Source organism: Oryctolagus cuniculus, chromosome 1 (genome assembly GCF_051225735.1).
Source record: "Oryctolagus cuniculus isolate XC-2025 breed Fujian yellow rabbit chromosome 1, ASM5122573v1, whole genome shotgun sequence".
In the NCBI taxonomy this organism is placed as follows: domain Eukaryota; kingdom Metazoa; phylum Chordata; class Mammalia; order Lagomorpha; family Leporidae; genus Oryctolagus; species Oryctolagus cuniculus.
The window spans coordinates 37,180,805-37,324,983 of record NC_142867.1 but is presented as its reverse complement, the minus strand read 5'-3'; the positions used below and the strand labels follow the sequence as shown (position 1 = coordinate 37,324,983).

The following is a 144,179-nucleotide window of genomic DNA, read 5'->3' as shown; positions in this document are numbered from 1 at the left end:
GGGACTAGAACCTGGGGTGCCAGCGCTGCAGGCAGAGGATTAGCCTAGTGAGCCACTGCGCCGGTCTGGAGTTTCTTAAGTTGTAAAGTTCTGGCTTAATTCCCTTGTGGTCAGAAAACATAAGTGGTATGATTTCAAATTTGTTAATTTGCTGAGACTTGCTTTATGACCTAGTGTATGGTCTATCCTAGAAAAAGTTCCATGCACTGATGAAAAGGATGTATATTCCTTGACAGTGGGATGAAATTTACTGTAGATATCAATTAAGTCCTTTTGATTTATATTATATTATATTATAGATTATAGATTATATTATATAGATTATATTATAGATTATTATAGATTAGCTGTGTTCTTTGTTGAATTTCTATCTAGTTGATATGTGCTTTGATGGAAGTGGGGTATTGAAGTCCGCATTATTATTGTATTAGAGTCTATGTCTCCCTTTGAATCCATTAGCATTGTGTAAATAGCCAGGAACCTGGGATTGGGTGCATATTTATGATAGCAACATCTTCCTGTTGAATTGATCATGTAATCTTTACATAATGTCCTTTTTCTTTTTTTTTTTAGATTTTTATTTATTCATTTGAGAGTTAGAATTATAGACAGTGAGAGGGAGAGACAGAGAGAAAGGTCTTCCTTTCACTGGTTCACTCCCCAAATGGCGGCAATGGTCTTAACTGGGTGGATCCGAAGCCAGGAGCCAGGAGCTAGGAGCTTCTTCCAGGTCTCCCATGCTGGTGCAGGAGCCCACACACTTGGGCCATCTTCTACTGCTTTCCCAGGCCATAGCAGAGAGCCGGATTGGTAGAGGAGCAACCAGGACTAGAACAGGCGCCCATATGGGATCTCAGTGCCGCAGGCAGAGGATTAACCTACCACGCCATGTTGCCAGCCCCTCTTCTTTTTCTCTTTTAAAAGCTTTTGTGCTAAAGTCAATTTTGTCTGATAGTACAATGATACTCCTTCTCTACTTTGCTTTCCATTAGCATGGAATCTCTTTTTTCATTCTTACAATTTCATATTGTGTGTATTTTATTAGCGAGGTGTGTTTCTTACAGGTAATGAATAGATGGATCTTCTTTTTTAATCCATTCAGCCAGTCTGTATCATTTAATTGGAGAATTTAGGCCATTTACATTCAAGGCTATTATTGATAAATAACAACCTGCCCCTGCCATTTTACCATCAATATTCATTTTTTATTGCTGCGGATTTCCTTTATACTTTTACTAGGTTATTTTCAGCCTTCACATTGTTTCATAATGATAACTATATTTCTCTGTTTCTGTTTGTTTCATATCCTTAAGCATCATTGGTAAGGTTGGACCAGTGGTTGAAAAATTCTTTCCATTTCTTTTTGTTATGTAAAGTCTTTATTTCACCTTCATTCATAAACAAGAGCTTTGCAGGGAACGGTATTCTGGATTGACAATTTTTTTTTTCTTTTCAGACTTGGACTATGTCCCTCCATTCTCTCCTAGCCTGTAGATTTCTGATATGAGCTAAGTTGTGCATCTAATTGGAGATCCTCTAAAAGTAATCTGGCATTTCTCTTGTTCACAATTTAGAATCTTTTCTTTATGTTTTACTGTTAAAGTTGATTGCAGTATGTTGTGGTGAAGATCTTTTCATGTCATTTCTGTTTGGAGTTCTATGTGCCTTGTGTATTCAGATGTCCATTTCTTTCTCCAAATTAGGGAAGTTTTCTGTAATTACTTCACTGTATTCTAGTCCATTTTCTCTTTCCCTGACTTCAGGAACTCCTAAGACCAGTATGATGGGTTGTTTGATAGTATCCATAAATCTCTAACACTGTTTGCAATATTTCCAATTTCTTTGTCTTTTTCTTTCTTTCCTTTTTTATTTTTTGTCCTGACTAAAAAATTTCCAAAGATTTATTTTCTAGCTCTGATATTCTTTCTTCTGCTTCACCAAGTCTATTGTTAAAACTTTCTAGTGTATTTTTATTTGACATATTGAATTTTTCATTTCTAATATTTCAGTTTTGTTTCTCTTCAATATCTGTAGCTCAAAGGAATATTTTTCATCTACATCATTGTTTCTGGCTTCAGAGGCCCAGATTTCTCTGAGTGCCTTGGGTAATTCATTGCAGAAAGTTCTGTCCTTAGACTGAGGACCATACAGATCCTTTGTATAATTTTTGTGAATGTGTGGATGGAGTATATATCCTCTATGGGCTCACCCTTGGCAGAGGAGATGAGGCCTATAATATACTAGCAACATGATCATACTTTCCCCTCTACTGACAATGCAGGAGATCTATCATGACTGATGTGTTTTACCCTGGACCCTTGTATCATACACAAGTATTGGCTGGAGCTCATCGGCCTCACCCCGTGCGTACCTCTGATTATCCACTGAAGGAGAAGACATTCCGCTAAGCCACAGAGGCATATTTTAAAGATAAAAGCCATCAAAGGAGATAACCAACAATTCATTCTACAAATGCCTAAAGTAAATATAGAAACACAAGATGAACAAGGAAGATAAGATGAGCGAGCCAAAGAGGCACAACAGCACTTCAATATTAGAATATGAAGTCAAAGAGATCAATGAAATGACTGAAAAGGAATTCAAAAATGATCATCAGATTCATAAAAACAATGGGAAGAAATTCATGAGTTAAAGAAGTCCATACATGACATGGAACTGTACAATTATAAACTTACTCTGTAAAGTTAAGCCAATTGCTGAGGGTCACATGGTTACCAAGTTAAAGAACTGAGAATGATACTAGTGTTATTTAGGGCTACAGTCTAAAGTGTTTGACCCTATGCTTTGTGTCTGTGGAAAGTGAGAAACATGTCTGGCACATGGGGTATTGTGGAAGGAGCTCCGGATTTTTTTAAAGTTTTTATTTATTTATGTGAGAAGTAGAGTTACAGAGAGAAAGAGAGAGAGAGAGAGGTCTTCCAACCACTGGTTCACTCCCCAAATGTCCACAATAGCCAGAGTTGAGCCAATCCAAAGCCAGGAGCCAGGAGCCAGGAGCCAGGAGCCAGGAGCCAGGAGCCAGGAGCTTCTTCTGGGTCTCTCATGCAGGTGTAGGAGCTCAGGAACTTGAGCCATCTTCCACTGTTTTCCCAGGTCATAAGAAGAGAGCTGGATTGGAAAAAGAGCAGCCAGGACACAAATGAAATCCTAGCACCTAGCATCATAGATGTATGCTTAGCCTAGTATGTAACAGCACCAACCTCAGAGCTCCAGATTTGTAAGTAGGAATTACATTTTATTTTATCTCTTTCTTTGAAAATTTATTTTATTTATTTGAAAGAGTTACAGAGAGAGATAGAGTTGGAGAGAAAGAATGAAGTCTTCCATCCACTGCTTCACTCCCCAAATGACTGCAACAGCCAGCACTGAGCTGGTCCAAAGCCAGGAGCCAGGAGATTCTTCCAGGTCTTCCAAGTGGATGCAGGGACCCAAGGATTTGGTCCATCTTCTTCTGCTTTCTCAGGCCATAGCAGAGAGCTAGATCAGAAGTGGAGCAGCCGGGACTCTAACTGGCACCCATATAGGATGCCAGCACTGCAGGCCTTGGCTTTAACCTGCTGCGCCACAGCACGGACCCCTTTATTTTATCTTATATTTTATTTACTTTACCTAATTAACCTCCCTAGGTTTCTGCTATAACATCTGTTTGGAGGTTTTTATAAAATAGAAGCTAGATGCCAGTCAGTTAAATTTTAAGAACTCTAGTTATGAAAAATTTTAGGTGTGCTTATGATATTTATATATTTAAATTGAATAGAAATGGAGAGAGTTGCTACATAGAAGGTATTTAGAATATACAATCTAGGCACACCACTATGTATCTTCTCATCTTAGTCCTTTGCCTCACTCCTGGCCCAGTAAATACTCTTGAAGACATTTGTAATACCTCATGTGTACTATGCGCTTTCATTCCTCTGAAATTTTTCTCATACTTTCCCTAGTAGATGCAAGTCACTTAAACATTGAAACAATGTTGGAATGAAATAAGAACTAACAGTATTGTTGTTAATATTATCATTTTCCTCTTAAAATTGCTCTTTATTTTTAAAGAATCAGTTCATATGGGTACTTATCCATAATTCCATGTATTGTTTAGAAATCCTATTGTATATGACAGAAAGCCCAAGTCAAGCTGACTTAATGTAACAAGCAAACAAACAGAAAAGATAAATAAGAGAAGAAATGTATTGATTTTGATAACTGAAATATTTGAGAGTAGATAAAACATATCACTGTATCAATATTTGAATACTCAAGTAATCTCACTTTCTTTGTTAGTTATGCTATTCTGCATTTGCTTTGTCCCCGGACTCTGAAGGACTTTGCACGGCTACCTGTAGCACTGGGCAGCCAACTAGCTCTAAGAAAGATTTCTTTCTTGCACCCTTTACATGTTCGTGGATTTAGTTTGATAAAGCCATTTGTTATACATACATATTTTGAAGCAATCACTGTGGCTTATGGGAAGAAACGTAGTATGGAAACTATCTTTGGAATACCTATCTTCCTAATTAAGCAACGTGCTTGTTCACATTCTTGTTTAGGCACTTTGTGTTTCTTCACTATCACAGCTGTGTCTCGTGCTCTTGTGTATCCCTTGTGCATGTCAGGCACATGGTAGAATTTCAATCAATGTTCAATGAATGAAGAGATGAGTGGGTAGGTACATGGAAATGTGGAAACCAAGTGCCTGATTGAAATATAATTGTAATGAAGTAGTTAAATTATCATTAATTCATTCAACTAGGAAAAGAGCAATGAATGAGAGAGGGATCATCTCTGTCCTCATGGATCCTCTATTATGCAGGGTAAAACTAACACAAGCAGTTTTAAAAGAGTGATGTTGTAACCGAGCCTGAAAGAACATTCACAACTTTGACAGAAAATAGACCTCACCTAGTCTAGGCATCAAGGGAGACTTCTTGCCATGTTGTTTGGAGCAGAACAGTGGATATCAGTAAACTTAAAGGGAGGATAGAACTGAGAACCAGAAAATTGCCTTCACATAACTGAAAGAAATTCCAAATGAGCAATCAGAAGTATGGTGGTTCAGAGAAGGGAAGGACTTTAAAATCATTTCTGGAGTTGTGTGATTGATACCAGGAGAAACAGAAAGCCTTTGAATATATGTGACTTGTGTAGTAATGACTACATTAAAGGTAGATATATAAAAAGTTGTATAATGCCTGATGACTCACTGTGAATAGTTCATGAAAGAGGTGTTTTTTGTACCCTGAAGAATGAATATAAAGTTAGCACCTCAAAATGGGTAACAGTAAGATGTTGATGAATAATACATTTTTTGCAAAGAAAGCCTTATAATCTTACAGGCATTGAGGACTCTCAGTGCGTGTTTGCAGCATACTTTGCTGAGTGGTATGCTAAGAGTGCTGGAGATAAACCAGGGAAGTTGGTAACTGCAGCTTGTAAGCACCTTTCCCACGTTGAGAAATCAGAATTTTATCCTTAAGTCAGTGGGGGGAAATTTTGAATACTCCTATCTATTCTCTTCAGGGTATCATCTTTGTGATCTATTGTCAGTCTGGCAATTTCAAAGATAGACAGAAATACATATGGCAATAAACTTTTTTTATTTAATTGTAAAGACCAGCAAAGTAATTTACAAAAAAATTCAGATTAAGGTATTGCAGTACTCCTTGAAATTTCTAATAACATTGATCACGAAATTGCTGACCTTCAAAAGACCACATTTGACGTCACCTAGTAGTCCTGAAATAACTCGCTCTTCATAGATTTATTGCACAATACATTTTCTTTTGCTCACACCTTAGAAGATCACTGTTGTTTTGTAGGCAGGTGCCCTTTCCCTTTACAAGGGAAGTAGCATTTTATCACCTACCAAAGATCATTGTTGAGAAAATAAGTATTATCACTCTGTCAATGGCCAATTTTAACTACCTCCCTTGCTTGGATGGTGATCAGAAACAGGCTGAATAAAAAGAGCTGAAAATATTTCAAACAAATCTGCATATAGTACAGAGGAAGTAAAAAAAGACAGAGTCTTGATTTTTTACTGGTTTGTTATAATATAGTAGAATGATCTACTTGTGAAAAATTCTGTAATACAAAGGGGCAGGTCATAAATATCACATGCTAATTCATCCAGAAACATGAAAATTGCATTAATATTACTTTAATATTTTTAATCTGCAGAATTGTTAGGAATCTTCATAATTCCTGTTTCTCAGAGACAGCTGTGATAAAAATAGCTCACTCAGGAATAAAAATTTGCCTTTAGTACTATTTTTTTTTCCACCAGAAGTCCTAGGTGCCTGCATTTTCTTGTTTCTTAGGATCATACTTCAGTTGTCACACTTTATCAGTCCCTCATTAAACAGTTCCAACAGTTCCAGGCATAAGGTATGAGCCATGGGCTATGGGCTCTAAAAGGCCCACAAAATCATTTGGACTTGGCCTGCCAAGGCAATGCAGGCAGGACTCAAAATTCAATACATCTATAGTATGTTAATTTTTAAGCTGATAATTTTGTATGGTCCAGGGGTGATATTACAAATATCCAAATGGCTTTTGGCAGTAAAAATGTTTCCCATCTTAATTTCTTCTTCCTTGCACTATGTTCACAGATTTCTCATTCCTGAGTGGGAAATTAGTACAATGGAAAAGATCCAATGCATGATATAATAACTTCCAGCAAAAGATTTTCATGATTATAGTCTAATTTTAGAAATATATTTCTACAAAAGTAACCTGGATTTATTAAATAGACTAGTAGTTGAGAGAAGGATCCAGGTAAGAAATGATGCAGTCATTAGCCAGGAGAGGGACAGTAAGGATGCTATAAACACACACCAAATGTAATATACAAATGAAATATACATGGGAGGCCTTCAAAAATTTTATATAAATACACATAATTTATTAGTTCCATTTTTATATGAAGTTTTTGAAGTGCTCTCTTTCACACTCTGTCTCTCTGACAGGTGGATTTCTAAAGCTGATTTCTATAGGAAATGAGAAAGAAGAAACTAGGATGGTAAAACTATGGCTTATGAGAAGACATTAACTCAGAAAGCATAAGAGAAATGGAAAGAAAAGTGAATATTTGAATATATAATGAATATAGTTATAGGTATGTAAGTGATAAGATATATCTTTGGGGGTATGTAAGTGAGGTTGCACAAGAAGCAAGTGAAAGTATGCAACTCTAAAGAGATGATGTGTCCAAGTAGATTTGATAACCACCAAATGGGTGGGTAAATGTTGAGTCAATGAAAGTGGATATTATTCAAGAACACGAACCAAGGAAACATAAGAATGGGCACAAGATTCCTTAGCTTAAAGGGAACAATAAAACCCAACTAAAAAGGGATCTGGAAATAGAACAGATCAGAACACAATGTGAGAAAAGTCAAGGTAAGAAAATTTTGTAGAGAAATTGGTCATAGGATCAAATCTTACAAAAGTGACAACAGGAATAGATTCATTGGAATTGTTAATTAGAAGTCCATTTTTTGCTTTCTCTGAACCAAATATTGAGGGAAGGACTTTAGTTACATGTCAGTTACTGGGAGATGAGCCCAAAAAGCGGACAGAACATATAGAGTGCACGTAACAGGCAAAGTGAAGTCAACACAATTTGTTACTGTTTTGACTCACTGGGGCCCTGCACTGCTGGCAGCCCACTAAGGAAGCAGTAGCAATAACCACAAAATGATAAAGAGTGATAGGTGAGGGCTACCAATACTCATGTTGAGAGGTTGGTCCTGGAAGTGTTAATTGTTAGGACTTCAGGAACCACAGCAACCACAGTTCAGAGGCCGTGCAACAAACTTTAAGAGTTGGCAGGCACATGAGGAAGAATGCTGTCACTGTGCACCGAAACTGTATATTTAGCTACAGCCAATTGAGGGCAATGAGAAGGTTGCATGGACACACAGAAGCTCAGAGAACAGATGTATAGATAGGGAAAAAAGCTGAGGCTTCTTTCCTGAGGGATACAGAAGGTGAGGTATTGGCTGAGTGACATTGACACAGAACTTAGATGGCTGGGCAAAACCAGAGTGCATTTCATAACTGATTAGTATAGAAGGAAGGAAATAAAATAAAGATGTTCATGTGACTTCATTCTCCCCACAGATATTTGGGATGTAATTATTTCCAGAATATAGACAGTGGAAGGAAAAGTTAGAGCAGTTTGATGATGAGGCTTGACTGACAGTTTTTACCAACATGTTTGTAGACATTCATTCACAAATTCAAAAATATTTTGGTGAGGATGCTGTGGCACAGTGTATTAAGCCACTGTTTGGGATGCCCCAAATCGCATATTGGAATGCCAATTCCAATTCTGGCCACTCCACTTCCGAACTAGCTTCCTGCCAATGCATCCTTAAAAGCAGCTAATGGTGGCTCTAGTATTTGGGCCCCAGCCACCTGGAAGGTAGACCTGATTGGGATTTCAGGTTTCTGGATTGGGTCTGGCCTAGTCCCAGCTGTTCTGGACATTTAGGGAATGAACCAGCAGATGGAAGATGTCTCTTTCTCAGCTTTCAAATAATACAATAATAAATAAATAAATATTAATTCTGAGCTAAAAATAAATTATGCTCAATTCTGAGCTAAGCTTTTTTTTTTTAGTTTTTGGTGTTTTTTTCTTTAGGATTTATTTATTTATTTGAAAGTCACAGTTACAGAGAGAGGAATAAACCGAAAACTTCCATCCGTTGATTCACTCACCAGATGACCACAATAGCTAGGCCTGGACAAGGCAGAAGCCAGAAGGCAGGAGCCTCATACAGGTCTCCCACATGGAGGGCAGGAGCCCAAATGCTTGGGCCATCTCCTGCTGCTTTTCCCAGGCCATTAGCAAGGAGCTGGGTTGGATGTTGAGAACTGGGATACAAACTGGCACCTAGATGGTATGCCAGTGTTGCAGGCCGTGGCTTTACTCAGTACTCCATAGTGCTGGCTCCTCAGAGCTAATCTTTTAATGATGCTGTGGTGAACACTATATGCAGTCAGTCTCTTGTGGAGATTTATACTTAGTTTAGAAGATAAGACTGAATTCATATTGATATAATTGTGAACACAAAGACAAAAATAGAGTGTAGTCTGCTATTAAAGCAGGGAACCTGGTAATCCAAAAAAGAGAGAAAAACAATAACTGGAGAGTTAGTGATCCTGGACAGTTCAGACCCTTCCTTTGCTGTCTTAGAAATCCAGTTTTTGGCTTGTTACACATCATGTGACTGGTATTCTTTTTGGTTTTCTTAAACATGATGGAAATTCAAGAATTTCATGGAAATGGAATTATAAGATAAGTTTTTATTGGTGCATAATCTTTGAACTTCATGCATATTTAGAGTCTTCAAAAAGTTATTGAAATTCATACTATGAAAAATTATTCAAGGATTTTAAAAAAATGGACTAAACAAACCTTCTCTTTTAATTCCATTTTCCCTGAACTTTTAAGTTTTATTTATCTTCACGCAAAAAGCTAAAGAATATATATGTGTATATATATATATATATTTTTGGACAGGCAGAGTGGACAGTGAGAGAGAGAGATAGAGAGAAAGGTTTCCTTTGCCATTGGTTCACCCTCCAATGGCGGCTGCAGCCGGCGCGCTGCAGCCGGCACACCGCACTGATTGGAAGCTGGGAGCCAGGTGCTTCCTCCTGGTCTCCATGAGGGTGTAGGGGCCCAAGCACTTGGGCCATCCTCCACTGCACTTCCTTGGCCACAGCAGAGAGCTGGCCTGGAAGAGGGGCAACCGGGACAGAATCCGGCGCCCTGACCGGGACTAGAACCTGGTGTGCTGGCGCCGCAAGGTGGAGGATTAGCCTAATGAGCCGAGGCGCAAACTGCTGAAGTATATTGTAAATAGTTTTATCTTGTTCATGAACTTCTTTGTAAGTCTAACTATGTACAAAGAAATAAATGCATCCAAGTCTCCCATGGGAGTGCAGGAGCCCAAGGACTTGGGCCATGTTCCATTGCTTTCCCAGGTGCATTAGCAGGGAGCTGGATCGGCAGTGGAGCAGTTGGTACTTGAGCGGGCTCCCATATGGGATGTGGCTTAACCTGTTATGCCAGAACACGAGCCCTGGAGAACATAAATTTTTAAAACGTCACTTTGAGTTTTAAAAGCAGTGTAATTGTGCAGTATTTTTAAAGTATAAAGTTCCAAATGAAATCTATCACACATAATACATAAATAATTAGAATGAAAAAAAAGCAACTGCTAGATCAGTCTTATGTACAGATTATTTATTTATTTATTTTTTTACTGTGACCAGGCAATTGCCGAACAGTTGGCCTTTTTAAATATGTAAAGTCATTGGTTAAGGTGACTTTTTCTTTTCTAGTGCTGTAATGGGATTTGATTGGTATATCTGAGGCAAATATTTTTGTTTTTCTATAGAAGGCATTTCAAATTTTCTTTAGCAATTAGCTTTTTTTAAAAAGATTTATTTATTTACTTGAGAGACAGTTACAGACCGAGAGGGGGAGAGACAGAGAGAGAGAGGTCTTCCATCCGCTGGTTCACTCCTCAAATGGCTGCAATGGCAGGAAGTGGGCCAATCTGAAAACAGGGACCAAGAGCTTAAGCTGGGTCTCCCACATGGGTGCACAGCCCCACCACTTGGATGCTAATACCATAGGTGGTGGCTTTAACTGCCAGACTACGGCATAGGCCCCTCTAGGGACTTTTTGCAGTTAGCTTATTTGTCGTAATTGGAGACAAGGAAAAATAGAAGGAAAGAGAAAGAACAGTTGTGAAGGGGGAAAAGGCAGGAGGGGCAAGAGAGAGAAAGGCTCCCAATCTTTGCTAATTCTATAATATTGTGATGTGGTTTTGAGAAAAGCCAGCATGTTTGTCTTAAGTGATTGCCTAAGCAAATATATACTCTAAAAATCAAGAAACTAAAATTATGAAAAATTTAAAGATTTTAAATCAACCTAAGTTCTTATTAAATAATCAATATTTCCATTGCATCTTTAGAGGTCAGAGTTAATGTACAAATGCACACATATTCATCACAAAACAAAGCAAAATCCTTAGACTCTGAAAACAAGCCACCTGGCAATATAAAATATCATATAAAAATATAAGTATAAAAAACGTGGTATGCATCATTATGTACCTGTCTAAGATGTTTCATAATACTGCTTGGGAAAACAGGTTCTCAATTCAGACACTTTGGGTTTGATTCTGCCTTTACCTCACCTATATATATGTCATTGAGCAATTACTTTCTCTATGTCTTAGTTGTTTTCTGGATACAATAGGAGTAACACTATAACCCATAGGGTTGTTTTGAGGTTTAATGATATCATACATCTTATATGTATATATCTTATATGTATGTATGTATCTGATACTTAGTAATTATTTATTAAATGTTAACAATATCTATTATAAAACAAGGCCAATAGATACCCCAATTTATCTTATACATTTGTTCTGAGGAATAAACTAAATAAATATATATTAAGCTACTTTAATAAAAAAGATTAAATAAAATGAAGTACTATCATTATAATATTTACTTGCATTCAATAACTGTTATCAAAACTAGAAGCTTTTCTTTTTCGCCTTAGATAAAGGGAACATTTTCATTCCTGGGACACCGTCTCAAGTTGATGGTCATGTTACTTCTCCCTAACTGTTCCCAATGTCAGTAAACTCTTAATCTATTAACAACAATCTATTCCATTATAAAACATGTTGAAGAGTTTCTGATCCTATTGGGCTTTTACAAACCTCTTCAGAAATTATGCTAATTATTATTGGCTGTATCCTTGCAAACACACATAAAATAGAAGTTAATGTATGTTGGATACTATGCAAACCACTGCAAAATGCAGCAGTGAAAGACATACATTGTATTTTACACTCAATTTCATGGGTGAGAAGTCCAAGGAATTGTTATTGATATCTCTGTTGCTCACTGTGGCATTTATAGAGGTCAGAGTTATCCAAAGAGTGGGTGGGCTGGTCTGGAGGACGCAAGATAGCATCATTTGCATGCCAGGTGATCTAGTGAGAGAGAATTGAACTGTCAACCTGAATGGGTATGTGTGGCCTCCATAACATCTTGGCCACCAAGTATAGTGGATTTGCTGTGTGATGAGTGGCATTGCTCAGGGCAAACATCCTAACAGCCTCAAGTTGGATAGCTTCTTCTGACCTACTTTCAGAAGCCATCTAACAATGTCTCGCTGTGCTCTGTAGGGCAAAGCTGTCACAAGCCCCCTCAGAATAAGGGGGAAGGAACACAGACCTTACCTCTTAATGGGAAGGTTATCACAAAGTGTGTATGTACAGTGGAGTGTATTTTAACACTGTCATATTCGACCTGTCAGTAGACTCTGGGTTAGGGACTTCGGCTCCGGATCAGAAAAGGCTCTGCGTATGGAAAGGAGGTTTCCAAAACACTGTTTAAAATGATGTATAAGTCACAACTAGGGTGGCGAGAGATGACAAAACATTAGTTGGTTCTCTCTGGATGAATCACTTCTCATCATGAGAAGTTCTGCAGAGATGCAGCCATACTTGTCTATCTATTTGAACAATGAAATTTTCCATAAAAAAAGTTGTTATGGCATTGGTTTTTTTTTTAAAGAAAAAAGATGAATAGCTGGCAAAAATCTAATTGTGAACAATATAACCTTAAGATTATTTACAATGATTAAATAAAAATAGAACATACAAGGGCAGATTTATTTTTTTTCTAATTCCATTTAACAAATGTACTTGCTAATCATAGATACTTGTAAAATTTTCACTGGTGCTTACATGTGGCTGACCATCTAACTGGCAGCCTTACAAAGCCTAGTGTGGGGAAAGGGCTAGAATTTTGCATATGATGTGCAGAATTTAGCAATCCTGGCAGTGAAAGCTAGAAATATTTTTGTCCTAAGATATTGGAGTGATCTTTATTGTTACAACATGACAGAGTGACTAATAAATGTGACACGAGCTCATCATTTTCTCCCTTCGTTTCTACAAAGATAATCTAATTGCCTGTATTGTTGGTTTGATGCTGGAGTCTGAAAATAAATTAAGCTGGATTAAAGGGCAGGAAGTTATTTATATATAGGTTATGTGGAGTAAGTAAAAACATTAAATGTCTCATGGATTCATATTCCATAAATTCAAAGAGAATTGGCAGAAACTACACATAAAGAAAATTTTATAATCATAAAAGAGAAAATATGTTAATACAAATAACTGATGGTAATGTAAAATTAAAAAGAAAATAAATGAAAGGAAAGGAAGAAACCTTAAATTGTTTATAAAACTGTTATTGCTTATAAAACCATGTCTAAACTCTTTTACCTTGCATTCAAATTTATTCCTTCCTTCCCAAGCTATTTTTCCTCTTGACTCTGCTATGAAAAAATTTTGTTCCAGCCAAAATTGCTAATTAGCTAGCCACAAAAATCGCTTCCCTTCTCTGCCTACATTACCTTCTCTATGTATGTAAATCTAGTCTTAAAGCTCTGCCACAATACCGTGTCTTTAACAAACTCTAAATGTTCCTCCTGATTCAAAAACCTTTAAAGAACTACTGTCACTTCTACTTTTAGAGAGTGTCAGCTATTTCTGTATGAATCTTTCTGTAAGGGCAGTTACTATGTAGCTCTACCCTCTGGTCACCATGTAGGTATTAAGAGTCAATATTGACAGATCTCCAGGGCTTTTTAAAGAACCTGAGAGTGAGGTACTTTTATTTGATTCTCTACATTTTAAAATTATGGTTTAATCAAAAGAAAAAATCTCCATTGATAAGCTGAAATAAACCTGAAATACATGGAATTCATGGGCTTCCTCTTTGAGACTTTTATCTTAAAACATCATGTATGTGGAAAGAAGGAAGAAAAAAAAAAGAATGAAAAATTGTTCCTTTCTAATCCCCACAGCGAATCAGGTAGGCTCTTGTTCCTACATGTACATAAGCCAACCTTCTCACCCATGGGTTGGAGAATAGTCTTTGATATTTACCAGCTCTTTTAACACTTATATCTCAGTGGGCCACATAGCAGTAAGTCTCATCTGGGATCTGTGCAAGTCATGTGTTGTATGTGGAATATAAACACCTGTCTACTTGGAGAGATCACATTCACTTCATTTACACTCCTCATTAACTTTCTGAGGAAGGGCTGATTGTCTTGAAACTTTTGGGTTAATGTGCATGTTGTACATGATGATTTTATTTAGACAGAGTGTAATATAATATGCCTGCATAGAGGGCCTTGTGTTTCACTTGCCAATTAGTCCACCATTATTAAACTGCATTCTCAATGTGCATGACTCTGTGTGTGGTGGTCTAGGCAAGAAACACATAGGAGGGGAAAATAAATCACATTAATTTAATGTGTGGTATATGCTGAGACCTTTGCTCTCTTCAACTTATTTCACAAATAGTAAACAACTTAAGATTCTCATATACCCTGGGTTCTATAGTGGGTGTGAGCACTAGGAGCTTGCAGCAAGGAGGCAATATCTTAGATAGGAGAGCCTGGAAGAATTCATGGAGGAGTGAGAGATGGAATTGATTTGGATGGAGGAATAGAAATAGCTCTGTGGTTGACAGTGCAATTCTCCTTAGAAGAAGTTAAAAGAAATTTTCTTTATCCTAAGAGATTTCTTCATTAACTGACTGTACATTTGGAAAAATAAATTCTGCAAACATCTTTCACTATATGTTATATTATAGAAAAATATGGATTATGCAGAAACTTAAAATTATATATAGGCATATATGCATATATTTGTATATATGTGTGTATAGATATATAGATGTATGTGTGAATATATACATATATATAATGTAGAGTATATATACATACACTTTTCTGGTAATCTGTTCTAGTTTTTCTTAATACAGAAAATTAAAATAAATTAAAATTTTAAAGCTGATAAACAATATATAAAATCTTTGTATATTATGTTAATATCTTTTCTCTCCTTGATTTGCACTGTAATTATTTGAGTCTCTTCCTGAATTTTGCATTAATCAAATGTATTAAGATACAAAGTATCGACCGGCGCCGCGGCTCACTAGGCTAATCCTCGGCCTTGCGGCGCCTGCACACCGGGTTCTAGTCCCAGTCGGGGCGCCGGATTCTGTCCAGGTTGCCCTTCTTCCAGGCCAGCTCTCTGCTGTGGCCAGGGAGTGCAGTGGAGGATAGTCCAAGTGCTTGGGCCCTGCACCCCATGGGAGACCAGGATAAGTACCTGGCTCCTGCCATTGGATCAGCGCAATGTGCCGGCCGCAGCGCGGCGGCCATTGGAGGGTGAACCAATGGCAAAGGAAGACCTTTCTCTCTGTCTCTCTCTCTCACTGTCCACTCTGCCTGTCAAAAAAAAAAAAAGATACAAAGTATCCATCCACAGTTTTCTATACACCTTTGTTTTTTTTAAAAAAGGATTTATTTATTTGAAAGACAGAGTGGCAAAAAGAGTAGATGATAGAGAGAGAGGGAGAGATCTTTCATTCACTGGTTCACTCCCCAAATGCCTGCAAGAGCTGCAGTTAAGCCAGGCCAAAATCAGAGACCAAGAACTCCATCTGTGCCTCTCTCATGGTTAACAGGAACCCAAGTACTTAGCCAGCATCTGCTGCTTCTTAGGTCATTAGCAGTAAGCTGGACTGGAAGCAGAGGCGGACTAGATCCCAGGCTCTCTGATATGGGATGTGAGTTCTTAAGAGATGACTTAATCCACTGTGCCACCACACTTTCTCATCTCTTCTGTTTTAGATGTTTTCCAAAAAGAGTTTCATGCTAAAGAGCCAACTATCTTCAAAGTTGCATTTTATGTAACTAAATAAAATAGTCTTGTTATCCTGTATTTACTAGGAGCTTTACAGAAATCTTGACAACATCTGACAGTTAAGAACTAGTGATTTGTCATGAAAAGTAACAGATAATGGCTTGACAAAGAAAAATACAAAGAAAGCAATGTTTTTTGTTTTTGTTTTGTTTTCTTTTTAACAGGCAGAGTGGACAGTGAGAGAGAGAGACAGAGAGAAAGGTCTTCCTTTGCCATTGGTTCACCCTCCAATGGCCACTGAGGCCAGCGCGCTGCGGCAGGAGCACCGCGTTGATCCGATGGCAGGAGCCAGGTACTTCTCCTGGTCTCCCATGGGGTGCAGGGCCCAAGCACTTGGGCCATCCTCCACTGCACTCCCTGGCCACAGCAGAGAGCTGGCCTGGAAGAAGGGCAACCTGGACAGAATCCAGCGCCCCGACCGGGACTAGAACCCAGTGTGCAGGCGCCACAAGGCGGAGGATTAGCCTAGTGAGCCGCAGCGCCGGCTAGAAAGCAATGTTTTAAGAACATTAATTTTTGTGATATTATAAAGGATTCAGCCTTTCTAAGAACAAATAAAACTACTTAGCAACATGCTATAACTCTTATAAACAAAAATAATTTTACATTACTAAAAGGAACTATGGTTTGATAAAGAGTTCTATGTCAGTTTCCAAGATGGTCAAGAACTTGGAAGATCATTACCTACTGGTTTTATGTCCTGTGTAGTTCCTTTTCATACAGAATCATTGCCTTTGTTATCTAGAGTATGATGGAGAGGTTATGTGAGATTTTTGAATCTAGGTCATAAATGGAATTGCAAGCAACTCCTAGCATTCTAAAAGGCACTGAAGCATCTGCCTTGGTCTGTAGGACCATCCTGTCAGTGAAAAGCCATCCATCACGTCATAAGGATTCTCCAGCAGCCCAGTGTAGTGACAAACATAGGGCCTCCCACCAAGAGAAAACACTAACTTGCCAGCCGTGTGTGTCATCCAACTCGGAAGCAGATTCTCCAGTTCCAGAGAAAGTTTCACATGACTGAAATCCAGCTGATATGACTATTTGGATGACCTGAATTAGAACTGGCTAGCCACAGCCAGCACTATCCAGTAGGAGGCCAAGTCACTGCCTCTAGTGCTAGCATCTCATATTACAGCAGTTTGAGTCCTGAGTGCTCCACCAATCCAGCTCCCCGCTAATGTACATGGGAAAGCAGTGGAAGATGACCCAAGTATTTGGACCGCTGCCACTCACATGGAATACCATGAAGAAGCTCCTGGCTCCTGGCTTTGGCCTGGCCCAGCCTCAACCATTGTGGCCATTTTGAGGAATGAACCAGCAAATGGAAGACTTCTCTCTCTGTCTCTCTTTCTCTCTCTGTGTAATTCTGCCTTTCAAATAAATACATAAATATATCTTTTTAAAAAATGCCTAGCCAAGCTGCTCCTGAATTCCCAATCCCTGCTTTCAGAACTTTGAGAGAATCCATAAAATATTTGCACGCAAGGGCAATAAATCCTTAGGTAGAGATCAAGAATAGGAGGATGAAGGAGCTATTGAAATTGTTTCTTACATCACAATCTTTCCCAGAAATGTCTCTGAAACTATGTGAGTCACGGAGGGAGCTTTTGTCCCCTTCTTCTCCTCTGTATATGTCATTGTACAGCCCAACCATGCAGGATGTGGGACAATAGGATAAATTATTTCCAGGGAGTGTCAATAATGATACTGAGCATAAAACCAGTTAAACAGGACTAGAGACATACCTGACGCAGATCAATTGGGCAGAGAACTGATGTGCATATAAAAGAATTCCCATCTGGAAACCAGAGGGTTGAAGTTCTGAAGAAAACTTCAGGGCCCCAGCCAGACAGTGTCTGTCATGCAAAAGGCCTGCGTGATGGAAGGAACAGGAAATGTCATCAAAAACTAATGAGACTGTCAAGTTTCAGCTAGAATTAGATGAAAGTCTGCTTCACTTGCGGGGGACAGTCCTAGTTAGAAGAACCAGAAAAGAGCTTGAAGAATTGAATGTCTAAGATAGATTTTAAAATATCCTCCTATTCACCTACATCCTCTATACTACATTTAATAACAATAACTTCAAAGTATCTGGCAACCCAGAATAGTTGGCGTTTCTCTTTGGAGAATGACTGCTATAAAAAGGTACTGGGACCTCCAATTTCAAGGGGGAAAGTTTACTTGTATTACATATAACTTGATAAACTGGGGCCTCTAAAGGCGTCTGGTTGTGGAAGATTGTTATTCAAAGAGAAACACTTTGAAGTATGTATGTGTATGAGTGTGCTTGTCTGTGTGTGTATAAATTTGATCTGAAAATCAGCTTTGCTTAAAGCATGTTTGAAAATATTTGTCATCAAAAGATATAAGTTATATTTCTTACCATTTCAGGTAAAAACACATGTATATATTCAATCTACTACTTTTTGAATTACCTAATAACCATACCAATATATGATTTCCCCTGTATGAATAGTATAAAGAAGAAAATACAAAAAAAGGAGAATTTACTGCAAATGTATTAATTAGCTATTTCTTCTTTTATTTTTAATGTTTGTTTATTTTCATCTACTTAAAGAAAGTTTGACAAAAAGAGATGGAGAGGGAGGGAGAGAGGGAGAGGGGGAGAGGGGGAAGGGAAGAGAGAGAGAGAATGAAAAAGAGGAGAGGGAGAGGAAGAGGGACCTTCCATCAGCTGGTTCACCCCTCAACTGCCTGCAACAGTAAGGGTTGGACCAGTCTGATAGGAGCCAGGAACTCCATCTAGGACTCCCAGGTAAATAGCAAGTTCCTTGCTCTTGTGCCCTCTTCTGCTACCTCCTGTAATGCATTAGCAGGAAGCTGGATGGGAGCAGAATGACTGGGACTAAAACTGGCATTCTGAAATAGAATGTGGGTGCCTCAAGTAGTGGTTTAACAGCTGTACAACCACGTGTGCCCTCTCTTTCTTTACAATTTCCTTATATGTCCTCAAACCACATTATCTATAACGTAATGATGTTGTTCATGCCTTATGTGTACAAATACACATACATCACATTTGGTACTGATAAATCAATTTTCCAGAAAACTTTAAAATTTAGGCTAGCCATGATACTACTTAACATTTTGAAGGGTACAATAATCTCTCTCTATAAATCCCTTGGGCAAAATAGTGACAAAGATCATACTTGCCTTTATTTGGTAGCTCTTGGTGATCTTCTTTCTATAGCCAAGGCTTTCCCTCACCCTGCATCTCATTCCTCTTTAATTCTTTATGCTACTAATCCTCTCAAAAGGGTGTGTGTGCTTTTATAAAGCCCTCTTCCACTTGTCAGAATGTGGAAATCCCCATCCATGACTACATCTCCATTTTAGTTGGAGATATGAGTTTTCTTTGTTTGTTTACTTTGTAGTATTTATTGTTTTAGTATAAAGTGAAGCAGAATGCAACTAATGCTACATAATTTTTGAAATTCATTTTCTTGCTTTTTGTGTCAAAATTTGAAGTCTTTATTTGGGAAGTCATCATCTCTCAACTAGATATGATAGTAGCTTCTCAGTTTATATCTCTGACTACATATAGGCTCTGCCTTCCCCAAATCTAACTACAATTCTAGCAGGATCACCAGTGCAAAACATAATTATGATATTCCTTTGCCTAATGTCTTCCCTGATTCTACACTGCCTACATTTAAATACAGTCCATTCCCAATATATTTACTGCATTTGTCTTCCTTTATTTTCAGTTAATATGTTTCTCTCTTCCCTCCTTGTTCCAAAATACTTGCCTCTCCACATCTATGACACCCTTTGCTCTATGACACACTCAATTTTTAATTTAAGATATAGATAATACATTCAGAAAAGAAGAAGAAAACTTGATCTATCCCTTATTTTATGTGGCCTAACAAAGGGCACCATAGATTATAGAACTGAGAACTGGCAGCAACCTCTTTTTTAAGTAAGAGTAACTTTATGGCACAGTTACTATAATGTCAATTCATCCACTCAATTCTAGTTTTTTTCTTCTGTCAAATTTCTATACCCAAATATAGAAGCCTTCTGTTCACAATGGTAAGGAACAATGTGATAAAGCTGGCAAAATTCAGAATGAATGTAACAATGGGTGTGTTGTATCCAGACATATGAAATCTCAAGAATTAAAATACTGTTAACATAGACTCTGGTAATAGTTTATCAAGATGTTTTTTAAAAAGAAAAGCTTTTGCATAAGGTAAAAAATCAGAGAATTATAATATATATGGAAAACTTCAAATAGATTTGAATTGGAAGATTATCGCCTAGGAATGGAGAATTTCCTATCTCTTTAGCTGTAGAAATAGTAAGGAAATTCAAACGACACCCCAAGGCACAAGAAGAAAAAAATGCAATCTTTTAGTCTGGGCATAACTTAATTTATTCAAGGAGAAGCACAAAGAAAGAAAGCAAAGCAACTAAAAATATGAAGCTGAGGAATAAAATACTGTATAATGGAAGTTAAAATGGTATCTTACCTTTAAAACCAAGAGGAGATAGATGTCTTTGGAAATAATCTATTTCAGGAAACTGAAGAAAATATTATAGCCCCAGGAAAACTAAGTGACAGCAATATAAAAATATGAAGAGTAAAGATGATAAAGAGAATATAGAGAATAAATGAATAAAAATGCTAGAAACTTAACAATGAAAGACCTTAAATAAACACTTTTTGCATTAGATGTACATTATACTAGAGGAAATAGAATGTGTTGTGTGTAGGAAAAATTCAAACTATTTTAGAATCGGTTTAAAACTTATTATGTATCAGGCTTTATATAGCATTCACTTTTTTAGATCTAATATATTAAATATATTACAATGTGGGGCCAGCACCGTGGTTCACTAGGCTAATCCTCCACCTGTGGCACCGGCACCCCGGGTTCTAGTCCCGGTTGGGGCACCGAGTACTAGTCCCAGTTGCCCCTCTTCCAGTCCAGCTCTCTGCTGTGGCCCGGGAGGGCAGTGGAGGATGGTCCATGTCCTTGGGCCCTGCACCTGCATGGGAGACCAGGAGAAGCACCTGGCTCCTGGCTTTGGATCAGCGTGGTGTGCTGGCCGCAGTGCGTTGACCGCAGCGGCCATTGGGAGGTGAACCAACAGAAAAGGAAGACCTTTCTCTCTGTCTCTCTCTCTCTCACTGTCCACTCTGCCTGTCAAAAAAAAAAAAAAAAAAAACCTGAATAATTCATGGTCATGTAAATAAAAACATCCAGCTAAAGAAATTTTCTTGTTTTCTATCACTTGAAAGGATAAAGCTCCTAATCTGGAAGTGGCTTCTCCCCCTCTTTGGAAAACATCCCCCAAGTCAATTACTTTCCTCCCCTACTTCCTCCTCCTGACAATTAGAAAAGATAGAACACAGCAGGCTCCACTGCAGGAACTGGAGCAATTCGATAAGTGCTTTCCCTGCTAGAGTTGCCACCTGAGGCTGAGAAAGAATAGAAATATCATGGAGTTCGCATTTTCTTGTCCTCTTATTTCCTCTGCTTGTGTCTCCCATGAGTAGTACCTATCAGAAGCCTGGTAGTAGTGGAGTCTGTAGGAGAAGAATGAGAACTGGATCTGATTTTGAAAATGGTCCCAGCAACAACACAGAGAAGCCATAAACCACACTGGCACATGCCACTTTGAGTTCTCAGTAGGTCACTGTCATCAAAAGGTGTGGTGGAATGAGAAGGCCATGCCAAGATGGCATCTGGCAAGTGAGTGTCAGTTACTCATGAAATGGCTTTGGAACCCACCTGGCAAAAGAGCCTGCCTGGCAACAGACAGTGATTGGTCACTGTAAAAGCTGCCCCTTGACCGGATTGGCTGCCTCAGCTATATAAGCAGCTGCACCAACTGAAATAAACAAGTCAGATAGCTGCTCTGGCCTGGTTTACCTGATTCCCAGTGTCTGTGTGGTGAATCCACGCCTCTTGCCCCCACCGCACTCCTCCTCTCAGAATGAATTCACGGCAACCAAGAAGGGCCTGCGCTAAGAAATTCAAGGTTAAGAGTGATACACATGCAGACAGCCACTGGGCCATAAGTAGATTGATTCTGGCTTGCTTGGTATAAGCTTGTTTTTTTTTTTTTTTTTTTTTTTTTTTTTTTTTTTTTACTTTTATTTAATGAATATAAATTTCCAAAGTACAGGATATTGATTACAATGGCTTCTCCCCATAACGTCCCTCCAACCCGCAATCCTCCCCTTATCCACTCCCTCTCCCCTTCCATTCACATCAAGATTCATTTTCGTTTCTCTTTATATACACAAGATCAGTTTAGCATACATTAAGTAAAGATTTCAACAGTTTGCTCCCACACAGAAACATAAAATGAAAAATACTGTTTGAGTACTAGTTATAGCATTAAATCTCAATGTACAGCACACTAAGGACAAAGATCCTACATGAGGAGTAAGTGCACAGTGACTCCTGTTGTTGACTTAACAAATTGACACTCTTGTTGATGGCATCAGTAATCACCCTAGGCTCTTGTCATGAGCTGCCAAGGCTATGGAAGCCCCCTGAGTTCACTGACTCTGATCATATTTAGACAAGCCCATGGTCAAAGTGGAGGTTCTCTCCTCCCTTCAGAGAAAGGTACCTCCTTCTTTGATGACCCATTCTTTCCACTGGGATCTCACTCGTGGAGATCTTTCATTTAGGTTTTTTTTTTTTTTTTTTTTTTTTTTCCCCAGAGTGTCTTGGCTTTCCATGCCTGAAATAGTCTCATGGGCATTTCAGCCGGATCCGCATGCCTTAAGGGCTGATTCTGAGGCCAGAGTGCTGTTAGGACATTTGCCATTCTATGGGTCTGCTGTGTATCTCACTTCTCATGGATAAAGAAATTATGGGACATGTACTCTATTGAATACTATACAGCAGTCAAAAACAACGAAACCCAGTCATTTGCAACAAGATGGAGGAATGTGGAAAACATCATGCTGAGTGAATTAAGCCAGTCCCAAAGGGACAAATATCATATGTTCTCCCTGATCGGTGACAACTAACTGAGCACCAAAGGGGAAACTTGTTGAAGTGAAATGGACACTATGAGAAACAGTGACTTGATCAGCTCTTGTCCTGACTGTTGATGTACAATGTAATACTTTATCCATTTTATTATTTTTTTGTTCTAGTACTATTGGTTGAACTCTGTAATTAACACACAATTATTCTTAGGTGTTTAAATTTTAACTGAAAAGTGATCCCTTTTAGGCATTTGGAAAACATTATGTTGAGTGAAATAAGCCAATCCCAAAGGGACAAATACCACTTGTTCTCCTTGATAGGTGACAACTAACTGAGCACCAAAAAGGAAACCTGTTAAAGTGAAATGAACACTATGAGAAACGGTGACTTGATCAGCCCTCACCCTGACTGTTGATGAACAACTTAATACCTTATCCCTCTTAGTATTTTTTTTTTGTTTGTTCTACTTAATACTTTTGGTTGAATACTGTAATCAATACACAATTCTTCTTAAGTGCTGAAACTTAACTGAAAAGTGATTGCTGTTAAATATAAGAGTGGGAATAAGAGAGGGAAGAGATGTGTAATTCGGGACATGCTCAAGCTGACTTACCTCAAACAGTAGAGTTAGAAACATACCAGGTGATTCGAATTCAATCCCATCAAGGTGGCATGTACCAATGCCATCTCACTAGTCCCAGTGATCAATTTCTGTTCATAATTGATCGTAATGATAGCACTAAGAACCAAAGGGATCACATAAACAAGAATAGTGTCTGCAAATACTAGCTGATAGAATCAAAAAGGGTATAAGCTTGTTTTATACTGTCTGTATTAGAAATAGTTTGATAATGATCTTGTTTCCCTAATGAGTATCCTATTTTAAGTGATAAATTATATCATTGCCTTAACTGTAGGACCTTCTCTCTTTCCCAAGTTCTCTTTAATTGTTCTCTAGATTTGTCTTTGAAATTGATAGAATTAATGCCAAAAATAATAGAATGATGTATAGATATTGGAAACCAAACACAAAATATAATCCCTTGGAATAGCAAATCCAGCAACCATAGGAAAAATGATGCTTCTACAGGCTCGCCAGCAATTCTAATCCATATACATTATGGCAAGAACATTAAATGGTGGAGGAATTTTATTTAAATGTCTGAAGCTTGAATTTAAAGATTTTGGGGTGAGTGTTTGGCTCAAGAATTAAGTTACAGTTCAGGACACTTCTACCTCATATTGGAGGCACTGGATCCAAGCCTTCACTCTGCTTTTAATTCAGGCTCCTTGTTAATGTGCCCCTTGGGAACCAGGAGGTGCTGGCTCGAGTAGCTGGGTCCTTCCCACTCACTGAGATTGAGTTCCTAGGTTCTGTCTTCAGCCTGGCCCAGATCTAGCTGTTGCAAGAATTTGGGGTGAGGGTGGGGGGCTGGGGTTTGAACCAGCAATGGGAGATTTCTCTGTTTCTATGATATATAATAAATATTTATATATATATAAATAAATATACTTGAAAAGATCTAAGATTTTAAAACCTAAATAATATAAAAAATCTGATGCCAATACTTTTTTTGTAGCTTGAGAAAGAGTCCTTATAATTGGAATAAAAACATTAAATAGAAAATTATTTATAATGGATGAATTGATAATTTCAAAACTTTCTGTGATTCAGAAAAAAAATGATAAAAAGCTTTACTGAAAAAATATCCTATTTCTGTAAAGAAAATCACAATAATTTATACTGCAAATATATGTGTATACATATATATGTATATTTGAAACTTGAAGCCAATTCCAATGTAATGATATGTTCTAAGTTTTGCTTGGAGAAATAACCTGCAAATACTTGAAAAGATGAGTAATTGAGGAAGAATGATGGAGGAGGTTTATACCATAACTTCAAAATATGATAAAAATAATAAAAATCAAGGCAGGGTTCTTTAGGTGCAGAAATAAGTTGAAATGTCCAGAATGCCTTTTGGTAAACATGAAAGTATACCTGCATTAAAAAGATGACAGGGGCTGGCGCCATGGCTCACTAGGTTAATCCTCCACCTTGCGGTGCTGGCACACCGGGTTCTAGTCCCAGTTGGGGCACCGGATTCTGTCCCGGTTGCCCCTCTTCCAGGCCAGCTCTCTGCTGTGGCCGGGGAAGGCAATGGAGGATGGCCCAAGTACTTGGGCCCTGCACCCCATGGGAGACCAGGAGAAGTACCTGGCTCCTGCCATCGGATCAGTGTAGTGCACCGGCCGCAGTGCGCTGGCCGCTGCAGCCATTGGAGGATGAACCAGCGGCAAAGGAAGACCTTTCTCTCTGTCTCTCTCTCTCTCACTGTCCACTCTGCCTGTCAAAAAAAAAAAAAAAAAGATGACAGACATCCATGGAAGGCTGAAAACCTTTATGTGGATAAGTGATTATATGAAAAATGTCTAATCATAAGAAAATACAAATATTATTAGATTTCTTGGCATTCTAAAGAAAAATATCAATGACTTGAAGTTTATTTTCACTGTTTTAGAGGCTAGAAGTCCAGCATCAACTTTCCAGCCATTTGAACTTCCAGTGAAGCCTCTTGTCCTGGCTTGTGGATGACCACTTCTTCACTGTGTTATCACGTAGTAGACAGAGAGTATTCTTCTGTCAGTTCTTCATTAAAAATTATTTATTTATTTGACAGGTAGGGCTACACAGAGAAGAAGAGATTGAGAAAGAGAGAGAGAGAGAGAAGAGAGAGGGAGGGAGAGAGAGAGAGACAGAGAGAGAGAGATATCTTCCATTTGCTGGTTCACTTCTTACATGGCCCCAATGGCCAGAGCTGGGCGAGTCTGAAGCCAGGAGCCAGGAGTTTCTTGTAGGTCTTTGACATGGGTGGCAGGGACCCAACTACATAGATGATCTTTCACTGCTTTCCCAGGCATATATGCAGGGAGCTGGATCAGAAGTGGAGAATCCATGGCATGAACTAGCCTCATATGTGATATCAAGGTAGCAGGCAGTGACTTAAGCCATTATGACAGAACTCTGGTCACTATCACTTCTTATTTTAAGGATACTATCCATGTTGCATTATATCCCTGCTTTTGTGACTTTCAGTTTTATTGCTTCTTCACAAGCCCTATCTCTGAATCAGTCAAATTGGGGATAAGGGCTTCAACATTTGAATGGTGGTGGCTAGGGTGGCAGGAGGAAAAGGTGGACATTCATTCCATGGCATGAAGCAAAGTATTGACTAAATAAAAATGAAATCATAAAATACCCAGGAAAATTATGTGAATGGGTATTTACCCAGTATCACAGTATGAAATACCTATATCATTTTAAAGAAGAAACACAAAGGAAAACCCAATATATGCCCTAATAAGTAAACAGATCACATTTCTAGGTGGTAACATTTTGGTTATAATTAATTTTATCCATGTGGCTTCTTTTTTAAAAAAATCTGTTTAAAATATACAAATTTCATGCATTTTATATATGCAGATTTAGGAACACAGTAATTCTTCCAACCATACTCTCCCTCCCACCCATGCTCTCACCCTTTTTCCTCCTACTCTGTTATTTCCACTCTTAATTTTTACAAACACCTATTTTCAGTTTACTTTATACTTATAATATTATTCCTACACTAAGTAAAAAACAACAATAGTATGAGGGCAATAAAAAAATAACACTGTTCCTCAAGGTAGAGACAAGGCTGTAAACAATCATCAAATATCAAAATGTGAATTCAAACCTATAGATTAAATTTTATGTATTTTTTTTAACTTTAATTTAATGAATATAAATTTCCAAAGTACGATTTATAGATTACAATGGCTTCCCCCCAATACCGTCCTTCCCACCCACAACCCTCCCCTTTCCCACTCCCTCTCCCCTTCCATTCACATCAAGATTCATTTTCGATTATCTTAATATACAGAAGATCAGCTTAGTATACATTAAGTAAGGATTTCAAGAGTTTGCTCCCACACAGAAACATAAAGTGAAAAATAATAGATGATTTTTTTTAAATGATGATGAAATCAGATCAGATCTATTGAAATGTTTAATCCCAGTGAGAGTCAAGTTGGGAGTTGATAATTTCTTTTTTTTTTCTTTTTTTTTTTTTACAGAGGATCACTTTAGTATACATTAAGTAAAGATTTCAACAGTTTGCACCCCCATAGAAACACAAAGTGAAATATATTGTTTGAGTACTCATTATAGCATTAAATCTCAATACACAGCACATTAAGGACAGAGATCCTACATGAGGGGTAAGTGCACAGTGACTCCTGTTGTTGACTTTACAAATTGACACTCTTGTTTATGGCCTCAGTAATCTCCCTATGCTCCAGTCATGAGTTTCCAAGGCTATGGAAGCCCTCTGAGTTCTCTGACTCTTATCTTGTTTAGACAAGGTCATAGTCAAAGTGGAGGTTCTCTCCTCCCTTCAGAGAAAGGTACCTCCTTCTTTGAAGACCTGTTTTTTCCACTGGGATCTCACTCACAGAGATCTTTTGCCAGAGTGTCTTGGCTTTCCATGCCTGAAATACTCTCATGGGCTTTTCAGCCAGATCCGAATGCCTTTAGGGCTGATTCTGAGGCCAGAGTGCTGTTTAGGACATCTGCCATTCTATGTCTGCTGAGTATCTCACTTCCCATGTTGGATCACTCTCCCCTTTAGTTATTCTATCGGTTAGTGTTAGCAGGTACTAGACTTGTTTATGTGCTCCCTTTGACTCTTAGTCCTTTCATTATGATCAATTGTGAACTGAAATTGATCACTTGGAATAGTGAGATGGCATTGGTACATGCCAGCTTGATGGGATTGAATTGGAATCCCCTGGTATGTTTTTAACTCTACCATTTGGGGCAAGTCAGCTTGAGCATGTCCCAAATTATACATCTCTTCCCTCTCTTATTCCCACTCTTATGTTTAACAGGGATCACATTTCAGTTAATTTTCAACACTTAAGAATAACTGTGTATTAATTACAGAATTAAACCAGTCATATTAAGTAGAACAGACAAAAAAACTACTAAGAGGGATAACGTATTAAGTTGTTCATTAACAGTCAGGGCTATGCTGATCAAGTCACCGTTTCCCATAGTGGCCATTTCACTTCAGGAGGTTTCCTTTTTGGTGTTCAGTCAGTTGTCACCGATCAGGGAGAACATATGATATTTGTCACTTTGGGACTGGCTTATTTCACTCAGCATGATGTGTTCCAGATTCCTCCATTTTGTTGCAAAGGACTGGATTTCGTTGTTTCTTACTGCGGTATAGTATTCTAAAGAGTACATATCCCATAATTTCTTTATCCAGTCTACCGTTGATGGGCATTTAGGTTGGTTCCAGGTCTTGGATATTGTGAATTGAGCTGCAATAAACATTAGGGTGCAGACCGCTTTTTTGTTTGCCAATTTAAATTCCTTTGGATAAATTCCAAGGAGTGGGATGGCTGGGTCGAACGGTAGGGTTATCTTCAGGTTTCTGAGGAATCTCCAGACTGACTTCCATAGTGGCTTGACCAGTTTGCATTCCCACCAACAGTGGGTTAGTGTCCCTTTTTCCCCACATCCTCTCCAGCATCTGTTGTTGGTATATTTCTGAATGTGAGCCATTCTAACAGGGGTGAGGTGAAACCTCACTGTGGTTTTGATTTGCATTTCCCTGATTGCTAGTGATCTTGAACATTTTTTCATGTGTCTGTTGGCCATTTGGATTTCCTCTTTTGAAAAATGTCTATTGAGGTCCTTGGCCCATCTCTTAAGTGGGTTGTTGGTTTTGTTTTTGTGGAGCTTCTTGATCTCTTTGTAGATTCTGGTTATTAACCCTTTATCTGTTGCATAGTTTGCAAATATTTTTTCCCATTCTGTCGGTTGTCTCTTCACTCTCCTGACTGTTTCTTTTGCAGTACAGAAACTTCTCAATTTGATGCAATCCCAATAGTTGATTTTGGCTTTGACTGCCTGTGCCTCCCGGGTCTTTTCCAGAAACTCTTTGCCTGTGCCAATATCTTGAAGTGTTGCTCCAATGTTCTCTAATACGTTGATGGTGTCAGGTCGTAGATTTAGGTCTTTATTCCATGTTGAGTGGATTTTTGTGTAAGGTGTAAGGTAGGGGTCTTGCTTCATGATTCTGCACGTGGAAATCCAATTTTCCCAGCACCATTTTTTGAATAGACTGTCCTTGCTCCAGGAATTAGTTTTAGATCCTTGATCAAATATAAGTTGGCTGTAGATGTTTGGGTTGATTTCTGGTGTTTCAATTCTGTTCCATTGGTCTATCCATCTGTTTCTGTACCAGTACCATGCTGTTTTGATTACAACTGCCCTGTTGTATGTCCTGAAATCTGGTATTGTGATGCCTCCGGCTTTGTTTTTGTTGTACAAGATTGCTTTAGCTATTCAAGGTCTCTTGTGCCTCCATATAAATTTCAGCAACAATTTTTCCAGATCTGAGAAGAAGGTCTTTGGTATCTTGATTGGGATTGCATTGAATTTATAAATTGCTTTTGGGAGAATGGACATTTTGATGATATTGATTCTTCCAATCCATGAGCATGGAAGATTTTTCCATTTCTTGGTATCCTCTTCTATTTCTTTCTTTAAGGTTTTGTAATTTTCATCGTAGAGATCTTTAACGCCCTTGGTTAAGTTTATTCCAAGGTATTTGATTGTTTTTGTAGCTATTGTGAATGGGATTGATCTTAGAAGTTCTTCCTCAGCCATGGCATTGTCAGTGTATACAAAGGCTGTTGATTTTTGTGCATTGATTTTATACCCTGCTACTTTGCCAAACTCTTCTATGAGTTCCAATAGTCTCTTAGTAGAGTTCTTTGGGTCCCCTAAATAAAGAATCATGTCATCTGCAAAGAGGGATAGTTTGAGTTCTTCCTTCCCAATTTGTATCCCTTTAATTTCTTTTTCTTGCCTAATAGCTCTGGCTAGAACCTCCAGAAATATATTGAATAGCAGTGGTGAGAGTGGACATCCCTGTCTGGTACCAGATCTCAGTGGAAATGCTTCCAACTTTTCCCCATTCAATAGGATGTTGGCTGTGGGTTTTTCATAGATTGCTTTGATTGTATTGAGGAATGTTCCTTCCAAACCCAGTTTGCTTAGAGTTTTCATCATGAACGGGTGTTGTATTTTATCAAATGCTTTCTCGGCATCTATTGAGATAATCATATGGTTTATCTTCTGCAGTCTGTTAATGTGGTGTATCACATTGATTGTCTTGCGCACATTAAACCATCCCTGCATACCAGGGATAAATCCCACTTGGTCTGGGTGGATGATCTTTCTGATGTGTTGTTGCATTCTATTGGCAAGAATTTTATTGAGGATTTTTGCATCTATGTTCATCAGGGATATTGGTCTGTAATTCTCTTTCAGTGCTGCATCTTTTTCCGGCTTAGGAATTAAGGTGATGCTGGCTTCATAGAAAGAATTTGGGAGGATTCCCTCTTTTTCGATTGTTCTGAATAGTTTGAGAAGAATTGGAGTTAGTTCTTCTTTAAATGTCTGGTAGAATTCAGCAGTGAATCCATCTAGTCCTGGGCTTTTCTTTGTTGGGAGGGCCTTTATTACTGTTTCAATTTCTGTCTCAGTTATGGGTCTGTTTAGGTTTTATATGTCTTCCTGGTTCAATTTAGGTAGGTTGCATGTGTCCAGGAATCTATCCATTTCTGATAGGTTTCCCTGTTTGCTGGCATACAAGTCCTTGTAGTAATTTCTGATGATTCTTTTTATTTCTGTGGTGTCTGTTGTTACGTTTCCTTTTTCATTTCTGATTTTATTGATTTGGGTCTTTTCTCTTCTTTTTTTAGTTAGTTGGGCCAATGGGGTGTCAATTTTGTTTATTTTTTCAAAAAACCAGCTCCTCGTTTGGCTGATTTTTTGTAATGTTTTTCTTGATTCAATCCTGTTGATTTCTTCTCTGATTTTAATTATTTCTCTTCTCCTACTAGATTTGGGTCTGGTTTGCTGCAGATTTTCTCAATCCTTGAGATGCATTGAAAGCTCATCTATTTAGTGCCTTTCCAATTTCTTGATGTAGGCACCTATTGATATAAACTTTCCTCTTAACACTGCTCTTGCTGCGTCCCATAAGTTTTGGTATGTTGTGCTGTTATCCTCATTTACTTCCAGAAAATTTTTGATTTCTCTTTTAATTTCTTCTATGACCCATTGTTCATTCAGGAGCATGTTGTTCAATCTCCATGTGTTTGCGTATGCTCTAGGGATTTCTGAGTTGCTAATTTCCAACTTCATTCTTTTATGGTCTGAGAAGCTGCATGGTATGATTCTAATTCTTTTGAATTTGCTGAGACTTGCTTTATGGCCTAGTATGTGGTCAATCCTAGAGAAGGTTCCATGTACTGCTGAGAAGAATGTAAAATCTTTAGCTGTAGGATTGAAAGTTCTGTATATATCTGTTAGATCCATTTGGGCTATAGTGTCGTTTAAATCTACTGTATCCTTGTTGATCTTCTGTCCTATTGATCTGTCTATTTCTGAGAGTGGAGTATTGAAGTCCCCCAGTACTATTGTATTGGGGTCTAAGTCTCCCTTTAAGTCCCTTAACAAATCTTTTAGATAAACCGGTGCCCTGTAGATAGGTGCATATACATTGATCATTGTTATATCTTCCTGTTGAATTGATCCCTTAATCATTATGTAGTGTCCCTCTTTGTCTCTCTTAACAGTTTGTGTGGTAAAGTTTATGTTGTCTGATATTAAGATGGCTACGCCCGCTCTTTTTTCATTTCTGTTGGCATGGTATATCTTTTTCCAGCCTTTCACTTTCAGTCTGTATGGATCTTTGTTGGAAAGATGTGTTTCTTGTAAGCAGCAAATTGATGGGTTTTGTTCCTTAACCCAATCAGCCAATCGGTGTCTTTTAACTGGACAGTTCAGGCCATTCACGTTCAATGTGACTAATGATAAGTGGTAACTTTGCCCTGCCATTTGCCAAAGGTAAGTTCTAATATATGCTTTGAATTCCCTGTGATCTTTTGCTGTGAGCTTTCCTTCCTTGGTTTCCTTCCTTTACCTTCTTTCATATTGATGACCGTGTTTCTTTGTTTCTGTGTGTAACACATCTTTAAGCAGCTTTTGCAGGGCTGGACGAGTGGCAACAAATTCTTTCAATTTCTGTTTGCTATGAAAAAACTTTATTTCACCTTCATTCACAAATGATAGCTTTGCAGGATATAATATTCTGGGCTGGCAGTTTTTCTCTCTTAGTACCTGGGCTATATCTCGCCATTCCCTCCTAGCTTGTAGAGTTTCTGATGAGAAGTCAGCTGTGAGTCTGATTGGAGATCCTCTGAGAGTAATCTGACGTTTCTCTCTTGCACATTTTAGGATCTTTTCTTTATGTTTCACTGTGGAGAGTTTAATTACAACGTGTCATGGTGAGGATCTCTTTTGGTCGTGTTTATTAGGGGTTCTGTGAGCTTCCTGTACTAGGATGTCTCTGTCCTTCTCCAGACCTGGGAAATTTTCTGCTAATATCTCACTAAAAAGGCCTTCTAATCCTTTCTCCCTCTCCATGCCTTCAGGAACTCCTAGAACCCGAATGTTGGGTTTGTTAATAGTATCCTGAAGATTCCTGACAATATGTTTTAGGTTTCTAATTTCCTCTTCTTTTCTTTGGTCTGACTGTATCCTTTCCTGTTCTCTGTCTTCTAAGTCCGATATTCTCTCTTCTGCTTCTCCCATTCTGTTTGTAAGGCTCTCTATTGTGTTTTTCATTTGATCTATTGAATTCTTCACTTCAGTCACTATCCCAGTTTCCTGTTGTACTAGTTGTTTCATTTCATTTTGATTTCTCCTTAATATTTTCTATCTTGTCCATTAAGGATTTCTGTAGTTCAAGAATTTGTTTTTGAGAACTTCTTAATGTTCTTATCAATTTTTTGAGATCTGCTTCTTGCATTTCTTCTATGTCATCATCCTCATAATCTTGAATTGGGGTGTCTTTTTCATTTGAGGGCTTCATGGTGACTTCCTTGTTTTTATTACCTTGGTTTTTGCGTTTGTTATTTGGCATATTGGAGATATTTGGTTTCTTCACTGTGGTGCTTTTTCTTGTTATACTATGACTCTAGATTAAGTGGACTATCTGTTTTTGATGGAGCATTAGGGCTTGAGATGGGTGTGGCCTGAGAGCTCTGTTTGGTGTGCCAAAGGTGACACTCCCAGGTTAGGCATGGTAAACCTCTCTCTCTCTCTCTCTCTTTTTTTGATTCAAAAGGGAAGTTATTCTGCACAGCTGAACGAAGTTGGAGGTAGTTAGCAGGCAAATGATATACCCACAGGAGCCAGAGATCAGAAGCTGTTTCCCAAGGACCACACAGGGAATCTATTCGGCCCTCAGAGTGGGCTCAAATTCTCCTTCAGTCTCCCACTGGGTTGCCAAAGTTACGGAATTGTAGCGTCTCTGGAGAGTGCTCACGTGAATTCCGTGAGTTCTCTCCCCCACCGTCTCTTTTTTCACAGTCTCAGTTCAGTAGCACCACAAATTTACTAGGTCCTAATCTCCTGTTAATTCGCCCCGCCCAGAGTCAGGTTTTTCTGCTAGGCTCAGGGCCGGTGCAGACCTGAGGTCGCTCTGCTTATGACGTATGTCCAAGATGGCGCCTGCTCTTTGTCTTGCTCGCCCTTGAGAGGTGAGCGGAGAGAGAGAAACCCATGTCCGTACCAGTCACCTTTTTTTTTTTTTCTCTCTCTTCCAGTTAGCCTGGTGAAGTTCCCCCCCGGGGGTCGTTCCCTCTAGTCTCCTCTTTCCGCTTGCCTGCCGGTGTCTTGGGCTATTGAGGTTCGGCTCACCTCGCGTTCCAGTGCTGGTGTTTTGAGTCTGCCACTGGTGTCCCGAACTGTGGGCTCCCACACTCTCCACGCAGGTCTGCTCCCCTTCCAGCGCCGATGTGTGGACTCGGAGCCCTGGATGTCCCAAGTCTCCCCGCTGTTGTCTGTGTGGCACACACTCCCCTTCGAGCACTGGCGCGCAGACCCTGTGGCTTGCGCAGCTCGGTCCCGCGGCTCGGCTTCCGCGGCTCGGTCCTGCGGCTCGGTTCCGCGCGGTGGGCGACCTTGTTCTCCCAGTAGGTCCTCCAATTCACGGCCACTCGATCCAGAAGCGTTTCCTCTGCAATATTTTCCTGGTTCTTTTTTCTGAGGCTACCGTAACTCCCCTTTTATTAAACTAAATTTTCCCGGACTATCGGTGCGCGCCCTCACTATTCCGCCATCTTGGCTCCGCCCCTAAATTTTATGTATTCTATTAGTTACCACAAATCAGGGAAAACATGGTATTTGTCATTTTGGGACTGGCTGATTTCACTAAGTATAATCATTTCTAATTGTGTCTATCTTGTTGCAAAAGATAAGATTTCATTTTTTAATTGCTAAGTAGTATTCCACAGTTCTATATATACCATAATCTCTTTATCCAGTCTTCAGTTGATAGACATCTGGATTGATCCTATGTCTTAGCTCTTGTAACTTGAGCTGCAATGAACATAGGTATACAGATAACTTTTATAAGCTGATTTCATTTCCCTTGAGTAAATTACTAGGAGTGCGGTTGTTACGTCATATGGTAGATCTATTTTCAGCTTTCTGAAGTATCCCCATGCTGTCTTCCACAATGGCTGCACCAGTTTACATTCTTACCAACAGTGGATTAGGATACCTTTCTCACCACATCCTTGCCAGAAATTGTTTGTTGATTTCTATGAGAGCCATCCTAAGTGGGGTGAGGTGAAGCTTCATTGTGGTTTTGATTTGCGTTTCCCTGATGACTAATGATCCTGAGCATATTTTCGTGTGTCTGTTGGACATTTGAATTTCCTCTCTTGAAAAATGCCTGTTCAAATCTTCTGCCTGTATCTTAACTGGATTGTTCATTTTAGCTTTGATTATTTGTGCTTCTGGGGTCTCTTCTAAAAAATCTTTTACTGTACCAAAGTCTTATAAGATTTTCCCAATGTTTTGTAGTAATTTGATGGTATCTGGTCATAGATTTAGGTCTTTGATCTAGTTGGATGGATTTTTTTGTGTACGATGTAAAGTAGAGGCCTTGTTTCATATTTCTACACATGGTGATCTAGTTTTCCTGGTGTCATTTGTTGAAGAGACTGTCCTTTCTTCATGGATTGATTTTAGCTCCTTTGTCAATGATAAGTTGGTTGTAGATTCATGGGTTGATTTCTGGAGTTTCTCTTCTGTTCCATTGGTTTACATGACTGTGTTTTGTTTGTTTGTTTGTTTGCCAGTATCAGGTTGCTTTGATTGGAACTGCCTGTGGTGTCTTGAAATCTGATATTGTGATGCCTGCAGCTATGTTTTTGTTGTATAAGATAGCTTTAGTTAAAAAAAAAAAAAGATTTCTTTGGCAATTCAGGATCTCTTGTGAATGTTAGCATCATTTTTTTAGTTCTCAGAAGAATGTATTGCATTTCCCTACTGACTAGTGATACTGAACATATTTTCATGTGTCTGTTGGACATTTGAATTTTCCTCTCTTAAAAAATGCCTGTTTTTGGACTATGCTTCTGAGGCTTAGTGGAGTGTCTGTTCTTTCAGTGAATACCCAGAGGTGTGAGCTGGGTGTGGCCAGGAAGCTCTTGTCAGTACTCCACAGTGAGGCAAGTATCCAGGGTGATACCCTAGGCAGGTATGATAGAGCTCCTTTTTTTTTTTTTTTTTTTGTCAGCAGGGAGGGTTTATTTACTTATTTGAAAGTCAGAGTTAGAGAGAGGCAGAGAGAGAGAATCTTCTATTCACTGTTTACTCCCAAGGTGTGAACAACTGCCAGGGTGGGATCAGGTTGAAGCCCATAGCCAGGAGCTTAATCCAATCTCCCACATGGGCTATCACCCACTCCTTTTCCTAGATCTTTGGTAGGGAGCTGGACCAGAGGTAGAGCAGCTGGGACACAAGCTGACCCCCATATAGGATGCCAGCATCACAGGCAGCAGCTTTACCTACTATGCCATTATGCCAGTGCTCATACTCCCTTTTTAAAGATTTGTATATTTATTTGAAAATCAGAGTTGGTGGGAGGCAGAGAGATTTGGCTTCTTAAAATGTCATTTGTCTAACAATATATGAATTTTCTGAACATTTGGAAATTACATAAAAAAATGCACCTAAGTACTTTAGAAAATGCCCAATGTAGCTGGCGCCATGGCTCACTAGGCTAATCCTCCTCCTTGCGGCGCCAGCACACTGGGTTCTAGTCCCGATTGGGGTGCCAGATTCTGTCCCGGTTGCCCCTCTTCCAGGCCAGTTCTCTGCTGTGGCTGGGGAGTGCAGTGGAGGATGGCCCAAGTGCTTGGGCCCTGCACCCCATGGGAGACCAGGAGAAGTACCTGGCTCCTGCCATCGGATCAGCACGGTGCGCCGGCCACGGTGCGCTGGCCACAGCGCACCGGCCGTGGCAGCCATTGGAAGGTGAACCAACGGCAAAAAGGAAGACCTTTCTCTCTGTCTCTCTCACTGTTCACTCTGCCTGTAAAAAAAAAAAAAGAAAGAAATAAAAGAAAAGAAAAGAAAAGAAAATGCCCAATGTATGCTAAGAGATTGGTAATACGATGTACACAAATGTTATTTTCCTAATTTTTTAATTATCTGAATTTATAGGGAGCTTCAAAGTAGTGACTGTTTCAACAGAACTAACCTTTGAACTTTAAGGAAGCTCCAATTCTTTTAGCTGTGTTATCTCCAATGCTCAAAACATGCTTGATAATTCTTTCTGGGATGAGACATTGGCCTTACTGTCTGTGATCCATTACTTGAAATATTGTCGTTGGCAGCTGATATTCATCTACTTATGGTTACCTTTTATTTTTTAATTCATCCCAGTCATGTCTTATGGATAAAGGGATCAACTATGCCAGGAAATATTAGTTTAAGCATGAATGTTTAGTGGACAGTAAGGATATTGATTTTATTCTATGTGTGAATATTAGTTTGAAGATAATTCTGAAAAAGTAATGTGGTAGATTGAATTATGTTTCCATAATTATTTGTTTCTTCTCCACCATCCTCTTACTTCCCTGTAGGTACTGATTTTGAGGTTGATCATACAATATGCATTAATATCTTATGTTAAAGGAATATAAGCCAAGATGACATTTGCTGTACATAAGCAAAAGCTTTAAATGTGCTTTCATTGTTTGGTTCTGTATCTCTCCAGTTCCTGTCCTCCACCATGAGAAAACAATACTTTTATATAGTGGATGTCCTCCATTGGCAGGGTCCCAGAATATCAAGACAATTGGAGACTAACTGAATCCAATCACATCCCAGAGAATGGATGAGAAGCACAATCAACACATTAGTTTCATGTTACAAGAGCAAAAATTATTAGAGGCTAGCGTTGTAGCATAGCAGGTTAAGCAGCAGCTTGTGAGTCCTGGATACTCCACTTCTGATCTAGCCCCCTGCTAATGCAGCTGGGAAAACAGTGGAGGATGGCCCAAGTGCTTCCCTCATGGGAGATCTTGAAGAAACTCCTGCCTCCTGACTTTGTCCTGGCTCAGTTGTGGCCATTGCAGGCATTTGGGGAATGAACCAGAGGACAGATCTCCCTGTCCTCTGCCTCTGACCTTCTCTGTAACTCTGCCTTCCAAATAAATATATAAATAAATAAATCCTTTAAAAAGTTTTTAATATAAAAAGTCACTAAGATATTGGAGTTGTTAATACACAAAACTGACCATTAAAATAAGTAACATTAGTAGTGTTATGAGGCCAAAAAGAACTTTAAAATACAGGACAGGGGAGTAAACAGCAAGCAACCTGATATGGGAGGCAGGAAAAATGATGACCTATCTTATGTATTGGTAAACTCCAGGTAAATTGATTGCCTGCAATAAGTGGGAAGGCAGAAAATGCATCTAATAAACTTGTGACTTTGGGCTAAGAAATATTGAGCAGCATTTTTATAGCATGCGTTGGGTATTATTAGCTAAATTTAATTATGTATTACAATAAAGAATGAGCTAAGAGAGGATGCAGCCTGTTTCCAAGGAGGAAGAAAAGGAAAGAGACAATTCCAACATTCTAGCACTGGCAGGTTTAAAGACATAAACCTTTCCTAAATCCAGTCTCAGAGCAAAGAACTCATTAAGGATGTGACCATCACATCCTTTATCCCTCTGTTGCTAAGTGTGTATACATGAAATATATGAAATTTATATACCTTAAATAAAATTTTAAAAGATTCAAAAAATTAAAAATAAATTTAAAAACACCTCTAGTGTTGCTGTGGATTTGTTCTGAGAGGAAGAGCGTGGTGGGGGCAAGAGGCGCGGAGTCACCACATAGACCCTGGGACTCGGGTGAAAGTAGGCCAGAGGCGAGCAGCCTGCAGACTTGTTTATTTCAGTTGGTACAGCAGCTTAAATAGTCAAGACAGCCAATCCGGTCAAGGGGCGGTCTATGCCCTAACCAATCACAGCCTTTTGCCAGGCAGTTTCCTTTGCCAGCAGCCATCTTGGCATGGCCTTCTCATTCCACCACATTTCCCCCTTTTTTTTTTATTTTTGAGCAATGGGAGGTGTGGTTTTTGGCCATACCATCGTTGACCCCATTTCCATGTGGTCTTTGTACATGGCTGTGCCTGTCTTAGGTTGTCCCCCAGGGGATCTTACCCATGGTTGACTAACCAGTGCTCAAAACGGGAGACCACAGGAGTGCTTGCTCAGATGGAGGTAGAAGTGAGGAGCAATGGTAATCAGGAATGGTGTGACTGCATGCAGGCTGTGGGCCATTTGAGTGGCTGACCAGAGCTAGTGGGGTATAAAGCAATAACAGATTGGCTGTGGGCAGTTCCTCAGGGTAGGATGATAGGGTAGGTATGTCTGCTAACAAGGTAGACTCTCAGTCTTGTTCAGCTGGTTCTGGTTGACTGTCAATTGCAGGCTTGATGTTTCTGGCTGGTATCCAAATGGGCTGTCCCACATTCTCTAGAAAGACACAAGCATATCCTTGTCCCTTGGTTAGCAGAGGGTGTGGTCTCTTCCATTCTCCTTTCAGGGGGTCTTTCCACCTAACCATAGGGGCTGGGGGCTGGGATGGAAAAGATCCCCAGTGTTTATAAGCTGGGTTGACACCTTGGCAATCAAAAGTAAGAAAATTGATAGTGAAAAGGACCTCAGTCAAAGCAAGCTGTGGATCTGGGGGCATATGATTGTTTTTCTGTCTTTGAAAGAGATCTTTAAGCATCCTGTGAGTTCTTTCAATGATTGCCTGTCCCTGTGGGTTGTATGGGATGCCTGTGACAGACTGTATGTTTCAAGACCTTAGGAAGGAATTAAATTCCTGTGATGTATACACTGGCCCATTTTCAGTCTTTATGGTCCAGTGGACACCAAGGACAAGCATGGCTGACTTATCACATTACTAGCCTTTTTCTGGATTGGATTGTTGCAAATACAGCCTTTGAATAAGTATCTACCACCACACGGACAAACTTAAGTTTACCAAAGGAGTTAATGTGGGTGATGTCCACTTGCAAGAGCTTATTAGGAGCAAGGCCTCACGGGTTCACTACAGCTTGTTGCAGTGGGCCTAACAGGGTGAGGGGGGCACAATTCTTGCAAGAATGCACTAGGTGTTTGCACTGGCTCATTGTTAGCTCTGGGAAAAGCAATTTTATGTTGCTTGCTGACATATGAAATTTTGGTGTAGAATACAGGCTTGTTCTAGGTGTGTGTGATGGAAGCCATGTTGCAGGAGATAAGACAATCAACCTTTTTATTGCCTTGGACAATAAAGCCAGGTAACCCAGTATGTGATCTTACATGTGAGATATACCATGGGTGTTTTCTATTCTCAGTTAGCTCTTTAAGTGTTGTGAACATCTAGTCAATTGGCTTATTGGGTTAAAGACTGCAAAAGGGATTGTTTTTGCTACCTGTACTATTTGCTGTCAAAAAATATACTTACCGGCCCATCCTGGCTAAGGAGTAGAACCTTGACTATTGCCCTTATTTTTCCCAACTGTACTGATTCCCCGTGGGGTCCTGCATGGATCTTACCTTTTTCTGTGGAGGATTTGATCACTATTCCAAAGAGTGACTTGTTGGCATCTGTAAATGCACCTGGTGCCATGGGTACAGGTTGATTAGCAGGGAAAACATGTTTTGGATAGTCTATTTCTAAGGTTTGTAATGTCTGGAGTAGTCTGTCCACTGGCAGGTGATTGTCAACCTGTCCTGAGAAATTTATCATTAAAGTTTGAAAGAGCGTGCTATTCTGCATCAATGTGGACAGTTCTAATTGTGATGGGGTAGGACCACTATGTCTGGCTCTGTGTTAAATATCTTATTGGCATAATATCTTAATTTAAGTGCCATCATAAGGATGGCATCTACTTTCTTAACTATTTTACAACACTTGCTCCAGGCTATGTGCGCCCAAAACAGTAGTCTGTGTTGTTGCCAAATAACTCCTAAGGGGGTCTTGAGGATAGATATGGATATGGCAAATAGAGGCACCTGAGGGTCATATCTAAAGGTTTTTAAATTTGACAACTGGGTGTTGATCTTTTCTATAGTGGATTTGGCTGCTGGTGTCCATGTGATTTTTGAAGAAGGGCTGTTCCCCTTAGTAAATCAAATAGCAATCTAAGCTCTGCAGGTGTTAGGGGAAGCAAGGGCTTCAGCCAATTGATTTGGCCACATAGTTGCTGAAGTTCATTAAGTGAGTATTTATGCTTGACTTTTAGGTTTGGGCCTATTGGAGATATATGAGAGGAGATTTGATAACCCAGGAATTGAAAGGGAGGAAAATGGTGTACCTTTTCTATGGCAATAGACAAACCCAGGAATTGTAAATTTCTTACTGCCTCACTTAGGCCTTCAGAGTTGCTGCATTCTTGTGAGCAAGTAAGATATCATCCACATAATGTATGACCAAGCACTGATCTTTAAGTGTGCTGGTCACATGAGAAATGTCTTTGGCAAATGGCAGGGCTATTTTTCATGCCTTGTGGGAGTACTGTCCACTGAAATCTTTTTGCAGGGAGCTGGAAATTGGACTCGCATACTGTAAAGGTGTAGTAGGCCTTATCCTCCTCTGTTTTGGCAATGGGAAAGAAGCAATCTTTGATATCAATGGTAACTATGTGGTATCTGTCAGGAATGGCCCCTGGATGGGGAATGCCAGCCTGGAATGTTCCCATCTTTTTTATGATTTTGTTAATGGCTCTCAAATCATGTAGTGGCCTATATTTTCCCTGTTTCTTTGGTATCACAAAAATGGACATGTTGTGAGGGCTAATGGAGGGCTCTGTGAGTCCCTTTTCCAATTGTTCCGGTACCAATTCTCTAAGGATGCCAAGTTTGGGTTGTAATATTGGCCACTGCTCTACCCAGATGTTTCCTGTTTTTTCCCATTCAATGGAAATTGGGCCTGGCTTTTGTGTGAGGTAAGAAGTGGCCCCTAGAATTGGGGGTGAATCTTACTTGTAAGCTCTCCATTAAAGCTGTGGCTCGTGGAGATTTGTGATCTATAGTAAGGACCACTTGCATTTGTGAGAGCACATCTCTCCCCCATATGGTCATAGAAACCTCAGCAATTAGCAGAAAGATGGTTCCTGTATATCCATTGTCATCTTGCCACATTACAGGCATGATGACCTGATCAGCCAATTTTAATCCTCCAACACCTGGGAGGTCAGGCCCGGGTGCTGTGGGTGCTGTCTTCCAATGTTGCATTTTCCTTGCATCCCTAGCTTTTAAGACAGTGGCATCTGACCCTGTATCAATTAAACCCACAAAGGCAATGTTATCTAAATATAGGGTCAATTTTGGCCTCAGATTGAAGATAGGCATCGACCAGTTAATGGTGGTGGGACTCCCTCTTACTTACTGGGCTGAGAGCCACCCTGCTTGGAGTTTAAAGGCTTGGTCTTGCAATCTTTTGCCCAATGAAAGCCTTTTTTACATCTGGGACACAGTGTTTTGGGCTTGCCCCATCTGTCAGTGTTTGGGCAGTTTTGCCATAGGTGTCCCGTTTCCCAACATCCCCAACAAACCAGAGGATAATTAGACTTCCTTGTGTTCAGTTTATTAATGGCCGCAGTTAGGGCCTGTATGGGTGTATCATCAGGGTTTTCCTCCTTTGTAGCTACTATCCATCTAGAAATGTCTTCATTATGGACTGGGCAATTGCAGCTTTTGCCTCTTTGGTAGCACCTTCCCAAGCTAACTGTTTGACCAGATTGTCTTGATCAGGTCCAAGTGCTAATCTTTTCTCTACTGCCTCCAAGACTCTGGCAAGGAAATCAGGGAACCATTTGCCTGGGCCTTGAACTAGTTTTCTTTTCTTTTCTTTTCTTTTTTTTTTTTTTTTTTTTTTTTGACAGGCAGAGTTAGACAGTGAGAGAGAGAAAGAGACAGAGAGAAGGTCTTCCTTTTTTCTGTTGGTTCACCCCCACCAAGTGGCCGCTACAGCTGGCGCGCTGTGCTGATCCGAAGTCAGGAACCAAGTGCTTCCTCCTGGTCTCCCATGAGGGTGCAGGGCCCAAGGACCTGGGCCATCCTCAACTGTACTCCCGGGCCACAGCAGAGAGTTGGACTGGAAGAGGAGCAACCGGGACAGAATCCAGCGCCCCAACCAGGACTAGAACCCCGGGGTGCCGGCGCCGCAGGAGGAGGATTAGCCTAGTGAGCCGCAGTGCCGGCTGAGCTAGGTTTCTAAAGAGCTGACTATAATTAGGAGGATTTATATTTTTTAAGGCTCTAAGTGCCAAATCTCTGACCTGGTCAAAATAGGCAACTACTCCAACGTGGGCCTGTTCATGAGGATATATGTAGGTGCCACAGCCTGTAAGCATATCAGAGTTACTGCCATTCCATAGGCAGCATTATTCCTTGCCACAGTTTCAGCCTCTTCCTCATAGGCTTTCCACTGTAAGAACTGTGGTCCCAACAAACATGCTTTGAGCAGTGTAACCCAATCAAAATGAGTTTGGGCCGGCGCCGCGGCTCACTAGGCTAATCCTCCGCCTAGCGGCGCCGGCACACCGGGTTCTAGTCCCGGTCGGGGCACTGGATTCTGTCCCGGTTGCCCCTCTTCCAGGCCAGCCCTCTGCTGTGGCCAGGGAGTGCAGTGGAGGATGGCCCAGGTGCTTGGGCCCTGCACCCCATGGGAGACCAGGAAAAGCACCTGGCTCCTGGCTCCTGCCATCGGATCAGCGCGGTGCGCCGGCCGCAGCGCGCCGGCCGCGGCGGCCATTGGAGGGTGAACCAACGGCAAAAGGAAGACCTTTCTCTCTGTCTCTCTCTCTCACTGTCCACTCTGCCTGTCAAAAAAAAAAAAAAAAAAAAAATGAGTTTGAAGGTTCGCTGTCCATTGTATGAGAACCTGTTCAAATTAGGGAGAGTCAGGCCTGACTCTTGAGAAGCCTTTTTTAGCATAGTAAGGTCATTTATGGGCGTTGGAATCCAGGACCTGAATTCTGCATCTGCTCCTACATTAACGGCAAACATACAGGTGGGATGGGGGTCTAGCGGCTGCCCTGAGAGCCTGGGGTGCTTGGGGACAGTCACAAATGTGGGGATCCTCACTGATGGCGGATGGGATGACCTCACATGGGTTATTGCCTTGAGGTCATCTAAGTTCATCCCACAGATATTTGGGCGGTGGCTGACTAGGCCCTGCTGCGTTGTCTGCTGTCATGTCATTTTCACTGTCAGAGCTCTCTCTCCCTAAGTCATCAATTGTTGCCTGTGAGGCAGAGGCCTGGAGTGACAGGCTCTTATCACTCACAGATTCATTATGTTTGGTAATCTGTGTGGTTTCTGAGAGGGGGATATCTTTCCCATGTTTGAGTGCTTAAGATCAGCACTGCATGCCAACTCTAGCCAAAGGAAAGACACCCACAGCACTGCTGCCATAACAAAGCAAATTCCCAGCACCCTAGCGGCTGATGGCATTATGCCGGGGGTTCCCTATGTTAGACGAACAGACAGTGGTGTATCAGATCGTACGTATGTCCTATGCTTAGTGGGGGACTTCCTTGATTCGTTAGGTCAAGGCCGTATGCCCACATGGTGTCTCCAGAGCGTCACCTCTCTCAAGTGAGGGAAGATGACTTGGTTCCAAATTCTGGGATGATCAGTCCCTTATGTGAATTCACCGGGCAAACTGAAAGTAAAAGGAGGAGCCGAGAAGTGGCATACGCTTCTGGGCGGTGTGTGCTAACCTGGGATCACTTTGACCAAGGACAAGGACAAGGAAAGGGGCATAGGAGGGGGTTCTGTGCTCACCCTCACAGAACCGAACAGCACACAAAACACCGAGGGGCCTACTTGCCGAAATCCAGGGGGGACCTTGCTGAGTCCAACACACTGTCTCTCTCTCTCACGTTGGACGCCAGATGTTGCTGTGGATTCGTTCTGTGAAGAGGGGTGTGGTGGGGGCAAGAGGCGTGGAGTCACCACACAGACCCTGGGAGTTGGGTGAAAGCAGGCCAGAGGCCAGCAGCCTGCAGACTTGTTTATTTCAGTTGGTACAGCAGCTTAAATAGTCAAGGCAGCCAATCCGGTCAAGGGGCGGTCTATGCCCTAACCAATCACAGCCTGTTGCCAGGCAGTTTCCAAAGCCATCCAATCACAGCCTGTTACCAGGCAGACTCCGTTCCTATGTGGTTTCCAAAGCCATCAGCCATCCAATCACAGCCTGTTGCCAGGCAGTTTCCTTTGCCAGTGGCCATCTTGGCATGGCCTTCTCATTCCACCAACTCTAGTTGGATTAAGATGAATCCAGAAAATTCTTTTTGTTGAAAATATGTCTAGGAGAAAAGACTTAAATGTATTTCTATCTCAAAGAATAATGTTAAACCTGAGATTATCTAAATTAACCATATAGTAACATTAACAGAAAAATATCATAAACACCACATATGGGATCTGAAACACTTGGTAACTAAACTTTTACAAGTAAAAAGAGCTATATAAAATTAGCTTATTAAATTTAACATATATAATATATTTCACCCCAAATACATATAATTTGTGCACTTATTTTATATATTTAAATGTATGTGTTTATGATTGCCTTATATAATCAATAAAAGTATTAGTGAGAAGTTTTGCATTTTTTGTAATTAGTATTTGATATCAGATATGCTTTATACTTAGAATATATCTTGATGCAAGTTAGTTACTCCACACATCCTCAGTAGCTATATGTAACTAGTGGCTTCTGGGTAGGACATCGCAGTTCTAGAGTTGGAAATGCCAGGAAAATAATTGCTGAAGTGGTTCTAGGCAAAAAAAATATAGAATGAAAAAGTCCCCAAAAATACCAAAAAATTTTTGAATTTTTTGGAAATCCAGATACATAAAAGGAAACCATGATTCTTTGAGATATAAATGACCCCTGAGACTTTATACATCCAAGAATGAATCTTAGAACTTAGTAATTGTATTCCTTTAAGGCAATGGCATTGCTTGTTGTCATAGTAAAAGCTAACTTACACAAAGAATATTAAGTATTTTTTAAAACCAGTAGACTTTAATGATAGATTTTTTTTCATTTTCGATTCTCTCTATATACAGAAGATCAGTTTAGCATACATTAAGTAAAGATATCAACAATTTGCTCCCACACAGAAACATAAAGTGAAAAATAATAGATGATTTTTTAAATGATGATGAAATCAGTTCAGACCTATTGTCATGTTTAATCCCAGTGAGAGTCAAGTTGGGAATTGATAATTTCTTTTTTCTTTTACAGAAGATCAGTTTAGTATACATTAAGTAAAGATTTCAACAGTTTGCACCCCCATAGAAACACAAAGTGAAATATATTGTTTGAGTACTCATTATAGCATTAAATCTCAATGCGCAGCACATTAAGGACAGAGATCCTACATGAGGAGTAAGTGCACAGTGACTCCTGTTGTTGACTTTACAAATTGACACTCCTGCTTATGGCATCAGTAATCTCCCTATGCACCAGTCATGAGTTTCCAAGGCTATGGAAGCCTTTTGAGTTCTCCGAATCTTATCTTGTTTAGACAAGGTCATAGTCAAAGTGGAGGTTCTCTCCTCCCTTCAGAAAAAGGTACCTCCTTCTTTGAAGACCTGTTTTTTCCACTGTGATCTCACTCACAGAGATCTTTCATTTAGGTTTTTTGTTTGTTTGTTTGTTTGTTTGTTTGTTTTTTCCCCAGAGTGTCTTGCTTTCCATGCCTGAAATACTCTCATGGGCTTTTCAGCCAGATCCGAATGCCTTTAGGGCTGATTCTGAGGCCAGAGTGCTGTTTAGGACATCCGCCATTCTATGAGTCTGCTGAGTATCTCGCTTCCCATGTTGGATCACTTTCCCCTTTATTTACTCTATCGGTTAGTATTAGCAGGTACTAGATTTGTTTATGTGCTCCCTTTGACTCTTAGTCCTTTCATTATGATCAATTATGAACTGAAATAGATCACTTGGAATAGTGAGATGGCATTGGTACATGCCACCTTGATGGGATTGAATTGGAGTACCCTGGTATGTTTCTAACTCTACCATTTGGGGCAAGTCAGCTTGAGCATGTCCCAAATTGTACATCTCTTCCCTCTCTTATTCCCACTCTTATGTTTAACAGGGATCACATTTCAGTTAAATTTCAACACTTAAGAATAACTGTGTATTAATTACAGAATTAAACCAGTTATATTAAGTAGAACAGACAAAAAAAAAACTACTAAGAGGGATAATGTATTAAGTTGTTCATTAACAGTCAGGGCTATGCTGATCAAGTCACCGTTTCCCATAGTGGCCATTTCACTTCAACAGGTTTCCTTTTTGGTGTTCAGTCAGTTGTCACCGATCAGGGAGAACATATGGTATTTGTCCCTTTGGGACTGGCTTATTTCACTCAGCATGATGTGTTCCAGATTCCTCCATTTTGCTGCAAATGACTGGATTTCGTTGTTTCTTACTGTGGTATAGTATTCTAAAGAGTACATATCCCATAATTTCTTTATCCAGTCTACCGTTGATGGGCATTTAGGTTGGTTCCAGGTCTTGGCTATTGTGAATTGAGCTGCAATAAACATTAGGGTGCAGACCGCTTTTTTGTTTGCCAATTTAAAATCCTTTGGGTAAATTCCAAGGAGTGGGATGGCTGGGTCGAATGGTAGGGTTCTATTCAGGTTTCTGAGGAATCTCCAGACTGACTTCCATAGTGGCTTGACCAGTTTGCATTCCCACCAACAGTGGGTTAGTGTCCCTTTTTCCCCACATCCTTGCCAGCATCTGTTGTTGGTAGATTTCTGTATGTGAGCCATTCTAACCGGGGTGAGGTGAAACCTCACTGTGGTTTTGATTTGCATTTCCCTGATTGCTAGTGATCTTGAACATTTTTTCATGTGTCTGTTGTCCATTTGGATTTCCTCTTTTGAAAAATGTCTATTGAGGTCCTTGGCCCATCTCTTAAGTGGGTTGTTGGTTTTGTTTTTGTGGAGTTTCTTGATCTCTTTGTAGATTCTGGTTATTAACCCTTTATCTGTTGCATAGTTTGCAAATATTTTTTCCCATTCTGACAGTTGTCTCTTCACTCTCCTGACTGTTTCTTTTGCAGTACAGAAACTTCTCAATTTGATGTAATCCCAAATGTTAATTGTGGCTTTGACTGCCTGTGCTTCTGGGGTGTTTTCCAGAAACTCTTTGCCTGTGCCAATATCTTGAAGTGTTGCTCCAGTGTTCTCTAATAACTTGATGGTGTCAGGTCATAGATTTAGGTCTTTAATCCATGTTGAGTGGATTTTTGTGTAAGGTGTAATGTAGGGGTCTTGCTTCATGATTCTGCACGTGGAGATCCAATTTTCCCAGCACCATTTATTGAATAGACTGTCCTTGCTCCAGGAATTGGTTTTGGACCCTTGATCAAATATGAGTTGGCTGTAGATGTTTGGGTTGATTTCTGGTGTTTCAATTCTGTTCCATTGGTCTATCCATCTGTTTCTGTACCAATACCATGCTGTTTTGATTACAACTGCCCTGTAGTATGTCCTGAAATCTGGTATTGTGATGCCTCCGGCTTTGTTTTTGTTGTACAAGATTGCCTTAGCTATTCGAGGTCTCTTTTGCCTCCATATGAATTTCAGCATCATTTTTTCTAGATCTGAGAAGAATGTCTTTGGTATCCTGATTGGAATTGCATTGAATCTACAAATTGCTTTTGGGAGAATGGACATTTTGATGATGTTGATTCTTCCATGATAGATTTTTATTACTGTCAAACCATGTAAAGCTATGATTTGACATTGGTCTTTACAATATTTATTGAAGAATAGGAAGTTTATCTTATGACACAATAGCCAAGCAGATAGCACTATATATTGTGAAGAAAAAAAAAAGGATTATCAAAGACTATGAATTGGAATCTTTCCACACTTTCAGTATGCCATATTTCAGGACATACTGTTGCACTAAAGGTCTCTGTACCTGTGTGATCTCCTGTCATTTCCCTATTCTTAGTTCTGTGACTTTTTTTGGCCATGGAATAACAGGACATGTAACTCAACTAGTCTTGAAAAGCACTTGTGTGAAGATCTTCAAAAGTTCATGGAAACTGCTTAGTAAAAAAACTGCATAGATTTCAAAAATACTTTGTATCAAAACAAATATTTATTTCCCAACTCCATTTTCAGTGAACCTCTTGAAGCACCTTCATATGTAAGAACTTGCTCTGTTAGAATGTGTTCATTACACAAAAATGTTTAAAGCACCTCCGAAAGACATATAACCTGATAAAGAGCCATGCCCAGTGATCAAATATAGAAGTGAGGTTATTTTAGACTACTCAGTCTAGGCAAGCCACCTTACAGTTACAACCACATGAATTATTCCACTCAGGATCAACAGAAGATCTGCATAGCTGAACCCATTCCAAACTGCCAACAATTGAACTGTGGGGGAAAAAGTGGTGGTTTTTATTAACCACTGGGTTTGGTGTTATGTATTACACAGTGACTAGATAACAAATATGTAAGACCATAAGCAAATTATTTAACTCTTTTGATCAATTTCTTCTTCTACATAGTAAGACTAAGAATGTAAACTTCAATGTTATTATACCAGGTAACAACTGGCATGAAGTGGCCTAATCTTAAAAGTTATCAATTCTTTCCCTCTTTCTCTTCACTCAACTTCCCTCCTTTTCCCTTTCTCTGTTGGTTTTTCCGCACTTTCCTCCTGCTAGTGGCATACTAAAAACAACTGTTCTGGAATTCATATATTGCCTACTATGAAAGGGCCTACTTTATTGGTTAAACAAATCCTAACAATTTGGTATCATATGGGCTGTATTACGTAATGGACACACTTGATGAAAATCTCATTAACTGTGTTGGGGGGAAGTATGGATAGCTCTGGAAGTACAAAATTTCCTACAGATATTGCACCACAATCTTCTCCAAAGTGATGCATTTCTCTGCTAGTCATATCGTTTCTCAGCAGTAGACTGGAATCTGTATGCTGCTGTGTCCACTCCTGTTTCTATGCCAGAAAAAAAAAGCTTTGGCAAAGCCAATAGACTAACAAAACATTCTTTATTCATCCAAATTAATCAGAACTTGTAATCAGTGAATAAGAATCATTTACCTCAAAAAAAAAAAAAAAAGATGCTATGTCGGATTCAATGACTCATATGGGAACGCTATGATTTTGCCCTGTACTTTATGAAGTAATTTCATAATCATATGTAATTATTTTAAATATTTTATAAACTACAGTGACTTTTTAATAAGGGTTTCTAATTACCCAATACAGTTTCTAGAAAGATTTGCCGAATACGTAGTATACGTGTGATGAGTCATTTGTCATCCAAAAGCTTGTGAAGAAAGCCTTATTCCTAAAAATAGGGCCTCTGTAGATTTGATACCAGCTGTAATTTCTCACTTGAGACATTTTCTTTTTATATTTCTGACTCTGCTTTTGGTAAATCATGATACATAACTATATAAAACATCACAGAATCTTAAAAAAGAGAATAAACATGCCAACTGTACCACGTCACACACAGTACATTATGCACCAGAAACTTAAACTAAAAAGTGAATATCGGAATGGGGAAGATTAAATTTTTAATTTCCTTACTCTGATCTTTATGTTCGACTGTCTCCTACCCAACCCTTGCACCCTCACTTTCTGAAAGTTTGTGAAATCTGGTGTTCTTTGACAATAGGGGAAAGATAAATTATTACCATAATGAGAATAGTATTTTCTCTTATTTCTAACAATAAACTTTCTTATCAGACAAGAACTCTTTCATACTACTGTGTCCCAAGGATAGGCCCCTGATGATATCTTAACTTTAACTTTTCAGGAGACAAAATTAGATTAGGAGAAACAGAACAATGTCTTGGATTGGCTGACTTCAGAATCCTCAGCTATCTGACTACAAGGCAAAATATGGAAACATGAATTGATTTAAAGCTATAACATAAAATCCATGTAAACCCCTTTATGAGTTATCAACTGTTATGCTGTTTCATACAACGCTAAAGAATAACATTCAAAGATGACACTAAGTTTTATTTTTGGCTCAATGTTGCAAGCATCTGGAAAAATCCATAGACTGTGTTTATCTGGGCTTTGATAAGTTTCTCTGTTTTCAACAAAAATATTGTATAATCTCATCAAGTCAATATTTATAAATAAATGTTTGTAAAGAACTTTGGTTCTTGTCCTCATTGGCATAACTCTTACTGTGTGTGGGAGGGCAGGGCAGTGGAGTAAAGGAAGTGCTGTGTCTTCTTGGAACTGTACCTAGGGAAGGCATGAAATCTATTCTCTTTATACTAATAATTTAAAAAATTAAAGATTTATTTATTTGAAAGGCAGAATTACAGAGAAGCAGAGGGGGAGAGAGAGAGAGAGAGGTCTTCCATCCACTGATTCACTCCCCAAATGACCACAATGGTTAGAGTTGGGCCAATCTGAAGCCAGGAGCCTGGAGCTTCTGGGTGTCCCACATGGATGCAGGGGCCCAACGACTTGGGCCATCCTCTACTACTTTTCCAGGCACGTTAGCAGGGAGACAGATCAGAGGTGGAACATCCAGGACTTGAACTGGCACCCATATGGGATGCCAGCACTGCAGGCAGCCACTTTACCCACTATACCACAGAGCTGCCCCCCCATAAGAAATTTCTAAGCATGCTTTGCTTTAAAAGATATGCTAGTTAACAGATCACACGTTCCAGGTTTATATCCTCAAATGCTGGCTCCTACCAAAGAAATATTTTTATTACAATTGACCCCTCAGTCAACACTATAGTATCATAAATACTTACGGATAAAATGCCTTCTAAAATGATCTAGTCCATATCTCCTTTTAATAGATGGAAAAGAAGTTTGTAAGATGTCAATATGGCTTCCCAAAGTTGTAGAGCTTCAGAAGGAAAAATTAATGTATAGAGTTCCTCATTTTCGAAGGAAAAATGAAAGCATGGACTCCTTCACTAGTGTTCCTGAAGAATTTCATGGAAAACAGGATTAAAAGATACATTTATTTTGGTGCAAGAATTTTTGAGATCCATGCAAATGAGGATCATCAAAAAATTCATGAAAATAGGTATTATGTAAAAAAACCATACATGAATTTCAAAAGGTTTGCACCAAAATCAATTTATTTTTAATTCCATTTTGTCATGAATCTTTAGAATCACTCTGTGGTCTGTTCAAGGGTAGGCATTTGACTAGAATTTTGACAGGATAATTTTATATCATTAGTCCACAATGATAGCATTATGAATCTTCACTGAAATCAAGTATAATCACAGTAAGTGCTAGAACCCAAACAGAAGCTGCAGTAGATCCTTTGTGTTCTAATGCTGGACTTCAGTGGTACTTCTAGTGGCATTGGTAACTGTTTTCACACTTCCAGGGGTCAGGCAAGTTGAAGGAAGCTGACCTGATGGTGCTCCCATACTCCCCATACTGTATTCTTGATATAACCCTAATGATTTTACCAGTTTAAACCAATATTTTTCCATTTTTACTGAATTTTTTATTCATTTAAATAAGTTTGAATTGGGTTTTTCTATCACATGGAAAATATCCTGATACATAGATCCCAAATAATTTATTAATTGTTAAAATAGTATAGACTTATAGGACTTTTTAATATATTGATAATGTTAAAAGACATGTCATTGTGCAAGAAGTCCTTTGTATTTCAGGATTATTGCCCCCTATGTGAAATGTGAAAAACTCTTAATCAGAAAATTATCAAATATGAGAGTTTCTTAAACATGGGATTAGTGAACCAAGAAAATTAGTATTTTATACATTTGTGATACCATTTGCCAATTACTTTCTAGAACTGAGCAAGCTTTATTGCTACTGGGACTCTATTAGGTAGTCTTACTTGAGCAAAGTATACTAGACTTGAATGCTATCATTTTTTGAAAAAGTTTCAATGCTGAGGCAAAATTGTTAACTCATTTTCAAAAAGGAATGTTAATTTTTAGCCAGTGCTTTAGTTTTCTTTAAGATGAGTGATATGGATATCATAGTAAAATCACTCAATTCTGAGGAGTTCCAAGTGGAACACATTCTCTTTGCCACTGAAGTATCCCAAACTGTAGGGATAGGAGGGAAGAGCCCATTTGGGATGATGCAGAGAGGAGCACAGAACCCTGAAACCCATAAAAAATTGAACGTTATCTTGGAAATCACATTTATGTGAAAGTTATCTGACATTTGAATTGTACTTCACATCAGACCAACAGATATTTACAATCAGAAATTAATTCTTTTTTTTTTTTTTTTTTTTTTGACAGGCAGAGTGGATAGTGAGAGAGAGAGACGGAGAGAAAGGTCTTCTTTTTGCCATTGGTTCACCCTCCAGTGGCTGCCACGGCTGGCACGCTGCGGCCGGCGCACCACGCTGATCCGATGGCAGGAGCCAGGTGCTTCTCCTGGTCTCCCATGGGGTGCAGGGCCCAAGCACTTGGGCCATCCTCCACTGCACTCCCTGGCCACCGCAGAGAGCTGGCCTGGAAGAGGGGCAACCGGGACAGAATCCGGTGCCCCAACCAGGACTAGAACCCAGTGTGCCAGCACCGCTAGGTGGAGGATTAGCCTATTGAGCCGTGGCGCAAGCCCAGAAACTAATTCTTTAAATTCTTCTTACACTTTTGCTTTCAATTATATTCAAAATTATAATTCAGTTTGAGAACCTCCAAGGACGTTAAATAACTAGATAACTATTTTGAAATACAAAAATGATGCAAACCATTCAAGAAACAACAGAAAGAGATCACTTGAAAAGTTTATTTCAAATGCACATGAGCTAGAATTCAACTGTATTTTTTATTTAGACAGTTTTATATTCTGATGAATGGCAATCTATAACATAATTGATAACAATCTCCAATGGGACAAAGGTTGCCAAATTGTAGGAACATCACAATTGTTTTCTCCATGTACTTTGCTGTCTGTTATTCTAAGTCTCCTGTGAAACCCATTGATAAGAGAAGATAAAACTAATGGTGCTGATATGAGAAAAGTTGTGATCATATAGAACTTTATATTTTAGGTATAGCACAATTGTCTGTGGAATTGTTGAAGAATTATTTTCCTGAAGTTACAGAAAACAATCTCAACATGAGCCTAAATATATAATATACTCAAAATTACAGATCAATACTCAAAATGCTCAACTTCTTTTTTTTTTTTTTTTTTTTTGACAGGCAGAATTAGACAGTGAGAGAGAGAGAGAGAGAGAAAGGTCTTCCTTCCATTGGTTCATCCCCCAAATAGCCGCTACAGCTGGCGCGCTGCACTGATCCGAAGTCAGGAGCCAGGTGCTTCCCTCCTGGTCTCCCGTGCGGGTGCAGGGCCCAAGCACTTGGGCCATCCTCCACTGCCTTCCCGGGCCACAGCAGAGAGCTGGCTTGGAAGAAGAACAACTGGGACAGAATCCTGCACCTCAACCGGGACTAGAACCTGGGGTGCTGGCACTGCAGGTGGAAGATTAGCCAAGTGAGCTGAGGTGCCGGCCTCAGCTTCTTTTTAAATTCTGTTCCCTGCTTCAGTTCATAAGCTTCAATATATAGATTTGAGTTATTAATTATTACTAATGATTGAAAATGAAGCACATTCCTAATCCTGTAATCACTATCTTCTGGTAGTGAATTTCTCTTGGTGATAGAGTTTCTGTTGAGGTGTTCCTTTAGCAACATTTCACGGCAGGTGATTATGAGCAGAAGACAATGTCCTTCTATAGGGAACAGAGACTGTGCATCCCCTGATCTAAGCTTGTGTTTTGTGACATTTGAATAAATTAGTAATACTGTGCTTTTGGAAAAAAAAAAAGTCATCTCTCTTAAAATGTAATTTTAAAAATTTCATTTAGGAAAAGCTCAGAATAATTATATTCTCTTTTTTTAGTTACAGTGACTTATTGAGTAGGATCATTCTCTGATAATTCTGCACTGAATAATACTCATAGTAATATCCTGATCCTCTTCAAACAATACCATTGTCATGGTAACTGCTTACCATGGGAAAACAAATTGTGCAAATGAACTCCTTACATAGCTTTAATTATGCAAATAGAAAATTGAAGGAATGCATTTTAAGGAACTGAGTTTGAGTATTGACTAAAATAAATGATTCAAGCAGTTTTTTCATGTTTGTTGATATGTTGAACATGATAACATGATTATCTCTATATGAATTAGTGTTGATGTTCAATATAGGAAGCCACTGAGACTTCTGTTTAGTATTTTATTTCAAAGCCCAGAATTGGAGTCTAAATTAGTTTTTGAAGCTAGTTTTGATTGCTATTTTCTACATGTATGTGAAAAGAGAATGACCATCCTGAAGGTTGTTAGCACTGTTTTGAACCCCAGGAACTCTTTCTATGGACAACGAAGTATGAGGTTGATGAACAAATGAGAAGGTGATTAGCAAAGAATTTTATCCAAAAAAGTGAAGAGACAGAAATTCCTACACCTGATAGACCAGGTGGGCGTCTCAGCAATGGACTGAGAGTCCAGCTGGCATTCAGACTGGGGTTTTTATGGACATGAGTATAGGTTCCCCCAATTCTTCTTCCCTCCTCCCTCTTCTGAGAATGTATGGATGGGGGATTTTTGGATGTGGAATGCCCTTTAACAAACCCCTCTGGACAATACTGGCCATCAAGTGTCTTATCCCCCTTTTCGTGGAGGAACGACACTAAGCCCTGCCTAGGCTTCATATCCGAGTCACGGCACCATTATGTCGCTCCCCCTCTTCGTGGAGGAACGACACAGGACCCTGCGCTGTTCTTTCGTCTGCTCGGCCCTCCCCGGGTTTGCTGCTGGTTCTTCCCGGGTTGGCTACTATCCCTTCCACCTCCGTGGAAGGGCGGTTCCCCCTGCCACATTCCCCACTTCCGCAGGGGAGCGGCACACCACCGGCCGGCTCTTCTCGGGGGCTGCACAGGTGTTCCTTCAGATAGATGTTCCCCTTAGATGTTCCCCGTGCATGCCGTCTCTCTCCTCCTTTATAGTCCTCCTCCGCCAATCCCAACTCGGCTGCCCACACGCCGAGTACGCTGCTCTCCTCCAATCAGTAGCAAGTCCTACAGTTTATTGGTTGAACTGGAGGCAGCTGTGCGGAAGCTGTTTACTTCTCTCCCAGCGCCATATTGTGGGAGAGCAGATGCATAGAATAAGTCTTAATTCCAGTAACTCAGTCCAGTCCGGGCTGCTCCCCACACTGATCCCTTTTCTTTCTCTTCCTGTTCTTCTAGTGACTGGCCCCAGTACATAAAACATCAGACTATATATAAGTACAACATAAATTTGGTATCATTTTATAATCTGACAATATATTTTACACAATCTAAATTAACACAAAAAGCTATCAAAATAAGATCTTACCCCTCACAAGAGTAATCCATTTAACCTGAGTATTTTAATCAAATCTATAGAGTAGATCTAATCAAAATTATGGTACTCACACACTTTTTTAAACAGGCAGATAATAGTAATTCATTTAAGACTCAGTTTTCCCAAACAATCAAAACCCAGTAGCAATAAAAGGAAAACATGTGAAACTCCCCTGAAATGCATAAAATTCTCGTTATTTACATTGGTTGTAAAAAAAACTGAAAAGCCTTGATCAAAACGATTGGCACGTGGCATCAGAATACGAACCTATTACTTATAAACTTAAATAATCACCGAGTAAAGAAGCAGAGATTCATAATCCTACTGTATGGACTTTATTAGACTTTTTTTAAAATAATTGTTTTATTTATTTGAAAGAGTTCCAGAGAGAGGTAGAGCCATAGAGAAGTCTTCCGTTCCACTGGGTCACTCCCCAAATGATTGCAATGGCCAACGCTGAGCTGATCCAATGCCAGGAGCCAGGACCTTCTCCCAGGTCTCCCATGTGGGTAAAAGGGCCAAAGCACTTAGGCCATCTTCTACTGCTTTCCCAAACCATAGCAAAGAGCTGGATCAGAAGAGGAGCAGCAGGAACTTGAACCGGCGCCCATATGGGATGCTGGCGCTGCAGGCTGGGGCTTTAACCCACTGTGCCACAGTGCTGGACTCTTTACCAGACTTTTATAAATGTTATATATGTTTTAGGACATTTACATCAATAACATTTTTATATTAGCATACCTTAAAGTTTAGGGTCATTTTACATCTTGACAGTAGCTTTAATATAATGCAAATAGTCTAATTAGTTATTAGCTCTACAAGATACATCCTTTAACATTTCCAGGGTTCCAACAGGAAATATCAAAGTCTAAAGAATTTAGAATTTTGATTTTTAGGAAACCTGCTAAAGATGCCAAGTAGGCTTATAATATGTGGTAAAGTTCCTCAACATTGCGAAATAATAACCATTCATTTAGTCAGGGTGCTTCAACCAGTTATAGACCAAAGTTATTCACATTATAAAGTTATCAGAAAAATATTTCAAAATACATACAGATCCCAAAACAACTTTAAATCTTTTAAAACTCAGCTCTTTCCAAACAATCAGAACTCAAGAAAAACATTAGAGAACACAAGACAGATCACCTTGATAGAATACAAAATATTGTCTATTTGGTCACTTACCAAAATGGTAAATAAAATTCTTGAATATAAGCATTAGCACATAAAATCACCCCATAATTTGGAGCAACTTAACAGAGTAAGTAATTTTTCCTTATACATTTGTTCTCCCTTTTAAGTGGCAATAAAGCTGTGCTTACTCATATACTTAGCCTTATCCCAGGGTTCCTTAGCTAGAACTAAAGTTACAGAGGATATTTCTAAAAGAATAAATGAATGAATGAACGAACATTGGAAATGCTCTCTTGTGGAACAGAAAGTAGATTTGTGTTCTGTTCCACCAGATTATATGATTGGAACAGTAACGAAACAATTCCAATTTTTAAGGAGCAGTTACTATGTACAAAGAGCTGTGAGGGAGATATCATCATACTTCTATAAATCAGAAAACTCAAGTTTATGAAAGGCTAAGCTAAGTCATTCACAGTTTTGTGGGTAAAAATGAGAAAGTTTGTGATTTGGAAGCAGAAATGTAATGCCTGTACTCAGATTTTCAGTGCCTATGAATGGATCTTTCTGTGCTACTATAGCTCTAGTATGCAAGTACAAATTCTTAGTAATAAGATTTCTAGCAAATGGTGAGCCTCCTTAGACTTCAAGAAAATGTTGAGTAGAAATCTAGTGACTATATTCTAATAACCTCTCAAAAAGAAAATAGATAGCTGTTAATTTAAATGTAGCAAATTAATTACCCTGAACTTAGCAGAGGTTAGTTAAATAGAAAAAACATATTGTTAGTTTTAAACTGACACATCTTTGGCATTAGGTGCTAGCAGAGGGAGTAGACTTGCAGTAAACGTCACATTCAAGCACTCTAAATATTTTCTATCTTGAAATATGAACCATCATCTGGTAGGAGTCAGTAATAATATTCCTTTGATAAAACAAATATCAATGTAAAATGTGAAAAATAATTACAAAAAATACAAATAGCAAGATTTAGCATTTTCCTGCTTCTAGCTCAACCTCTGATATCACTGTTACACAAGTATCATTTTTCCTCTAGAAACTTTAAAAAAAAATTTTTTTTAAAGATTTTATTTATTTATTTGAAAGGCAGAGTTACAGAGAGGCAGAGGCAGATGGAGAGAGAGGTGGGGGGAGGGCGGGTATCTTCCATCCACTGGTTCACTCCCTAGATGGCTGCAATGGCCGGAGCTATGCTGATCTGAAACCAGGAGCCAGGAGCTTCTTCCAGGTCTCCTATGTGGGTGCAGGGGCCCAAGGACTTGGGCAATCTTCTACTGCTTTCCCAGGGCATACCAGAGAGCTGGATCAGAAGTGGAGCAGCCGGAATTCAAACCAGTACCCATATGGGATTCCAGAACTGCAGGCGGTAGCCTAACCCACTACATCACAGTGCCAGCTCCCTCCCTCAAGAAACCTTTTATTTAAGGTATACAAACTTCATGCATTTCATAAATACAACTTTAGGGACATAATAATTCTTCCCACTGTACCAAACCCTCCTATGCACACTCTCACCCTTCTTCACCATTTCCAGAGAGACATCATAGAAAGTTAGTTTTTGATAGATAAAAGCCCTGGGATAGGAAAATGCTCATTTTGAAGCCATTTGTGGGACAATGATATGGGGAGATTTCATTGAGTGTATGTTTGAAATGTGCTGAATTTCAATATATTTAAAAAAATAATATCGATCTCCAATAATGAATGGCTTGGTATTACATTATAAATCTTTTCAGAGATGTATATGTTGTCCAAAGACCAGGAAAATCCTACTGCCTTACTGCTCAGCGTGTGATCAGTACAGTATGAGCAATGATGTGACTTGGGAACTTGTTAGAAACAAAAACTCTCAATAGTCTCCAACATGTGTATTTTGGTATCATCAGGTAATTTGTGAACATTTGGAGATTGAATGACACTGATATACAGCTCTTTTTTTTTCAAGATTTATTTATTTATTTGAAAGAGTTATACAGAGAGAAGGAGAGGCAGAGAGAGAGGGAGAGAGGGAGAGAAGGAGGGAGAGAGAAAGGTCTTCCATCCGCTGCTTTACTCCCCAACTGGCCACAACGGCCAGAGCCGCGCCCGTCTGAAACCAGGAGCCAGGAGCTTCTTTGGGGTCTCCCATAGCAGAGAGCTGGATCAGAAGTGGAGCAGCCGGGACTTGAACTGGAGCCCATATGGGATGCCAGCACTGCAGGCAGTAACTTTACCTGCTGTGCCACACAGCACCAGCCTCAATCTACAGCTCTTGACTAGGTTATGACCTCCGCTTTTCTTGTTCTCTGGCTAGTTTCTATTTTATACAGGTTTTCTCCATCATTGGTAGACTTATTTTCATGGCTTTAAATAAGCTCTTTGGAAAGAATACAATATTTTTAAAGATGTATTCTATTTTTTTGAAAGGCAGTTTTACAGAGAGAAGTAGAGGCAGAGAGAGAGGTCTTCCATCTGCTGGTTCACTCGCCAGATGGCCACAACGGCTGGAGCGGGGCCGATCCAAAGCCAGGAGCCAGGAGCTTCTTCCAGGTCTTCCATGTGGGTGCAAGGGCACAAGGACTTAGGCCATCTTCTACTACTATTCCAGGCCATAGCAGAGAGGTGGATTGGAAGAGGAGCTGCCAAGACTAGAACTGGCGCCTATATGGGATGCCCGTGCTTCAGGCCAGGGCTTTAACCCACTGTGCCACAGCACTGGTGCCCAAAATTGTTTTGTTATACTTACATATACAGTGGGTTCTAGGGATGCTGCATACTGATTCTGCACTTCATAAATTTAAAAGCTAATTTTGAGATCAGATCTGGGGCTATATGTACTTGGTGCCAACAGGAATTGAAAAGTGAAATAAATAAATGCCACATAAATTTTCTTTGGTGTAGTAGAGGATTACAGGCAGATTCCTTTTTGTCTTGACCTATAGGAGTTTCAGAGTAGAACTCAATGCCATAAGTATAAGGTCGTGTCTCTGAGAAGATATGATTGCCATGTCACTCAGAATTCAGCATAAAATGGCCAGTTTACTTTAATCCCTTTGGCAACCTTGAGCTGACTATGCCATCTGTATTAGTCAAACATTGCTGTGAAACAAACATAACAAATGTAATTTATTAAGTCCTATCTGAGTGAATAAGCAAGTAACCTGGACTGGGCTCAGCTGAGTAGTTTTATTTGTTTTTCCTGGGCTTACTTATGTGACTACAGTTGGCATCTGAATCATATAAGATTTGGGTGATCCTGGATGGCTTTATCCATGCCTGGTTTTTGCCAAAGGGTGAATAAGCCTCATATCTCCAGCAGACTAACTCTGGTTTTTTCGCACAACAACAGTGAGTTCCAATGTACAAGTGCTTTTCAAGCTACTACTGGCATCATGCTTGCTAAAATATTCCATTAACTAAAGGAAGTCCTAAGACCATGTCTATATTCAAGGGGTAAGAATAAAGACTCCATTGCTTGATAAAATAGGCTGTAAAATGCCGTAACCATTTTTTTTTTCCAATTATCACATTCTCTATCCCAAAATAGTAAATACTTTTTGGCAAAATTGCATCCATTTCTATGAAAGCACCTTTCTGTTCTCAGTGAGAATCACATGTCAATGCAACTATTGTGAGACATACACCATAATAACTCAGAAGATGGAAATTTGTGGGGGCACGGGCCATGATTTTGATCTGGATAAGGAAAGGGCTTTTTGTTATTTACTCTGAAACTCCTATTACCCTGTTTTTACTTTGGAAAATCTGTATTTGTGAGCAGAACTCCATTTTGTTTTATTTATTTCACTTATGTTGCATCGATAAAATCCACTCCTGTTTGTTCAGGAACTGAGAGCAGCTGGCCAGTCTATAACAGTGTTTCCCACCTGGTTGGCTGAGCTGTCTCTCAGTGGCAGAAGCCTTTGTCAGTGGTCAAAGGAAATGAATTGCTTGGCTAATTTGGGTGGTTCCGAATGAGCTTAGTGAAACAGGACAGAAAAATATTGGGTTAGTTTGGAGAGACAGATCATTTCTTAATGAATGGGGGAAATATTGGAACTTTTGGAGTAAAACACTGTTTAAGATAGAAGTTTCTGCTGTTGAATGGATAATTTCAAAAGGGAAGTGAAAATAAAATAGTGATAAATACATTATAGAATGGGAGAGGGGACCGGCTCTGTGGCACAATGGGTAAAGTCACCACTTGCGATGCCAGCATCCCTTATAGGTGCTATTCGAGTCCTGGCTGCTCCACTTCCTATCCAGCTCCCTGCTTATGTGCCTGAGAAAACAGCAAAGCATGGCCCAAGTACTTGGGTCCCTTTACCCACATGGTGGGTGGACTTCTGGACTTTGGATCTGTCCATGTCCTGACATTTGGAGAGTGAATCAGTGGATAGAGAATCTCTCTCAGTGCCTCTCTCTTTCCCTCTGTAGTTCTGCCTATTCAAATAAATCTTTCTAAAAAAAAATGGGAATAAAATAGGACCCTGAGATCTGAAGAGAGCTAAACTTTACATATAGCCTTGGCCATTTCATAACTTACTTGGAGCTGTCTTGAAATTTTCCATTCAGTTACTCATTTAGCTAGCCAGTGATAGTTGAGATCCACAGTTTTACTTCATACACATATTCTTAAATATGTTGATAAATATTTGCAGTTAACTTCTTCTATTTAACAAATGACGTTGTTAAAATGATTTGGTGAATTTTAAACTATTCTGAGAAATGTGAGGTACTCAGTTTTTCTAAAGTGCTATGCTAACATGTAACCATTTAATATTTTTGGCAAAACCCTATTTTGAATAATAAACAAAGTTGAAAGGAATTTTGTTAGGAACACTTAGCTCTCTACACTCAAAGTAACAATTTAAAAAATAAATGTTGGAGTGGGAATTGTGGCCTAGAGTGTTAAACTCAGCCTATGATGCCAGCATCCCATCTGAGCACTGGTTTGTGTCCTGGCTGTTTCGCTTCCAATCCAGAATTCTCATGACAAAATATAGTAGTTGTAGTTTTTTCTTTAAGTTCTGTTTATCAACTTGAAGTTTTGTTTTTTTTTTCCAACTAGTTTGCGTGGAATTTGTATCATGAATAGGTATTAAATTTGATATGATCGCTTGAATATTCTCTTTCACTCTATTATGGGAGTGAATTGTGTTGACTGATTTTTAGGATGTTGAACCAACCTACCATTACTGAGATCAGTTGCACTAAATCATGATTTATAATCCTCTAATATTTAGACCTATGTTGTGACTGGAATGTAGTTTATCACGATGGACACGTTGAAATGAGTATTCTCCACTTTTTGTGCTTAGTATTTTCTAACTATATAATAGGTCAGATTGGTTGAGAATGTTGTTGAAATATTTTACATCTTTACTTAACTTTTGAAGTATTTCCCCCCTTAAATACTAAGAGAACCTTGTTAAAATCGCCATCTGTGATGGTAGTATATCTATGAAACTAATCTTGTAAAATTTACTTCATATTTGTGAATGCATTTATACTTCTGAATTATTTTAAAGCCTTCTTGTTATTTCTTTTAGCTTTTTTATATATTTTTTCATCACTTGTACTACTCTTTACCTTATAGACTATTTCTAATATTAATAGAAATACAGTGACTTTTTATACAAAGATTATATATATATTTATTTATTTGAAAGGCAGATTTACAAAGCGTGGGAGAGAGAGACAGAGAGAGAAAGGGAGCTCTTCCATCTGCTGGTACACTTCCCAAATGACCAAAATAGCCAAAGCTGTGCCAGGCTGATGCCAGGAGTCTGTAACTACATCTGGGTCTCCCATGTGCATATAGGGGCCTATGGATGTGGTCCATCTTCATTGCTTTCCCAGGTGCACTAACAGGAAGCTGGACTGGAAGTGGAGCAGTCAGGACTTGAACTGGCATTCATATGAGATACTGGTGCCACAGGAAGTGACTTAACCCACTGTGCCACAATGCTAGCCCTCATTACATTTTAAGTGTATCTGTCATAGATAGCATATAGTTGAATCTTACTCATTTATTCAGTCATTTCCTTCATTTTAATAGGCCATTAGTACATTTACATTTAATGTGATTATTGGTGGGATTGGTTTAAGTCTACCATGTTTCTATTTTGTTTTACTTGTCCCTCCTGTTTTTTGTTTGTTTTTGCTCTTTTGTTGCTCTTTCTTGGCTTCTTTTGCATTAATCTGTTTTTCTGCCTTTCACTTATTCTATTTGTGTGTTAGATTTTTGCTCATTTTGTTATTTCCTCTATCTCTCAGAATTTTCATTCTTAATTTATCAAAAACCATTCGAGGCAATATTGTTTACCATTTGAGACTTTGCAGTTTACACTGGACAGTGTATGGTTCCCACTTCCCTCTACAAAATTGCCTCTCAAATAGTATGTTTCCATCTACCCAAACACTTCATGTTTATAATGTAATTTTGTTTTTTTTATTTTCTATGTTTTAAAGCCTATCTTGCTAATGCTATTTTTTTTTAATTTAAAGCATCTCTTATAAATTTAAGAACAAAAATCTCTGTCATTTACATTTATGTGATTTTCATGTTCTGTGCTCTTCATTCCTTCTTATATCTCTGATTATTTTTCTGGTATTTTTTCCACTGCTACTTAAGAGAACACAATGATCACTTGGTCTATTTGTTTCAATTTCATAATGTTTTTGTAGTTTTTGTTAATAAGGTAATAGCCTCATATAATGAGTTAGGAAATATTCACTGTGCTTCTATTGGTATGGTTCCTTGCACCAGTAAACTCATCTAGGTCTGATGCTTTATGTGTTTGGAAAGTTTTGAATTGTTAACTCAAATTCTTTAATTGATAGATGCCTGTTAGATTTCCTATGAGTTTTGGCAGATTGTGTCTTTCTAGGGATTGTTCCTTTTCATCTCTGTTACTGAATTTATGGACATTGAGTTTTTCACAGAATATCTTATCCTGCTTATATCACAAAATCTATCGGGATAGTTCTTGTTTCATTTTTTATGTTAGTAACTTGTGTCCTCTCTTGTTTTCCTTAGCTTAGCTAGAGGTTTATTAATTTTATTTTCCTTTTTCAAAAAGCCAGCTTTTGATTTTGTTGACTTTACTGTTGATTTAATATTTTCAGTTTAATGGATTCCTGCTCTAATTTTTATTATTTTTTGTCTGTTTACTATAGGTTTCAATTTCTTTTTATTTTTTAGTTTCCCAAGGTGGAAACTTAGATTATAAATTTTAAATTAATTAAATTAAATTAAATTCTTATTTTTATCCAATGCTGTAAGTTTCTAAGAAATGCCTTTCCTTCATCCCACAAATTTTGATAAGCTGATTGATATTATCAGAAATATATATTTGATCTCTGCCTATAATTTCTGACCCCGAGCTCATAAAGCTCTCATAATTTCTTAAGAAGTATATGTGCTGGGAGAATATTTTGTTCTTTTTTTTTTTTTTTGACAGGCAGAGTGGACAGTGAAAGAGAGAGACAGAGAGAAAGGTCTTCCTTTTCCATGGGTTCACCCCACAATGGCCGCTGCAGCCAGCGCACCACACTGATCCAAAGCCAGGAGCCAGGTGCTTCTCCTGGTCTCCCATGCAGATGCAGGGCCCAAGGACTTGGGCCATCCTCCACTGCACTCCCGGGCCACAGCAGAGCTGGACAGGAAGAGGAACGACTGGGATAGAATCTGGGATCCCGACCGGGACTAGAACCTGGTGTGCTGGTGCCACAGGCGGAGGATTAGCTTACTGAGCCGTGGTGCCAGCGAATATTTTGTTCTAATATATGTGGTCTTTGGCCACCATTCTTGACACAAAGCTCATAATCCCTTTGAATTTCCTGGGTGACAGAAGTGACTTTTGTTACACTGAAGCAACTAGTGACTGATCATCATAGGCAACAAGCAAGAATTAGAATTTTGGAATTTTTAACCTACTTCCCATGCTTTAGGGAGTGGAGAAAAAATGGAGATTGAGTTAATACTTTCTCAATCCTATGTAATGAAACCTCCATAAAAATCTCTGAACAATGGGATTTGAAGAGCTTCATGCAGGCTGATCCCACATGGCCTGTGCATTATGGGATGAGTGGGGAGACAGCATTCTTCAACAAGAAGCACTGGAGATAAGTTTTGGTGAACATGTCCGCTTTATTAATGACCAAGTACACCTTTTAAAGGGCAGGCAGAGGAGGCAAAAGGCAGGCAGAAGGGGCATAGCTAATTCAGGACAGCACTAATTCTGTATGATAGGGCTGATATTGGCGCCATTATGCTTCTCCAATCAGCTTGAAGGTCACATAGGCTACAGTAGCTTTCCTGATGGGCCTGGGCCACACCCAGGAGCAGTTTACCTGATTGGCAGAAGGCAGGGGTGGGGGAAATGTGCCCAGGGCTCTTGCCGCCTGCCAGCAGTCAGGCTAACCTTCTGCATGGGCTAGGCTGGCTGACTTCCCGCCAGGTACGGGATCCCCCACAGCTTCAGGGTGGCTGACCATGTGGCGATGCCTTCCCTATGCATCTCTCCTTACAGTTGACCAGTGTCCTTGCAAAATATTTTTTTTTTTTTGACAGACAGAGTGGACAGTGAGAGAGAGACAGAGAGAAAGGTCTTCCTTTGTTTGCCGTTGGTTCACCTTCCACCAGCACTGGTGCCCCGCGCTGATCCGAACGCAGGAGCCAGGTGCTTCTCCTGTTCTCCCATGGGGTGGAGGGCCCAAGCACTTGGGCCATCCTCCACTGCACTCCCGGGCCACAGCAGAGAGCTGGCCTGGAAGAGGGGCAACCGGGACAGAATCCGGTGCCCCAACCGGGACTAGAACCCGGTGTGCTGGCGCCGCAAGGTGGAGGATTAGCCTAGTGAGCCATGGTGCCAGCCATTGCAAAATAATTTATAACAAGCCACCAAGTGTTCAGTACAACCTTTTCCCAAGTTCTGTGAGCTGCTGTAGCAAAAATTGAATTTAAAGAAGGGAATCTTGGAAACTCCTCCCTACTCCTTCTATTTGTATTTTCTTGGTCTGAAATTACAAAGGCCCAGATTTCCAATTGGCTTACTCCGTTTCTTCAAACTATGTATTTTGCCTTTTCATATGTAACGGAAGTTTTTTCTTGATAGCTGGATGTTATCTACTGGGTAAAATAAAGAGATCAGTAAATTCTACACTCTCAGTCTTTTTGTGAGCTTGTGCCTCAGGGCTGTGAACTTCACAAGTACTTCTCAGGTTGTTTTTTTCTTTTTTTTTTTTTTTTTTTCTCAATCCCCTAGATGGAATATTAGTGGCAGAATGGACTGGAGTGGGATATTTCCTTTCCTGTCCATGGGAAACTCCAGTCAATGGAAGGTGAATATATTCCTTCCCCAAGGTCAATTGGCACTGATAAAATTCCGCAGGGTAAGCTTTCATTAGTTTCTTGTGAGCCCAGGACTTGCTAAGTCCTTGCTCTGGTATATTTCAAAATGGTTCCTTTTCCTTTCTTCCTGTCAGAAGCAGGGGGGTGTTTTCTCTCTGACATTCACTGTCAGAAATTCATTGACTTCCTGGAGGCAAAATTCATCCAAGAGTAGGTAGTGTCCTTATGATTGGGTCCCCTTGGAGATTTTAGCTCACAGGCTTCTCAACAGTCGGTCTCCAGCAGTGTGTCCATCATCGTACACCTGTTCCTGCTCAGCACTGGTTCCCACAAAGGTGTCTGCTCTGGTAAGATGTGTTTCTCTGGACTCAGTTGTTTGTCTCTCCAATTGGGAGGCAGCAGTTTTCCCTGTGTCCTTACTTCTCTGAAAGATCTAAGAAATGTTGTTGATTTTTCAATTTGCTAAGCCTTTTCTGGTTAGGACAGAATGCCAGCTTCCAAGATCCTTACACACTAGATCAGAAATCATCCACACTCACTTGTATCCTTGTTGCCTTTATATCATTCCCCTGCCCTCTGATGACTTTAATTGTTTTTCTCTTTGTCTTTGGTTTTGAGTAGTTTGAGTGTGACTTCCCTAGATACAGCTTTCTTTGAATATACCCTGTGCAGAGGGGGAGACCAGAAGTCTGTGGTGAATTTGTTGTGAGTTATTGGTAGTGAGTTGACTTACACTTCTTTTTTATAAAATTTTTATTTACTTATTTGAGAGACAGAGTTACAGAGAGAGGGAGAGAGAGAGAGAGAGAGATCTTCCATCAACTGGTTCACTGACCCCAGATAGCCACAACGGCTGGAGCTGAGTCGATCTGAAGCCAGGAGCTTTTTCTGGGTCTCTCACGTGGGTGCAGGGGCCCAAGCACTTGGGCCATCTTCCACTAGTTTTCCAAGCCATAGCGGAGAGCTGGATTGGAAGAGGAGCAGCTGGGACTCAAACCAGCACCCATATGGGATTCTGGTGCCATAGGTGAAAGCTTAGCCCACTACGCCACAGCGCCATCCCCAACTTAGGATTCTGCTCCTCCCCTTCACATCCACCTTCCTACCTTCTCAGTGTTGCCTGAAGATTATAGCCACATCAGGTGCCCTCACTGCAAACTCTGCCTTCTCCTAAATAAGCTGAACTCCATGCTCTGTTTGATTCAAACTCAGTGAGACACAATTAGCAATTTTCTTGATGCAGAGATCCTGTGTAATTGGAAGACTTTATAGTTCATTTCCTTCCTTTCAGGTTTCATGGTTTTGTCCTGACTCTTCTCTAATGCCTGAAAATATTTCCTCATGTACATTGTTCTCTTTTATAGTGGAGGTGAATTTGATATCAGTTACTTCATCGTAGAAACAGAAGTCCCCTCCACACCATGCAAGTAGTTTTAATTTATATAGTACTTATCATATTCTATTCTCAACAATTGACTTAATTACTGTATTTATAGTATGATGTCTGTCTGTCTATCTATCTATCTACCTACCTACCTACCTACCTATCCATCTATTAAAGCAGGTTCTTTTGTTTTATTTCCTGAGATGTCTTGAGTGCTCAGTAGAGTGCAGGACACATCTCCGTAAATGGTACTCATTTGTTGGATGAATGTCCTGATGAAGAGGTATAATATGTCACAGAATGCGCCTGGAATCATTCGACTTACTCAAAGGCTACAATCCTTAAAAAGTTCTAATTAGTCAATTCAATTCTGTGAGGCAAAATGCTTTGGTTATTTTAAGTTCTAAGCGTTGGAGCATACACCATAGCCACAGCTTAAAATCTTTTCATCTTAAAATAGTATATACCACTTCATTTTTCCTGCCATGTTTTCTTTGGAAATTTCATGACAAGAACTTAAATTGAGATGAATGTGGGCTAAACTAAAGAGTATGAGCATTGCCAATATTAGACCATAGACGTATACATTTGAAAGAGAAGATACTATTTTTGGGAAAATAATATTACTTTGCTGATAAAGAAACCCTTGTTTTTATATTTTTATAAGGCCAGTATTTGCATTCACAAATTTAAGAAGGGTTTTTCTTCTTAATCTTTTAGTCATATAGGAGCTGCCTATACATGTTTAACACATGAACATTCTCTGTATCAAAAGCCAGTACTATGGGTCCTTAGAGGAAGTAATCCACAGCATAATTAATGTAAGGATATAGATAAAAAAGATACATTAAGAAATAAGATAACTCATTTCACTTCTGAGATAGAAACAATAATAATACTTACAGAACTTAGACAATATAATGTGGGATCTATAAGAGGATTTAAAATGCATATACACACACTATCTTCAAAAAGTTAATGGTAAATGTGTATTATGGGAAAATTATATATGAATTTACAAGTTATTTTGCCAAAATTAACTTATTTTAATTGCATTTTCCACAAATACATATATACACAGAGTGTACTTCAAAATATGTGTAGGCAAATGGAATTAAAAGATAGTTTATGTTTGTGTAAACCTTTTGAAATCCATGTGTAGTTTTTGTTTTGTTTTGTTTTGTTTTTGACAGGCAGAGTGGACAGTGAGAGAGAGAGACAGAGAGAAAGGTCTTCCTTTTGCCATTGGTTCACCCTCCAATGGCCGCCGCGGCTGGCGAGCTGTGGCGGGCGCACCGCGCTGATCCGATGGCAGGAGCCAGGTACTTCTCCTGGTCTCCCATGGGGTGCAGGGCCCAAGCACTTGGGCCATCCTCCACTGCACTCCCTGGCCACAGCAGAGAGCTGGCCTGGAACAGGGGCAACCGGGACAGAATCCGGCGCCCCAACCAGGACTAGAACCCGGTGTGCCGGTGCTGCAAGGCGGAGGATTAGCCTAGTGAGCCACGGCGTCGGCCGTGTAGTTTTTTTAGAATACACACTTCGGTGAGATTTTTGAAGACCTCGCCTATATATGTATGAGTTACAGATATAAGTTTTCTATATATATATTCTAACTTTTTCAATATATTGAGTTTGATATTAAACCTTAAGTTTACAGATGAAGAAGTAAAGTTACCTAGGCATCTGTAAATACTAAATAGTGAAAAATGAATTTTTGCCTAAGTCTTTTAAGGAATAAACTCCCATGCTTCTTTAGTTGAATTCATTTAGAAAATGTGAAAGATTGTATGCTCATAAAAATATTCTTCTTAATTATCTCTTGTAATCATCAAAAACTATAAAGCAAGTGTCTTGTCATAGCACTAAGTCAAATTATCATCTTTCTTTAGACAAGGCACATGCATTTTACTGGCTTAGAAATTTATAATGTAGCTAGTTATATTGGAATGTGTCAGGAAAATATTCTTAAATCACATTTACCCAAAGAATATTGGAGGTGAAAATAAATACACATTATAAAGCCACTTTAAAGATTAGAATTGTCTTTTAATTAATTTTCTCACAAATGATTTCAAAGGACTCATCATTCTTCTCCCTGAGTGTCCTCTCAGTCAAGTTTGTGTACCATCCAGCACTAAACTTCCCCAGGCAATGAAGCAGACCTTTACTTAAGAATCATCCTGTTTGCAATGCTGATACTGCTTTTATCTGTCCTGTTTCACCAGGGAAAGTAACTGTTAAAAGATAATCCTTTAGTTATTGGTCGTTAAATGGAAAAGAGTTGTAATTACTGTAGTCTTCTTGTTTATTTTTATTTATTTAGTTTTAGCATGACATCAAAGTATCTAATTTTAGCTTTTAGAATGCCAACTGATTACCCAAAATTAATAGTCTGACATACTGCTTCTTTCCCTTAGTACCTGAACAGAGTGAACAAAGCAGCCCTTTTTTCCCTGATTGCCTTCTAATTACTTTCTAAGCGTTGGGCTTTTACATTTCATCAACTACAGAAGTAATTACATAATCCTGAATGTCCTCTAAATTCTACTTGTTTTGTTTTACTTCTTTTGTTAAATATCAAAACCATTGCTCAATAAGAGAAACAGATGATGAATGTCATTTCCCCAATTTTCAAATCACTTTTTTTTGTTAGTTTCTTGGTATTAATTTTTCAAATAGTTTCCTTTTCCATCAGTTTGCCTTTATAGCCAGTCCACATTGAGATTAGGAGAATATGATCTTTCTAAATTTTTGGAGGGGATAATATGATAGCATGGTGCAAATAGATTTATTTTACTGTGGCTTTAGTTTTGTATGGATATGTTCATCGCCTTGGTAATGATCATCTCATACCAGAACTAAAGTATTGGATGTATTACCTGAACAGTCTCTTGGGCTCCATGCTCAGTTTATGGCTCAGCTGTTGTCATTCTGAAATTGTTGATCATTTTAAACAAGGAGTACACATTTTATTTTTAATTTTTATTTTTGCATTTTATTACAATGGCAGAGAATCAGACAGAAGATCTTCGATCCCTTGGTTTACTCGCCAAATGCCCAAAATAACTTGGGCTATGCCAGACTGAAGCCACAAGCCTAGGAAATCCATCCATGTGACCCAAGTGGGTGGCAGGCAGTGGGCCTCCTCAAAAATTATTTAGCCTATGCTGCCACGCAGACATACACATACACACATAGCTTTATATGCTATCTTGTTTATAGCATTATTAAATGATTATTATCATTATTTAAATGATTTTTAAGACATAATTAATTTTTATGATATTTTAAACTATTTTTTAAAATGGAATTACTTTTTTTTTTGAATTACTTTTTTTTAAGATTTATTTTTGAAAGGCAGAGTTAACAGAGAGAGGGAGAAAGGGAGAGACGAGAAGAGAGGTCTTCCATCTGCTGATTAATTCCCCAAATGGCTGCAAAGCAGGACCTGGGGGAAGGCCAAAGCCAGGAGCCAGAACCTTTATCTGAGTCTCTGATGTTGGTGCAGGGGCCCAAACCCAACCATTTTCTGCTGCTTTCTCAGGTGCATTAGCAGGGAGCTGGATGGGAAGTAGAGCATCTGGGACATTACAGGCAGTAGCTTTACAAACTATACCACAACACCAGCCCCTAATGTAGATTTAAAAATAAACTCAAGCTATGTTACTCTAAAACCAATATTGTAGATTCACAAATGCATATTTCTACCAAAAGACTTATAAAGTGACAATCTTGATTTTGCTACAAAAAATAAGATTGAAAAGAATGAAGGGGGAGGGGAGCAGAAAGGGAAAAGGAAGGAGGACTTGAGGCTGAAAAACTGATGGTTTTATTTTGTTCCACACTATTCATAAATAAGCTAACCGAACACAAGCACAGTCAACAATATAAATAAAAAGCTGGGGTTTGGCACATGGCTTAACGCCCATACAAAAATTATCTTGAGGTTCTTTTGATTTTTATTACAAGTCTTCTTGAAAACAGCCTTTCCACATTAAGAGCCTACCTATGTGCTCATGGTAATCTAGTGAATTAAAAAGCTCCATATATTTTTAATAAGAATTCCTTGTTCCCTTACACAGCACAGACAAAAATTGCTTAGTTTGCATTTCTGTACATAATCAATTATACTTGTGTTGTAGTTGAAGTGCTAAGACTGTGAAGTTGCACGAGAAAGTTTCTACATTTTGTTTTTTCCTTGTCTCTACCACTGTTTTCAGCCTTTATTCTGGATCCAAAATATGGGACCCAGGATTCCCTTTTCACAAGTTCTCTCAAAAATTCTACTGACTGTAAGTGAGGTTGCATATTTCCAACTTCTGGGAAATATATTTTAAGTCACATACATAATCTTTCTTTTCTGATGCAAATACCCTGCAAAAAGATTAGAGAAGGGTGTGCATAAGTTTAATAGTAGCTGCACTCTGTTTTGCCAGACCAAAGACCTTTTCTTTGTGTACCTTGAATACCTTAAGCAGTTGGGAGATGGTGAAGACAAAGGTAAGGCTGGTCTGGCTTAAAAAGCCTTGGAGCACCACCAGAAAGTATGACAAGTGAGTGTGCTATATATTAAGGCTGATTTGTGAAGTTAAAATTTTTCCTGAAGCTTACTCAGGGTTGGTCTTTTTGTCTGTAATATATTTTCTTCTCCAATATTGTTCCAATTTTAATCCTATTATAACAAAATATCATGTTCTCTTTGGAAACTCTAACATAAATCTTTCTGTCTCTATGTATGTATATATGAGGGTAATTCAAAAAGTTTGTGGCAAGTGGAGTTAAAAGATAAATAAATTTTGGTGCAAAAATTTTTTTGAAATTCATGCGTAGTTTTAACATAGCAGTTAAAATGCCTGTGTCTAGTACAGGCATTTGGTGCAAGGGTTAAGATGCCATTTAGAATCCATGTATCCCATATTACAGCACTTGTTTAAGGACCCAGTTTAACATTGCACACAACTTCCTATGAATGCACACCCTGGGAGGCAGCAGGTGATAATTCAAATACCTGGGTCCCTGCCACTGACATAGGAAACCCAGATGGAGTTCCGAGATCCTGAATTCTGCCTGACCCAGTCCTGGTTATTATTATAACTATATTCCATATTTAAAAAGAGAAATTAATGATATTTAAAAACGAACTTCTAAAAATGAAAACTTCAATGTATGAAATGAATAATACACTAGAGGAAATTATTAACAGGCATTGCAGGATAGAAGATTAGTGAATCTGAAGACATAGAAATAGAAACTAAAATGAGGCACAGAGAACAAAGAATTTTTAAAAATAAACAGTATGAGTCAGCTGAGGGATAACTTTATGTGGCCTAGTGTACATTTTTAAACTTTTTTTTATTTATATAAGGTGAACAGATTTCATGTATTTCCTTTATACAGATTTAGGAGCATAACGATATTTCCAAGCCTACCCATCTTCCCAACCATGCTTTTACCCTCCCTCTTCCTTCCTTTCTTATTTTTTCTCCTAATTTTTATAATGGTATAATTTTGGTTTATTTTATAATGATAAGCTTAACCCTTCACTAAGTAAAGAATTCAAGAAATAGTAAAAACAAACAAACAAACAAAAAAAACTACTGTTTCTCAACAGTAGAAACAAGGGCTTTAAACAACAACCAAATCTCAAAATGTCAGAGTCTATGAGGAAGGATATACAAACACTATTTGCATTTAAAAAAATGGTCCAAAATATTGCAAAGGCTGTGAAAGCTAGAAACAAAAATCTAGCCTGTGATAATTTTGATATGTAAATTTGACTTGGCTATGTGGTAGCCAGATATTTGGATAAACTTTATTCTGGATATTTCTGTGAGGGTCTTTTTGAATAAGATTATGCTTAAGTTATTAAACCTCGTAAAACTAAAGCATGTTGCCCTCCCTAATGCAAATGAGTCTCCTCTCATGAACCAAAGGCCTAAATAGGACAGATGTGCTGAACTTCCTCTGCATAAGGGAGGAATTCTTTTGCCTGATTGCCTCCAAGTTGGGAATTGGCTTTTCCTTACTTTTGGATTCAAACTGGAACACCAGTCTTCCTGGATTTAAGGTCTCTGGACCTGGGCTGAAACTGTAACATGAATTTTCCTGGGTCTCAAGGATGCCAACTCAGCCTTCAGCTATTGGGATTTGTTAGCCTCCAAATTATATGGTCCTATCCCTAGTAATAAATCTCTTTATAAGTACTCCCAGTATCCACATTATTGTCAAAATGTTCAAAGCCAATGATAAGGGCACGATCTTAAAAGCAGCTGGAGGGATTGGGGTTCTGGAACAGTGGGTTAAGATACCACTTGGTTTACCTCCATATCGGTTTACCCCATAATGGACTACTGTCCCAGCTACTTCGTGCTTTAGATCCAGCTCCCTGTTAATGCACCTAGAAGACAATGGATTTGGAGCAAAGTACCTGGTTTCATACATGGGAGATCTAGATGAAGTTCCTGACTCCTGGCTTTAGCCTGACTTATCCTTGGCTGTTGTGGGCATTTGGGGATTGAAGCAACACATGAAAACCTCTCTTGTAGTAGAAGCCAGAAAGTTAAAGACATGGTTGAAAATAGAGGAAGAAAAATAAAGAAAATAGAACACTTTTGGCAGAAAACACAAACAACGTAGAACAACGATTTTTAGATATTTATACCTAGATTTCTTTATCTTTTGAAAATATATTTCAAAAATGAAGGCCAAATAAAGACATTTTTCACCTTACAAAATCTGAAAGCATCCATCTCTACAGGACATATTAAAGGAATATTAAAGGAAACAATTCAGGAAGAAAGAAAATAATACCAGATGGAAATATGGACTAACACAAAGCAATGAAAAGCACCAGAATTAGTGACTACATGGGTCAAAAGACTTAAAGCTGAACTTGGAGTTATGAAAAATGAAAATTAAACTTTGATGACAGATTATAATCTCCTGGGGCTCTTTTCCCAAATTGGAACATATATTTCTCATATTTCTCCTTTCATGTGCCCTTGTTTTCTTCATTTGGTTGAATACCTGACTTCAGTTGGTAGGATTCTGTGTACTTCCTGTTAAACTCTCATGGATGGAACTTTCATAGCCAGTCCTGTTTCCTTTTCTTTTCTTTTAAAGATTTTATTTATTTATTTGAGATGAAGAGTTAGGAGAGAGAGACAGAGGGAAAGGTCTTCCATACACTGCTTCACTCCCCAAATGGCCACAGTGGCTGGAGCTGGAGCGATCTGAAGCCAGAAGCGAGGAGCTTCTTCCGGAGCTCCCACGCAGATGCAAGGGCCCAAACTCTTGGGCCATCTTCTAGAGCTTTACCAGGCCATCAGCAGAGAGCTGGATTGGACGAGAAGCAGCTGGGACTTGAATGGGTGCCCATTTGGGATGCCAGCACTGCATGTGCAGGCTTTGCCTACTAAGCTACAGCACCAGCCCCACCAGTCCTGTGTCCAATATGGGCAATGACTTTTTCTCTGGAAGGAGAAACATCACATATTGGTCATGAGTCACAGATCTTCCTTCTGATTTTGGGGATATTTAAGTGTATCCTTTGCCCTGGAATGATCTTTGACTATATCATAGCCATCTGTGCCTTTGAGTAACCACTTCTGATGAGTCATCAGGTCTTCCAGCAACTGAAATAGAGTCTTAGATTGAGGAGTTCTTCTTTAGCTGATATTCTTAACACTTTGCATTCTCTTACCTGCAAATCCTGGCAGATTAGTGACTTACTCAGTATGGTTCAAACTCATCTAAAGGACCCCTGTGAAAATCCTCCTATATGCAAGAGGTGCTTGTAGGCATAGATAATATATTACTTATCCCCTTGCTGTCTCTAATCTTGGCCTCATCCTCTGTGCTCATCTTCCTCACTCTTTCCCACATGAACTTTCAAAAGGAGGAGTCAAATCTTGACCACACATTTCTCTAACCTGAGGACGTTTGTCCTTTACTATGGCTATGTGACTTCAGTTATACACCTGACCACTGAGACTATGAAAATAAATGCCTATTTATTCAATAGAGTGTTTTTCAGATCATTTCAATATACATATAATATTTCAATATACATATAATAATTTTGGATGCATGACTGGCAAACCAAGAATTGGGGCAAATATTTAAATATCCATGATTATTATAGTCCTTATTTGTAAAATAAAAAAAAAATTCTTTTTCTTTTTTCTCTTAGAGAAAAAATAATGCCAAGCACACTTTAAATATTACACAGAGATTAACAATGATAATGTTTAAAATGGCATTCCTTAAAGAATGGAACTTGAGAATTAGTGGGTTTTGGCAACAGTTCTTTAGTCATTTTTTTTTTGAGATAAAAAGACAAAGTCTAATATTCAAGGGAAGAATTATTTTATAGTAAATTAAAGAAGGATGCAAATTCTTTGACACTTTTCCCATTGAAAAATACAATTCTACTTTCCCTCTTTTTGAATTTAGCTGTGAGTATGGTACACATAAAACTGTCCATTCCAAGCCTAGAAGGCAGTCAGTTTCTGTTTTGTTCTCTGCAAAACCTCAGCTTCTGTGTAAGAAATTGACTAGCACATTCCCTCTCAGAAAGGCCACATGGAGAAAGAAAGGAGGTAGCAGCTATGTCCAGACAGCTATGAGTAAGGTCACCTTTGACCCCCTCCACACCTGCTCCAAACTATCAAATCTACAACTGAAAACCCCTAAATGACCTCAGGTGACGCCACATGGAACAAGGACTATCACCTAGCCAGTCTCTTCCCAGATTTCTGATCCACAAAATTGAATTATACAATATATAATTTATAATGTTTTAGAGCAAAAATGTGGAAACCTTATCAACCAAATGAGTGAACAAAAGAAAGAAAGGATAGGAAAAATAAGAGGAAATAATAGAGTCTGTCTTCAGCTCAGGACTATTTCACCATATCTGCCCATTCACTGATTCTCTCTGTGCTGAAACAAACCAAACAGAAAACCCACCAACTTTTCCAGGCACATTTCAGCAATTCACACCCTCTCAGTAACAGGATATGAAGTACTTGCCAACACAATAGTTGCTACGATTATTATATTTCCAAACAGATTTTATTATTTTTGAGTGTGTATGAGTGTATAAGATATTTTTACTAAGTAAAAGTATCTAAAAAGATTTTTACTTCAAGACTGTCATGGAGACATTTGGTGGTCTAGGGAGGGAGAGCCTTGGCTGAATCTTTTCTGATGATCAGGACCCAAGCTCTGTAGTTACATGTTAACTTGATGGAGATCAACAACTTGTATTTTGCTGGGAAAGCTGCAAGTGAATTATGTCAGGCCAAAAAAATGAAAAAAAAAAAAGAAAGAAATTCCCAAAGACTGTGGTTTTATTGAGCTGTATTTCCTTTAATAATCTTATTTCTGCATTCTTTGTTATATTGATTAAATGTGTTAGTTTTTCTCTTCCTTCTTGGAAATAGCTTTACAATTTTCATTAATGAATTAAATAAATCTTTGAAAAATGAAACTTTAAGATTTTAAAAATGGAATCTACTTTCAGTATTTTTAAGCCTGCCCCTTCCATCTCTACTTTCCTAACCACAATACAGAGTATTGATGCTGTTATAGTGCTTTATTGTTTTTCAAATGAAAATAGATTTTGTATTTATTCATGTATAAATTCAAAGCATAGGAAGTTTTAAAATGTTCCAAACTCTACCACTCATTGTAGAGTATAAAATATATTTTAAAAACTTCTTTCTATATATCTATAAGTAAATACAAATCTTATAAGTGTTCCTTTGAAATATGTTTCATTGACTTTTTTATGTAAGTGGTAAAGGATATGTATGAATCATGACATTATGTGTCCATATAGGATGTTGTTGTTTGACAATATGGAGTGCATTGAATCCTTGTTTTGTCAGTGAGAATTTAGCTTGTTCTAAGGTTTTGTTTAATAACATTAATCATCCTGGTACTGTAACTCAATTATTTTCTGGGAGTTATTTCTTTTTATTTTTAAGAATTATTTTATTTATTTGAAAGAGGAGTTACAGAGAGAAGTAGAGCTGGAGAGAGAGAGAGAGAGAGAGAGAGAGAGAGAGAGAGAGAAAGAAACAGAGAGATCTTCCATTCTGCTGGTTCATTCCCCAAATGATCACAAAGGCCAGAGCTAAGCTGATCTGAAGCCAGGAGCCAGGAGTTTTTTCAAGTCTCCCACACATGTGTAGGGGCCCAAGGAGTTGAGCTATCTTTTACTGCTTCCCCAGGCCATAGCAGAGAACTGGATCAGAAGAGGAGCAGCCGGGACATGAACCGGTGCCCATATGGGATACCAGCACTGCAGGCTGGGGCTTTAACCCACTGCGCCATAGCACTGGCCTCTGCAAGTTATTTCTTAAACAAAGAAATTCTGAATCAAAATTTTGATGCATATTTGTAAACTTTTCCAGGCATACTTCAGCAATTCATACCTTCTCAGGATATGAAGTACCTGCCAACACAATAGTTATTATGATTATTTTATTTCCAAACAGATTTTATTATTTTTGGTATGTAAGATGAATGGTGATATTATTTCCTCTTTAAAACAATATTTTGCTGTTCATTTATATATCTCCTACTAAAATGATCTTTAAAACTACTACATGTGTGAATATTACAGGCTCTTCTATCTGTGGTTATTAACTTTTATACATATGCATATGTCTGTATCTAACTCTATGAATTATGTATATATGCATACACACATATGCATACATAAATATACATGCACAAACACACATTTATATATATATATTTGTATACATACATATGGTATTTATTGCTCCCAAATTTTTACGTGGTCATTGGCCCTGATTCTAATGTTAACAGCTAATAAGATTCATTTTGTTTATTTTGTTTGGTTTGGTGTCAAATCTGTTACATCTTAAGACTTCTGATATTCTTATCACATTTAGAAAATTCTCTCTGGAAAATTTTTAAAACATATATAATTTTATTTTGTTAAATATATATGTATATATATATATATTTTTTTTCAATATAGACCTGGAGACTGAGAGATTTTAAAAAGGTGTAGCAAGAATTGAGCTTTAATTTTTCCAAATATTCATAAATTTTTTTTTATTATTTAATAAATGTGAATTTACAAAGTGCAACTTTTGTATTGTTGTGGCTTCCCCCCCACCTCCCTCCCTCCCGTCTCCCACTCCCTCCCCCATCCCGCCCTTCATTTTCAATTACCTTCATATACAGAAGATCAACTTAGTATACACTAAGCAAGGATTTCAACAGGCTGCCCTCACACAACCCATAAAAATGTTTTAATACTACTTCTTTATTATTAAATCAATAGCTCACTTTTTACTCACTGACTTATTCAATTTTAAAATTTTATTTATTTTCATTTTTTTTGGAAGGCAATGAAACAGAGGCAGAAATACAGAGAGAAATATTCCATCCACTGGCTACCTCCTGGATCCCTGCAACAGCCAGGGCTGAGCTAGGCATAACCCGAGAGTCTCGAACTCAATCCAATCCTCCCATGTGAGTATCAGAGACCCAAGTCTTCAAGCAATCATCTGCTGCCTCCCAGTGTGTGCATTAGCAGGAAGCTGGATTGGAAGCTGAATACATGCAACTGGAACCAGGTATGTGTGCGTCTTGCTGCCCCCTGTACTCACTGGTTCATGAGGGATCTTTAAAAAAAGCCATTGAAAATATATATTAAGAATAAACTATATATGAGTGCAAGTGTTTTATACCAAAATAAATTAAAGTTTTAATTCGATTTTCCATGAATCTTTTGAAGTGCTCTCACAATGCCATCATTGTTAAATTTTAAATTCCTATACATACTTGATTTTATGTATGTGATTTTTTTCTTTATGCTCTAAAAAATTGAAAATATTCAATTTTATGTAACATATAGGAAATTATTCTAGGAAATTTTTATTTTTTGGATTAGGGTATCAACTAAAACTTTTAATAAAGAATTTGTTTTCTCATTTCTAATATTTACATTTACATTGCTAATCTATCTTTGCTTGACTGGCATTTAAAGAATATTCAAGAACAATGACATTTTTGGGAAAACTATATAAATTATTTTAAAGTTTAGTGAATTCCACTGTGTTTGGCATTTTTAGTTTTATTTATAGGTGATGAAATCAAATTCATCTTACAGAATGTCTTAGGTAATGAAATTAATATTGTTAGCCTGAATACAATTAACTCAGTAGCCCTTGGTCAAGGTCAGCTATACTATATGCTCATGAATTAATGGATTAATAAAAGTAGCCTTTCATTTCGAACTGTACTCAGGATCATCAGATAAAATACATAGATAAGTGTGTCAACTGCTGTTTTGCTTTGTCAATTGTAGAACCTTCTGTGCAACACTTGGGGCTTTGTTTAAAATTTAAGAATCTAGGGTTATTACTAGTCTCTACTGTGTATATCTGAATACAGATTTACTAGGAGTGAAAATTTATATTAATTAATACATTCATTTATTCATCCATTCCTTCACAGAATAATGGTATTATGTTTTCCAACTTGTACATTTCACATCACTAAAAGTATATTCTATTCTAGGCAGAGTTCAGTACCTCTAGGATAGGGCATTGTGGTTTCTTGCTCAAATGCAGTTAGTTTGTCTTGTTCCAACTGGATCAGTTTCACAGCATAGATCAACTACGCCCCCAGATACATAATAAAATGGTACATTGAAAGTCTTTTTATTGTTTAAAAAGCCCTTGCTCAAATAAAGCAAAGGCAATTCTTTGTATGAGAGTACTTTAAAAGTTAGTAGACAAAGTTAGTAGACAATTGTATAGAATTATGCATAGATTTCAAAACAATTTGCACCAAAATAAATATTTTATTCCCACCCTCCCCACAAACTTTTTGAAAGTACCTATAATACCTCTGGACTTTACAGTGAATCAAATGTAAATGGTATTATTACATTACTTATTTATCTTGGGAATTGTATAAATGTAATTACAGTATAAAACCTGTTTACTCAAATGATCAATTGGATCAAGTTAGAATGAAAATGTTAAATAACAAAGCCAATGATTAATAGCATTGAGTGAATAGTGAAGGAGGCAGACAGGAACAAAACACTTAGGGCACACAGTTCTATGGAAGAAATTTTGAAAGAAAGTTACCCACATATGCAAAAGAAAACACATATTACAATCAAGATATTTATGGTCTGATCCATCTAGTTTTTTTTTTATTTTTCATTTTTTGACAGGCAAAGTGGACAGTGAGAGAGAGAGACAGAGAGAAAGGTCTTCCTTTGCCATTGGTTCACCCTCCAATGGCTGCCGCAGCTGGTGCGCTGCGGCCAGTGCACCGCGCTGATCCGATGGCAGGAGCCAGGTACTTATCCTGGTCTCCCATGGGGTGCAGGGCCCAAGTACTTGGGCCATCCTCCACTGCACTTCCCTGGCCACAGCAGAGAGCTGGCCTGGAAGAGGGGCAACTGGGACAGAATCTGGCACCCCGACCGGGACTAGAACCCGGTGTGCCTGCGCCGCAAGGCGGAGGATTGACCTAGTGAGCTGCGGTGCCAGCCTGATCCATCTAGTTTTTATAGGATCTATTGAGAGGCTGTTCATATATAAAAATTTGCATGTGTACTGCTTTTTGGGGGAGAGAGAAATCTGATGACTATTATTATAATCTGTTTTAAAATACAAGACTGGCTTGCATTCATTATAATTACCCAGTTTCAATGTGATCACAATTTATTTGACTTTGCTCTACATCTGAATAAAACAACCAGTCCACAGCTTTGGAACCTTCCCACAGGAACAGTTCCCTCCATTCCCATCTTCCCTGTGAAAATATGACAGGCTTATCTCTCACTCTATCCACTATTATTTTTCAGTTCTCATTATACCTTTAATTCTATCTTACCCATTTATTTCTAGTTCTTTACAATTTCTCTTCCCAGTTGCAAACCATTATCTCCCTTTTATTATGATTTTTTCCCCTAATCATCTTCTATTATCTCTTATTTTAGTACTTGGCTTTCCCTCTTTGATGTCTTTTGGTTTGAACTTCAGGTAATTTGACCCTTTTTGTTAATTCTTTGACTTATCATAGGTCCATTGTCTAATTTTTTTTTTACCATCTTTCATCTTTTCTATATATTGAAATTCATACAATGGTATGGTTTAGCTGCAACCGGCAGGGAGATGAGCTGTGGAGAGCTGTCAGAAGGTGAACAAACAGGCTTTCATGATAAAAGTCGAAGTAGAGCACACATGAGGTTAAAAAATAAAAAGCTTCTATTATAGGATTTAGGGGGGGAAACTACAGTGAGTGGGTAATGACATCATGACAAGAGGAAGGCACTATTTATCTCATCAAAGCTAGGTGAACTTAAATGCTAAATCACATAAAGCATGTGTTTTAAAATAGTTTGTGGAAGATTAGATCAGAAAACCAACATTGGAAGTCTGTACGCCTATAGCAGAAGCACTGGGTGTTGGAAATAGCACCTGACCTTGGGGGGAGGGTAGCTTTGTCACTTATTTAACCTTTTCTTTTTGACTTATTTTTTCCTTTGTGAAATGGAGTTGACAGAACTTATTGCAATAGTTACACACTTTATGGTCATAGATTTTTGTCATAACTTATGTGTGGCAAGGGCCGGAAGAAAGATTCAGTTTTCTATTAATATGTTCTCTGAATTACATTTGACTCCAAATCTGGTGCTCTTTACCACCAGGCTTACTTTTCATATTTAACAAAACAGAACACAACAAACCTTTCCATACACATTAATGCATTTAACCAAAATTGGGTTTTTATTAAATGTATAAATAACAAATTGTTTTGGTGTAAATGGCAACTCCTACAAAGAATCTTAAGTGTATCCCTCTTTAACTCAATAATTCTCCTTCTAGGAAAAAGGGAAAAGCTTAGAATATAAAGGAAAACTTTTTTTTGAAAAAATGTTCAATGCAGGGGCTGGCGTTGTGGCACAGCAGGTAAAGTTGCTACCTGCAACACAGCATCCCACATGGGTGCCAGTTCGTGTCCCAGCTGCTTCCCTTTGGATCCAGCTCCCTGTTAATGACCTGGGAAAAGAGCATAGAGTGGCTCTGGTGCTGGGGATCATGCCACTCACGTGGCAGACTCTTTGATGAAACTCCTGGTGCCTATCTTCAGTCTGGCTCAGGTTGTGGTGGTTGTGGCTAACGGGAGTGAAGCACTGAATGGAAGGTCTCTCTCTCTGTCTCTCCCTCTCTCTGTAACACAGGCTTTCAAATAAGTAAATAAATCTTTTTTAGAATATCCAATTCAGAGTTTCCATAAAGTAAGGACATTTTTGAAATATTGCATATCCAATGAATGGAAGGAAATGGATGAATAAACTAGCATTGAATGCGTATGGCTGCCATGAAACATATTTGAGACTAGTTATAGCAAAAAAATGTAAAACTTGTAGATAAAAAACATATTCAAATGATATGTAAATAATAAGCCTTAATTGTGTTAAAATATATAAGAAGAAAACAGTTGAAAGTTTTTATTTTTTATTTTTTGACAGGCAGAGTGGACAGTGAGAGAGAGAGAGAGAGACAAAGAGAAAGGTCTTCCTTTGCTATTGGTTTACCCTCCAATGGCCGCCACGGCCGGAGCGCTGCGGCAGGAGCACCATGCCTATCCGAAGGCAGGAGCCAGGTACTTCTCCTGGTCTCCCATGGAGTGCAGGGCCCAAGCACCTGGGCCATCCTCCACTGCACTCCCTGGCCACAGCAGAGAGCTGGCCTGGAAGAGGGGCAACCGGGACAGAATCTGGTGCCCCAGCCGGGACTAGAATCCGGTGTGCCGGTGCCACAAGGCGGAGGATTAGCCTAGTGAGCTGCAGCGCCAGTACAGTTGAAAGTTTTATACCAAATGTTATAATGTGAAGATTTTGGTAAAAGTGTACAAATTTTCATTTTAAAGTGAAAATGATCTCAAGATCTAATGTGGCCAGCACTGCGGCTCACTAGGCTAATCCTCCGCATGCGGCGCTGGCACACCGGGTTCTAGTCCCGGTCGGGGCGCCGGATTCTGTCCTGGTTGTCCTTCTTCCAGTCCAGCTCTCTGCTGTGGCCCGGGAGTGCAGTGGAGGATGGCCCAAGTGCTTGGGCCCTGCACCTGCATGGGAGACCAGGAGGAGGCACCTGGCTCCTGCCTTCGGATCAGCATAGTGCACCGGCTACAATGCGCCAGCAGCAGTGGCCATTGGAGGGTGAACCAACGGTAAAGGAAGACCTTTTTCTCTGTCTCTCTCTCTCACTGTCCACGCTGCCTGTCAAAAAAAAAAAAAAATCTAATGTATAGCATGGTTGTCCTACACTTGGCATTAGCTAAGAGAGTAGGGCTTCTGTGATTCACAGCATTCAGAAAACAAGGTGAGGTCACTATGTGAGCTGATGGTTATGTTAGTTTCATTGTTGTAATCATTTTATATATGTTTGTATATCAAAACATCATATGGTATACCTTAAATATTTATGGTAAAATGCATAGTCACTTTAGCAATCTAGATGGTTTTAAGTATTTCTATTTTGTAATCTGTAAATTTTCTATCACAAGATTATTAACTTTTAATGGTAAAATTAGCATTTTCTCTTATCATACATCTTCTTAGGAAATACCCTGCATCCTTTTCATGTGTCAGGGTTACATTTCTGAGAACTGAATGAGATGAAGGTTATTCAGGGCTATAAACAAGCAACTCAGACTAAAGCAAAGAAAGCAAACCAAATCCCAAATGGTCACATGTTACTTATCTGATAGTTTATTCTTATCACTCTTATTTTATTTTTTAGTGTCATATTGTCCTAAAGCCTGTTGCATTATATAAGAAACAGCAAAGAGATTACTTTTATTTATCTGGATTTTTTTTTTTTTTGCCTAATTATTTGTCCACCCTGGAGCCTGTTATTCAGTAATTGTGCCTTTCCTCTTGCTTGCATTTTCCTTAAAGTGCTCATCACATTTTACTGCCTCTATTTCTCAGCCAAGCAAATTGCTTATTCATTGAAGCCCTTTTGTGGGCAGAGTGCTCTCTTTCCTGAATCTGTTTGCACCCCAGGTTAAAGGATACTGGATGCTTCTTGTTTGTAATGTCCTTTCCTGAAAATCATTAAATGCAATAATGTGGGGAAAACTGGAAGATGGGAAGGGAGGTGAAAACCTATATCACTCTTACTCCAGGTGACACAGAAAGTGAAAATTCAGGGATTTTTTTGATTCTTATGTAGTCTGATACTAATCAAAAGTTATGGTTACCTTGGCAACCTTCTACTCTATTGAGCATCTAGGTAGGAACAAAGCAGTAACTTTGCTCTCTTGCACTCCACCATGGACTCAGAGAAAATTAAATCATGTTAAGTATAGCTCATATTCTTCATGCCATTTGCAGATGGCTTTACAATAACGTAATCTCTTCTGTTACATCATTTCTCAAGTTGTTAGTTTTTTTCCTTTTTCTTGTCTACAATGAAGCAGTAATTCAAAAAAAGCAATCACATTAGAAACAGGAGCAGATTTCATAAAAGCTAAGTAGAAAGCACAAGCTAATTCAAATACAATGAAAAGCATTTCAAACTCTCCACCAAAATCAAAATTGGATTCACTGTATTTAAAAATCCCTGGGAAGAGTTTCCTCATTACATTTCTTTTTTCAGCTCACTGATTTCTAGGAATTGGAAAATATATGGAATGGTAGAAAGGCTGAAATTTTAAAATCACCCTCTTAAGAAATTGTATGTTCTACAGCATTGAGACGTTGCCTAAAACACTGTGCCCTCTTAGCCCCTTATCCTTATGTGTGTAATGAAACTGCTATCACATTGCATGTAGCAGTTCGTCACAAGTGTGTCCCTCTGGTATGGTCCAACAGCATCAGCACCTTGTAGGAGCTAACTGAGAAAAACTTCCTGTACACAGACCAGCTGTTTTTTTTAAGATTCATTTAGCCTCTGTTTTTTTTTTTTTTAAGATTTATTTATTTATTTGAAAGTCGTAGTTACACAGAGAGAGGAGAGGCAGAGGGAGGGAGGGAGGGAAGAGAGAGAGAGAGAGAGAGAGAGAGGTAGGTCTTCCATCCCATGGTTCACTCCCCTATTGGGCACAACGGCCAGAGCTGCGCTGATCCAAAGCCAGGAGCTAGGAGCGTCTTCCAGGTCTCCCACATGGGTGCAGGAGCCCAAGGACCTGGGCCATCTTCTACTGCTTTCCCAGGCCATAGAAGAGAGTTGGATTGGAAGTGGAGCAGCCGGGTCTTGAACCAGTGCCCATATGGAATGCTGACGCTTCAGGCCAGGTTGTTAATCTGCTGCACAACAGCACCAGCCCCCATTTAGCCTTTGAAAGGCAGAGTTACAGAGAGGAAGAGGCATACAGAGAGAGAGAAATCTTCCATCTGCTGGTTCACTCCCCAAGTGGCTGCAAAGACCAGAGCTGGGCTGATCCGAAGCCAGGAGCCAGAAATTTCTTACAAGTCTCCCATATGGGTGCTGGGGCGCAAGGACCTGGACCATCTTCCATTGTTTTTGAGGTCATAGCAGAGAGCTGGATCAAAACTGGAGCAGCTGGACTAGAACCAGTGGAATGCCCATATGGAATGCCCATATGGAATGCCAGCACTTCAGGTGGCGGTTTTATCAGCTACTTCACAGTGCCAGCCCCAGAGCAGCTGGTTTTTAAGCCAACATAAGTTGTCTCATATTCTCTTGATCTAGTTAACCCTAATTCTCCGTTGTAACAAAGCCCCCAGGTTGTTGGTATGCCCTTAAAATGACTAGAGGAAATCATCATACTGTGACTGGGTCATAACAAGTGTTTGGAAATTAATCATCCTCGCACTCCACCCAGTTAGTAAACAAGACATTGCTTTTGCTTTAAAAGCAGATGGGCCCTATTAGGAAAATTGCCTTAAAAGTGGCCATTATTCATCTCCCTGTGATATTATGGATCTTTCATATAGGGTTGACTTTCTCTTGTCTGCAGTGGAATACTATAGTGTCAAATCCAAAATGCACTTAATAATTATATGTCCTTATCTAACTTAAACATTCAAGTTTTAGATATTTCATAAAAGATATTTCAGTATAAACACAGGAGACTAAAATAATATGTTTATGATAAAATCACAGCTATTTGAGAAATTGAATTGAGGTTTTGGAGTAGATTCCAAATTTATACAGTGATAATCCAGAGTGTTTCAGGGCTTTGGAGTCATATTTCAATATGTATTTGATTCTCTCTAGCAGGTAACTTGCTACTGCTTGTAAACCTATAATAGATGGGGCTGACATTGTGGTACAGCAGGTTAAAACCCCAGCCTGTGACACTGGCATCCCATATGGGTGCCGGTTCAGGTCCTGGCTGCTCCAGTTCAGATCCAGCTCTCTGCTATGGCCTGGGAAAGCAGTAGAAGATGGCCCAAGTCCTTGGGCCCCTGCACCCATGTGGGAGACCTGGAAGAAGCTCCTGGCTTTGGATCAGCGCAGCTCTGGTGGTTGCAGCCATCTGGAGGTGAAGCAGTGCTTGAAAGACCTCTCTCTCTCTCTCTCTTTCCCTGCCTCTTTGTAACTGCCTTTCAAATAAATAAATAAATAAATAAGTCTTAAAAAAAAAAAAAAAAAAAGAAACATCATACCAGTGATAGGCCTTTGGCCTGGCAGTTAAGATTCCTGCATCCCAAATGGGTTGATTCCCAGCTCCAGCTCCTGACTCCTGATCCTGGGATAATAATTCAAGTAATTGTGTTCCTGCTAACCTTGTGGGGTACCTGGATTGAGTTCTCGCTACTGATGCTGGTTCAGGTCAATGCCAGCTATTGTAGGCATTTGGCAAATAACCCAGCAGATAGGAGTGTGCATGCATACTCTCTCTCTCTCACTCTTTCTCTCTCTCTCTCCTTCTCCTTCTCTCCCTCCCTTTGCCTCCCTCTCCACCCCTCCTTTGCCCCTCCCTCCCACATTCCCTTTCTCCCTCCCCCCAAAAAATAACAAAAAAATTACAAGATTTTTTATTTTATTTGAAATTCAGTGTTAGGGAGGGGAGGCACTAGGGGAAAAGGGGGAGAGAGAGAGAGAGAGAGAGAGAGAGAGAGAGATTGAGATTGTCCCTGTCCATTTGTTGGTTCACTCACCAAATAGCCACAACTGTTGGGGCCAGGCTAGGTGGAAGCCAGGAGCTAAGAGCTTCCTTTAGGTCTTCCACATGGGCAGCAGAGCCTCTCAAATACTTGGGCCATCTGCTGCTGCTTTCCGAGTTGGATTAGCAGAAAGCTTGATTGGAAGTGGAGCAGCCAAGAATATGGGATGCCAGTATTGCATGTGGTGGCTTAATCTGCTGTACAGCACTGGCCCTGTAAATGATAAAAATTTTAATAAATAATATATCATATTACACTGGAATTTTTATAGAAACTTACATCCTAAAGGTACTGAACACATGAAGGTATGATATGAAAAAGCAAGATTATAGAATTATTATTATAGTAAATACCTGGTTTGAGTTGTGTAAATATTGTCCTCTGAATCTTCCAGAACTACAGCACCATATCTCTTCTTGTTGGTCGTATCTCAGAACCTTTACACATTTTCATCTTCATCTTTCTGCCATGTTCCTCATTTTTTAATTGCCAATCAGGCTTCAATTTTCTTGCTTCTATTTCTTGTGTACAGATGTTAACCCGCAGTTTTAAGTTGTAGTTATTTTTTTTCCCAGTATCGCAATTCCTTCTCTCTTCAAGTGCCTGTAAAGCATCAGGCATCATACTGAATCTAGAACAAAGTAGTTCAATATGACAATGCTGGCCTTGAGAAGCTCATACTCTAATAGGATGCCATGCAATTAAAATTGAATTAAAATTATAATAAAATGTTTTGAGTACTAAATTGATATTAGGAATTTTCTAAGCAATTTTTCATTTATTATCTTATTAAATTTTCATGAAATAAATAAATCTTGAAATAAATAAATCATGAAATAAATCTTCATGACCTTTCGTGTGAACCTAAAATTTTCAAAATCTACCATAGTGATGCTAGACTTAGTAAATTCCAATATGCTGGGGAATCTTAAGTTTCTATTTCATGTGCTTATTCCATGCTCTCAGCCACTCTTCCATTTTTGATCTTTTTCTCATTCCAAACCCATAGGTATTTACATAGCCACAACAAAAGGTAATGTGAATTTCTGAATATGTTGTGGTTAAGAATGGCATGCTTCCTATTTTAAAGATGTCGGAAAATTTCAGGATATACACCTCTGTACATCCACACACATATATACTGTGATTTATTAAGAACTATCTATGAAAGTAGAGTTTTGGCTGGCGCTGCAGTTCACTAGGCTAATCCTCTGCCTGCGGCACCGGCATCCCGGGTTCTAGTCCCGGTTGGGGCGCCGGATTCTGTCCCGGTTCCCCCTCTTCCAGGCCAGCTCTCTGCTGTGGCCCAGGAGTGCAGTGGAGGATGGCCCAAGTGCTTGGGCCCTGCACCCGCATGGGAGACCAGGAGGAAGTACCCGGCTCCTGGCTTTGGATTGGCGCAGCACACCGGCCGTAGCAGCCATTTGGTGGGTGAACCAGTGGAAAAGGAAGACCTTTCTCTCTGTCTCTCTCTCTCACTGTCTAAGTCTGCCTGTCAAAATATATATATATAAAGTAGAATTTTAATTATATCATAACCTACTACTCATAACAGACATACATGATAAAAAATGCAATATCTGTATAAAAAATAAGGTTAGAAGGAGAGAGTAATTTATTAAGGACCACATAGCTAGCAGGTGTCAAAACTTAGATTAGTACTCATATCTATTTGAATTTAAACTTCACATTTTTCATTGTCACTCTTAAAGTTATTTAGTCCAGCTGGTGCCGCGGCTCAATAGGCTAATCCTCTGCCTGAGGCGCTGGCACACCGGGTTCTAGTCCCGTTTGGGGCGCTGGATTCTGTCCCGGTTGCCCCTCTTCCAGGCCAGCTCTCTGCTGTGGCCAGGGAAGTGCAGTGGAGGATGGCCCAAGTCCTTGGGCCCTGCACCCCATGGGAGACCAGGAGAAGCACCTGGCTCCTGGCTTTGGATCAGTGCAGTGCGCCAGCCGCAGCGCGCCGGCTGCGGCGGCCATTGGAGGGTGAACCAATAGCAAAGGAAGGCCTTTCTCTCTGTCTCTCTCTCTCTCACTGTCCACTCTGCCAGTAAAAAAAAAAAAAAAAAAAAAAAAGTTATTTAGTCCAATAATTCACCTGATACTGATAACTCATTTGCAACTTCCCTTGCAAATGGCCCAAGACTTATGTCTTCAAAACAGAAATGTCAGAGCTATTGTTTCATTCTGAGATTCCTTGAGTGGCTCTGAGCCTTGAAAGTATTTTAAAAAGTGAAATAGTTTTCTTGGTGAGGATAATTCACATTCTATCCCTAACCATATAGAACTTGTTTGCTCTTTCTTTTTCATCAATCCTTTTAACTTCCCTGAAATTTTTCTTTTCCAAAATAACTGCATCTGATTTCTCATCTGGTCTTCATTGTGTGCAAGTTCCAGTTTGTATTATGATGAATATTCTTGCTGAACATATCTGAAATTAACATATCGTGTATGGTGTGATCAGCCAGACTCCTCCATTCTCCTTCTTCTGGTAATAGACTCTGCTCTGTCCCACACTCTACACAGCCATTGACCACGAAAGTGATTCCATGTCCAAAACCTGGCCAACCATGTTACCATCTCCCTGACAATAGTGATTAACCCAGAGATTTTTATATGACCAAAGCCTGGCCAATCAGAATTTTCTCAGGGATTGCTATTTAGGTTTCAGCTAGAAAGAAGCTTTCTCTTTTAGGTGGAATAGGTAGCCAAGATTCTTGGTGATCATTCTGCCCCACAGTGATGAAGGCCTGTCTGAAATTGGAGGGGATGAAGTCAACATGTAAAGCAGAGTGGAGACCATTGATGACTCTGTGAGCCCATTTTCCATTTCTAGAACCCAAGTTTCAACAGTTGTTTTCTTTAGGACCATAGGTTATTTTAGAATTCTACTCAGCTATGTGAGTCAAAAAAATCCATTTCTTGTGTGTGGAGATTCTGTCATTCATAAGGGAAAGAATTCTGATATTCATATGTGGTACTAGAAGTAAAAATACTGAAAGAGCAAGTATTCCACCCCGCTTTCATCAGAGAGCTTATCCTGTTGTGTGACCTAAGGGTCTTAATTTTCTTAGCATCCATATCAATACTACTGACAAAAATTGTCCTTGTTAACAAATAAAATACCTACAGATTTGCATATATATCCCGAGGTATTCTTTTAAAGCCTGTTTCTGTAATCCAGCATTATTTTTTTCCTCTACATTCATGTAATTTGCAAATTTAAACATGTCTATAGGTTAGTGACCTTGGAAAGATTTCAATTTCTCTAATATAGAATTAAAAGAGTATTTATATCAGTGATCATTGTGAGAATAATATTCATGTCATCTCAAGGAATTAGGATAATACCTAGTACATGCTAGGTGCTAAAATGTGATAGCTATTATTTTTTTTTTTTTTTGAAGTAAAGGATCAAGGGCAGAGAACCGAGAAATGGTTAGAAAAAAAAAATCCCATGTCCCAAGATTCAATCAAATCAGTATCATGGATATTGTCTAAGCATTTAATAGATCTATCTCCCTTGAGAATTTTCCAGGATGTGTTTCTGTTGTGACTCTGACAAATACCCCGCTAAATCCAGATGAATGTAATCTACCTTATTTGAATTCTTGTTCAAGGGAGAATGAAGTCAGTCTGACCTGACTCATCATAAATTCGTCCTAGCTCCTGCTGATTTTTGCTTCATTTTCTAAATCTTCACAAAGCAATTATTTAATAATCTATTATTGAATTGTGCTTAAGATTTACCTCAATGCAGAAGTCTAAAGCTCGTGTATAGCTCATTATGATCCTTTTGAAAATGAAACACTCCAGTTATTTGTCTGTTCCCTTATAGCACCAACCCTATTTCTCTGTTTTGTTTCAAGACCACTGAAAAAAGAACAGAAGTTTCAAAGACAAGATTTTAGGGGCCTGAAATGTAGTCTTGCTTAACTTAGCTGGCACTTTTCTACAGTTCATATCACTATCCATAGTGAGAAATTCCTCTTACAGATGATGTTGGTTTCACTTTCTATAGGCTGAAGATCATTGTCTTTAACATATAAAAATACAAATAAATACAAATACATAAATATAAACATATTCAGTTTTATTAGTTATTCAAAGATAAAAATAGAAATCATTTAGTGTCAAAATTTCCAAGTTTACTTTATTGTCTATGCTCTGGAATTTGGTATATATGCATCTGAGTCTATAAATGCTATTCACTTCTAGTTCCCAATTGGTTTCATGTGTGAATCACTGGGCACCACCTACACATTGTTCTCATAGCAGGCCTGCTGCCCTCCATAGCAGCTATCACTTTCATGGATTTGTCTGTATTTTTTTCCCCTTTTGCATCCTATTTAAGAATTTGGTTAGGCCTGTAAGCATTTAGACAAATATTTTCTTCCCTTGCTCTGGTAAAAGTTACTGTAACTTAGCTTGTTAAGCATCTACATTATAGGCCCCTAAATCCTTACAATTATTTAAACAATTAATGATTTTTGTTCATTACTGGAACAGAGTATTTCTATCCTCAGCAATTCTTAGTTTATTAGTGTTCCTTACACGCTATTGTTTTCAAATTTATTTGGGATTTTCTTACCTAAATCACAACATTGTACCTTATGTGACTGAACTCAATGAGCTTATTAAATCAGAAGGCAGAGGGAAGACATTGTCAGTGTCTACGTAGGCTAGATACCTCAGACAGCTCAGTAAAAACAACATTTAATTGTACAGAGAACTTTGTTCTTCCAGTTAAACACACCTTTCACAGCTTATTCAGGGAAAAATAAAGTTATAAACACAAGAAATCCATTTTTAAGTCATAATAAAGGATTAGATGACTTTCTCCTGGACATTAGACTGTGTGGTTTTTCCTCTTACCTTCTCAGGTGAACTGCAGTGAAAGGATAATTGAAATTGCCCTTCATTATTATCTTCTTTGTGTCTAATAAACTTCACCTCTCTGCCAGCTGTTCCCACCCTCTCAGCTTATAGGTGTCTGCAGGTGAAGTGTCACTCATTGCCATTGCTTGGAGGCCTAAAGTATGATCATTTTTTTTTTTTTAGTTTTAATACATCAGGTATAAAACAGGGAATATTAGCATATAGGACTTCCTGATATGCTAACAGTGGAAGAAGAAACAAAAAAGAAAAGTCATTTAGGTACAGTTTTCTTCTCCTAGAAATTGGATCTAGTTGAGTGAAAGTGAATGAGTCAACATTAGAAAATAAAGGATCTCATTTCTGCCTATCTTTCATCCCCTGTAGCCTTTGCTAAATTTGGTTCTCTTAGATGAATTGAATCACTTTCTTACATTGTGTACTCTCTTGATTATTTCATAGCTATTGTCCTGTGTTCTAGTGACAGAATCCTTATTTTCCCTTGGGAAAGTATCACTCTCCCACAGTCTGTTGTATTCATATGGACCTTGGATAGGGAGATGCCTTCTCTTTGGCTACAGAGATTTGTGTGAACATGGACACTTGAACCAAACTGGTCCACTTAGATAGTACTAAATTGGAATTTGTGATAGATAGAACAAAAAAAAAAAAAAAAAAGAGGCATTCCTTCTCAAGTGCTTGCTGGGAAGATGTGATGAAAGCCTGGAGACCTAACACCCATTTTGCCAGTGAGAAGTCTACAGTCTCAGAAGGAAGCCTATAGAACCCGTTAGCAGCCAAGAGAGGAAAAGAGCAAGTCTCTGCTGTTGACAAGTTTGAACACCTTGATTCACCTGTTTATGAACTAAGTTATTCCTAAGAAATTATATCTACACATTTAAGTTTATTTTTGCTTCAGTCTGTGGAGAGGAAAGTTTCCTATGAGAAATGGGAGACTCCTGCCTAAATCTTATTCTACTCTAAGACATCTCTTCAATTCCTTCTGCACTGAGATGTATATCATTAACTGCCATATGTCTGTCTCACTTTGTAAAGAAAATATACTTTTATTTATTTTTAAGTTATTTTATTTATTTGAGAGGCAGAATGGTAGAGAGTGAGGGAGACACAGAGAGAGACAGAGACCTTTCATTTGGTGATTCACTCCCTAGATGCCCACAGTGGCCAGGGTCAGCCAAGGCTGAATCCAGCATCCAGGGACTCCATCCTGGTACCCTACATGGATAGCAGGCTCCAAGTGCTTGTGCTCTGTCACTGACTTCCCAAGTATATTAGAATAAAGCTGGATCAGAAATAGTGCAGCCTGGACATGACGCAACCTCTGATATGGGATGCCAGCTTCACAGGTAGCAGCTTCACCTTTTGCACAATAATGCCAGACTAAGAAGGTGTACTTTTAGATCTGTCTGTCTCCATTACCTCTTCTCATTAACCACACTTCATAGAATTCTTTGTTGTCATTGTTTTTTTTTTTTTGGCTTTACTACTATATTCTCTGTAAAAAATGATTGGCACAGTAGCAGGTGCTCTTCTGCACTTTTATACTTCTCATATCTAAACTTTCCCCTCGTTTAACCTGTATCCTATTATGAATCTACTAGCAATTAGTCTGATTAATTTATCCATTTATAGATATACATGAAATCCACTATTTGACTCTTACCTTTAAATTTATTACAATGACAGCAGTATTATAAATTGATAAGACAATTAAAATTAATATGGGAGGGCTTTTAGAAGCTCAGTGTCTGAAAATATCAGCAGATGACCTCCTCAGATAGTAAGACTTTGAAATTAGTGTTTACAGTTTGAATTTTACTAAAAATTAAATTTTAATATACTAAAATGGTTTATTTGTATGTCATTTTAAATCTTATTGTTTATTCAGTTGTTTGTTAACTAATTTTCTTAATAGCATAAAAGACAGAAATTCTTCTAGAAATTTTACTAATTTTTTAAGTAGATATCCAAGATATGTCAACTTCTCTTGGATTATGTTCTTTTTCTCTTTTCTCCCTGTTTTTCTTCCTTTCCTTCATGCGCCTTCTCTTTCTTCTATTTAACCTGACTGAAGAGGTACTATCTTCCAAAGAGCCATCCTTAAGTTTGTATTGCATATAAAATGAAACACATGTTCCTTTAAAAAACTGGTAGTGAAACCACAGTAGTTTTTCCATTCAATTCTTTTAATTCTCCACAATTTGGACATCAATAGGCTGTTATCACATACAAGCAGCTTAGTCCCTTGAGATGTCTTGGAATGAAGATAATTTGTACACGTTATGTTAATTAATAGAGGATTCAAGGTATGACACTGATTCTTTACAATGCAATGAAGATATTGTAATTGGAAGCACAAAGATAAACCTGGTACATCCTTGTTCAGAGGCACATGTTATTTTTATGGGTCTACTCACATGTGGCAGGCCATTTCAATAACTAGCATTTACTATTATAATATCAAATATGAAATGATATCAGCCTTCGGGCAAACAAACTGCATTTTAAGCATTTCTCTCCAAGTGAGAATGTATCTTTTTTCATATTCTAATAGTGTTTGTAAAATTGATCAAAAGGTTAGGCTACACTAAGAAACCCATGGTTTAAAATGTATAATCATTGTTTGAAATTCATTGTATGAAATAACTGCACCAAATCAAGTACAGAAAATATATATGTGGAAAGAATATATGAGGAAAAAATGTTGAAATGAACAGGGAGAAAATTTCAGGGAAAATGTGGAAAAACATTTTTTTATTAAATGGTTCTGAACATGGTTCCTTGTGGGAAGAATGAATATGGATAGGAATCCAGAAAGAAGGAAAGCATAGGTAGGAACATACTGTCTTTTTCTTTAACCTATGTTAGGGATACTGTGATGTGCCACACCGACCTCTTCCAAAACTATAGGGATTAAGTTCCCAGCTGCTCAGAGTACTGTCTGCTCACAGCTCTTAACTGTGAATCCTCTCCAGAAATTGTCACAGGCCTGAAAGAACTGCCTCCAGGTCAAACAGCCTGTATTCAATGACAAGGAGATTCCTGAGTCTCGAGACCCAGACTCCTTGATATATAGCAGGCTACCTCTGGAGTCCTGTTTCGGCTTCCAAGTGGGAACAGCTGCAGAGTTATTGAGACTTGCATCTACCCAATTCTGCTTATTTGTTGTCTCTTCCCATCCACATGTGGTGATCGTGAGAGTGTCCTCAAATGAACTTTACCTCAGAATCCACTTCCGCATCTACTTCCCAGGGCATCCAATCTGTAACTACCTGTGAAATTATTTCTTTGGTTGCTAATGTTTATTCAGTAAATAGTATTTGTTAGAAACCATGTATGTATTGGTTATTTCACCTAATCTTTACAACCTGTAAGGGATGTATGATTATAGTCCACAGATTTCAGCTAAGGGAATTGAGATAAAATTGGATTAAATAACATGTGTATGTCCTTAGACACTTGAGAAAGAGGAAGTCCTCAAGGAGGAGCTGATGGGAAAGAATATTTCTGCTCAACAGACCAGATTTGGGCATTTGTCTACCACAGAAAACAGCCATGCTATTCTCCTGCTTTAAAACCTTGGATGATTTCCCATCACTCTTAGAATAAAGCCCAACAACTCTTGAAATAATTTTGTTCCCGATCACTTTTTCTGCTTCATTTCCTGCCACTCCAGTCTTCCCTTAAACACTCCATCCTATACTTCTTTTGAGTTCCTAGAATTCATCAAACTCTTGGAACACCATAGTCTTAGAAAATGTCCTCCCTTGCCCAAAATCTTCATCCCATTTGTCATTTTATCTCAAGTTATCATTCATGGTTCTTCTGAAATGTTTTATTTCTTTTTCTCAAAAAGTCTTATCAGAAACGCAAACTGAAGTTGGCTCTCTTAAGATCTCTCTCAGTTTCTTGCCCCACTCTGGGGCACTTGTGTTTGGAGAACGTTTGTCTTCAAGTGAATGTTGTGGTGGTGAAGCCGTTCGCAGTGAGTTGCATGTGGTTAAGGGCTATGTCTGAATTAGCATTGTGAAGTCAGTACTTAGCTTTGGACTTGGCAATATAGTAAATATGTGTTGAAATTACACAAATTTCCTTCTCTGTCTACTTTCATTACTTGCATTCCTATCAAAAATGTTTTCTCTTCCCCTTCTCCACTAAGATATATACACACAGAGAGAGGCATACACACATATAAAATTTTTTAAGGTTCATATTAACCTTTTGTCTTTTGAAGAGACATCCTTTTTAAATTTATGTATTTATGTTTCAATTTGAAAATAGAGACTCTATTTGCAAGATTTCTGGATATGCCTCAGTTTTCTCTACTTACACAAAATTTTTGGATGATAGATATAAAAACAGCTTTTCTACTACATATAATGCTGCAATGATCATATATTTACAAACGAACCATTTGTGTTTTCCAGTTGTGTTTATTTCCTAGCATAGACCAAAGAAATATGTATAAGAAGTGAGTTGTCTCTTTTTAGGATGAATTTTTTTAAAGATTTATTTATTTACATACTTGAAAGTCAGAGTTTCACAGAAAGAAAAGGACAGGAAGATAGAGAGAGAGAGGTCTTCCATCCACTGGTTCACTCCCCAGTTGGCTGCAATGGCTGAAACTGCGCTGATCCGAAGCCAGGAGCCAGGAGCCAGGAGCCAGGTTCTTTTTCCAAGTCTCCCACACGCATGCAGGGGCCCAAGGATTTGGGACATCTTCTGCTCTTTCACAGGCTGTAGCACAGAGCTGGATTGAAGTGGAGTAACCAGGATTCAAACCAGCACCTATATGGGATGCCAGCACTGCAGGCAGCAGCTTTACCTGATAAGCCACAGCGCCAGCCTCATGTAGGATGGATTTTTAAAAAGAAGTAATAATGAGTAATGATAGATGCTTAATTTTTGAAAATACTTTTATTTCTTTGAATTCTCACTTCACTGTGAATTCTCTTCATTAACCGTAAGTTAAAATGTTACCAACCTGGGTTTGGTTTCATTCAGTCAGGAAATGACAAAATGCTCAACCTTTTGAGAAAATTTTAACTTTTAGTTCCTGTATTCAGTGCTGACACTGTTACGAATGAATCATTAAATGTGAGATGAAAGTTAAAAGGAAAAATGTTTAACTGACTATCTTTTCACAGTACTACATTTAGAAACACTATTTTTTTGAATATATAAAATTTTGGTGACTGGAATGAAATGTAGAGTGGTAGAAAAGATAAGTTTCTTTGTTAGTTAATAGAATGGGAAATGTCTTACAAATTGAAGTAATGGACCTTATTACATAGTTCAACAAGCAGACTCAAACAACATGGAAAGAAGTTACTACTTGATTCTTCTGATGAATTCATGAGCCTTGTTTGCATAAAATAGTAATGTGAATTATACAAAATCCCACTAACAGGGATAGTCTATTAATCAGTTTATGTTCCCAGAGTCCCATTTTGCAGAAAAAATTAAGAGCCCAAAGTCCATCAAGTTAACACACACACACACACACACACACACACACTCAAGTATATATCATTTAATCCTTGGGTATGGACCCACTTTTACATATTTTGTTCTAGACACTAAGGAAGATACTTGGGGAGAGTTATTTTGAGTGCCTAAGAAGAGCTGAGTATCAGGATAAGCATTTTGGAATATAGTATCCTCAGTGGATATGAACTGTATCCTTGTGGAGTTAGTCTTTGGGAAAACACAAACATGAACACATAATTTTCTTTTTAAAATTAAGTAAATGGCTGGCGCCGCGGCTCACTAGGCTAATCCTCCTCCTGTGGCACCAGCATCCCAGGTTCTAGTCCTGGTTGGGGCGCCGGATTCTGTCCCGGTTGCTCCTCTTCCAGTCCAGCTCTCTGCTGTGGCCAGGGAGTGCAGTGGAGGATGGCCCAGGTCCTTGGGCCCTGCACCCCATGGGAGACCAGGAGGAAGCACCTGGCTCCTCAGATCGGCACAGTGAGCCAGCCACAACGCACCAGCCGCAGCGGCCACTTGGGGGATGAACCAACAGAAAAAGGAAGACCTTTATCTGTCTCTCTCTCTTACTGTCTCTGCCTGTCAAAAAATTTTAAAAAATGAAAAAATAATTAAGCTATAATTCAGATAATAGAGGTATTTGACTTAATTAGGAAGGTAACAGAAATCTTTCTTAGTGAAGGAGTGGTTCAGAAGTGAGATTAAGACTTATGTTACAATTAGTTTAAGATAGTGGTACTTAAAGAAAAGAATTTTAAGATTTTCTTTCTGCTTTTAAATTATATAGGAAAAATACATATGACTAAAACATGGTAAGTTTTTTTTTTTAATTTTTAAATTATTTCAAATCTCTTTTTACCCTCCCCAAAAAGACATGGGTCAGTATAGCAATCATAAAAAGGAGACAAAAACACAAGAGTCAAATGTCTCCTGCACTGACACAGAAACTGGGAATTGTACACGTGAGGCTTCCAAACAGAACCTGCAGCAGTTACTACCATCCCTTTACAAGGGTCAAACATGCCTATTAACACAAGGTGTACAGATGCCCCACTCTATGACCAATCTACAAAGACCTCCTAGCACCAACCCCTGCGACCCCAGAAGAGTACCAAAACACACCCAAAGTGCATTTGTTCATTTTGTTTTAAAGGGTAAAGACATCTTCATATTGAAGAATTCTGTTTCATTATTCTTTCAACAAGTAATTGTTTTCTAATTGTAGAAAGAAACCATCTAGATTTGGGGAATGTGGTGATAAAGAAGAAAGATAAAATTTCTCATCAGTGGAGCTTAATTTCTACTAGTCAAAAATAAATCAAAACAAATGTAAATAATTTCATGTATTCATTTTCTACGGAAAATTAATTTGAGTGAGATCTTGAAAGTGGATTATGTTTGTGTGTAAATTTATATCTATGCATATGTGTATGTTTGGGATATGTATGCAGTAGATTTTGATTGTTCAGGATATCTTATATAAATAACTACATTCAATGAGAGAAATGAAAACTGAGAAAGATTTGTGGAAACAATCTCAGAGGACAAAGGTTCATGTGGCAAGTAAACAAAGGCTGAACAATCATTGTTGGAGCACTCGATGAGACCCTTCATTATGAAATGTCAGTGTGGTTGGAACACGATGACTCTATAATGCCTCGTTGCTGTGGTAAAGAGCTAGGATTTATTTATGTGAAAATGTGAAGTGTTTGGAAGATTTTAACCATGGAAAAAAGGTAGGAAGCTCCAGCAATAGTATGGCCGTGAACTGGTAGTGACATCAATGATGGTGTGAAAGACAGAGAGGTGATCAGATTCAGTACATATTAAACATAGAATCTTAGTAATGATTTGGACTTTGGAGGAGAGGAGAAGAGAAAAATTAAGCAGAATTCCCAGGCTTTTAATCCCGTCCAACTGATTTAATCAAAGGACCATTGCTAAGATTGTATCATATTTAGTTGGATCCACAAGTGCCTTTCACCTTAGCATGTGCACCTCTATTCATCCATTGTTTTATTCCACTACTGAAAGCTTACTTTGTCCCATGTAAGAAGCACCACACTCTGGATATACAAAGAAGAAAAGACAAAGTACCTAACCTACTGAAACTTGCATTTTAAATAGTAGCAAATAGGAATGCAATACGTTTAAATGAAATCCTATAGATTGTGATAAATGTAATGAAAGAAATAAAATAATTATTATGCTAGAGATGGTACTTAAGTTAGCTCACTCTGGGAAGGAATTTTTAAGATGACATATTTTTAAGTGACATATACAGAACCTAAAGAAGTAAGGACTATTCAAAGATTGGAGAATATTCTTTAAAATTTTAATCAATCTTTATAATTTTTCTATTATGAAATATGATTTTGATAAAATAAGCATGTCTTCTTTTTGAAGTTCTTAAGAACAAAATCAACTTCCAGTATAGACCTACCCTTTGATGTTTCTTTCCAAGAAATTTTCATATTCTTCTTGATTATAAAATAACACAAAATTATACCTAGTTACAACATTACAGTATTAGAAAATACAGAACATGAAATTTCCAACTGCTTCACCCTTTCCCTCTATGACTTATACAAAAATCAACAGACTAGAGTAACACGTAATATTCCATTTGTATATCCCCTTTGTTATTTAATACTTTCTCTTTTTAAGGATATTCTGGATTTTCCATTCTTCAACATTTATTGTGATCAGTGAGGAATTTTTGACAATGTGGGGTATTTCTAAAGAATGTAGTGAAAATATTAGGTCAAAGGGTTTGCATACTTTAAACTTGTTATTTTAGTATTGTTTTCTAAACCACTTCACCATTCTCATATACTTTTCATGAATAAGCATATAAATACCAGTTACAGATTTTATTTCTATAAGATTTCAGATAAGTATGTGCTCTATATTTCTTTGAGTCTACTTGATATAGATGTTTTTTATAGATGCAAAGACGTATGTATTTAATGTTTACATACTGATGAATTTGGATATCAATTATGCACATGCAAAACCGTTGCCATTATCAAGGCTTTAGACAAAAGCCATCATCTCCTAAAGTTTCATGTTCCTATTTTTATTCTCATTAAGGTTTCTTTTTGTTGTTGTTGTTATGAACACTTAACAAAGTATCTACTGTCTTAGCAATTTTAAGTACACAATACAGTGGGACTATGCTGTAAAGTAAATCTCTAGCATTTGTCTTACATAACTGAAACTTTGTAGTCTTGAACTTTGACCTGCCTGTTTATTCATTCCTCCAATTTGTGGTAGTCACTATTTTACTTTCCATTTTTATATGTTTGGCTTTTTTTTTTTTTTTTTTTTGACTCCACAGTTAAGCAAAATCACTCAGTATTTGTATTTCTCTTCCTGGCTTATTTCATTTAACATCATGCACTCCAGGTCCATCCATGCTGTCCAAAAGACAAGTTTTCCTTCCTTTTAAAAGCTGAATAATATTTCACTATGTGTGTATGCCATATTTTCTTTGTCTATTCATCCATCAGTATATATTTAGGTCATTTCTGTATCTTGGATATTGGGGAAAATGATGGAAAGAATATAGGAATATAGACACATCGTTGAGATCATTGGATATATACTGGAAAGTGTGGTGATTTGATCTTATTGTGGCTCTACTTTTCTTTTTTTTTAAATTTATTTTATTTGTTTGACAGAGTCACAGAGAGAGGTAGACATAGAGAGAGAAAAAGAGGTTTTCCCTCTGATGGTTCACTCCCCAAATGGCAACAATGGCTGGAGCTGGGCCGATCCAAAGCCAGGAGCCAGGAGCTTCCTCTGGGTCTCCCACACAGGTTCAGGGGCCCAAGGACTTGGACCATCTTCTGCTTTTGCAGAGATCTGATCCTATGTGGAGCAGCCAGACTAGAACTGGTGCCCATATAGGATGCTGGCTCTGCAGGACAGGGCTTTAACCCACTGTGCCACAGCTGGCCCCTCTATTTTTTCATTTGTAAGGAACTTCTGTGCTGTTCTGCATAAACAATGTACCAACTTACATTCCTATCAACAGCGTACTTGGCTTCCCTTTCCTCTGTGTTCTGCCCACACTAGTCATCTTTCATCATTTTAACAATAGCCATTCCACGGGATGTAAGGTCATTGTGGTTTTAACGTGCATTCTTTGATTACTAGTGATGTTGGTTATTTTTTACGTATATCCTGGCCATGTGTATGTTTTCTCTTCAGAAGAGACTATTCTGGTACTTTGTCAATTTTATAAAGAGTTGTTTACATAGCGTTGAATAGCTTGTGTTGATTATATTTTCGGGTTGGTACTTTATTTGATATGTAGTTTGAAAATATATATTTCAAATCTGTTTTGTTTGATGCAACTGATTTTTGTAGCTTCTGGAAATTTTTAAGATTTTCTATATATTTGATCATGCCAACAGCAAAGAGAGATTATACTCAGTTCTCTGATAACCAGTAAAGAGTATGTTGATGTTGTCTTTCTTTTAACATATAGATTCCTCATATCTAACTTTACCTATGAATAATAAGCTACTAATGGTTATTTGTCTCACTATTCTAAATTTAATATATTTTATGGTCCAACTGTGACTCATATATGCAAAATTTAAAACCAAACCTCCTTCAATATTTTAAATATATACATATTTATATAACATGCATATATATATATATAAAACACCTCAAAAATGAGCAAACTTGGCATATGAAAAAATATTTATGTACCAGTATTTGTTTATGGTAAGGAGACTGCAGTGCAGGAAAGTACTGTAGTACTCTGCTGGTGACAGAGAATCCTAGTGCCGCCTATTTAAAGACATACACAGATACATATATATATATATATATATTTTTTTTTTTTTTCTTGACAGGCAGAGTGGACAGTGAGAGAGAGAGACAGAGAGAAAGGTCTTCCTTTGCCGTTGGTTCACACTCCAATGGCCGTCACGGCTGCCACACTGTGGCCGGCACACTGTGCTGATCCGAAGGCAGGAGCCAGGTGCTTCTCCTGGTCTCCCATGGGGTGCAGGGCCCAAGCACTTGGGCCTTCCTCTACTGCACTCCCGGACCATAGCAGAGAGCTGGCCTGGAAGAGGGGCAACCAGGACAGAATCCGGCACCCCGACTGGGACTAGAACCCGGTGTGCCGGCGCCGCTAGGCGGAGGATTAGCCTAGTGAGCCGCAGAGCACAGATATATCTTTAAAAGTGCATTAAACTATGCACAAATGTCAACAGGGAAGTTATTTTACTTACTAGGTAGAGCACTGTATCTATGTGAAATTTATTTATTGTTTTTTTTTTTTAAAGTGATCTTTATTTGAATGTTCCATGAAACTTGAGAAAAGTGTATCTGTATATTTTAGGTTTTGCCTTGTGATTTCACTTTACAAGTTGTATTGTTCTTAAACTTTGTCTTTTGTTTTAGAACAGAGCAACCTATTCTAATGAGGAAAAGTCAAATCCACAAGTGACATGTGACAAATTTTTCGCAATTGTTGATATTAAAATAATTTCTGTTGAAGTCTGATTTTGAGAAACATCACTGTTACATATATTCAACATGCCTGAATGTTTTTTTCTGTTATATACATAAGTGGTTTCATAAATGTCTATGAATCTTGCATTTCTATCAAGCATTGTATTTCTAACATTTAAAAAATATTTTTTAAAATCTTTTATGATTTATTATTTAGTACATATACATTTATTTCCCTGAAGTCTTTATTTTCATGTAGATTTTTTTCCCAATATAAAATTGTCACAATCTCTTTTTTATATATTCAAATTTATCTATTGAATTTTATATATCATTTTCATATTTGCCAATCCTTTTAATTTGGACAAGACTCTTTTTTTAAAGATCTTCTTTGTATGTATGAAAGCCAAAGATAGTCTATTTCAAGAAATTATGTTTCATGATGGTGGAAGACACTGTTATCCTAAAAAAAATTTTCTTTTTGTATTTTCTGCTATGTTGCTTCACAATCTTTGTTTCCCATTGTTTCTATTTCTTTTAATTCTTCGAGCTTTTATATCCCAAAGAGGTTGGGATGGTACAAACATGTTTTCAATTGTGCTCTTGGCAGCCCATGTTTTACTTCATATATTGTTTAATTTAAAATTAAACAATAACTTTGACTTTTCCCTGTAAAAGATGAAAGACTGCACACTCTTTTAAATTTTTTGAACAGATACAAAAATACATGAACTACAATGTGGTGTTAATATGATAGCCATGTTTGATGAAGAGAGTACAACATGCATACCAGGCAGTCACCTCAGTTATGAACTAAGAGCCCAGTCTACATTCAGACTGGAGTTCTTATGGATATGAGCATGGGCCCTCCCTTCATTATATTTAACTGCCATTCAATCAACTTTTTGTGGACTCCAGAAATGAGTGAGATCGTATAGTACTTATCATTCTGTGCTTGGATTATTTCTTTTTAATGATTTGTTCCCAACCATATCTATACTATGTTGCCAATTTTGGGATTATGTAGCACATTATTTTTCCTTTTGAATAAAATTTAAAACTTAAATAGTTTAAGTTCATTATTCCAATTCTTTTCAGCAAACCTGAGTAATATTTAGAGACAATATTTAGCAATATTTAGAAAAAATATATATGGGATAAAAGAGAGAAATTTGTATTAGTCATTTTCTTGTATACTCACATATTAATGATTATAAAATGACATAAAATTGAGTTTGTTAGTACTTTTTCTAAAAGCTATTTTTTGTTGTTATTGAACAAATACACCAATCTTTCACATGTTGAAAGTGAAAGAAGAAACAATTAGATGAGTAAAATTATTAACAGTAATATTGGCTTATATACCATATGCTAAAATGAATATTCATATTTATATACTGATATAAAATAATTAAATAAATGATTCAGTATAAAGGACAGATCTCTTTTTATTTATAAGAATCCTGATTAAAATGTAAAAAAAGTAAGGGATATAGAAACTCCCATTGGAATTTTTCAATAGAAACAGTAAAATTAGATCTACCAATGGATGCTAAAGTCAGTGGCATAAATATTAGATGAAACAGAATATTTGTACAGATTCAGAGTCTTCCTTAGGGTTTATATTAATTATACAAGGAAAAACATAACTTTATGTTATAAAAATATGGCAGAGAATATTTATTTTTAGAGATTTATTTGTTTATTGGCAAGCAGAGTGACAGAGAATGAAAGCAAATGAGAAAGATAGATCTTCTATTCTCTGGTTCACTCCCCAAATGCTTGCAATTATGTGGGCTGGGTCAGGCCAAAGCCAGGTTCCAAAAACTCCATCCAGGTATGTCATAAGGGTGACAAGGATCTAGGCACTTGGGCCATTATCCGCTGCTTCTCCAGATGCGTTAGCTGGAAGCTGGATCAGAAGCAGAATTGCTGGTACTTGATACAGGATTTGTGATTGAATGTGAACTCCACTTCTGGTCCAGTACCCTGTTAATCTTCCTGGAAGGGAACACATGATGGCACAAGTAGTTGAGTCCCTGCCATCCACATGGGAGACCCAGATGGAGCTCCTGGCTTCAGTGTGACCCTGCCCTGACTGTGGCAGACATTTAGGGAGTGACGAAGATAGAGGAGACAGAAGATTCTCTCTCTCTCTCTCTCTCTCTCTCTCTCTCTCTCTCTTTCCTCTCCTCCCTCTCTGTGTGTGTGTTTTGCTTTGTCTTTTAAATAACTAAAAATGAATAAATAAACATTATGTATAGGTAAAATTATGTCTTGATGTTATATGGCTCCTGGTAGGATGTTCCAATAAGAATACGTCACTTTCATGTTACCTTTCCAAATTTGCATAACCTCAACCTAATAATGAGATACCATGAAACAAGTCCTTGAATTGTGGGACATTCTATGAAATAACTGATTGGTACTCTTAAAGTTGTCAAGGTCATGGTAGACAAGGAAAGGCTAATAAATTATCAAGGATTGAGGAAACTAAGAAACAATTACATTTAATACACGTTCTAGCACCATATCCTAAAACAAGAAAAGATTATTAATGAAAATATTAATGAAATATTAATACAATATACAGTTAATATTTTTAAAAGCAAAATATACATAAAAAACACTTTCCCAATAAACCAACAGAGCAAAGAAATGAAAGATATTTCAAAATCACTGAAAATGAGGTAGAAGAAAATGTAATGAAAACAAAATTGATTAAATTTTATACTGATCTTTATTTAGTGGGATAGTAAGCCCTTGACTGTAAAGTAACTTAAAATATGCTATCTCAAAAACTAAAAAGGAAGAAGGAAAAGAAAGAAGAGAAAGGAAGGATGCGAGAGAATAAGTGATTTTTACTATATTCTTAGAATTGTATCTAAGAACTATACTGAATCTGTTCCCTTTGTATTGATGTTATATTAACATGAAAAAATAATGTATTAAGAAAAATGTGTATAGCCATAAATGTAGTTAGAAATAAGCACTTAATTAAAAATAAGTAATCTATCCATTGAATAATGAGAATAGGGGGGAATTTTTTAATTATAAAATATTTACAAAGATTAACTTTTAAAGGTTAAGTAGAAGTAAATGAAATATAAAGTAAAATGATAGTAGTAAATTAAATCAATAATGTGAAAAATTTTAAATAAGAAGTTAAATGAAATAGTACCAAATCTACTGTAAAAATCAGAAATTATTGGTAAAAAACTTAAGGAAAAATGCCTATAGGATATGATATGGTGTACAACTTTTATTCAATAATTTAATAATACAGTTGAAATGAGAAGTGCTAATTTTTGAGGAAGTACTAATTCAATGTTAGATAGAATGTTTTAATTTGACTCAATGGAATTAATTATATTTGATTTTTGAAAACTGATTTGAGTAAAAACTTAATTAAGCCTATAAACTGAGGATGTTACTTGTACTACTGATTATTAAAAGTAGTGAAAGATTTATCAATAAAAGCACCTACTCAGTTATGAATGTATTCAAAACTGTTTCAAGGACAAGAGGAACCACATGTTACTTAGTGAGAAAATCTGAAGATATACATATTATATGAGAGAGAAAACTGTGAATCATATTTTTTAAAAACTAAAAGGAATAATTTATTATTCTTTAGCTTGAAATTGTCCCAAATCATGAAGTTGTCAACTTTTCACGATTCAACATTTTCAATGCAATTCTACTCAAAATCTTCAAAGAATTTTTGATGAAAATATCAATATTTGAAAACAGTCTGGAAGATCTATTGCACAAATTGCAAAAGGCACTTTGACCAAAAAAAAAAAAAAAGAACCTAAAAGATAGGAGAAAAGCCTAGTCACAGACAAGAGCTGAGGAATGAGAAAATCATTTGATTTCTCAGTAATAATACTGATAAATAGAACACAAGAGATGAGGATTTATTTTATTACAAAGGTAACATTTCAGTAAAATGGAAAATTAAATTGTAACATTTCAAAGAGTAATCACTTTGAAAAAGTGGAACAAAATGAAATAAAATTCTCTAAACTAGGCAAAACATTTTAAAAAGATTTATTTATTTATTTGAAAAGCAGAGTGATAGGGGGAGAGGGAGAGAGAGAGAGAGATTCTCCCACCTGCTGGTTTACTCCCCAGATGCTTGGGACAATCACGGGTAGGCCAAGCAGAAGTCAGAAGCCAAGAACTCCATTTGGTTTCTCCATGCAGGTGTCAGGGACCCAAGTATTTGAGTCATCACCTGCTGTTTCCCACATGCAATGCAAGAGGCTGGAATGCAAGCATAGTCAGGACTTGAATCAAGCACTTTGATATACAATGTGGGCATCCAAGGAACGGCTTAACCTACTGTACAAAAATACCCATCCTTGAAATAGATAAAATTTACTAAGAAAATATTTAACCTAATATGAGGCTAGTAAGTACTGAAAGGTGGTATTAATAAACAGTAAAATGTCAGATTTAAATATGTGGGCATATAGGTATATCAGTAATTACATTACATGTAGATGAGTTAAATATTCCAATTAAGGACAAGGCTTGCTACTTTGATTTTTTTTAAATAAAACTGTACAATGCTTTATAAAATCAATCTTAAATTTGAGTAAACAGAAGTTGAAATAAAAGGAATCAATAAAACAGATGTGAAAATATTAACCAATAGTTGTTCATGTACAAAAATTAGGAGTAGATAGAACATTCCTAACTTTGTATTTGCCAAAAACTGCCACGAAATACATACAGGAAAAGTTTATAGAGCTAAAATCTATACTAATAAAGTAACATTTCTGCACAGTCTTGTAGTAATGTAGTAAAGAAAAAATGGGGAAAAGCATACAGGATTTGAACACACAGTAAATAAGCTTTACCTTTTTAAGATATAAAACATTTGTATTATTCATCTGCAGAAAACACTTTTTTAAGTGCCAGTATAGCTTTACCAAAATTAATCATGTTCTGGACCATGAAACATCTCTTAAGAGTGTTTCAAGAACTGATACCTCAGTGAAATCCAAGGACTAAACACAATGGAAATGTGCTATAAGCAGTAAACCACAAAACCCACAACTGTTGGAAAAGAAATTTACCACTAGATAATACAAAAATCCTTCACAAAGTTTCCAGAAAAATTGAAAATAAATAGAATGCAATTATTCCAAGAAATTTTAAACCCTTACTACATTATGTAAAAGAATAAATCACAAGGGAATAAAATAGTGCATCCTATAGCAAATATTAAAAAAGAAAAGACCTCAAAAATAAAACCAAAGGGAGCAATTGGAAAAATCAGTAGGAGTAGAAAGTAATGAGATACATACCAAATATTCAGTAGAGAACAATATAAAGTTGTTTCTTTAAAAATTGATATAATTAACAGCCTTCTAGAAAGTCTGGTCAAAAAGAGACTGGCATCAATTTTTAAAGATTTATTTATAAATAAAATAAACAAAAGAGTTCTGGGGTTGGGGGGAGATCTTTACTCTCTGTTTCACTCATCAAATATCTGCAACAGCCAAGTCTGGACCAAGCTGGAGTGAGGAATCAGAAACTCCATCTTGATCTTCCACTTGGGTGGCTAGAGCCCAGGTACTTGGATCATCTTCCTCTGTCTTCCCAGGTACATTAGCAAATAGAGGATCAAGTGCTCCATTAAGGAATGTAGGCATTGTAAGTAACAGCTTAACTTGCTACACTGCAACACCAGTCCTAGTGAAATATATTTTCAAAAGCTATGGTGCTATAGTCTGATTAAGTTGGATTTATTTTATGAATGCAAGATTAGCTAAATATTGGAAAATCAATATTAGTGACCATAATATATTAATAGCACAGAGGTAAAATAGTATCATTTTAAAAGATTCAGAAGAAACAGTAAAAAAGCCTAGCCATATATTTATGATCAAAAACTGTGGGGAGCAACTGAGACTAGACTAAGTTACTGGAATTAAGACTTATTCTATGCATCTGCTCTCCCACAATATGGCACTGGGGAGGAGCAAACAACTACGCAGCTGCCTCATCAGTTTGATAAGCTGCAGGAGCTGATCCTGCTCCTGATTGGAGGAGAGCAGCATGCTCGGCGTGTGGGTAGCAGAGTTGGGATTGGTGGAGGAGGACTATAAAGGAGGAGAGAGACAACATGCACCAGGAACATCTGAAGGAACATCTGAAGGAACACCTGAGCAGCCCCCGAGAGAGCTGGCTGGCGGTGTGCCACTTCTCCGTGGAAGCGGGGAAAGTGGCAGGGGGAGCCACCCCTCCACGGAGGTGGAGGGGTCGGCAGCCAACCTGGGAAGGACCAGCAGCAAACCCGGGAAGGGCCGAGCAGACAAAAGAACAGCGCAGGGTCCTGTGTCGTTCCTCCGCGAGAGGGGGAGCGACATAATGGTGCTGTGACTCGGATATGAAACCTAGGAGGGAAGAAGCGGGAAGAAGCGGGAAAATATCGGAGAGAGACTAGGGAAGAAGCGGGAAGAAGCAGGAAAATACCGGAGAGAGAGACTAGCAAAGAGCCTAAGGAAAAGCCGGACGGAAAAAGTGCCGGTAGAAATCTAGGGTTGAAAGTGAAAGTGAAAGCTAGAAGAAACTTAGACTCGGATACGTACTATGGGGAGAAGCTAGGAGAAAGCTAAGGTTGAAAGTGAAAGTGAAAGCTAGAAGAAACAGACTCCGATACGGACTGTGGGGAGAAGCCAGGAGAAATGAGAGAAATATTGTTGGAAGAAAGCTAGGAAATCTACTGGGTAGAGAAAAATATAAGCTAGGGAAAATGAAGCCACAGGGGTAGGCCGAAGCAGAGACATAAGCTAGGTTGGAATTCGTCAAGTTAGCCTGGGGAGCAAAAGGCGAAAAAACTATACTGGAAGCAGAGATGTAAGCTAGGTTGGGATCCGTCAGATTAACCTGGGGAGCAAAAGACGGGACGCCAAACCGAAAAGCGGAGACGTAAGCTAGGTTGGAATTCGTCAGGTTAGCCCGGGAAACTTAGACTGAAAACTAACCAGTAGCGGAAACGTGAGCTAGGCCGTGATTCGCAGAAGCCGCCGAGCACAGAGAGAGCGCGCGGGGCACGAGCGGAGAGAGCGCACGGGGCGCCAGTAGATAGGAAATCGCGGGGCTGGCGCGGAGGCCGTGGTGTGGGCGCAAAGGGCGTGGAGACCGCAGAGTGCGCGCTAAGCCTGGAAGTCACGCAGATGAGAGAAGCGTGGGCTGAAGCCGTGCAGAGCTGGGAAGCCGCTGCGGGGTGAGGCGCTGAGAAGCCACCTCGGGGCGGGCGCCGGGAAGCCGCGGGGATAAGAAAACAGAAGTATAGAAGTAAAATGAGAGAAACAGGAATGCTGGCAGATAGAAGTAAAATAAGAGAAGTAGGAATGCCCGGAGATAGAGAAATAGAGAAAAATAAGGCCTCCCCACAACATGGCAATGAGAGGGCTTGGATTCGGTCTGCCTGATTAGTAAGGCAATAAGCACCTGCAGGCAGAGTATGCGCTGCAGGTCACTGAAGATAGGCACGAATCAACATCAATAAGTCTCCCCACAACACGGCAATGAGAAGGCTCGGATTCGGTCTGCCTGATTAGTAAGGCGGTGAGCACCTGTGGGCAGGCAGAGCATGCACCACAGGGCACCGAACACAGGCACGCATCAGCGCCTAAAAACCTCCTCACAACATGGCGAAGAGAGGACCCGGATTCGGTTTGCCTGATTGGTAGGGCTTGTAAGCACCTGTGGGCAAGTCTAGCAAGCAGAGCAGAGTGTGCACTGCGGGGCACCGAAGACAGGCGCGTATCAACGCCAAAGAATAAAAAGAAAGGGGGAACTGTGGGGAGCAACTGAGACTAGACTAAGTTACTGGAATTAAGACTTATTCTATGCATCTGCTCTCCCACAATATGGCACTGGGGAGGAGTAAACTTCTACGCAGCTGCCTCTCATCAGTTTGACTGATAAGCTGCAGGAGCTGATCCTGCTCCTGATTGGAGGAGAGCAGCTTGCTTGGCGTGTGGGTAGCAAAGCATGGATTGGTGGAAGAGGACTATAAAGGAGGAGAGAGACAACATGCACCAGGAACATCTATCTGAATGAACACCTGAGCAGCCCCCGAGAGAGCCGGCCGGCGGTGTGCCGCTCCTCTGCGGAAGCAGGGAAAGTGGCAGGGGGAGCCACCCCTCCACGGAGGTGGAGGGGTCGGCAGCCAACCCGGGAAGGACCAGCAGTAAACCTGAGAAGGGCCGAGCAGACAAAAGAACAGCGCAGGGTCCTGTGTCGTTCCTCCGCGAGAGGGGGAGTGACAAAAAACATCACAAACTAATAATAAGTGAGATCATCCATCTAATAATGCAGACCTTTCAGCAAAATGTAACTTAATGAAGAAATATTGAAACTGTATCCTTTAAAATCTGGAGAAAAGAGATACCCATTATCACTGCTCACATTCAGCATTGCACTACATACCCTAGCAAGTGAAAGAAAACAAGAAAATGAGTCATACTACTTTTATTCATAGTCCCGATTATACACACTTAACACTGTTTCAAAAGATACTGGAGATTAGTAGTAGAATTAATAAGTGATTTTAGGGGCGATAGGATCCAGCTCTCAGCTATGGCCTGGGAAAGCAGCAGAAGATGGCCTAACTCTTAAGCCCCTGAACCAGCCGTGGAGACCTGGAAGAAGCTCCTGGCTCCTGGCTTCAGGTCAGTGCAGCTCCCACCAGCCATTGAGGCTAATTGGGGAGTGAACCAGCAGACGGAAGACCTTGTCTGTCTGTCCTTCTCACTATTTGTAACTCTATCTTGCAAATAAATAAATAAAATCTTTAAGAAAAAAGGGAATTTTATCAAGGATATTGCTCTCAAGGTCAGTATAAAACATCAATCTTATTTCTAATGTATCAGAATTAAATTTTGAAATAAAATTTAACATATAATTTATTGTAACATATAAATCATAAATGTGGAATAATTGAACCTACATATTCAACACTTTTACACAAATACCTACAAAGCATGATTGAAAAAAATTAAAGAAGTTCTAAATAAATGTAAAATGAGTTCATGTCTGTGAATTGGAAAATTAATATTATAAATGTCCTTTCCACATTGATTCAGGGCAGTTTCAATTAATCTCTACTGAGTGTTCTTACAAAAGTTGAAGTACACATGCTAAAATATATGGAAATATGAATTAGCAAAAATAACTAGAACCAATCTTTAAGAACAGAATGAGCATAAATGAAAATACTGTAAGATAAAAATATTTTATTGTGGATCTGTTATTGTGGCATAGTGAATAAAGCTGCCACCTGCGATACCAGCATTCCACATGGGCAGTTTCATATCTTGGCTCCACCACCTCTGATCCAGCTTCCTGTTAATGGCCTTGAAAAATCAGTGGAAGGTGGCTCAAGTGCTTGGGCCCCTGTCACCTGTGCAGAAGACCCAGAAGAAGCGCTTAGCTCCTGGCTTCAGCTGGGCCCAGCCCTGGCCATTGTGGCCATCTTGGTAGTGAACCAGCAGATGGAAGACTTCTCCCTCTGTGCCTCCATCAGGACAAGAGCTGATCAAGTCACTGTTTCTCATAGTGTCCATTTCACTTCAACAAGTTTCCCCTTTGGTGCTCAGTTAGCTGTCGCCGATCAGGGAGAACATATGCTATTTGTCCCTTTGGGACTGGCTTAATTCACTCAGCAGATCATGCCTCAATCTCTCTCTCTCTCTAACTCTTTAAAATAAATAAATAATTCTTTTAAAAAATAATGTATTAAATATATTAAAATACAACATGTGTTAAAAGATGAAAAATTGATTTATGGTAAAATTGGCACTAAAAGCAGTAGTAAAATAATTTTAAAAATTTTGTTCACTTAATCTCCATAGGTTTCTATGGGAAAGCCAAAGGAGAATTTAAAAACTTTACACCTTTAAAAAAAGGCTTATTTCCAAGGGGATTATATGTATAAACCTGAAAGTCGAGGATGTCAAGCTTTAACACACTGCAGTCAGAATGCATATTCTAACTCGGCTAGAAATCCACCTGGTAGTATCCATGAAAATTAAATACATGCATACTTAATTATCAAGGAAGTCTACTTCTCACTACGTATCTGATAGATGTGTGCCTAGTTGTACCAATTGTTATGGATGGGAATTTCCATAGCAGTGTTACTGATAATCAACAATAATCAAGAGATCATCAACCAAAGATAAGAGAAATTAATTTTAGTATTATATAGTGTAATCTATACATTGTTTAAACAACAACAAAACTCTCACATGTAACATAATGGATAAATTTCATAAACTTACTATCAAGTAAAAACACAAAAATGCATACTGTATGCTTTTATTTACATAAAACAAAAAATATTCAATAAAACCCATGGCATTAGAAATTAAGATTATAACTACCTTAGGGGAGGAGAGGTGGACACATAATTGGGAAGTGTCCAGAGGGGTCTCACTCTGTCAGGACATGTTCCATCCCTTAACCTGGCTTGTGAATACATGTGAATTCATCTTGTGATCACTTGTTGAACTGTAGGCTTAATGGTTTATTCATTTTTTGCATATATCTTATACTCCAGCAAAAGTATGGAAAATGCAATGTAATGAGGTCATGGCCTTGGCATGAAGAAATAATTTTTAGTTGATATATCCAAAATCTTCTATAGTATCAAAAATAAAGTGATGCCCTGGGAAAATATTTGCTAAAATATAATAAAACATAGGTCTATCCAGATCATCTAAATAGCTCCTAAAAAAGAAATTTAAAAAGAAAGGACAAGACAATCTATAGCTATTTTCAGACTGTGCTCAGACAACTCACATGAGAAATATAGTTGACTGACATGCATACAGAAATGAGTTCAACTTCATTATACTGAGAAAAACATGAAGTAAAATGAATACTAGCTTTTTAAAAATATTAACAGTATCAAATACTGTCTAGTATGTGGGAAAATATATGGGAGCGTGAATGTATACAGCTTTTGATAAGTCAATGATGATGCTTATCAATGAGTCTTTGACCCAGCAATTAAGTTTCAGTTGCCTTGTCTATAAAATTATATACACAGAGTTATAAATAATTATACACATGGATTTTAATATGTAGGAAAAGTGGAATGAATCTAAATTCACCAAATCATAAATTATAATGCAAACTCCTTTCTATCTCTAGTGAATGAAAAGATCCTTAAGTCACATTGGAGGAGATAATAGTAAGCAACAGAGCAATGTATCTAGTTGGAGTCTATTTCTGTTGAAAAGAAAATAAGCTACAAGTATGCATCAGCTTATATGTGCATTTATGTGATCATTTTATTTTCATAAATTTAAAGGAAAAGGTCTTGCTATAGAAATAAACAACAAAAATTACAATAGCAGTTCTATGTAAGGAATTAAGAAAAAGAATTAAGAAATTATGAGGACATTCACTTTTCCCTGTTTGAATTTGTGTTGAGTTTTTTTTTTTTTAACATAAGGAATCTTTCCTGCATTACTTGAATAATTAAAAGGGAAGAAGAAAAAAAGCCCAGCATAAATGTGACTCATTTTTTTATTGCAATATCCTTGTTTTACAATACCATTTTTTGGTCGTTTATTGGAGGGGTTAGCATTTGCAGAAATACTTAGCTCTGCAATAATACAAGAGATACAGGGGTGATAAATGAAAGCCCACTTATTGGACTACAAGGCAGTCTTAGTGAAATTACACAGGAAATGTCAGGGCAGACAGCTGAGTGTAGACAAAACACGAGTAGAGAATACAGAGTCAACGCTTCCATAGCCCTTATTGTCTATGTTTTTTCAGTTCCCTCTAATTATTTTTTTTTTCTCTCAGGGACACATTAAAAAATGAAGTAGTTTCTTACCACAGAGACTATTTAAAAAAAAAAAAAAAAAAACCTCTGCTAGAATGCTTAATGTAGATTTTGATGAGTATCTAGAGAATTCGCAAAGCCAAGCACGTTTGTCTGAGCATTCAGTATATGTATTTTAATTACATTAAGTGAGATTTCTGAACATCTGACATCTGTTTACTAGTAAACATTTAATTAAGTATTTGAACATAGAAATGTTAAATGAAATGTTTTAAAGAAGTGATTAGAAATCTGCTGTGCTAAGTGCAGCCCTAGCAAACAAACTCAGGAGTGTGGTAGAAGCTGTTACTGCCATGGGAGACAATGCAGCTCATTTGCTCTGCATTTTGCCTTTATTCCTTGGTTTCCTTGACTGTTGTCTGCTCTCCCTTACCAACTCTTCCTTCAAGAATGATGCACTGTTCATCAGGTCCTATGTGTGAGGATGCTGACTCTGTCTGAGGAGGTTGGCATCAAAACAGTGGGTCACAGTTCTTCATACAGAGATTGTTGTACATATACACATTTAGAAACCATTTGTGTCCTCAGTAAAAGAAAACGAATCTGTCATTATTTCTGTTTCTTCTGTTCTAAAGAGCACAGGCCAGCAGGCAGAAGACCTCAATTTGATATCCAGCCTGTTCGCTACATGTGAAGATTACTAGCTCTGTAGCTTAGATTTTTTTTTCTCTCTTTCTAAATGTCAGCTCAACATCTAGTAATATTCTGACCTTGTATCCACAACAACAGCGAAGTATAAGGCTGTCATAATTTTTCTCCAAATTTTAGAATCACTTAAATGTTTTCCTCTAATAATACTAATCATAAAGTTTGTATTCACTGATATCTTAATTGAGTTCTAAACTAAGTCCTACATATGAATTACAAAGTGATTATTCCATTTTTGCAGATAGGAAATCCACAAGTCAGAGAAATTAAGCAACTTGTTCAAGATCATATAGGTGTCAAATAATAACAAAATGAGCATCAAAACCCAAATGCGCCTTGAGTGATCTCCTCTCATTCCATACATTGCCTGCCCCAGAGCCAAGGTAGATATCTGGCAGAATTCTTCTCTCATCCATGAGTTGGGAAATCATTATCTTTCTACTTATTTCTTTTATTATTAAGACCTTTGTTATGGTTTATTTTATAAGTCAACTTGACTGGGCCATGAAATGTGTGCATATCTGTTTAAACATTATTTTTGATGTGTTTCTGTGAGGGTATTGCTGGAAGAGATTAGCATTGGAATCCAGGAACTTAATAAATTTGTTTGCTTAATAAAGTTGATTGCACTCCCCATTGTGATTGGGCATGGTCTATTCTGCTGATGGACTGATTCCAACAAAAGGGAGGAGGAAGCTTGAATTTATGCTCTCTCTACTGACTCCTTGAGTTGGGACATTCAGCTGGCCTCCTAGTCTTCAGATTTCATATATGGACTGTGATATGAACCATTGGCCATCTGACTCTCATTATTTGAACCACAGTAATGGTTCTTTTGGATCTTTAGCTTATGGATGGCAAATTGTGGAATTTACCACTACACACACACACACACACACACACACATGCATACACTGTTTTGTTCTATTTCTTTCTTTCTTTTTTTTTTTTTTTTTTGACAGGCAGAGTAGACAGTGAGAGAGAGAGAAAGGTCTTCCTTTTGCTGTCGGTTCACCCTCCAATGGCCGCCGCGGCCGGCGCGCTGTGGCTGGCGCACTGCGCTGATCCAAAGCCAGGAGCCAGGTGCTTCTCCTGGTCTCCCATGGGGTGCAGGGCCCAAGGACTTGGGCCATCCTCCACTGTACTCCATGGCCACAGCAGAGAGCTGGCCTGGAAGAGGGGCAACCGGGACAGAAGCCGGTGCCCCAACCGGGACTAGAACCCGGTGTGCTGGTGCCGCAAGGCGGAGGATTAGCCTAGTGAGCCGTGGCGCCGGCCCTGTTCTATTTCTTGCAGAAATAGAATATAGGCTGTTTCCCAAACTTCCTTTTAGAAAGCATTAACCACCATTAAACAGACAGAACAAAACCGTAGGATGATAGTCTACTAAGTGTTAGGCACTGTTCTAGGTCATGCAGACGTAGAAATACGCAAGATAAAAAAGTATCTGGTTTAATTGTTCCTATCAGCAAGTTGGAAGGACAAGAAATAAACTAGTAAACAATCAAAATAAATTTTGTAACAATACATATTCCAAGAAAAAAAGAATTATAGAAGCAAGAGACTTAAGAAAGGCTCTCTACTTCAGATTATAGCAAAAGTAATACCAATGACCAGCAATAGGACCTTCTTGAATAGGCTTTGCTACATCTACACAATGGAGTGATAATCATTGACAAAAAGGACAAGAAGAAACTCCAAATACTTATGATTAGAATGACTGGTGGAATAGTTTACTATTTAACATGCTAACTTTTTTTTAAAGATTTATGTTATTTATTTGAAAGTCAGAGTTACAGAGAGAGGTAAAGACAGAGAGAGAGGTCTTCCATCCGCTGGTTGGAAGTTGGCCACAACGGCCAGAGCTATGCAGATCCGAAGCCAAGAGCCAGGAGCTTCTTTCTGGTCACCCATGTGGGTGCAGGGGCCCAAGGACTTGAGCCATCCTCTACTGCTTTCCCAGGCGATAGCAGAGAGCTGGAAGGGAAGAGGAGCAGCCGGGACTAGAACCGTAACCCATAAGGGATGCCAGCGCTTCAGGCCAGGGCATTAACCCACTGTGCCACAGCGCCGGCCCCAACATGCTAACTTTTAAATAAGAAAGAAAAATATGGATAAATATATACTTAGTTTTATATCTTGAATACAGATGTATAGATTTATATGCAGATAATGGCTTATATTTTCAAAAAGAAACAGTGACTGTATGAAAGAAAAAATGATGCATGGGGGAGAGTATGTAAGAGGGGCAGGAAGCCAGAGTTTTTGAAATGGATAGTACACACTCAGATGTGAGTGTAGACAGTCTCCCTTCATGAGGAAGGAAGGCAGTTGTCTCCACCAAAAGTTGGGATCGTGCATTTTTATGGTAGGAATAGTGCCCTAATTAAATATTCAAATGAGATAGAGTGTAGAGCAAGGCTTGAGTAGTGCTAGGTTCTGTGACACTGCGTGGGGAATCCTGGATGTGTCATGACATTTGGTACCCATGAGACTGAAGCACACATGTGGTTATCTCTACAAAGCTGTTATGGAATCTCTTGCTTGATGGGAAGTGAGGCTCCAGGACATGGGAAATGAATATACTGAGTGCGCACAGGGGCTGCAAGCAGTCCGCAGCTTCTCCTCATTCAGTAGCTACTTCCTCTTCACATCAGTGGAAGTAAGATCGTGATGAATGCTCCTTGGTATATAATTTTGAGTCTGCAGGGTAAATATTTCCCATAGTTTAAATAAAACTATTAGTTCCAAAAATAGACCTAAATATTGAAAAAATTTCATTGATTTTTTGTTATAAAATTAATGTTATATTAGTGCCAACCACAATAACTCCTTACTTGTTTTTGAACACACAAAGCTTATTCCTGCCTCAAGGTCTTTGCATTTAACTTGTTCTAGTTAGAGTAGTTTTTCCCCATATCCCATAGCTTGTTTTTGTTTGCTTTGTCAGGTATCTCATGGTATTCTTTGAGTGACCTGTTGCAAGTAAAAGCTTCACTTTTCCTTGTGGCATTTATCACCATCTGTTAAGTTGTACAATACAGAAATGTGGCTGGAACATTCTGGAAGAAACTGTTAATATTCAGTAGTATCTACATTCATCATTTATTTCCAGGTTTATAGCTAGATTATATTTTCCAGCCTCCCTGGCAGTTAGGTGTGTATAGCCAGCCATGTAGGTACATTATGTTCTGGGTAATTGAATATGAGTAGTGATATCAAATCAGTTGCATTCTTAACAAATTTGCTCTACCCAGTCCCCCAACATTTCTCTGTCTCCCCATCTGCTACTAAATGGATAAAATCCCAAAGACTTAGATAAGGATGCAGTTTCAAGAGCAAAAGTTCCTGTGCCTTAAAACCTGCTGGAGTAACATCCCCCTGCTAACTACACTACTTTTCCTGGGGACATAAACAAGACCTGAAACTTTTTTGTTGTTAAGCCACTATATCTGTCACAGCCTAAATAGAAAAACAGAAAGCACTTTAGGTATTTATAGCCACAGAAAATTAAATCAGGGAATTAGTCTTGACTGCTTAGAGGGTGAAGAAATAGCTTATGATTCTCCCTTCACTCTGCCCTCCACTCCCCTGGCAGTGCCTTCCATTGGTTGTCTTGAGCTAGAAGCATGTTGAGTAGTTGACAAAGGAACAGATTAGCTTACCCTAACCCGTTTGAAGAGTTGAGAGCAAAATGACATTATGGTTCAACATATATACTGTAATAATAATATTGTGACAGCAATGAGGAGAATATAAACTGGAAGAACTCCTATCATTGAGGGTATCTACTTTGATCACTGTCATTCTAGGAAATTAGGAAAAGCCTATATATGATATCCATTGATCTGGTTTCACAGAGTTACCATGTCACCATTTCACAGGGTCACCAAGTCATAATAATAGCAACAGGCAAATTATGGGTTCCTTTGGAGAATAGATTAGTGTTTCCATTCATGCTTGGAAGAAATTGAGACTTGGGATGAGAAGAGAAACTGTGGAGACAGAGAAGGAAGAAAATAAAAATCAAGCCCAGTTACAAAATTTGAACATTCAAAGTAATGACTATGAGTTCTTCAAGAACTTAAACTAATCAATAACTTATATCAATTATAAATCTTACAGAACTATAATTATGGTGCATCTATAAATATTAAAATGAATATATGATGATGTTGACTGTGATGATGAGTTATTAACCACGTTTTTTTTTTTAAAGATTTATTTTATTTATTTGAAAGACAGAGTTACAGAGAGAGGTAGAGACAGAGAGAGAGGTCTTCCATCTGCTGGTTCACTCCCCAGATGGTCACAATGGCTGGAGCTGCGCCGATCCTAAGCCAGGAGCCAAGAGCTTCTTTTAGGTCTCCCACGTGGGTGCAGGGGCCCAAGGACTTGGGCATCTTCTACTGCTTTCCTAGGCCACAGCAGAGAGCTGGATCGGAAGAGGAGCAGCTGGGACTAGAACCGGCACTCATATGGGATGCCGGCGCTTCAGGTCAGGGCGCTAACCTGCTGCGCCACAGTGTTGGCCCCTATTAACGACATTCTAAAAACCATTCCCACATGTTTCACGTTGGATTGTCCCTGAAATGGTTCCTTAGTTTAAGATGACTATAAACAGTAGTAAGAAATGACTTTCAATCTGTCACTAACCTAGTTGCCATCTTGGGGGTACTCAGTCAATGTTCCAAATAACTAGTGGGCATGATACTCCTTATTAGATCTAAGTAGGGTAGAGCTTTGAGATCCCTGACTTCTTGTATCTGGACACACTAGTAGATGACAGCAGTATGGTATGAGGACTATTTGACTGCATGGGCTTGACTGCCTGCTCTACCACTCCTTGAACAAGTTAGCTCTTTGTTTTTGTCCTAGGAGGCACTGCATAACAACAATTTGTAAACGTATACAATATACAATGCACATACACAAATCTTTCTCCAGGTAAAAGCAAAAGGAGGGTAGGGAAGGTGTTATGACACATTAGGTTAAGTTGTCACTTCTGACACCAGCATCCCATATCAGAGTCAGTTTGAATCCTAGCTCTTCTGCTTCTGAGCCATAGCCCTGACTAGGAAGGCATAGGGGAACATTCCTAGTCTTGGACCCTGCCCCCCAAGTGGGAGACTGGATGGAATTACAAGCACTTAGCTTCCACCTGGACTAGCCACAAACTTTTTGGCCATCTGGGGAGTGAACCAGCAGATGGAATTGGAATCAATCAATCTCTCTCTCTCTCTTTCTCTCTCTCTTTCTCTTTCTCCCTCTCTATCCCGCTGCCTCCATCTCTCTCTGTTACTCTTCCTGTGAATAAACAAAACAGTCTTTAAAAAAATGTAACTCAGAATAAGAGTCTATAAGAACCAACATTCCAAATGATTGCAGTGATCCATGATGAAAGTGATCATTACCTAGCCCTGGAGTAGAGATTAGATAGGGGATGAGTCTTTTCTGACACATTGAAGATTGAGGAAGTCCTTGTAATTGCATTCCCATGTATTTCCCTGGTGTGAATTATTGATAACCTTTTAGGATGATATTTCTATAGAACAATTAAAGTTTATAGGAGAAGCAACTGAATTTGACAGCTACTGAAGGGGTATCAAGTCAGTGGAGGGAGCAGGTGTTTCTTTCACAATGCCATATATGAGATACCAGCATCCTTAATTTTACTGCCTTTGTAAACTTAATTAACAAACATCTGCATCTTGCAATCTATTCCCCAAGGTTCTGACATTTCCTTCTTATTGAAATACCTTCATTTTTATTGATTGAACATTTCCTAAGGAGCCATTCAGACAAAGTTAACAATGGTGATGTGTCCAGGTAAAAGACAGATTGAAAATGGTACTTTCTGAAATTTTAATTGGTCAAAATATCAGTACTATTTTTGACATCAAATTATAGAATGTAGAAGAAAAAATGGGTACATCCCATCTTCCTTTCTCCCTCTCTCTTCTCTCTCTCTCTCTCTCTCTCTCTCTCTTTCTCTCTCTCTCTCTTTCTTTCCAATTCCACAGATGTCAGCAAAAAAAAATCAAGATCACTTCCATGTCTTTAGTGCACATATAACTAAGTTTCAGATCAATTCAGTTTCTATTTTAAAAATAACCAGTGATTCACTATGCAGATCTTAGATGTATTTTTATACTCCCAAGCGTATTCCTTTGTCCCTTTAGTGCCCCTTCAAAAACTACCCAGGGTTTGATCTTCTTCAATAATAGCAGATTTATTGCTGTGATAAGAAGGAATAGGGAAATCTGTCTGCTGCTTCTTCATATGAATGTGAGGACCTAGATGTGGATTTTGATGGAGGTGGACAAAATTATTTTACCTCCTAAAGATCTCTGGTGGGTGAATTCATGGGTAAAAGATGCTAACTGTGTCTAAAAGCTCTCTGAACTATGCTCATTTCTCTTAAAGTTATTTCAAAGGACATCCCTGGCAACCAGCTGATGGCTCAGCCTGCATTATCAATGGCCTATGTAGGTGCTACAATTTAAATTGGCTCCCTGGCTTCCCAGAATGATAGTTAATATTTTCAAGGGTTACAATCCTATGCTAATAGAAAACTGTTTGGAAATGGAAAATTACAGACATATAGGTAAAAATTATTCATTTTTATAGAAGGAAATATGTTCTTTTAATATGCTGTGATTATTTTTAGATGTTGAGATGAGAGCATGACTCACCACTTTCCATTTCTTCCACCCCTTATGCCGGCCCCCACTCATCTTTCCTGACACATCGTGCTGATGAAGGGAATGACAGCCTGTTCTCCACAGTGTGGTCATCATTTCATGTTGCAGCTGCTTTGGGGAAATACAGAGTGCTCTATTTCTTGGTACAAGGTATTAGACATAGCATTAGTATCCTGGAACTCATGGCATCTGCAACATGCAGTATATATCATCCCAAAGGACATTCAATCAGAGGACTTCTTACCTATGGTTAACAAAATGTTTCAAAATATTAGGGATGTAGGTTCAAATGTGGCTCTTACTGCCTTACAAGTTGCTTTCTATTAGGTGATATTTGTAATGTCTGTGAACATCCTTTTTGCAAGGGAACAAATAATACTGATCCAATGTAGTTATTTGAGATACTAAATGAGATCATGACAATAAAGAATTTAGTACAGTGCTTTGCACAGAGAATGCAAGTCACTGTTTTCATAATAGTTAAGACCATTGTTACAACTGTGGAGGTTCAGAACTTGATACTCCAAAACATGGCATCTCAGTGTTTGAGAAACTATAGAAACAAGAAGGTCATTCTGACCTTCTTGTACCTTTTTCCCCTGAAACCTGGTCAGAAAGGATTTCTTTGATCTATCTGGACTGGTGAGAAGGAATGCCACACAGAAACATAAAAAAGAATCTGAACAAACAAACCTTCCTAAGATCCCTCAGTTCTTTACCATTTGATAATATTCCCTTTTGGCCAATTTTTGTTGCTCCACAACTATCCACTTCTTTCATCAGACTTACTATAAAAATGCAGTTTTTCCTGTGTGTTGAGTCTTTGTTTCTAAAGGTTGTTGTTCCATGTAAAATCTTTTATTGATATATTTATTATGATTTTATCTTTGTAATTTGACTTTTAATGTAGATGTTTCAACAACAAAATTTGTAACTGGTAAGGGTAAAGAATATAATTTTCTCTACTACATAATCATAGTAATTTTAACTTTAACCTCTCCCATTTTCTCAACTGCAAAATTAAAATGTGCCTATAGGATCCAAAAGAATGTCACAAGGATAAACATATGTATAAGAGAGGACTTAAACAAGTTCATGAGAAATGAGCATAATGAAAAATATTATGCATGAATTTAAGATTATCTCTTGCACCAAAATAATTTTATCTTTAATATATTTTTTCACAAGCTTTTTGAATTTTCACACGTAACCAAGGTATGCTTTATTGGGAAGGATCCTTAGAAAATTCAAATCATTATGACTTACTAATATTTAAATTTGTGGAGCTATTGATTTGGTGATACCAAGAAAGCAATTCCGTATAACATTTGATTTTTCTTATACTTAAGGGACAATTATTTATTTGTAGTCAGCTTTATCAAGCCTTAGGCATGATTCATGTTCTAGCCCATCGACAGCCAAGATGCCTGCCTACCCACTCCTCCACACTCCCCAGTTCTGTCTCATTGCTGGCCCACTGCTCATATTTTCAGAATTATGCTTTGCCAACTTTTCTATTACTCGTCTACCCACCTTGTTCCTCTCAAAAGTAGTCTGTCTTTAGGCAAATTTCTCAGACTGACCAGAAAAATATGATCACTGTGAGACATTCTCTAAGAAGAAAATAGTAAATGACAGAGGAGTGTTCAAACTATAATGCACATAATCTTTTGCACGCAACACTCCCCACCCTTACAAACTCACTTGTTTTCACTCCTCCTATGACTGCTGGATAGATAATTAGAATTCCCTTGTAAAATTATGCAAGAGGCAAATAATTATTGTAGTTGGATTGCACCAGATTATTATTTTTAAGCAGAACTTAAACCATGATGTGAGTATATTTCAGAAAGTTCATGAAAAATAGAATTAAAGGTAGGTTTAGGTACAAAAACTTTTTGAAATTATATGTATCTTTTTTTCATAGCATAACATTTTCCGTGACCTTTCTGAAGACCCCTAATACAGACAGTTCTCTTTCCTTAGTCAGATGTGATACTTCCTAAAACAAATTTTAAGGTCAGAAAACTATGGGGAATATTTCAGAAAGTAAAAAAAAAAGACATACTCATGTTAATTTGCCTGGTGATCCCTTCTTTTCTCACCTCCTTTTCTCTCTTGGCAAAGAGCAAAGGAGAGAAAGAGATTCTCAAAACTAGCAACATACTGAAAATAAAGCTGGCAAACTGTCCTCCTTAGGAGAAGGTGCAAATATCAGTTGACTGTCAAGTGATTCAGAAATGAAATTTCAGTGTATTTAAATCCATTTTAGAATAAGGAGAAATGATAAAAGAAATACTAAAAAGAAACAAGTTAAAGAATAAGGTTACTCTAGGTCCTGTGTTGGTATGAATATATATGTGGTAAAATGAACGGGGGCAAAGATTAAATACAGCTTTCCCACTGCTGCTTCTTGTGCCCAGGATTCAATCCATTTGTAAAGATTGACTTCAAAAGTGGTTTTGTCTCTGACAGGATCAGATTAAGACTTCTTAAACTGATAGAATGCTAAGTGGTAAAAACATGTCAATGCCTGCCCTGAACATATGCCACATAGAATCCAGATAAAATGTAATATGAAACTTTAAGAGATCAAATTTACCTTCCGCCTGGAATGAACATTTCTTATTTTGTTGGTGCCTGTTGTTAATGGTACCTTCAAAATAGGCTAGTTTACAAAACTTGCATTGCCTCAGATTTCAAATATACCAAATAATGGATTGTGTAGTGACTATATGTGTATAGCTCTAGGGTAGACTTTTGCTGTTTATTGATGAGCCTGTGGCAATTTTTCTAAGTTTCAGTTTTTATAAGTGACATGTGGAAATAATAGTAGTAGGCCCATCATAGAGTTATTTTGGGATTAATGAGATGTTCAAACATTTCACCTGTTATTATCAAAACTGTTTGAGTCCTAACTTCCTAATTAGATGATTATGAACAATATAATCCACTATGTGAGTCATCTACATGTCTCCTTTAAAAAAATGGTCATCTACACCATGAGGTTAATGACGATGTGGTATTGTGGAGAGGTAGAAATAGCACACATGAAAAAAATGAAGTTTAGCACATAGTAATCATGTAATACATGTTAATTTTTGTTTTTAACATTTATATAAAGGAAAAATCCATGTATTTCATATGTACAATATTAAGAGCATAATGATACTTTGTACTGTGCCCTCCCTTCTCTCACTCCCACCTTCCCTTCTCCTTCATCCCTTATTTTTCTTTTAATTTTTACAATTATATACTTTCAATTTCCTTTATAATCACAAGCTTAATCCTCCTATAAATAAAATAAATATTTCAACAAGTAGTAAGACAAACCACTTTTCTCGAGAGTATGGACAAGGGATTTTACTATCAACAGCTTTATTTATGATTTTTCTCGGACTCTGGTACAAATTATGAGTTTCTGAGCAAAGTGAAAGGAAGAAGGACACAGAGATCAGGAAATCCTTTTTCTCTATTTTGCTGAAAGTCACATGGTGATTCAGAGCTACATGACCAAAGAGAGATGAGAATGAACCATCATGCATACATCTTGGAATCTTTCTCACTTTTTCTGATATGATAGGATTTTTAAGTACACAAATAATTTTATAAAAGAATAGAAAAAATGAATCCAGAATTAATTATCAAAATATAAAGATCTGAAAAGGATAGTTTTCCTCCTTAGGTAGGCTATTAGCATTCTAAGACATCAAACTAAGAGTTCGGTGGTAGAAATGAATTGTCTTGATTCTTTTCTTATGTTTTGGATGGTTGTGTGGTTTTATATTACTAACCACAGACTTCACTAGTTTATTTATGGAAACTGATAGAAAATTGTAAAATTTTGGAGTCTGATAAATATGAAAATATAAATTCAATTAAATATTTGATCTCCATAAACAGCCACTCCCACTGAAGCCAAGACAGGTTTTTATTAAAGACCTTTATGTTGGTCATGACTGCATTAAGTAATTTTTTACAAAGGCAAATTTCAAACATTTTATATCTAAAAGGCTTTGTGTAATTCATTATTATAACAAACTTACCACTGGCTAAGTCCTTTTCTAAACACTATATGTTTTGCAATATGTTGTTTAATGTATATTAATTTCTTTTTGCTTAATGCAATTTGTGTAATAACATTTTTATTTTATACATAAAAAATGAGACATAGGATGATTTATTAACCTTCAATTTTTTGAAGCCAAGGCATAATTCCAATGACAGTTTTTAGTTATTTTGCTTATATTCCTTGCCCTATGGAATGGACACTAAAGTATGATTCATTTCTTCAACCACATTTGGACTCCTGAGTCAAAAATGGTTTCTTATTTGGTGAAAGTATATGCATTGGGATCTTCCAATTCAAATCATAATTGTCTAAGACACAAAAAATAGGCAAAATATCTGAACTAATTGTTTTAAGGACTATTGAAGCAGAGAAGGAGGCACAGTGAACCATGAGAGATGGGAACCAAAGAGGTAAACTAAACTTCCAGATTACTAATCAAAGTCATATGGGCGTTAAATGAGGGAAGAGAATCCTGTTTAGCACCTAAGGAATTCCCAAGTTCAGAAGAAAGAACTGAACACCTGCACTGACGAAAGTAACTTCAGTATAGGACATAGTGAGAGAGTACTTGGAGACTTATGAGACTGAAAGGGATTTCCCTTAAATATTCAACTAAACACAGATCAGGAGCACATGCATGTGAAAACGCAACTGAAGGCTGGGGAAAACTACCCAAAAGCTTTAGAGGCAACAATGGCTGGCACTCACACAGGATCAGACATTGTGCCTGTAAACTTCAGCTCAATTGAAAAACCCTCAAATTTCATTTGCTCAGGGAGTTAGATAGTCAAGGAAGTCTTGCCTTAGTAGTGGAGAATAATTATCTCTAGGTCAAACACAATTCAAAGAAAACTAACAGATAATTGAGCAAAACATGAAAGACACAGACTCTTCCCAAATCAACTAATTGAATCTCAATAAAGAGTCCAAGAACATTTATAGGAAGTCAATAATACCCAGCACCCAGTGAGGTAAACTTCATGACACTGAGCTTTCACTCAAAAATTAACAGATAATTAGTAAAATGCAATCTACAATGTGGATAAAAATCAATGAATGAAATCATTCCAAATCTAAGCCATATGTTAGAATTAGCCAACCAGGTTAAAGATCTCATCTGTAAGCCATTTTGTTCTTCAGAGCTCTCTGCAAGGTATCTGGAGAGAAATTGCAACACAACAGTAGCTGCAGTTGCCTTATTTGAAGCAGACATCTTCTGCTTCAGGATGCTTCCTTTGGTCATACATATGCTAAATCATTTCCAAATTGGAAGCATTCAGCAAACAGTGACAAGGCATAGCCACCAGACACGTACACCCAATTTTCATGACAAATACAGTAATATTATATTAGCTGGTGGAGCCGTGTTCTGTATTGCTGTATGGACTAACACAGTAACATATATTGGAATAGATTGGAACTAGTCCCCAGTTGGCAGAGTCACAACTGGAATGTAGAGATCAGTAATCATCCCAGTTGGTGTAATACGGAATTTTGAATTTTGAATTGTTTTAAAACCAACTCCTTAATCCAGCGCCTTAGACCGCTCGGCCACGCTACCACCCGATAAAAAGATAGCAGAGGATAGTTAAAACCAACTCCTAAGTAAGGCCAAGTAAAAGCACTGAACCAGTTGAAGTACTGCATTTTGAAGAAATAAAGTATATTTGAAACTCTCAAAAAAAATATTAGCCAACTAGAAATTTAAGAACAACCTATTGTAGTTGTGTGCCATAAGTTAAGTAGTTAAGTAAAGTAGAAGATACAAGAGAAGATGAAAAAGATCCACTTGGTGAGAGGAGAAATACATTGTGTAAGATGAAATACATATGGTGTGTGAGATGTGATTAATCAAAAATCATAAAGTATATTAAAAAAATAAAGTTGAAGTTCTTACCATAGACCTCTTCAGAAACACACAGGGACAAGTAACATTTTAAAAATGAAGCCACAGGATGTCAAATGAATTCATGTAAGGAGTTCCTGAAAAACTGTTGGGAAACAGGCTGTCTGAAGTTGGGGAAGAGCCTAAAAAGGATTGTGGGAGAAAGGCTCCTTCCTTTCCACATGCAGGTAACCATCAGGTAAGTCAGGTAGTACGCATACAGGCACATCCAGGAGCTATGGAGAGAGAAGCAGTCAGATGTGATGGGCTTTCTCCTGAGGTCTGCTGCTGGAAGTTTCACCAGCTCTCCCTGCTGCACAGGGTGTCCTGCCCCACGTGGCCAACAAGGCAGGCAGACTGGGATACAATACCAAAATAGGTTATGTCGACTAAAGGATTTGTGTGCACCTCGGTGGCCGCAAGTGCCCAAGTTCCTACTGGTGCAACCTCTTGCAAGCCTGTGTGTTATGTGTTAACCAGGTGAAGGTTGCAGGAAGCCTTCAGATTGTTGCCCAGGAATGAACTGGGGGCCGCTGTGCAGCTCTGAGCATCCTGAACTCTTACTGGGTTGGTGAGGATTCCAAGTACAAATTCTTGGAGGTTATTCTCCTATATCCATCCCATAAAGCTACTGGAAGTAATCCTGATGCTCAGTGGATCACCAAAGTAGTCCACAAGCACAGGGAAATGTATGGGCTGATGTCTGTAAGTGGTGAGTCGTGGCCTTGGAAACAGCCACAAGTTCTACCGCGTTATTTGTGGTTCTCATTGTGCAGCCTGGAGAAGGCGCAACCCCCTCCAGCTGCACCGTTAGTGCTAACACAGGTAATCTTTGTAAAATTCATGCGCAATCAACCATTTAGGGCAATCATGCCTGCATAAAGGTGTTATTTTTCTGTTAAAACTAGTTTGCAGATAATTTCATGAATACTTTCTCAAATTATAAAAGCTAAAAATGCAATAATGTGTGAAGACTAAGTGGTGTATCTTGTTTCTAATAAGATAAACTTTGTCTTTATTTTATCGTATTAAGGAGTTACATGTCAGTGTTTAAAACATGCTGTGTGGTATAACAGGTGTAAAATAAATTTAAAAGAGGCGTGCTGAAACTAGCCCTGTTAGATTTGTTCAGTGCCTGTGGTATGCTCTTCTCGCTTTTTGGTTTAACAAATACAAACTTTTAGAACAAGATTTTGCTTGGAAATTTTTAGGGTGGGAAGATGTCCTGACCCTGTATCATGATCATGTCACATTTTTAGATCTATTCTGATGTTCCATTTTTGCAGCTTCTGCCTCTGAAAGAAAAATGTTTCCAACATGCCCTCATTTTTACAAGATTGATAAACCTGTTAAAAGAGGTTTCTCTTACAAATGAAATGCAGGTTATCCTAAACACAGTTGTTACATGTTCTGTGGTTCTGTGTAAGTTCATGTACATGTGATGAAAGCACTTCATTCAATCCTATGGCTCCATGGAATTTAGAATCCTGAATGGTCCTCTAATGTGTATACTGGTGTATTTTGGTGGGCATTGAATGTGTGGTTAAATGGTGACTTACGTTAAGATTTCCAAGCTAGTAGTCAATGTTAATGTGGGAATCTGGTAGATTAGTGTCTATTAGATAAATACATTCAAGTGTGTCAGGATAGAAAATTAATGAGAGTTAAGATTTTTCCATGCCTGTGACAATTTGTGAATGCTGTGACTCCTCTAGCCACCTGAGGGGGAAAAGTCAGATTGGCTATTTACAGTTTTGTCTGTCTCAGTTCCTTCAGTTTAACAGATTGTCTTGGATCAACTTGCATTATCCACTCCCCCAAAGAGCAGTAAAAAAATTGACGGTGTCAATATAAGCTTCTGGTTTTTTTTTTTTTTTTTTTTTTTTTTTTTTTTTTTAAAGATTTTATTTGAGAGGTAGAGTTACAGACAATGAGAGGGAGAGATAGAGAGAAAGGTCTTCCTTCCATTGGTTCACTCCCCAAATGGCTGCAATGGCTGGAGCTGCACCAATCTCAAGTCAGGAGCTTCTTCCCAATCTCCCATGTGGATGCAGAGGCCTAAGGACTTGGGCCATCTTCTACTGCTTTCCCAGGCCATAGCAGAGAGCTGGATTGGAAGTGGAGCAGCATGACTAGAACTGGCAACCATATGGGATGCCGGCTCCAAAGGCGAAGGATCAACAGCACCATGGCGCCTGCCCCAGCTTCTGGTTTGAAATCAACCCTAAATTGCCTGCAGTTAATTTGTCTTATCCTTTATTAGACTACCCTCAAATATCTTTATTGCACAAATTGGGCCATCACTTGTGGGCCCACTTTAAGTACTAACACATAGTGCATTTCTCTTTCTGTCATGTCTGTTGCGCCTGAATTCTGTATCCAGCAGAAGTATTTTTTCTGATATGAAAGTGAAGTAAATCTTTTCCAGGCAAAGAATGTTGAAAGAATTAATTTCCAGCAGACTGACACTATAGGGAATGTAAAAAGGAGTCCCTCAGTCAGAGGAAAATTAAGTCAAATAGAAATATGGATCTACACAAAGTATTGAAAGCATGAGAAATGGGAACTATATGAATTCTGTTCCTAGAACACTTCTCAGTCATCCTACTGCATGCAAATTTTAGAATATCACGTTACCCAAGCTGAAGTAATGTAAAGAAGATGAAAATGGTTATACCTCAATAACTTTAACTATGAAACTTGAGATAATAAATTGACAAAGAATATTAAACTAGTTGCAAAATAATTTTCTCTTCTCAGTTATGCTGTTTATTTGAAGATCCTTTAAGAAAGAGAATGAATGAGCTTTAATTTCACCACCGGTGTGTGAACTGCACTGTAATCTTTCCTTAACAAGGATTCATTTGAAGATGCTTTCAGATACTCACTTTTCTCAACAAAGTACAGGGTTGACCGAGAAAGTTCTATCCTTTCCATTAAAAACAAACTGAGGACTAACCACTTTATTTATAAATAGAGTCCTTTCAACAAATGTCCCAAGTTTTCATATATGTTTTACCTTGTTTTTAGGCTTTATAGTAAGTTATAAGATCATTTGGACAAAATAAGGTTTTGATTAATAAACTCATCATATTGAAAAATAACAAATGTGCTGGGGGTGGGATGGGTAGTGAATAAAAATGTACAGCACGTGGGGAACTACTGGAAGGACAAAATCCAGATAGGAAATAGGCATCATTTCAAGGGGTAGTAATGAAGTGGGAGTTTGGGGCTGAATATCAGGACCAGGGAAATAAATGATTACTTATCTACATAATACCATTTTCTGTATTGGGATTCATTTACACTTGTTATCAGTTTTTAACTAAAAAGTGAGTATAAATTTATAGTATTCATCAAGGGACATACCCATTGACAAAATTTCTAGGAATGTATGTACAGATGCTGTCCTATCCAAACGCAAAGGTGGTTACCTAATAATGCTCATCACAGTGGTTTTATCCTACTGAGAAAATGAAGCAGATACACCTATTTTAAATGGTCTCCAACATATAGTGTTAAATGAGCATGGAGTATATTAGATTAGTGTGCTACAATGTTCACATGTGCTTAAGTCATACATGAACATATACACTGAGTATAATGTAATATAATGTGTCTCATAAGTTATATTTGCTTTATATATTATATGTAAAATTTCTGATCCCATAGGCACAAATATTTTTAGGTGGGATACAATGCTCTGTTGAGTTGTTTAAACTGGTAAGTGTGCCGACCTGCGGCACAATGAACTGGGTTTCCTGAAACAGAGAGTGGGAATGCGGGGACAAGGATGCAAAGAATGGAGCCAAGACAAGTCCTGATCAAGGCTCCTTTATTCAACAACTCCAGTAGTATTTAAACATGACCAGTTGTTTACAAGAAGGAGCACAAACGATTTACATATCAAAAAGGCTTTTAAGGTTACAATAAAACACTGAGGTGATAAATGCAGGTTTCAGGTGTGACTGATTATCTATATTATCTCTATATTATCTCTTGTGAGAGGTTTAGCAGTGAGATAAGGTTCTTCCTGCCTCTTCCTGGAATCTCCCTAGCCTAATTGTCATATGTTTAAGTGTAAACAAAGGGAGTGACTGCCTGTGGCTGCCCACAGTAAGAGATATAATGGGGTACAAGCATTGTGGCACAGTAGGTTAAGACACAGCTTGGGATGACTACATCTCATCGCAGATGCTGGCTTGAGTCCTGGTACCTCTGCTGCAGATTCACGCTTCTGAATATGCATCCTGGAAGGCAGCAGGTGATGGCTCAAGTGTTTGGGTCTCTGCCACCACGTGGGAGAAGTCCCAACTCTTGGCTTAAATCAGAAAATGGGTTAACAGTGATCCCTCACCCTGTTCTCTCCCCCTCCATTCACCTTCCCTCCCTCTCCTTTCAAGTAGATGAAAATAACTAAATTTTAAAAAGAGATAATACATCTAAGTGGGAGACATCCTATTCTTGTTCCTTATTCAGTGAATGTCCTTTGTGCTGCTTGAGGTTAGTTTGTTTCATTGCTTGTTTTCAGCATATACTACAGTATGTGATTTGTTGCTGGGTTTTCCATTCCAGTATAGTAGTTAACAACCATGTGTGGCTATTCAGCTCTAGAAATGTAGTTAGTCCAAATTTTGATGTGCTTTACCTATGAAATATAAACTGGATTTTGTATACTTGGAATTAAATAGTAAAATAATGTAAAAAATTATTATAATGATTATATACTGAAGTAATGTTTTGGATATACTAAGTAAAATATGTTTATTAAAATACAAAACTTAATAATTTTAACATAATATTTGTGCATTCAGAATGAATACTTAGTACAAATAATCTTTTCAGTATTATTATCTAGCATAAAGTCCTGAAACATGCATTGAGGCATTGAGTGTGTGAAACTTAGTGTCACTTCCTTGTTTTACAAATGAGAGGACAGAGACAGAAAAGGTTTGATAAAATTCAGAAAATTTCATAGTGAATGAGTTTAACTTTATTAGTTAATTTTTTAATTGGTAAAGATATAAGCAGTTATAAGTTTTTAGAAATATAGCTGGACAAGAAATCAATGTTTAATCATATTTGCTACTCTACCCTTTAGAAGAAGCTATCAGATGTCTCTTTTACATAAAGACTTTCTTTACTACAGTTAGCTTGTGTTACCTATATATGTGCTGAAAGCCTTCTGTATATCTCTTGTTGCAGTAGTTTTAATGGATTATTTTTTCTCAGATCAAACTGTGCACCTTGAGAGCACTGTCCATCATTTTTTATGCACAGGTGCAGACAGCTAGTTCATACTCAACAATTATTTAATAGATCAATGGATGAATCAACCAATTCTGAAAATAGGAAATCATTTTTAAACATATATATGTACTTTTTTTTTTTTTTTTTTTTTTTTTTTTTGGTTATAGCAGCCGGGTCACGAACTAGCGCCCATATGGGATGCCGGAGTGTAACCTGCTGTGCCACAGCACTGGCCCACTTTTATTTAAAGATTTATTTATTTATTTGAAAGTCAGAGTTACACAGAGAGAGGAGAGGCAGATAGAGAGATAGGTTTTCCATTCGATGTTTTACTCCCTAATTGGCCGCAACAGCCGGAGCTGTGCCGATCCGAAGCCAGGAGCCAGGAGCTTCCTCCAGGTCTCCCACACGGTTGCAGAGGCCCAAAGACTTTGGCCATCTTCTACGGCTTTCTCAGGCCACATTAGAGCTCTGGATTGGAAGAGAAGCAGCAGGGACTTGAACCGGCACCCATGTGGAATGCTGGCGCCACAGGTGGAGGATTAAGGATTAACCTACTGCGCCACAGCGCTGGCCTCAACATATATATTTACTTTTGAAAGATAGAGTTATGGGGGTGGGGAGAGACAGACAGAGAGAGAGAGAGAGAGAGAAAGAGAAAGAGAAACTTCCATCTGCTTGTTCATTTCCTAAATGGCTGAAACAGCCAGGACTCCAACAAGCTGAAGCCAGGAGCCAGGTGCTTCTTCCAAGACTTCCACATGGGTTGCAGGGGCCTATCATGGGCCATCTTTTGCTGCCTTCTCTGGTGTGTTAGTGGGGCACTGGGAAGCTGAGCAGAGCCGGGAACTCGCTGCAGGGCGGGTGCCGGGAAGCCGCGCAGATGAGAGAAGCGTGGCTGAAGCAGCGCAGAGCCGGGATGCCACCACGGGGCGAGGCGCGGAGAAGCAGCCTCGGGGCGGGCGCCGGGAAGCCGCAGTGATAAGAGAAACAGAAGTTTAGAAGTAAAATGAGAGAAATAGGAATGCTGGCAGATAGAAGTAAAATAGGAGAGATAGGAATGCCTGGAGATAGAGAAATAGAGAAAAATAAGGCCTCCCCACAACACGGCAATGAGAGAGCTTGGATTCGGTCTGCCTGATTAGTAAGACGATAAGCACCTGTGGGTGGCTGCAGGTCACCGAAGACACGTAATCAACACCAATAAGTCTCCCCACAATACGGCAATGAGAAGGCTTGGATTCGGTTTGCCTGATAGGGCTTGTAAGCACCTGCAGGCAGTTCTAGCAGAGCAGAGCATGTGCTGCAGGGCACCGAACACAGGCACGCATCAGCGCCTAAAAACCTCCTCACAACATGGCGAAGAGAGGACCCGGATTCGGTTTGCCTGATTGGTAGGGCTTGTAAGCACCTGTGGGCAACTCTAGCAAGCAGAGCAGAGTGTGTGCCGTGGGGCACCGAAGACAGGCGCGTATCAACGCCAAAAATAAAAAGAAAGGGGGATCTGTGGGGAGCAACTGGGAGCAACTCGGACTAGACTAAGTTACTGGAATTAAGACTTATTCTATGCATCTGCTCTCCCACAATATGGCGCTGAGAAGGGAGAAACAGCTTCTACACAGCTGCCTCCAGTTCAACCAATAAACTGTAGGACCTGCTCCTGATTGGAGGAGAGCAGCGTACTCGGCGTGTGGGTAGCAGAGTTGGGATTGGTGGAAGAGGACTATAAAGGAGGAGAGAGCCAACATGCACCAGGAACATCTATCTGAAGGAACACCTGTGCAGCCCCCGAGAGAGCCGGCCGGCGGTGTGCCGCTCCCCTGCGGAAGTGGGGAAAGTGGCAGGGGGCCCGCCCCTCCATGGAGGTGGAGGGACAGTAGCCAACCCGGGAAGAACCAGCAGCAAACCCGGGAAGGACCGAGCAGACAAAAGAACAGCGCAGGGTCCTGTGTCGTTCCTCCATGAAGACGGGGAGCGACAGGTCTTCCTTTTGCTGTTGGTTCACCCTCCAATGGCTGCCACGGCTGGCGCGCTGCGGCCGGCACACCGCGCTGATCCAATGGCAGGAGCCAGGTGCTTCTCCTGGTCTCCCATGGGGTGCAGGGCCCAAGCACTTGGGTCATCCTCCACTGCACTCCCTGGCCACAGCAGAGAGCTGTCTTGGAAGGGGGGCAACTGGGACAGAATCCAGCGCCCGGACCAGGACTAGAATCCGGTGTGCTGGCGCCGCAAGGCAGATGATTAGCCTAGTGAGCCACGGCGTTGAAACTTTTAAATTCTATTTTTGGTATAATATTTTGTTGGCATTGCTGAAAGTATTGGATAATGTTGCACATTTTAATGTCTTCTGTAGTGGCAATTATCATGCAAAGAAATAAATATTTTGTAAATCTAAAGAGTGATGATTGATGAATTGATAATTCTAAAGGACATTCTATAAACTATATAAATTTTTGAATCATTAAATTTGTAAGACAACATGAAATAAATCAATGACTTAGATAGTTGATAGCAATTTGTTACGGAATTGGCAACCGAATTGTATTTTCTATTTTTAAAAGAGCATACTCAGCTCTGCATCTTACTGGTCCTATGCATCCATTAGATCTTGTTTGCGTTGGGTCACAACACCAATTTGTCTGTTTTCCCAGCTTGTTGATTAGTATGTACAGAAACACACACATTTTTTGTTAGTCAATTTTAATATTTCAAGTGAATAATGAATAAGATTAAGTTAATTAAAAATCTAACAAGGTACTATTTTCTTTTAAATATAAACTATTCCTCTGGGCACTCTGCAGGCTCTTAAGACTCAAAATTCTTTTAATTATACAGTACGTTGAAAAGCTCTTGGAAATACACTTGAAGAGCAAAATGATGAGTTTTGCTGTGTTTCTGTATCTTCCCTTTGAATGTACACCTCTTTTTTTTTTTTTTTTTGGACAGGCAGAGTGGACAGTGAGAGAGAGAGACAGAGAGAAAGGTCTTCCTTTGCCGTTGGTTCACCCTCCAATGGCCGCCGCAGCCAGCACACCGCGCTGATCCGAAGGCAGGAGCCAGGTGCTTCTCCTGGTCTCCCATGCAGGTGCAGGGCCCAAGCACTTGGGTCATCCTCCACTGCACTCCCTAGCCACAGCAGAGAGCTGGCCTGGAAGAGGGACAACCGGGACAGAATCCGGTGCCCCGACTGGGACTAGAACCCTGTGTGCCGGCACCACTAGGCGGAGGATTAGCCTGTTGAGCCGCGGCGCCGGCCTGAATGTATACCTCACAATGATAATACAACCCAGGTTCTGATCTTTGTTATTTGATACATAAAGATACACAAATGTACACATTATAGAAGCCACATGAAATCTGATCAAAATTTTGGAGAGAACTATGAAATAAATTGCTGGCATATATGAATCTTTTTCTTAAATGGAATATTATGAAATACAAAGGAAAACATTTGAATATGTTCAGTTAATACATGTTACATTATCCTCATATTATAGCAAGCAAATAGTTTCTCATTTTTTTCTAAACTGATTTAATTATACTTTAATATGCACATTAATATGAAAGTATTAAGAAAGTTCCAATTTTTGTGTATGGAAGCTGTTTTATTATTTTTTTCATGTTGTACTATGATGACTATCATACTACCAAGAACATAATACCTGATTTGCAACTTAAAAAATGTATTCAATGATTAATTTTAATTTATTAAAAAAACTTTCTTATGTCTGAATTTGCTTTAAATGATCATTATAAGGAGATAAATTCAAAGATAAATTGAATTTAACATCTTTTAATGATCAAAAGAATATTCTCTCAACAGATTATTATAGAATGAGTGTGCTATAAAATGACAAAAATCATGTATGATAAACTCATACAGACTAGAGCTCTGTGGCCCACCCAGCACAGTCCCCTCTGGGTATCTACTGAAGGAACAGACAATTCCTGAAGCCACACAGGCATATTTCAAAGATAAAAGTCATTAGAGGAGAAAACAAGCATTTCCACAAATGCCAAAAATAAATGCAGAAATACAAGAAACATGAACAAAAAGACAATATGACTCCCCTAAAGGAACACAACAGCACTTCAATATTAGAATGAGAAAATGAAGAGATTGATGGAATGCCTGAAAGGAAATTAAAAAGAATGATCATAGGAGCCAGCATGGTGGCGCAGTAGGTTAATCCTCTCCCTGTGGTGCTGCCATCCCATATGAGCGCTGATTCTAATACTGGTTGCTCCTCTTTTCCAGCTCTCTGCTATGGCCTGGGAAAGCAATAGAAGATGTCCCAAGGACTTGGGCCTGTGCATCTCCATAGGAGACCTGGAAAAATCTCCTGGCTCCTGGCTTTGGATTGGCCCAGCTCCAGCCGTTGGGGCCATTTTGGGAGTGAACCAGTGGATGGAAGGCCTTTCTCTCTGTCTCTCCTTCTTAATGTCTGTAACTCTGCCTCTCAAATAAGTAAAATCTTTTAAAAATGATCATAAAATCACTAAAAAATTAGAGAAACATATTCTGAGAAAATCAATTGCATACATGACATGGTTTGAGAGACAGATACAGAAGAGAAATCAAAAATACTAGAAATGAAGAATTAAATATGCCAAATAGAAAATTCAGTGGAAAGTCTTAACACCTGAGATAGAAGACAAATCCTTGGAAATATCTCAGACCAAAAAGAAAATTAGAAAAACTGAAAATAATGTTTGAGATTTATGGGATGCTATCAAATGACCAAATATTTGTGTCTTAGGAATTCCTGGAGAAGTATAAAGAGAATGGATTAGAAGACCTATTCATCTTAATACTGTAACCAAAGATTGTTCTCTACAGGATGCCATTGTCACTCAACAATACTGTTTTTCTTATGAGATATAAGATTAAAAAAGAAGACCTATTCAGCAAAATAAAAGCAGAAAGCCTTCCTAATTTGGAGAATGAAAGGGACATCCTAATACAGGAAACACATATTACTCCTAATAGACATGATCAGAAAAGATCTTCATCACGACATATTGTAATCAAACTTTCCAACAGTAAACACAAAGAAAATATCTTAGTTACCTCAGGTCAGGGAAAACATGTGATATCTGTCTTTTTGGGACTGGCTTATTTCAGTAAGTATAATGGTTTCCAGTTGCATCCATATTGTTACAAAAGATACAATTTCATTTTCTTTAACAGCTGAGTAGTCTCCATATGTATATATACCATAATTTCTTTATTCAGTCAGCAATACCTAAAATGTATTGGAGTGAAATGGACATTTCCAGTTATCCAGTCTGTGTCTTTTAATTGGAGAATTTAAGCCAGTTATATTCATTATTATTGATAAGTAACAACATAACTCTGCCATTTCACCCATGTTGTCTATGTAATTCATTTTCTCAGAATATGTTTCTCTGGTCTTTTAGTGATTTTATGATTTTTTAAAAGATTTTACTTATTTATTTGAGAGGCAGAATTGTAGACATTGAGAGGGAGAGATAGAAAGAAAGGTCCACTGGTTTACTCCCCAAATGGATAGATCAACTAGACAGAAAATCAACAAAGAAACAACAGAGCTAATTTACAATATGGACCAAATGGACCTAATTGATATCTAAAGTTGTAACATACTCATTCTTTTCATTACTGCATGGAACATTATCCAGGATGGGCCATATCCTAGGCCATAAAACTCATAGCTAATGTCAAAATCAGTTGTGAAAAGTTAATATTGCTCCAAGATTTGGAGTAAGATGGGTAGATACACTCTCATCATCTCTTTTCTTTCTTTCTTTCTTTCTTTCTTTCTTTCTTTCTTTCTTTCTTTCTTTCTTTCTCTCTCTCTCTCTCTCTCTCTCTCTCTCTCTCTCTCTCTCTCTTTCTTTCTTTCTTTCTTTCTTTCTTTCTTTCTTTCTTTCTTTCTTTTTATAAAAGATTTATTTTCTGGGTCTGGGACTGTGGAGTAGCAGGTGAAGCTACCACCTGCAGTGCCAGAATCCCATATGGGTGCCAGTTTGAGACCCGGCTGCTCCACTTCCCATCCAATTCTCTGCTAAGGCTTGGGAAAGCAGAAGATGGCCCAAGTCCTTGGATCGGCACAGCTCCAGCCATTGTAGCCATTTGTTGGAGTAAACAAGCAGATGGAAGATTTCTCTCTCTCTCTTTCTCTCTAACTCTGCCTTTCAAATAAATAAATCTTTAAATAAATAAATGATTGATTTTCTTTGAAAGGCAGAATTACAGAGATGTAGACACAAGGAGAGAGACAGAGAGAATCTTCATTCTGCTGATTTACTCCCCAAGTAGCTGCAATGCCTGTGGCTGGGCCATCTCTAAGCCAGTAGCCAGGAGTTTCATCTGGGTTTCCCATATTCACCAGCTGTTTTCAATATGGTACCAGAGGTCCTAGTGAAAGCAATTATTCACCAATAAATAGTGTCCAAATTGTAAGGAAAAATTTACATTGTCCCTGCTTGCAAATGTCATCATTTACATATATAGTATAATATATTCAATCATTTATATGCTATCTAAATATATATTTATATCTTTAATATACAATGTAATCATTTATATAATATGTAATATATTTTATATATTTATATATTTGTAATATTTTATGCATTTATAGTAATATGAATATATTATGTATATAAAACCCTACAGATATTGCAAACTGTTAGAACTAATAAATGAATTCAAGAAAATTTTAATATACAAAATTAACATACAAAAGTCAGCAGTGATTCTGTACTATCAGCAATGTATCTGAAAAAGGAATTAAGAAACTTCATAGCTACAAAAATATGCTTAGAAATAAATGTAACCGAGGTCTTTACATTGAAAAATATGAAATATTAATGAAATAGAGAAAGGCACAAATAAATAGAAAGATATCTATAGTCATAGAGTCAAAGACAGAAAGACAGTATTGTTAAAACTTTCAAACTACCCAAAGTAGTCTACATAATAAATGAAAACTCTGTCAAATTTCCAACAATACTCTTCACAGAAATAGAAAATAAGAAATCCTAAGATCTGTTTGTAAATTAACAGTCCCCACTGGGACAAAAAACATAGCCTAAAAGAACAAGGTTGAAGCATCACACATCTGACTTCAAAATATATTATAATGTTATAGGGTATTTCAAAAGTGTGGAAAATGAATTTAAAAGATGAATATTTGGTACAAAAATGTTTCCAACTCATGTGATTTTCCCATAATATGCATTTTCATGAATTTTTTGACAACTCTTTACATGCATTTCAAAATATTTTTGCTTCAAAATTATCTTTTCATTCAATTTTTCAATTAACTTTTAGAAATATCTTTATAGTAATCAAAACCAAAGTGAAATATTACTTGTTAGAATATCTTTTTTAACTTTTATTTAATAAATATATTTCCAAAGTACAATTTTTGGATTATAGCAGCTTTTTCCCCCATAACCACCCTCCCACCCACAACCATCCCATCTCCCACTCCCTCTCCCATCCCATTCTTCATCAAGATTCATTTTCAATTATCTTTTTATACAGAAGATCAATTTAGTATATACTAAGTAAAGATTTCAACAGTTTGCACCCACACAGAAACACAAAGTATTAAGTACTGTTTTAGTAGTAGTTTTACTGTTAATTCACATAGTACAACACATTAAGGACAGAGATCCTACATGGAGAGTAAGTGCACAGTGACTCCTAATGTTGATTTAACAATTGGCACTCTTATTTGTAATGTCAGTAATCACTCAAGGCTCTTGTCATGAGCTGCCAAGGCTATGGGAAGCCTCTTGAGTTCACCAACTCTGATATTATTTAGACAAGCTCATAGTCAAAGTGGAAGTTCTCTCCTCCTTTCAGAGAAAAGTACCTCCTTCTTTGATGGCCCATGGAATATCTATTATTGAAAACACAAAAAGGGATGGCATTGTGGTGTAGCTGGTTAGGCTACCAATTGGGACATCGTATATTGTAAGTGCCTGGGTTCTAGTCCCACTTCTGTTTCTGATTTGGCTTCCCACTTAATGTGTAGCCTGGGATGCAGCAGATGAGGGCCTAAGTATTTGGATTCCAGCCATCCATGTTGCAGACCCATGTAGTTCCTGGTTCTGGGCTTTGCCTGGCTCAGTCTGGCCTGTTGCAGGTATTTGTGGAGTGAATCAATGGAATTTCTCTCTCTCTCTCCCCGCCCCTTCCCTCCCTTTCTCCTGTGTGTGTGTATGTGTCACTCTGCCTTTAAATTAACAAAAATAAGTAAACTTTTAAAAAATCTACAAATGATAACAAGTATTAGTGATGGTGTGGAGAAAATTAAAAACTTGAACATTGTTCGAGAATGCAAATTTATACTTCCATTATGGAATACAGTATGACGTTTCCCCAAAATTTAAAAATAATATAGAACTCTCACCACCACAAAAACAATAACTTATGGAGATAATACATATGTTATTTAAGCAGAATTGGTAATTACACAATGTATATATGCTTTCATGTATCATGCTGTACAAAGTACATATAATTTTACCTATCAATATAAATAATAAAATACTGTATTTATAAAATAAAGCTCTCTACAGTCTCAAAGAGGTAAATATCCCTCACTATTTGTGTAGCACAGATGTATGTGTGTGATATAGTACCTCATTATTTTAAATTATTTTAATTAGAAGTGTTGGGTTTTTTTTCTTTTACTTTTTGGGTAATTCAGGCTCCTACCTCCCTGAATTAGCTCTTCTTTTAAATTCTTTCTTTTACTTTTGGATTTTTTTTTATCTTTTGAAGATTAGTTTGAAATAACGAAATCTAGATACCAACTTTTTGTTGATTTTGTACTATGAAACCATGTGTTCCAACAGAACTGTTTACCTTTTAATTTTCTTTATTTTGTAATATGTAATTCAAAGTTTTTATTTTTACTCTGGGTCCATAATAATTTTTCTTGTTAAAGTTTGTGCTCTCTTGGCATTTGTCTTTTTTATTTTTTATTAATATAAAGAGACTAGATTTCATGTATTTCATAGATACAATTCTAATGGCATAACCATACTTCCCTTCCTCTCTCACTCCTCCCCTCTACTTTGCTTCCTTTATTTTTTCTATTAATTTTGGAAATAACAATTTCAAGTTACTTTTTAATCACAGATGATATACCACTAACCATATTGTTCAACCTGTCAAAAGTAGAAAGACTGCTGTTCCATAGGAGTATGGGCAAGGGCTAAAAACAATAAGCAAACATAGTATGTTAGTTTCATTTTTACACATTTTTATATTCCATATTAACTACCACATGTAAGAGAAAACCTACTGTAATTATGTTTGTGTTACTGGTATATTCCACCAAGCACAATGATCTCCAGTTGTATCTATTTTGTTGCAAAAGACAAGATTTCATTCTTTTTTATGGTTGAGTAGTATTCCATCATGTATTTTTACCACATTATCCAGTCAGCGGTTGATGGATATCTGAGTTCATTATTTATCTTAGCTATTGAGAATTTAACTGCCACAAACCTGGGTTACAAATCACTTTTTCATATGCTGATTTTATTTCCTTGGGGCATATTCCCAGGAGTGGGATTTCTGGGTCGTGTAGTAGATCTATTTTCAGATTTCTGAGGAATCTCCATACTGTCTTTCATAATGGCTGTACTAGTTTACCTTCCCACGAACAATGTATTAGGGTGCATTTCTCTCCACATCTTTAACAGCATTTATTAGATTTTGATTTTTTGGTGACAGCCATTTTAACTTAAGTGAGGTAGAACATTGTTGTTTTTTATTTGCATTTCTCTGTTGGCTACTGATCGCGAACATTTTTTAAGTGTCTGTTGGCCATTTGTATTTCATCCTTTGAAAAATGTCTGTTTAAGTACTTTTCCCATTTCTTAACTGGGCTATTTTTGTTGTTGTTGAGTTTCTTAAGTTTCTCATAGATCTTGGATATTAATATTTTAGTTTCATAGTTTGCAAATATTTTTCCTGTTCTGTTGTTGCCTCTTCACTTTGTTGAGTGTTTCCTTTGCATTGTTTTAGTTTTGTATCTTGCTGTAATCTCATTTGTCTATTTTTGCTTTTTTTGCCTGTGCTTCTGGGTTTTTTATGCTAA

General features: G+C 38.2%; 1 pseudogene; it reads left to right on the top strand.

Annotated features, from left to right (window-relative positions):
- Nucleotides 1-43,784: 43,784 nt before the first annotated feature.
- LOC127485666 (large ribosomal subunit protein eL15 pseudogene) lies at nt 43,785-129,634 on the top strand (annotated as a pseudogene).
- The last annotated feature ends 14,545 nt before the right edge of the window (nt 129,635-144,179 follow it).